A 144179-nucleotide genomic window follows, 5' to 3' on the forward strand; every position below is an offset into this window, starting at 1 on the left:
TAAATAGACTCAGCTCGCCACGCTGTTCATTTGCATATATATTTTATAGGGTCTTCGACGTTTCATTCAGGGTGTTACAAACTTGGTGGCGAACTTAATATACTAATATCATATACAGTGCTTTGTGTAATCTTGAGAAGAAGAAGTCAAATGAAAAAGTCATGAAGAGAAATTTATAAATTTTGCATATATGGTAACTGTTATAAAATTTTTATATAATGCACAAGTTAATTAATTAGTCAGTATGTCTGTAACTAATTTAAAATAAACTGCTGCAAAAGAACGCATGCAACTCGGTGAAATGTTTTCAGTGTGACGAGAAAAATGTTGGCCTGATTTTATTAGAAAATATTGTTACGATATTTTTTTTATGTTTTGCAATTGTAAATCGATGTTGCAAGATTATTATAATTGTAACCTTATGGTAAATAAACGTGGATATCCAATATAGGAACTTTATTCGGGTCTTAACTTACCGTAAATGGATCCTGAAAAAAGAAGAAAAGAAAAGTTTAGATGCTTGTAAAAAAAATTCAGAGAATAAAAATAAATGTAAAATATAAAAATAATGCTTAATTCTAATTATTTCAACAATATAATATAATTTTTCTAGATCAAGACCAAGGCAATCCACTCGAAATGGGATCGTTGGACCAGAAAAAATTTTAAAAAATTTATGTAATCGTCATAATACTAAATATTCATCATCCATTTTTATCAGAAGGCAAGGCTTTAAATAAATTCATCTTACAAATAAAAAGCTTTCGAAGTACAAAATTAATTAAAATTAAATTAATGAAATTAAAATCTTTATGTATTCGCATGTTTAAAGCTTCTTACGAAATTTTCGAACTAAAAAATCCACTGCGGGTCGTCTGATCAGATCTGTACGAGCAATCTTCAAAATTTCTTTAAAACTTTCAATAAGGCATTATCGATTTTCAAAACCTCATCGGATTGTTAGCACATTACAGCTCACACAAGTATGGCGATCGCAGCAGCGTAAGTAGCTAAATTCAATAAATTCGTGCACATTTCCATTCATTGGAGAAATCTTGTATGCCCTAACTAGGAATTTGTATTAATTAAGTTGTTAATACGAAATGCCAACTAATTGTTTACTGCTGCAAAAAACTCAAGAAGTGCCCACGGCCAAGAATACATTGACCAAAATGTACGCAGCGAGAATTCAGCTTGCAAACTCTTTTCTCAGGGGAAATGCTTACGTTTTCCCAAGCTTTTGCAGTAATCAAGCCACACACCAGGCACACGATTTAAGCTGCGGCTCTCACATTAGTCCACCGGTATACAAAATGTCACATGGAAGCGGGCAGTATGAGGGAATTCACAAATTTACATAAATCTACATTTAGATTTTGCAATTAAATTGCGATCTGTGTGTGAGCCAATTGTTGTGATAGTTGTTGCTGCACTGGCGCCAAACCACTGCACCAAAAACTCTCGATGGCTGGTGATATAGCCGATGTATCGGTCATGCGCTGGCAGCCGGAACACGATTTGTTCGTAGACTACGTTCCGCGTACGTCATTTCTGTAGCGCGTAACAGGTGGAGTGAAGGAGCAAGCGCTGGCGAGTGGAGGTGAGATTACGTGCCGCGTGACCAATGTTATTTTCTCAATGAAATGTGAACTCAGCCAACGGACTACGCTCGCGCATGGACGAAGGAATCGTGGTCGTGGTGTTGTTAGTGGTGAAATTTTGCTTCTGTGTGTCCTCCGCTTGTCTAACAAGACATCAAGCGCAATCCGGCAGTTACAAAAAAACACAAAAACAACACGAACTCTAAAACTGCCGCAGCAGATCCTGCTGTTGTTGGCGACCGTGTCACTTGGCGACAACTTGTGCGGCGATTTTGCGGCAGCGCGCAGTTAATTAATTCGACTTACTCATACACGAATGGAAGATTTTATAAATAAAACGCCACCGCGTTGTTGCAAAGCCTTACTTATGTATTTATTGTTGCCGTCCACCTTTTGTGTGGAACCTTTTTGGTGCGGCAATGCCTGTGTCGCCGCTTTGCCGGACTCATTGGCTCCAAAAATGGGTTAAGCTATGAGATGCAATCGAGTCATCATCAACACGGCCAGCAATCAGCAGCTTCGCGTATATGTATGTATGCACCGATGTGCATGTGCCGAATAAGTTCACTACCACGTCACATCAAAATCAAGTCATTACAAGACTAACAATTGCATAAGTGAGTGACGGCTGGAGTGCCAAGTGGGGGTTCACAAAACCATGTGATACTTCACTTTAGTTGACGCTAAGGATCAACCATAAGCAGCCGAAGTGTTCCATTCGCCGATGGATCACGGCGCATCATTCGCTGCAATCGATTGGTAGCGATCACGTAGCTGCGGCCTCGAGAGAATTAAAAAAAGAAAATCTCTCAATTAGTCAAGCAATTAAATCAACAATCGTACTAAAAATGAAACGAATTCGTTTCACGTGGATTTTTTGAGATTTTGTGCATTCCAACCAGTTAATGGTGATTACTTGCAGTTTTTGTATGCTCCTGTAGCAATTGGAGTAGGCTGATTCGTTTTGCTCTTGGCGCTTTTGATCATTGCTCTGATTGATTGGCTTGGTGAGTGAGTGTTGGTTTGTTTGTTTGTTGCTTTTAGCTGTTGGCTTTTGTGTCGTATTGTCGCATTGCTCGATGGTGGCAACAAACAAAACCACCCGCAGATTTTCACTTAAAATTCATTTCACAAATTGCGAACCCCAGGTATTTTCAAAATTCATTGAATGTTTTGCTCCCGAAACGCTGCTGAATGTAGTTGCCAAACCAAAAAAAAAATTAAAAAAGTTGTAGCATCGGTCATTAAGAAAATAAATTTATACTACGAATTTGGCTTAATTCAAACACTTCATCTCAGTATCGATTTCAAATGAGATGCCAATCCATTGAATGAAGGAATGAATGCGGAGTAAAATATATGTACATATATAAAGTTTTTAACACAATTATATCCCACCTGCCAGCATTAGACTTCTGGTAATAAAATTCTAGCTTTGTAGTAGGAGAGAGAATGGATAAAACGCTATCTGGAGCTTTAAGATATGATAACCGAACAATCGTGAAACTCGTAATCCTATATTTTATTCATATTACCACATTCTTCGGCAAAGATCGGAGGAGTAATTGTGATAATGTTGTCTTTCCACTGCTCTCTTTTCTTCAATCCTGAAATATAGGCTTTGCGATGAAGGAATTTGAAGTTTTTTAAAGTGTTGAAACCAAATAAAAGAAGATTTTATTATATACAAATATTTGTTAGTTAAGGATGAAATATTTAAAACAGGGGAAAACCAGTTTACAAGTAAATTTAGCAGCGGTTTTATCATCGAGATGAATCTTGTTACTTAAAGATTTTTATACTCTCGCAACATGTTGCTACAGAGTATAATAGTTTTGTTCACCTAACGGTGGTTTGTATCACCTAAAAGGAAGCGAGTTAGATACAGGGTTATATATATATATAAATGAAGAGGATAAAGAGACGAGTTGAAATCCGGGTGACTGTCTGTCCGTCCGTCTGTGCAAGCTGTAACTTGAGTAAAAATTAAGATATCTTTATGAAACTTGGTACACATGTTTCTTGGTACCGTAAGACGGTTTTGCAGATGGGACGCCATTAATCAAAAACAAATAAATCTAATGTGCATATTTCCTAAACCGCTACAGCTAAAAAATCACTGAGAACAAATGTTTTTAGCACCTCTATATACAGAGTGAAAGTGGGTGAACTCGGATGAAAACCCCGCCTACTCCCCATATAACGGTTCTGTTAAAAATTACTAAAAGCGCGATAAATGGGCGAAATCGGATTACAACCACGCCTATTTCCCATATAATACCATATTAAATTTATTAAAGTATGACACCTTGTAACCAAAAATTGTTTAAATCGAACCAAAACTGCTCAAGCCCCTAGGTACTGAATATGTGGACCCCAGTGGCTATAATTGACTTTTTAACGAAAATATCGGTCAATGTGTAAGATATATAATTGAAATTCATATAATACTTGTACTATGTCTTTGTGTCAAAAATGGGTTGAATCGGATCAATACTTCTTAAATATAAAATTTTGCCCATACCTGGGGTAATTTCCCGGGCTTTGATCCTTGCAAGTTGCGAGAGTATTAAATGTTCGGCTACACCGAATATAGAACTTCTATACTTGTTAACACTGTAACCGGTTAATTTGACCTATCCCAGCCTAGCTAGAAAATGTGTAATATTGAACAGTAGAGTACTTAGCTGTCCAAGAAAAGAAAATCTATTTCAACTGTCTTTACAAGGTACACCGATGCAATATAATTTCTTTCTACGACTCTTCAAACAAGGCAAGAACTCACAACGCGTTCGAAATATTCAGGCGATGAAATAGTAAGATACGCTTTTTTAAAATATTTTGCGAAATAAGATAATATATTTATTTTTATAAACGATAGAGTTGGAGAACCTCTCTATACACAAATGATTAGCATGACGAGCTGAGTCGATTTAGCCATGTCCGTCTGTCTGTATATACCTGAACTAGTCCATCAGTTTTTGAGGTATCGATCTGAAATTTCGCACATGTATATAACCTATTCCCACTGTAGCATATAACTTCCATACAAACTGATCGATCGGAATAAAGCCCTTGTATGGAAAACTTTTTTATTTGTCGAGATTTCGTCATGAGATTTTGGCATGAATTATTGTCCAAGGCAACTACAATCTTCGAAGAAATTGCTTAGATCGAACGACTATAGCGCATAGCTGCCGTACAATCTGAACGATCAAAATCAAGTTTTTGTATAGAATCCTCTGCATTTGTGAAGGGCATTATAAATTCGGTGCAACCGAAGTTAACGATTTTACTTGTTTTTTATAAAAGTTGAAGCACAATTACATAAAGTCCCTACAAGGACTCACCGATTAGATTAATCTTGGGTAAATCTATGGTTTGATATTAATATACATATTCATATACAAAGGAATGGCGTCTACTGCCATCAACTCTTTGGCAATGTATACGTTACGTCAATCTAATACTCATTCAATTATGCTATATTCCACTGCATTCTCGAAACAGATTACTTGTTCCCATTCACGTACTTGTATACACATTGTAAGTGGAAGCTAAATTGCATTGTTATTGCTTGTCCAATGGTGGTTCGCAAATTAAATTCCACATAAAAGCAATTTCGAACTTAATGAAAATGTTTCAACGAACCAACAATGAACAACCAACAGAACAACCGGTCAACCGCCCATTCATCCACCATGTCTGCATTATGGATTTAATACTTGTATTTATTTTTTCAAAAATCTATTAACTTCCGGCAATGTTGAACGTTCGTACGTGACAATTGGAACAGATGCAGTTAGTTGTTCGGCAGCGGTCAGTGCGGCCATTGGCTGCGACAGCAACAGGAGCTGATGCAGGAGCTGCAATAGCAGCAGTAACATCATGTCCAATGTTGTGTTACGACGACATTTGTATTATCCGAGAACATGCTTTGACAGCCGTCAATGTGGCGGTCGCGCGCACTCTTCAGCTTCAAAGTAATGTTGCGTCCAGTGACGGGTTATTGCAGCCATCCAGTCCAGTTTCACAAACTTGTATACTCCTATACAGCTTTAACTAATAACAACTAATACGTTTGTATAACATCCCTGGCATTGGAGGCATTATTGCGCATAGTCGAGAGGAATCAAGTGTAAGCAACGAACCATTACGTCTTCGAAGCAAATTTTCAATCGTTTTTAAATTAGTTTAGTAGCGTTTAACTTAATCGCCACCAACAACTCGAAAGCCTGGTCTCGTTCAACGATAGGAGTAATGCGAGAAGTAACAGTAATTTTGATGCATTGGACCCGAGATTGACTGCTGCTCTTGTTGAGAATTATGCACACGTGATTCGATTTTTAAGCAACTGAGACAAGTGGCGCTCGAACATAGTAGAGAATTCTTGGTGATTGCTTGTAATTTGAGGAAATTGCTTTGTTGATTGTCCAACCAAAGTGTTCAACTATAAGTTGAATGGCAAAGCGCAAGTTATAGACACTTAATACATATATAGAAATATATATATTTTTATATCGAAGCCTCCATTGGTTTCACCACACTTGCGTTGTTGTGTTGTAACACATGTTTCCAGACATTAAAATTAAGTTGTGAATCACAGGTTTAGCAATTAGCTCAATGAGTACCATAAGAAGTTTGCAATATAATGGAAGTCTTTTACTACAATGACAGTAAATTAAATCAATGTTAACCAAATGTGAAACAAAGAATAGTCTAATAAAGCCATACCCATATGTCGTTTGCATTTTAATAACTAACTTGTCAAGAAGTGCTCTATATTTTAGACTTCCATGAATCCTTTCTGGGCTTATAGGAAAATTTGCATACTCAAATTGCACAACTAACATAATTATACAATAATATATAACATATCTTCATTACACTTGACGTAAAGGTTGTGCTTTTGCATCATGAAAAAATTTACAAAGTACAGATTCAGACCCTTGTCTCGCCCACATAACGGTCTTTTATCGCAGTAGACAAAATGCTGAAATTTTAGATTCAATAAAAGGTCGAAAAATCGCGTTTTGTCAGTCAATGCTGTCAAGATTGTGAAAAAAATAGTAACAACTTCTCTCTTCCATTATATTAAGACGCAGAAACTATTTCGTCAAACACTGCAGTGAAGTGATCTCTATGCGATTGTTTTTTGTAGTGAACAAACGATTTCATGCAGTGTATGACTCACATAGTCTTTCGAGATGTCTACTATCTTAGGTATATCTCAAAACTTCATTTAGCGTTATGCCAATACGAGATCGTGAACGTTTGTCACATCCCTCTTCGTGGTAGCTGCTTTCGGAGTATCTGAATGTGGCTCATACAAAATCGACGTGTGACCACATTGATACTCGTTTAACCAATATTTGACGGTCAGCCTCGATGAAGAAGAGTCATCTTACACAGTTACCAAGCACTCTCACTGCGCGATTATCCTTCCAATAGAAAAAAACGAATTATAATTCATTTTCAATCAAAACAAAACCAGGAGTTCGATTCTTCTGAAATTTAGACAGTGGCGGTTTACGAGAATGTACTACACGATAGAATTTCCCATGCGATAGTGACGCCATCAGAGGCTACATTCTTATTGGATCACCCTTATACCTACTTTGAGATTCAACTATTACAGAGTGATTAGCAATTTCTATATATACATGAACATATATATCTACTTCTATTTAGGTCTTTACCATGCATTTACGAGCTAAGCAGCAATTTGCTTATTTAATTATTCTTGAAAATGGAAAGTATGATAAAGTTTTATGAATGCGAACGAAAAGGAGTCGACTTCTGAGAGCTTAAGCGGTTAAGTATATACTGTATACATATGTATTCTGTATCTGAAGATCCGCGATACACATGTACCGTTAAGGAGATTAAGTTAGCGACTATGAAACGATATGCAAAATAAGCCTACGAGGCAGCTATGAACAATTTATAGCTAGTTATATGATCACTGGAGGCAGGCGAAAGCAGACATTGGTAGAGAGCCAGAGTTGGTGGAGAGGCATTGTGATGCATTGCATAGTTGCTTCCTGTGCTGGTGGCGCTTCATACCGACTTAGATATGAACAAAAGACTATTGTTGTTGGCAACCTGTAGCTATAAACGTGAGATACGATCGCTTACCGGTTGTTGTTGGTTCATGTTGGTAACTTTTAACTATAGCGCCAACGCTACAACACGGAGACGGCACTAATACCGCTGAGAGACATTTGCGAGCGACTGGTCACTGTGTTGGCATGCAAAAATAAAATAAATAGCAGCGCGGCGCTGCGGAGCGAATTGGATCGTATAGGTTGGCGGTGAGCACCAGCTGAGCGGTTATGTGACCCCTGCAGCCTGGTAACATCATAAAAGGAATCAGTTAAATAACAAATAAACATTTAAGATGATTAATTTAAGCACTTTTACGATACTTTTCATTGCTGCGTTGATTTATTGGACGGTTAACGTTGATATTGCCTCGAAGGTTGTTCTACTGTCAAATAGGCGACTCACTGCATGTGAATATGCTTGACGCTTTGCCTGATGTCTGGTTGGCGGCAGTAAATGATAGCGATTTGCCAGGACGCAAAATTTGTCGCTGCTGCACTTGATGTCGCAACGCTGTATGGACAACAACTTCGACTGTTGGTCCAAAGCTTTGGAATAGCTTCCCCTTTTTAGGTGGAAGCTTGGCCGTCGGGCGCTTTACGGTCGCTTTTTAAGTGGCGATAAAAAAATTTAAAACGCTTCGTAGCAGCAATGGAGAACTGACGACTGAGTATATGCAACGATGCTGCCGTTTAATGAAATTGTCTCAGGAGCCAAACAAGGCGACATGGGTGGCTGGTGCTGGCTACCATAATATGAAGCAGACCGACCAAGCTAAGGCGCCTTCCTAGTCGCCGCGGCTAGGCGGTCGTTTGAGTGCTTTTAATTTTGGATTTCTAGTTGATGTTGTTGTTTTTGGCAAATATGCTATGGCTGTGCACCAATTCGTTTGGAATTCAGTATCTACAGCATTGTTCTAATTGCAAAGTCCAAGTAATTGGCAATTTGTTGTTGGCAATATGAATGGCTAAGGCAATTCAAGTCGACTCGTCTAGCCACTTTGTTTGGTCTACAACTTCTTTAGTCTCGAATTTTGTATTTCAATGAAATCACGATTTCTTCACCAGCAATTCACCAATTCACTGTTCTAGTTTTTTTTTTTTGTAAAGTCGCTTATAAGTTTTTTAAGGAAATTTTCGGCGCTTGTTGGAAAAAATGGTTTGTATTCCCTCTAAGTTTGCATTTCGCGCTACTCACGATTTGTCAATTGAATTGAATCGAAAATGTATAAAAAATTTGGAATAACGCAGCAGAATGTTTTGTGTATAATTCCTGTGGACTTTGCAACAATTAAACGTGCTTGTGAAAAAAGTGATATTCAAGACACGCCGCAGACGCGATGGGCAATTGTAATGAAACGTGGCTTGGCCCAGGCGGCATAGGCGCGTTGTGTGGACGATGAAATACTCGTTAAAATACGTGAGGAAGCATTTAAACTCCAATAAAGTAACAAATTGGTGGTTCCTATTTACAATTTATTGCTGCGAAGATTCACTTTTTTTTGTGAATGTTTGGCTTTAGAAGGCACATAGTACATATATACCTATAGTACATATCTACACTGTTCAGTATTATTTTATGTTATATATGGAACTTGCATTTAATATAGATTTTCCCAACTTTTTAATTTTGTTTTCCACATCAAGTAATATAAATATTTATTTATCAAATTTTAATTTTGATTACAATTTTCATATATATTTTCGCTGTACATTTTTTTAAAAACCAAGGATATTATATATATTTACATTTTAAGACATTTTTATTACTTTTTAATAATTATACATTTCTTATGTAAAATAATGCGAGTTTAATAGCATACTAAATCTCTCCTCTCTTGTCAAACATTTCGCCAATTTTCAGACAATGAATCAGACAAATATTCCCATTAATTAGATAGTTTGAAAACCAGAGTTTGTAGATTTTTATGTATTACTGATCTAAAATAAATTTATATCAACAATTTATCTACATATAACTTCCAGAACCCTCTGTTAGCATACCGTAGATGCATAAGAAACAATAAATAAAAACTAGTTGCGACAATTCATATCACTTCAATAACAGAGCGATTATACTGACCTTGAGCTCGCTGATGGTGCGCTCAAAGTTATTCAAAAATAGTCTGACTTTAGTAGCCGTAGAACAATAACGAATTAAGTTATCAGACTTGATTTTGTATACTATGGTTATAGCAGAATCGAACATTAGAACGAGCTCTGCTGGACTCTTTACATTCTAGCACTGGATCTGCGAATCTCGTGTGGGCTCAGTCAGCGATTGTCTGAAACCAGCACGAGATCCTCCTGATTCAGAGTGGAACATAAGAGGTTCACTCAATTACTTGCTCTTAATAATAATTTTTAAGGACGAAAATTGTAAAAGTAGCATGAAGAAAAATGAGTTGGAAATATCTAGACACTTTTTTCTCCACTGTCCAGCTTTTCCTAGACTAAAGTTGTAGCATCTCGGTAGTTATGCCCTCTGCTAATCAGGAGGATTGGTTGGAGCTTTGACGATATGCAAATGTCTTTTTGATCCATTCTTTGGAGTGCTGGGTGTCAGAACGGACCGGGCTTTTTAGTTATCCTGAAAACCTAATCTAACCTAACCTCGGACAATTTATGGATATTGAATAGTTTTCACGTATTTGGTATACTTCAAATCGCATCAGACTGCCTTTTGGGATTGTAGGCAAAGTTTAAAAAAAAAAAAATAAGTTGAGTATAATAATCCTTTTGTAAGGTTATTGTGAAAAATAGGCTGACCTACTTGATCTAGAATAATTGCATTCGCTTTTAGTAAAATATTATATACAAGGTGCGTCCAAAGTAAACAGGACTTAAAAAAAAAGACAGAACAAATGGGTTTACCGGCAAAATCAATTAATTTATTCAAAATAGTTTCCTTCTGCTGTAATACAGCTTTTTGCCCGGTCCAAAAGCATGTCGAACGAGTGTTTAAGCTCGTTGCCCGGTATGGCCGCCATAATGCCGGTGCAAGCCTTTTGAATGGCCTCCACGTCTGTAAAACGCTTTCCTTTCATCAGCAAATGCATTTTTCCGAAAAGTTAGAAGTCGAAAAAAAACATCAGCATTGTCTTCACTTTTTACTTCTCCAGGCGCGATTTTTTGGTTTTCGGCTCATCGTCATTTATGTCCTCACGACCATTTTGAAAACGTTGAAACAACTCGTGCACTCTGCTACGGGATAGGTAATCATCGCCATAAACTTTTTTCATCAATTGAAACGTTTCGGTAAAAGTTTTACCAATTTTAAAACAAAATTTAATGTTGGCTCTTTGTTCGAAGCTCATTTTGGCACCGATGACAAAAACATACTGACACTTAAAACGCAATAACTTCACTTCTAATAGATGAAATGTCATGAAATTTTTACTGGAAGTCGATAAAGGATAGCAGATCCTAACGCACTAGTCGACATATAGATGGCGCCACTAGAGTTCACTTTGTTTCTTTTATTTTATTACTGTTTACTTTTGAACGCACCTTGTATATGAGCTTATTAGAATATCTGACATCTTAGATGAAATGGTCTAGATAAACTTAATGGAAGGGACGAAAGGAAATTCTCATATAAAGGAATGTAAGAAATCATAAATTTGAATTATCTTATATCAGTCCTTTCAGAAACATACGAGGTTTGTTAAAAAAGTATCGCGAATTTTGTATTTCGTAAGAAAGTGTTTATTTATTCATGAATATCTATTTTGTCCCCTTCAAAGTAATCATTCTTAGATATAATGCAGGTATGTCAGTGTTTTTTCCAATCCTCAAAGCACTTAAAAAGTCATATTTTGTGATATTGATATTGATCCTTTCTTCTTCGATACAGTTTTTTTTCCTCAATCGTAGCATAGCGCCGTCCTTTCATGGACCTCTTTAGTTTTGGGAAGAAAAAAAATCACAGGGGCCATGTCGGGGAATACGGAGGCTGTGTCTCCATTAATGTGCTGCGATGAGCAGGGGCGTTATCATGTTGCAAATGTCAGTTTTTGTTGTGGCGGATTGCTTCGCGCTAATTGCGCATAACTTGCAGGTAATATTCTCTATTGACCGTACGACCCTTTGGCAAGAACTCATGATGCACGACGCTAATGCAATCGAAGAAAACTGTGAGCAAAACCTTCACATTCGAACGTACTTGGCGCCCTTGACTCATGCGGCAGCTTTCATTGGGAGGATTTAACTTTGTTTTCACGTTATAGCGAGCTATGACCCTCTGGAGCAGATCTGGTTCGTCGCGCACAGAGTCCAACATCTCCTGAGCAATATCAATGTGGCGCTGTTTTTGGTAGAAATTGAGGAACTTTGGCACAAACTTCGCGGCGACCCGACTCATACCCAAATCATTAGTTAAAATCGAATAGCACGAGCCAATCGATATGTTTAGCTCCTCAGCAATTTCTCTAATGGTGATTCGACGATTGGCCAATACCATTTTCTTCACTTTATTAATGTTTTCGTCTGCTGTTGCCGTGATCGTGCATCCGGCATGTTTTTTGTCGTTCACATCTTTTCGACGCTCTGAGAACATTCTGTAACACCGATAAACGTTGCGTTTGTTCAAGTTAGCTTCACCATATGCCACAGTCAAGTAAGTATTTTGAAAAATTAGTGTATTAAAGTGTTATGCGGGCTTTATGCCAAGCAAACTATTTGTAAAAGGTTTGTTCAATTCCGCAATTGTCGCATATGCATCAAAGATTATGATCCCAGTGAACAAGCAAAGAAACTAGTACCGACGAAAATTTCAAAGAACCTTCAAAGGGGTTTTGGAAGACTGTAAAATTAAATTAATCGGAATAGTTGAGGATAGCAGAAATATTTTAATATGAAAAAGCACTATGTAGTATGGGTGACGTGTCTCAAAGTAATGAAAAAAAATGACAAAATTGCTTCCGTAACCAACGTATTCTCCTAATCTAAGCCTCCAGCGACTTTTCTTTTTTCTCTAATTAATTTGCAGCAATTAAAAACAAAGCTTATAAAGATTGCAATACTAGCGGCAGATTGATATTATTTTATTAAGGAGACGACTGCCTGCAACCGCAATCCCTACACAAGTCAGTTAGTGCATACAACACGATGATTATCTCTATAGTAAATCAATTCTAGTGGAATATGTTCATACATCGCAAATATACAATCAATTTACTGCGCATAATCTCGTACTAATCCATGCAAATGTTTGCCCTTTTGAAATGCCTGCGATTAAATGATTCGAATTGGCAAAAAAGCGCCCAGCGTCCAACCGATAAATGTACAAGCACAATATTTACAACTGGTAACATTTTGTGGCAATGTTTGGAAATACCGATATTGTTGCTTAGTTGTTTCTATACATGTTGGCTGTTGTTGTATGTTGCACGCTGCATGTTGCAAGCGCGTTAACATATCCGGCGCCTAGTTGAATCAATGTTAAGTCTTTATAAAGCTTATTTGATTAAACGTTGGTGGGTGCTAGAGAGGCGCGCTTCTCAGTATTAAGATCTAATATCTGCAAATATACAAATATCAAACGCGCACACACACACAAACACACACACACGCGTGCGTATGTGCAATGAAGCTAAGCGCCAGCATATAAATGCTTGTAGTGCAAGTTGTTGTTGTAGTTGTTATTATTGCGGCTGCCTCAGTGATTGCTGCATGTTGTGTTGCAATATTAATAATTTTTTCTCTCCGCTGCATATGCATGTGTATGGGTGGTGCATGTGTTTGTGCGTGTCTGCGCGATCGCACAGTTTTAGTTGCGCGCAAGTAGGATGTTTTATTGATTTAGGGCGCATTTAAAGCGTGAACGGCCACATTAATAATTTCCGTTGCAATTTTATTGTGCATAAATTTCATTAATTTATAATTTTGTTGATTTTCACAACGAATCAGCGAATCGAATGTGGTTGCCTATACGCGCGCGCGCCCACAAACACACACACATGCCTACGAGACTGAAGGATTTGGTGTGCACGCGCTGGTTAACTCCCCAGACGACTCGATCCTGGGTTGCTGTTGGCTTTAGTTGGGGCGGCCGATTTTATGATTTCACATGCTGGTTGGTTGGCTTGCTCACTGGCTGGCTCGCTACCCCGCGCTGTCATGCCTATATGTTGAGCGCTCCTCAATGTCTTCTTCCTTCTATACCTGCTGAAGCATAAATTATTTCCCATAGCTTTAGCGCTGTGCCATGCCGTGTGTCGATGTTGATTTTTCGCGATTGCGACTCTGATTGCGCAGGCGCGTCAAGCACAGCTACAGCAGAAGCCGCAGCGGCAGTCATCTTGAACAGCGGTATTAATTTTGTTTGCATGCCCCATGCACTTTTACTATACCCTCCACTACTACGTCTAGTTGTTGTTGCTGTTGTTTTTGTCTACTTGTTGCCAATACATTTTGTTGTTGGCTGGCGTTAATCTGCGCAGTTATGGTCCATTGAGAAATTTGCTTGACTGGTGTTTAACGAAACCACATGCGGGTCCCTTAACATTGGAGGTGCGCTACGCGATTGGTCGACAGGGTCCACTGGCTGTCTGTCAGCGGTCTGGTCCGCGTGCACTGCAGCGTGCTTCCCTGCACTGCAGATGTTGCTTGCGAGCGGGTGTACGCGCGCATGCAGTTAATTATGAGCATTTGGACATTTTTGCCAGATTTGATTTTCGTTTCGTACTTTTTTGTGATTTGTATGTTTGTGTGTGTGTGTGTTGGTGAGCGTTTTGTTTTATGTTTGCTGCTAAGATGAAGATTACATTATGATTTATGCAAAATAGTCAATTCGAGTGATGGCAACATGAGACGCAGACATACGAAAATCCAAAGCCAATATGAACTGTCTGCAAGCGGCAACCCCTGTTGGGACAATCATCGTGTAACAGTCGGTGCAATCGGTTCTAATAACAACAAAATGGACGATGGAGTCATTCGCCTGTGAGAACCATTTTTGTTATTTTTGAAAATCTAAAGTTCTTAGATTTAGTCAGAAGATAATATGTTACTCAATGTTAGGGATTCAAATGATGTAGAATAGATCAGAGGCTGTGTAACTTTTCATAAGTATCCTTTTAAAACTTTGATCATGGTGTGTTTGCAGTTAGATTTAACTTTTCAAGTAAATTTAATTTTGCTAAAAGTTCTATTGGACATTTTTCTTTCGGAAATATTTTGACAATACTTTGACTGGATTTCCCATAGCTTGAGCGTTGTGACATGCCGTATGTCTTGAACAGCGGTATCAATTTTGTTTGCATGCCACATGCACTTTTACTACACCTTCCACTACTTTAGCTAGTTGTTGCTGTCAATTTTCTTACAGAATTATGTATAGTGAACCAAAAAAAAAAACTTGTACAGGAAGATGGTTTTTGAGTTGCATCCGATATATTAAAAAATCTAAATTAACTCAATTTTAGAAAACCAATCAAAAAATTTACAGTTTTCATAAATTGATATTTTAACACTCTGAATACTTTGTATGTACCTACACCTGTGCCCTCTATCATGGTTTGTAGTCTTTTATTTATAGAATGCACCAAATTTTGTGTAAGTTCAGGGTGTACAGGTTGGTTGATAAGTTTCTGGGCTCAAAATGAAAAAATACTGTTTTTGGTATGAAATATATTTTTTTATTCAATATAGTCTCCCTTAACTTCAACTCCAATAATTTATGCCATTCCTATAATGACTTTACGGAAGCTCTGCAAAATACCCGTCTACGGCTGTAATAGCTACTTCTTTCGACGAAAAACGCTTTCCACGAAGGAATTGTTTAAGGTTTCTGAAGATATAGTAGTCGCTGGGAGGCAAATCTGGTAAATACGGTGGATGCTCAAGCAATTCGCACTTTAATTCATTGAATTTTGTCATTGTTAAAACACCTTTGTGAGCAGTTACATTGCCTTAATGAAAAGTTATTATTTTGTGCAGCAAACCAGGTCTTTTCTCATTCAGCTGATCCAAAAGGCTGCAATAATATTTAGAGTTAATTGTTTTACCTTTCTGCAGGTAATCAATCAAGAAAATGTCTTTTACATCCTAAAAAAAACTGATGCCATAACCTTCTTTGCTGATCGTTGTGACTTCATTTGCTTTGGAGCTAAACAAACAGCTTCAGTCCACTGTAAACGTTCTTGTTTTAATTTAAGATCATGGTGAAAGATCCAAGTCTCATCCATAGTTATACAACGACGCAAGAAATAGGTTTTATTCTGCTTAAAACGCTCCAAATTATGCTGAGACATTTTTTTACGATCCAGTTTTTGTTGAATTGTTGACGTGTGCGGCACTAACTTTTCTTTTTCTCCATGTAAAATATGAAGTACTCGTTCGTCTGAGATGCCTATGGCATTAGCAATTTCACACTTAGTCAAACTTGGATCTTCGCTAACAATATTATGAACTTGCTCAATGATTTCTGGTGTGGTTGTGGTTTTTGGTCGTCCTTCGCCTGGATCGTCTTCAAGCCTAGTACCAACACGTTTAAATTCTTCTTCACACTTCTAACAATTGTACATAAATTTCCTTTGCTTTTAAGCCTTTCAAAACAAAGAATCTAATCACTGCGCGATATTAAATTTTTTCCATTTAAAAAAAATACTCTGACACGTCAACTTCAAATGGCTTGTAAACAAAGAAATTGATAGAATGACTTGCTTTGTGTTCTCACGACAGATGTACCAACTTGATAAAACAAAATTTTGAGCTAGTAGTGCTATTTCTGGGTGAGACTAGAAACTTTTAAACCAACCTGTAAATTTGCCCATATTTCCTTAAGAGCAGCCCTAACCTCATTTTTGCTATTAACTATAAACCACCAGTTGTTCAATGGGATTGAAGTGTGGACTCTGAGGTGGCAGCACTTTTTTCACATTGTACACAACCGTTCCTTAACCAATAAAGCAGAATGCTTCGGTTTACAATCCTGACTTAGTTTAGCTGCTGATTGATGGAGCCAAATTATTTTTTAATATATCCATTCTTTATATAATTCCCTCGATGAAGACAAGGTAACCGACGCCATTTGTTCCTACAACACCTCTTTTGTCTCCATTGCACCACACAATGCAGCCTCCTCGCTGCTGACAGACCTTCCTTATGTATTTAATTCTTTTATCTTTTAGCGCTTAGCTCTCCTTTGGCCATAAAGATAGACGACCATCAGATCCTAATATATTAAATTCGGACTTATAGGTAAAAATTACAGAAACCAAATTCGTTATCACGGTGGATATACTCTTTGAAATATAGTAAACGTTTCGCAATATTTCTCTTCGGTAATAGTGGCTTGTTTTGTGGTGTATACGTTCTAAAATCGTGTGAACTCAAGAAGTTCTAAACAGTTTGGGGGAGAAGTTTTGCAATGCTACCTTTTTCCAACTCCTCAGGGTTAGCGCCACCGGATATTTTGAGGTTTCCTTGATACTCCGAGCAACTTTACTTAAAGCCGGGGAGTATAAATTTTTTTGGACAAACCACTACCATCAAGGCTTCCAATGCCATCAGTCTTTTTGAATTTAACAATAATTTACTGAACAATACCTAGTATGTTTTTTTTTGAAAATGTTGCTTAGTTTGAGAGTACTTTTGTTCTCTTGCCAAATTTGACTATCTGTGTCTGTAAATTTTGAGATTTTTGTTTATTTACCATTTTTTCTTCAAAAATTACAACCGCACAAAATTAATTCGTTTACGAATAATACATTTTGACCATACGCAAACAAAACTAGACAAAAATAACGGTACCTAGTTGTACAACTTTTTTTTTGGCTGTGCAAAAATTAGATATTTTAATTTTTTGCTATCGTTAATATCAAACTTGATTTATTGTTAAAATTTTTGTAGAAATACGAAAAATACATAAGATCATCTTATTGTTACTCTTAGTTGCAGCTTAAAAGCTGAAATAATTTAAGTGGGAAGTCCTTTCAAAGTCAAAACATCTCTCTGTACAAGTTTTTTTTTATTTGGTTTACTGTGCATACATACATACAATTGCATTTTTGAAAACATTTATTACTTCCTTGACAACTATTCGAAATCGGGTTGATATAAATTTGTTTACACAATTAAAATAGAGTAAACAAGCAGCGTCAAAACCAACCAAATAAAAATTCCATGAAAATAAAAACGTACGTTTTTTTCGTACACTTCCAGGAAATCATAAGCTAGCATTTTTCGTTAGAATGTCAAAGCCTAATCTTACAAATGAAAACTAAATCAAAACGCAGGCATAAGTCCGAGGTGTGCCACTTCTCAAAAAAACACATATTAAAACACACTTAAATCTGTACTTGGAGAGGCCGAGTCAAATCTACGCGGCACAGTGCGTCACAATGTTGAAAACTAGTAGCCACAATTGACGGTATCTGTTAAGAAAAATTAGCTCTTCAACGATGACAAATTAGACCATATTAAGCTGATTTCTTTCGAGATTTTGTTTGTTGCTTTCTGTATTGTTTTTGTTTTCACACACATATACATGTTTATGTATATAAATGGGGCCCGTCAAAGCAATGCCTGATAAAGTCGAGCGATAATGGCGCTTATGATATACTCAAATACGCGCGCACGGGTTACAATAGCAACAGCAACAACAATAATAAGTAGTAATACAGTTTTCAACTGAATTGGCCAACCGACTAACTGACTGCCTTAACTGGCCGTCCTTGTCCTCAGGTAGCCGTTAAGTTCCCACCACACAGTGACACATACACTTGTGATCTACAAGTCGCGCCTTCCAAGAAGCGACTCGGCACACTGACTGTTGGCCATGTTCTACACCACGAATGACTGTTTGTCTGTCGGTTGGTCGCTGCGATGCGGTCTTAAAAATTGTTGCTCCACATTATTTATGATAATCTTGACTTTATTTCGTATTTATTGTCGGTTATCAACAGCGCAAGCCGGTAGCCAAATAGCCAACAACACCACGGCTAAGTAGCAAGCTGTTCAAGATGAATGTATTCCAAGGTGTGTGTGTTGAGTGTGGAGTGTTGGGCAGACGCTGTGTGTGGCCTCAGCGACCGCCTAGGCTGTTTCTAAGCAATGCGAGGGACGCACAGACAGAATAGGCGGTTAACTAAAGTTTGGTGCATGCACCGCATTGAAATTGGCGTGCGGATTAATTTTAAATGACATGCTTAAGTAGAACTTCCAGAAGCTCATCAGATAATGAGCAGCGCCAGCGCAACAAACACCATTACAAGCACAAAAGCCACTGACTTAATTTTGTTTTTATTGTTGGTGCAACACGCGCAACTCGTTCGCGGACATTAAGGCCAACGGGCATATCCGCCGACAACGCGGCTACTTTGTGGCAACACGCATATTTTGGTGGAGCTGAGTGTGGTAACGATGGTGGAGGGTTAAAGAAAAGAGACCTACTTCACGGCAACGTGTGAGTTATGCGACGAAAATTCACGACGATCGATACTTAAGGGAATGCGCTTAATTAACTGCATTAAATTGAGCTTGCAGCCGAAAAAAGGTGCATGCAAACTTTTTGAGATAGAAAATCTTTGATGAAAGACAGAGCATTCAATTAGGCGTCTATAAAATAATTAAGGCAAGGAATTTGTGGGTGTTAATTGGAACAGTTTTAGGAAAGAATGTCTTAACCTGCCAGATTTACCTGTTGGTCGATAGCATACATTTAATGAATGAATGAATTTTAAGAAGAAAATATTTAAAAGATGATTTAACTTTATCATTTATTTGAGAAATATATACATTAAGGGATTTACAATTTTCTTACTATACAGATATTTAAAACAAGACTTAGATATATCAAGAAGCTTTGACTTTATATACATCTTTTTAAATTTTTTCTAGATTTGGTAGTGGGTTAGAGAATTTTTTTAAAAGAATTTTTTTTTTACATAATACATAAATTTCATAGAATTTGTCATAGTGAATAAAACCAGGTAGCACTGCCTGGCTGCTTTGAAATACACTTGAAAAAATAATTAGTAAAACTGATCTTTATCTTGATTTTGATCGGTCATTTTGAATGGCAGCTGTATGCTATGTTCGGAAATTGTAGCGATGCCTTTGACAAAAATGTTGCAGAATTTTGTAAAGTTAACTTGTCAAATCAAAAGCTTTTCCATATAAGGACTGCAAAAATTCAGATTGATATCTTAAAAATTAAGGGACTAGTTCCCGTGTATACAGACGGACATGGCTCACAGCTCGTCACGCTGATATTTTGTATATACATACATATACTTTATAGGGTCTCCGATATTTCCTTTTGGGTGTTTCAAATCTCGGAACAAATTTGATATACTTGTATGGTATAAAAATTTAGAATTTTAAAAATGTAAAAAGTTTTGTGCAAAATTTTAAAGATCGACGGAATTAAGCGAAACGATAGAATACGTAGGGAAAAATATGATTCAAATGGCATTGGAAACATTATACGGAAATTCAAAAACAATTTAATGCTAAAAATTTATAAAAATAATTAATATATTAATTTTGATTAATTTAAAGCGTAAGCGACTCGTCTTTGGTAGTCGATTTTTGCTAAAAAATTAAAAATTTGAGTACGAATGTTGGTTTTCCAATTCCCTGCCCGAATCTCTCCTCGGATATATTATTTGCGATAGTCAAATTTAAATGTTTGAGAATTTTTTTTAGGGGACCAATTTATGTAAATTTGTGACCGTGTTCGATATATGTTATAAGGTACAGTTTAGGAAACCCTAAAAAAAGTTTAGAGATAAAATGTGCGACTTTTTATAACTGACATATTATTTGACAAATTCATGTACCATAACATACAACCGATTTTGGGAATAAGCAGTGGTAATGAAAAATATAGTTCATTTAAAGAGTCCGTATGCTCATGAATTAATAGGAAATAGTAAAGAAGTACTCAGTTTTCGACCAAGATGCGCATTAATGACGTGGTATTCATCGAAGAATCTTTTTCAGATCCACAAACCTGAAATAATATATGTATGTATCCGCCAAAAACTCCCTAGCTAACTGATTATCACTCAATGGGGTAAATAAAAGCTTAAATTTTCCTCTATTGCGAGTTTTATATTCATAGCTGAATTCTGAAGCTTCATAAAACGATCTCAAGCAAACAAATCTGGAGAAGTGGAAAATGTGAATGTGACAACAAGTGCAGCTGAAATTTGAGCGTTCGCCGTTGAGTAGCCAATGAGGTAGCTAACGTGCATAAATACACAAATCTCGGGCATAGCAATAAACGAGCGGAAGATAAACGGGCAGCGATTATATCGATTACTTTGACAGTGCAACGAGAGCGTTGAGTTGCCACAGCAACTGTTTTCACCGAACTGCAACGAAAGCCATACATTTTGCTGATGCCAAAAGCAGCCAGCCATTTACAGTTGCTGTTTTGTGCAGCTTATAGTTTTTCTTGCTGTTGTTATTACTCCTGATGCCGATCATGTTGTCGCCGACGCAGGAGATGGGTTTTAAATTCCCAACAATTGGGAGGGCGAACGCAACACAACAATAAAAGTCAGAGGACGACATACGCGATGACAGGCACGATGCCATTGGAGACGAAGACGAAGACGACAACGACGACTGAGATGACTACGATGAAACTAACAAGGCGAGTGACGACAATTGGCGACGTCACATGTAGTCACAGGCATTGGCACAAACACAGCAGCAGTTATCAGCAACAGCAACAACCATGGAGCAGCAAGCGCTTGTGTGTGCTGTTTTTCGTCTTGCAACTGCAACAGCATGCGATATTGCCAGACTATGTATGTACAAACTTACATACATACAGATATGGTGTGGTGTGTGGCAGCATCATAAACAAAATCACTTCAACATGCGCTTTGGTGTGCAGCATGTTCGGTGTTCATTGCTTGCAACAAACGCAAAGCATCCTTAAGCAGCGGGATAAGATACGGCATACCCATAGACACATATGTACATGCGAACGTACTAAGTAGCGACGGAGGTGGAGCCGCCGCTCATTTGTTTGCTCACATTTTTTATGTAGTGCGGAGTTTTGCTTGCTGTTGTTGCTATTTGATAGAGCTCCTTTTTATATGATTTTTGGTAGGAAGCTGCTGCGTTGCACGTTGTTACTAGCTACTGCTATTGGTACTGTTGTTCAACTGCGCATGTACATACATATGTATGTTCGAATAGCGCATGCGCAGCCAACTCACGACGGCGCAGACAACAGCAGCCTGGTGGCGGCACGAAATCCGTTCGCATTTTGCATGCGTGACTTTTGAAATTTTGTTTTCGTTTTTTATTTTACAATTTTTGTCATGCTTTTGCCTGTGTATGCCTACGTGTATATGTATATGTGTGTGTTTGTGCCCAGCAAATCAAGTGGCTGACGGTCTGGCGCATTGCCTACTTGGTAATCGCAGCTTAATTTCAACTAATTAATTATAATGTTTTTTATACGAAGGCGATAAGACCGACTAACTGAATAATTGCTTGCGCACGAAGGCAGCACGCAAGCAACAACAAAACGACAGAGAAGAACGCTCAACTAAGCGAAAAATAAGCAATAAATATTTGGCAAATAAATAATTGCTGTCTCGGGAAGTAGGTTTCCAGCGGTTGGAGTCACATTCTCGGCCAAATGACACATTTTCGATTAATTTCGTTTTTTTTTTTTAAACGCCTCATTTGTCCTCATGCGTTTAGTGGGTCAGCGCAGCGCCGCTCGACCATTTGCCATAATGACATGATCTCACTCACTTTCGAGCATTTTCCAGTCACTCGGGCTTTCATTCATTTATTTGGTAGCCGTCGTGCACAGTGCTGGAATCCGCTTTGCGTTCTGCGTGTGAATGAAATTCAATTAAAACACAGCAGCGTGCCACATTAATGATGCACAGCGGCTAGCTTTTTTTCTGCGCAGCCATCATGTGTCTTCGGGTTTTTTTCTTTCAATCGCAAATGGTGTTGAGTTGCTCGTTGCGATTTAATTTATTTATTTGCTTGGAGTCAATAAAAATAAAGGGCAATGGCAGGCAGGAGCCCAGACATTCGGAAATTGTAGCCAAAATTGAACAAATAATATATTTCCTTGGCGAAAATACAGTGCGGTGATAAAGTTGAGTAACAATAGGTATTGTTATAAACCGATCTAGCGAATTTTTGGCATCTGTAAGCAGAATATTGGAGAGAGACGGCCTGTTTTTTAAGGATTTTTTAGAACTTTATTTTACGAGCAGTAAATAGATAGAGCTTTAATTGTTATTATCATTTATTAACATATATTTCGACAGTATAAATATTAATTTTAAGCTAAAAATATTGTGTAGAACATGACTTACAGTGTTCTGAACATCCCCGCCTCAAAAACTGGGCTTTAATTGCCTTCACGATTCCGACTGTTTTTTAAGGCGTTTTAATCTGTAAGCCTAGGTACACGGAATGAACTATTATTAAATGACTATATAAAACAATGGACTATTGGTAGAAATTTGAAAAGAAAGTCGCGAATACAGTTCATTTGCGTTTACATGTGCCGAGTGTACCCTACAAATTTTAAGTCATTCGGGCAACCCGTTTTTGAGGTACGATGGAGGAAAGTTTGAAAAACACAGTTTTGAGAAAAATGCGTTTAAAGTTTCAAGTACGCTTAGAACTGCTCTGAACAGCTCCTTCTTCTAATTGCTGTATCTTTAAAACGACTTCGAATTTTAAAAAATCACTTTACTGCCGTATTCTACACATATTAGGAAAGCAATTTATGAAATAAAGAATAAATCGATTTTTTGATCTCATCACATAGGATGACCCCTTTAGTTAATGTTATCGTTTTCAACTCTTGTAACCCATTAGATACAATGTCATTAGCTTAAAGATTGTGAGAAGCTTAAATCCGGAAACAAAGCAATTCTTCTATATCAGGAGAAATTAAAAAACCGATTTCGGACATTCCTTTTAAATCTTCACTAAAAAATTCTTCTCAAAATTTCGGATGAATGATCGTGTCTAAGAATGTCGAGGATTCGTTACCTAAATAGAGTCAAATTTATGTTCACAACAGCATTCCGAAAAGTTTTTCGATAAATGTTTTATGGTGTTACAACAATAACATATGGATAGAAAAAACTCTTGTAACGCTATTTCTTGGGCGTACTCATCAAAGACCTACCAATCTCGAATGAGCTCTTCGTGGAGGAAGTTCAGCGTTAACTGAAAAATAGTTTTCCAAACACCGAATAATTTTCTCAGTTTCTTTGAGAATACTGACTCATTGGTCGATTGAAAGTGCCGCTATATTATTTTGGCTTATAGTGCTAATGTTACCGCGAAGTTTTCGCACTAATCTTGCCACTTTCTAACAAATATAAACTTACCCAAAGTAATTGCAAACGAATATTTACTTTGAGACAGCATTACCTGCTTTTTGCTACAAAATAATGTTCAAAGTATACGCGCATTCTTTTCCCATACACTGTAAGTGATTTTAATCCACTGTTTACATTTTGAAAATAGCTTCAATCCAACCAAAGACCTTTTAATGTGCGGAGGACAACGTTTTAAGCCAACGAATTCTGGGAGCAGAGTTTAGGCTCTTGGTCTGTAGCGCCGTCATCGCCGTTTTTTTCACGGTTTGCGGATTTTTCGTTGCTGTTTGCGACGGCTGGTTGTCCCTATGACTTATGATGTGGAATTCGAAACAAATGTTTCCGCCACAAAACGTTAAGTGATCACAGCAGCAAGAGACGACGACCACGACGACGAAAAGAGCCATATAAAAACGTAGTACCTCGAAATGGCAGTTGTGCCTCTGTGTCGTCCATGGTTTAGTTTATGTATTTGCAATTTGTTTGGTTTTTGGCCTAAAAGTATTTAACGCACGCTGTGGTCACCACCAACGCCACCAGTCTGTTGTCGACATCTTTTTCCCTATGGCAGCCGTTTGTGACGTTGGTCAATTTTTGTGCGACGCTGGCAAACCTTTTCATTGACAAGCAAATGCACTCAGCGGCCAATGTATGCGAGCGTTGTGGCAAAAATTACACGAATAATAAAAATGAAATTTCACAGCGGCTAAAAGCAGCTACACAGCACACACACACATATGAACATATGTAAATGCCTATAAAATGCAGAAGAACGTAGTTGTAATAATAAAACAGTAACAACAAATTTTTGGCTTACGCATTTTAGCCACACACTACTTGTACATACTCGTACATATATTTATGTGTGTAGTGTTGTTGTGGTGTGGCACATACCACTGGCATTCTACGCACAGCTTTTTTGCAGCAGCTTTTATTTTAACATTCGGTAATTTATGATGCCCAACAATGTAAGGAGTTAAAAATTTAACTCACCATTGGGGTTAACCGAAGCTCAGCGTTGCGGCGGTGGCAAGTCAAAATGTGGAGGAGTATTTAAATGGAGGTAGTAGGAGTTGCCACGACATGTAGTATGCAACAAATAAAACACTTACATACAATCGCAAGTGCTTCGTACTGCTAGCAAGCTACATACTACAAAACTAAATTCTAAACTTTTATGTAAATTCCCAAATTACTGTTATGTGCATTGTTGTTGTTGTACACTTACTTTTTATTAACAGCCCTGAAGATGCACGAAAAATCGTTAGAAAATAGTAGGTAAAGTGTGCAAAGCACTCGCCTATACCTAAATATAATATGCTGCGCTGCTAGAGCGCCTCCTCCCCTCTGCGGTGCATACAATTTCCCTCATGACGCTTGCCATCCTTTACTGTCATGTTTTTTAACATTTTAGTTGTATTTAGTTTTGCTGCGAAACTTAATCTTTCGCATTTGCCATGTTCAGCCGGGCCGCACACCTGCTTGGATTCCCTCATTAATTATGCAGCAAAACTTGTTGTACCAACGACTTGAAAGTGCTGCGACAGGGGGCGGAGAGGGCGGTACAACTGACAAATTTGCATCTAATCTCTAATGTGCGTTATGTTTTGTTGTTAATGTTCAAGTCATACATATACAATATACAAACAATTCTTCACATAGATACTATGATGTCATTTAAGTTGTTATTTTTGTTGTTGTGCCTTAATGCTTACACATTCGAAAAGTTTAGCCTTCCATTGGGTAGGAGTATGATGAGTAATAGCATTGCAGAAGTGAATGGAAATGGTATGCTCCACCTAAGTGTGAAAGTAACTATGCATATAAATATATATAATATTATATACAGTTGCATATATATATATGGTAGTTATGCCACACCTTTGGGTGCAATTCGAAATTATTTACAATGAAAGCATCTCAATTTTTCTTTTGTTTGGGTTTAAATAGTTTTAAAATTTGTAGTTGTGAAATAAGTGCTAAATTAATCAACATTTTATTGACGAAGGAATTTTATGAAAGCTTTAGTACGAGATTCTGTGGACGCTTCACAAGTGATATGTTATTTTTATATAAGGTTTGTTGGGGCGCTAACCATTTGGGTTAACTTAGGATGAGCTGATATCTGGTCAGGGACTATCTGCTGCATTTCCAAAAAGTATTTGAAAGTCCGAACGGACACGAATTTATATAGGGCCAAGGACTACCAACTCTGATTTAGAAATAGTCGCTAAAACATCAACTGGATTAAAAACAATCTTGTATAATAAGGCTACTAAGAAACTTACTTTAAATAAAAAGAGGATTCGAAGATGGCCTCAGTAGAGAAACCAAACTAGTGCAAATATTGATAATGCGAGTGGGAGATAACTGGGATAATATGTTTTCCATCGTAAATGAACCTATTGCCAATAGTGTTAGGTCCTTTGCATAAGCCATGCTTCGATATTGTCTTTATTATGGACTTCAACTGATTGAGATGATGTTGAGGTCGCTACCTCAGCGAGATATCACAGCACATTCTGTTTATCTGTAAAACACTAGGTGGACATAGTGTGCTTGAAAAATCAACCAATGAAGAATGCTACCTACAACAATTCATTAAATTGAAACGAGCGGTTGCCGAAAAACGTCGGGAATTCGCGACTAGACATGAGGCAATAATATTCCATCATGACAACGCTCGGCCACATGTAGCAAGGCCTGTTAAAAACTATTTGGAAAACAACGTCTGGGAAGTTTTGCCTCACCCGCTTTATAGTACAGACCGTGCCCCTTCTGACTACCATTTATTCCGGTCAATGCAGAATGCCGTCATTGGAATATGGTTCACATCAGAAGAGGATATCAAAAATATTAAAAACATAATATAAGCTTGATGGTATACTATTGTATACGTTTTTTAAAATAAACTTTCAGTTTTTGAAAAAACAATATAGAACTGCACGGGTTTAGTTATAGGTCAAATATAACTCGCACAAATTGGTTCTAAGCTTAAAATCCGATAACTGAAAATATGATTCTAAGTCTTCAAAATGAATGTCCATTGTAACCAATTCAACTCCAATTTCAATAATATTGAACCTTCTTTGTATTATAAATCGCTACGTTGTATTCTGACCCCCACCCCTAAATAAACTGCTGTCAAGCAAAGCAAACAAGCAATCAGAAGAGGAGAGAAGGAGAGTGCGCCAATTCTGCAATAAGTTATTACTTTTCCATTTAGTTGCGCGCGCAATTTGTTAAACAAACATAGGAGGTCTGACAGGCGTTAAAAAAGTCGAATTGTAATTACAAACATAAACTAGCAGCAAGCGAAATCAACGCTTTAACCCCCAGCGCACGCATTCACCCGCCAACCAAGCTGCTTATCCACACACCGAAAATCGATTAAAATCGAATAAATGTAAGCGATTGAATGCTGGTGATTTTAAAACTCATAACAACTTGGCAACACCTTCTGCGCCAGCGTTAAGGCCAGCCCTGTTGCGCCATGTGTGTGGTGCCGAAGACGACGCCACCATCGCAATCGCAGCCCAACTGCCGTAGGCCACAAGGCAATGGAAACGCAGGCCATGTTGCATGCAACCACACGTACGGACGTGCATATGTGGCAAAGTTTATGCGCTTGGGAAGAGTCAATGCAGAAATATTATTTATTTTCGCAATTTATCGTACGCGCACAAACGCACCTTCAACCCGCTAGCAGCTCATCTGCAATTTTCTGTTTCTGCAATGCGAGTGTGTCATATCGCTGGCTACGGTTGGCCTCCGATAGTGGCTAACAAGATTGACAAATTGTAAAAAACGCCTTTTAGGAGTTTCACAGCATTTTTCGTTCGATTTGGTGGGTGCCCGCGGGGTGTAACCCAACGAATGGCAAATACCTCCAAGTATGGAATGGCTACGGAACTGTTGGTGGCACCGGCTGAGCTGTGGAATTGTTTAGCTCGTTGTATGGCTCGCTTGCTTGTTCGATCGGCCGGTCGGTAGCTGTCAGTTGAACACAGAACAGTGGCAACTAAATCGACAGAAACATGCGTCGCCTCGGCAACGGAAATCAAATCACTATGAACATAAATTGAGGCCAGCGGCCATCGGCCACCTGAATGGAATGCGGTGGACAACTTTGTATGATACGCGGATAACATTGCTAAAACGCGTCGCGCAAGTGATTATGCGCTTATTGAAAGCTATTGGTTCAATATATAACACACAGTAGCGATTATTCAAATAGTTATGATTTAAAGCGGTTTTCAGTTGTCGAATTCCAAGTACTGACAATGAAGTATGTGTTGGCCGTGAGGCATATTGAATTCCGTGGCATTCATAAATATTTCAACGCAGTTACGAGTGTAGCAAAGATATAACTTTATAGTGATGAAGAAACTACTGCATTTAGCATTTAATATTCTATGGTAAAATTATTTGGGGAAAAGCAGATTAAATCAGTTCAGATGATAAAAAAATTAATCAAAAGTTGAACGATCTTGTTGATTAAATCTAACGATTTGTTATTTCCCAAAAACACACAAGCAGTTTGAGAGTTCTGGGGTTTAAAAATTAGCGTAGCGGTCAAAAAGGTTCAGCTGCCCTTTGAATTAGATGGAAATAAATCGACCTTGGATTCAACACATATTTTCGGCCAAAATTCGCGATTTGTAATACGTTGCTTTCAGATTTGTAAAACTATATATTGCATAGCTATTTAGCGGTAAAGAGGGAGTCGGGTCAAATTTCCATAGCATTGGGAAACTTGTAGCTGCAAAACTTCACAAAACTTTTGAATTGAAACAGCATTCAAATATTCAGAAAAAATTAGGCTAACTTAAATCGAAGTCGAAAGATTTATGTTATCATTAGCAATTTTTGAAGAAGTTTGAGTTTGGCTAATGAACAATAAAAGTGGGAATTCCGGTGAATTACTGGTGGAGCATTCATGTGTTCGAATGACGAATATATTGGGTTAAAAGTTCGTCTGTAGGATGAAATCTAAGTCGGACCTGCTTAATCCTTCTCTCCAAGAAAAACTGATCCACATCTATCCAATATTCGCCAAGTTAAAAAAACGAAAATACAAGTGAATTACAAACGATGAACGAATCTAAAACTTTAAAGGTAACTCATCGTGACGACGTCAATATTTTTGAAGGATCTTCTTCATCTATTATGAGAAAAAAATCAAAGGGCTTCGAAATTGTCAGACATTGACATCGAAGAATAAGGTACTGTGGTGATCTTTATAACCTCTATAATAACATCAATATGTTTTTATGTTATAAGTTCTGCAAGTATTCAAGAGCTGAAGGATTTTAAAGGTATTTCTTTCTGCAGATCATCACTTTCTCAATAAAAACAATAAATAATAATTTTTGAGGATTTAAATCAGTGGACAGCTGATCACTCATTGTTTTATTACAATTAGAGGGTATTGAACGAGGCCTGATCAGTTTAGCAGTTCTTGACTATATTTGATTGTATATTGTATCCACTTACTAACTGTATCTTTGTTCCGATTTCCAAAAAATTTGGGCATTGCAAACGAAAAGCTTCAGCCAGCGTTTGCAAAAAAATTAAATCCACCTTCGAAATAAAAACGACATGGCAACAATGTATTCCTTCTCGATAAGGAAGGTCAGTGATTCCCATTTTTCTTAGAAAGCTTAAGAAAAATAGATTTATGGATATGGATAATCAAAGGACAATGACTGTATGGGATTAAAAAATGCCGAAGACAGAAAATCTGTCGCTTTTTCGCCGCTGACAAACTAGAGACGATTATCTAAAGCCGCAAATTTTAATAGGATGCCATTCAACCTTGAAGCTTGATCGCATATAAATTGTCAGCAAATATCGTAAGTACTTACACATCTGTATATTGGTGTGTGTATAGGCATGTTAAGCCGATGAGGTTGTACGCTGTCATTAGATTCGCCGATATGTGGCTGCTGTTTGGCGTTGCGCAAATGCATAAACTAGCCAAGCGCACAGCATGAGACGGCACAACAGCCAGGTGGAGCGATCAAGCGACTGTGGCAGAGTAACCGGAGATTCCTTTTGATTAAATGCCGATTACAGCATTATGGAGAAAAGCGGGAGCTGCTGTACATTGATTAAACAACAAGGAGTCAATTTACAGGCTTACATGCAATATAATCTGCAGCAGGCATATTTATGTACACAACAACATATAATCATATGTATGCATATGTATGAGTACTCGCTAGTTACATGCCTGCTGCTGTAAGCATATGTGTACACTGTAAAAACGTACAAATTTATTGGCTTGTCGACAGGTGATTTGATTTATGAATTTCTAGCACGATCAGCGATCGCACTTGCGCACAAAATAGCAATGAAAAAGTTAACCAAACACCGTTGTGCGTACCCAGAATCGTCCATACTGTGGCAGTAACGTTAAATCTTAGAAACAATTAGCCATAGCACAGTAGTGAACAGCGCATGTATAGTGGCAAGATCATGATCGCATCAAGGTAGCGAATGAAATAGCTTTTCTCCACGAACTTGTAAGTGCTTGTTTCCCCTACCTTCTTCACTTATTGAAATGCTGTATGCGCCAACCTATCGATGCGTTGCTTAGCACTATACGAGCTAGTGATCTTAGTGCCCAAGTTCACATACTTTAGTGCTGCTCCTCCCCATCGCCTGTATGCCGACTGGTTTCTCCTCTTCATTGGCATTTAATTATGAAAAATCACAAAATTGACAGCATACACGAATTAAGCTGAATGTTATTAAAAACCGCCCGACACGGTATGAAGCTGCGCCAATCAGCCATGCAAGCCATCAACTCACTGGTAGGAGGTTCTTGTCTGTTTTCTGGGTTTTTATTGGCATAGCTGGTGGAGTTAATGGCTTCCGCAGCGCAAGCTGATCGAGGGAAAAGTCGATGGACGAGTGGGTTGGCAGCGGTTGAAAGGTTGTGGGAAACGAGCATTTTATGAAGAGCAACATGGCCAGGTTTCTGTTTTGTTTGTCTATTTTCGAAATCTTCACGCAAACAAGTAAAGCAAATAAAAAAAAGGAAGAAGAAAATGCAATTCAAAGCTGTCTGTTGGCTGTTTGTTTTCTGCTGCAACGAGTCTGTTCATCTGCCACATTCGCATGGCATTCGACAATTGTTCTGTTTCACTATCGCGTTGTTTGCTGCACTCGAAATGAAATGCGCCAAAACGTTATGTTTTTTGCCATTTTAATTCGCTTGTGCTTATCCCATGGCTCGCGTGCAGCGTCTCGGTGCAGGTTGTTGTCATTGGAAACATTTATTGGGTGGCGTTATTGGCGCCAACAGTTTGCACGTTCCAATGACCAGTGCAACGTGCCACGTTGGCCGACCAGCAAAGAAGTTGACAACAGACCGAATTTCGAGTGACCATAATTATTGTCATTGCTGCAGCACGTCTCGCCAGAAGTCACCCATTCGTGGTATGCAATCTGTTGAACGCTCTTTATTATCATTCCCGAGCAATTGCTTGCTTGTTTTGCACGCCGTTTTTGTGTGTTAAAAGGAGAAAAAAATAATCCCAAACTTACGAAAAAGAGGCATTTTTCCCTTCCGTGACGTGTTTTTGTCGCACTATCAGCAGCAAGGCTCGGAGTCTGTTTAGTAATTGGTGGAATTTTTCAGGCGGATGATCTTTAACATAGGCTTTGCCAATTAACACGAAAAAATGGTAGAGTTGAAGAATGCGAAGCACGGGTGGCTTTTGAGAATTTTCGGAAACGAATATTTCGTAATTCATTAGTTTAAATAAATTGTTTATATATACTATATGGTCCGATAAGTAATTTAAGCAAAAAATAGTTCAGCGTGTAATATTTACACACTACAAAACAAATGTATACCGGTTGAGAATTACAAAATATTTTGCTAAATGAGTAAAAAGTAATGAGTTCTCTTTCACGCATGTTTCGAATCATTCGGAATACTGACTCTGTCTGTAAATTGTGCTCAAATTGAACTAAGTTAGGTAATAACTACAAAAATAACCTGCTTATGAAATTATATACAAATACATATGTATAGTATGTGATTTAACTTGAGTCCTTTAAGTTACCTCGCAAAAGATATTTAACGACATGACATTAGCTTTACGGCTTTGAGAAAAAGAAAGTAGGTGTGCGCAAACGATTTTCATTTTCTACAGTCTATCTCTTATGAATAATGATTTGATTTCCGGAATAACTTTGTTGGGATTATCCTGAGTCACTTTGATTTTATAAATATAGTTGTATAACAGTTGTATTATACATTACTATAAGGAAAACTTTATTCGAAATTTGATTAATATTATGAAAGAAAAATCATGAGAAATCCTCTTTGTGCCATTTAAGTACAAGTAGAACGTACATATATGTATAATATATGTAATCTTCTAGTAATAATTTTGGGCAATATATGTGCGACTTCTCAGATTGTCCTTATCAATATTCACGTAACAAATCTAAGCGAATCTTGACATTTTCTATTTGTATCTAGATCAGGCTGTGGGTTGAGTTTGGCTGAATTTCACCAACCAAAATTTCAACTGTAAGGTAAAAGTGATTTCGAATCATCGAAATGTAAAATTTAATGCATTTTTCAATCATCATCAATAGCAGAATAACAGTATGTTCTACACCATATGTGGGAACAATAACAGCTTTAACAACAATTCAACTGTGCAGAGTATATGCGAATGTTCAAAGCCAACAAAATTCAAAAACAAATCCACCTAAAACTGGCGCCCAGTCTAAACCCACTAATTTGACAAAAAACAAAAAAAAAAAAAAGAGCTTGGCGCCAGTGTTTTACACAATAAATAAAAGTCCAAATCTCTCGAGCGGCATCTAATAAGAATACCATGCGGATTTCATCTTAATGCCCAACTGCGGTGCACAGCTTCGCTCAGCTTGAGTCCGCTTGGCAAATGAAGATTAACTTGACTCTAAATCGGGTCATTTTCGACACATTGAAATGCCAACGCCAAGCAATCGTCAGTCAGTCAGTTCAATTGTAGTTCGCCACAATGAAATCATTCAGCGGACAATCCACCAAATCTCCATTCGTACGTTTTCGAGTTCTCCCATTCCGGTGATTTATTCACATGTCTGATTTGAATTGATTTGCTCGCGCGCCGGATCTTCATACCATAGTGCGGGAATATGCCTACGAAAAAGGCATCGGAAACAGGCTGCTACGACTGAACGGCAGGTAAATAGGTTGACAAATCCAATGAATAGTTGCAGCAGTCGTTGAGGTAGGATCGTTCACTCACAAAGGCGCCTTTGCCTGATCACATTATACGCCATCGTGTGGGCATTAAATCAGCGTCCACACAATGGGAATCAAGCCAGGCTCGATGTCCACTCCAGTCTGCACAAGTGGATTGATGCGCCGTTGATTGATGTGCCATGCCGCACAATTGACGTGCATTCGTACGATTTTCGGCGACATAAAAAACGAAAATAAATGTCAAATAAAAAAAGACGTACCAAAGCAAAGTCATTGTAAGGCATTCATTGCACTGCCGATCTACAGGCCATGTGGCGCGCTGGACACCACCGTTGTGCGGCGTGGTGGCTCAACACTGATGTGATGTGATGACAATTCCCAAACGAGACAAACGATGCGAGGCGCCATGTACGATCACCAGCACTGCGAACAATTGGCGTTGTTGCATGCAATTCGGTACGGAGGCATGGCAGCCGCTTGGTTCGCCAACTGAATGACTGACTGATTGGCTGCTCTTTATTTATGCGCGAACGCGTGTGCATATATTTTGCATTTCGTTTCACAATCGCCGTGAATGCCGAAGATGACGATCGCGTTGAAAGTGGATGATGGTGGTGATCCCGTTCTTTTTGCAATTTTTAGTGTGATTTTTTTTTTTTTTTGCTTTTTATGTAGTTGCGGCGGCGGCGGGCGTTGTTGACTATATTTGGCATTGCGGTATTGTTGGTGGCACTTGTGCGATTGCATGATTAGCTACGTTTGATCGATTAGTGGATGTGGAATATGCGCATACTTTACTGCATTTGTTTGAAGTTCGCTTTTTATTGTGGCTTTAGTTAAAAGAATTAAAAGATAAGAGGCAAGCGCAAGGTCCCTAATATATTCTACTTCCCAAATAATTAACTAAAAGAGATCTTCAACTGATGGAGTGGTGGAAACACGTTTTTTTTCACAGCAACAAAAGTCTAAATCTCGAATAAGTTTTCAAATTAAAGTAGAAATACACTTGATATCAACAATTATTTTAACTCGACAGTTTCTTAAAATTATAAATTTTTATTGGTTAGAAAAATTAAGAGGAAATAAGGGAAATTCGTACCTGAATTTTATCAGATTTTTTATGCACGTTTTTAAGTTATTTTCAGAATGTTGAAATTATATGAAAGTAAAATGAGTTTGTTCTGTTACACAAAATTTCTTTCTTAAAATATGACAATAACGAAAATAATTATTGGTTATTTTGCCAACATAGCACAATATCATTAGAAAAAGCGGCCCTATGAATTTAATTAAATTAACTAATAGATTGGCTGGTATCATCCGTAAGAAGTCAGCCGTACGCAATGGGGACCTCATGTTCGGTATTTGGGGGTCTTGTAAGATTATGGTCCGATTTCGATATTTTTTGCCACACCTTAAAGCCATTTATGGAAACTTTTATTTTGGTACCTTTATTTATAAACCGTGAAACAGATATTTAAACTTCCGTCCGTTTTCGAACTTTTTGACTTTTCAATTTTTTTAAAAGTTCAATTTCACTAAATTGTTCGTGCTCAAATTTGTGAATATATAATCGTGGATGTTCTAATCTAATAATGTTGAAATCTAATTTAATTCTAATTTGTATTGAATTACCCTTTTCGTTCCTATTATATTTATTTTAAAATTTCACAATTTAATACCATCAGAATTCAACTCCATTCAGTGCCGTAGCCAGATATGCATTAATCTTTTCCAAAAATATAATTTATAGTTGAGTTGTATCATAAAAGTACATAAAAATGCCGGTTTTATTTGAAGTAAAATTCATATTTCATGATAAGTAAAAATAAAGGAATTTCACTCTATTTTCATTAACCTAGAAAAATATAAATATAATTTGACATTGCCACCCGGTAGCAAGTTTATGACTTTATTGCCACATAAATGACTTGATTCGAATTTTATGAGCAACGCTTAGTAAGGTTGAAATGCACCTTCATTCACAAAAAAAAAAAAAAATAATAATCAAGAAAATAGAGACAAGAATGAGCCACCGAAATGCGCAATTGACACCAAAGCGCCGAAGGGACTGGGCGGCACGCACACAACCCTTGAATTCACAAGAAATCCTGACAAGCAATAATTTTTTTTTACAACAAAAAAATAATGACTGTCTTATTGCCGGTTAGCAGGTTATGCTTGCGGTTTGCCGTTCAAATATTCCGGTACAAGCGTGTTGGCTGGCCGAACGCTCCGCCTTAAACGCCTAAATGGGACATCAAAGGAGTTGTGAATGATTTTAATTATTGTCAGTGGCAAGGTGCTACTGTTTAGCTGTACAAATCTATGCGCATAAGTATTTCAGTATGTCGGTATGTATTTGGTAAATGTATATACATACATATGTACATATTTGTATATGCTCGAAGCGTTGTGCGGTAGTGACTTTTGGTCGCTTTGTCGGTGTTGCCGCGCACCGCTTCCGAGTGCTAATTAAATTTAACGACATGCCGCCACAATAACACCAACTATCATATCAAGAACAACTGCAGCAATAATAGATATCGTGGCAACAGGCACAGTTGGGTAGACGGACGGACGACCGGACGGAAGAGATGGGAAAAGCAATCAGCCAGTAGCGCACGCGGTAGCAAGATGTCTGAATGAAGGTATGGCATTAAAAAAATAACTACAACAACACAAACAATTATTACCACTACCGCCATACTCGTACGAAAGTGATCGTAAAACGCAGTTTGCATTGCATTGCTACAAAAGGATTCATGAAAGACCGTCTTCATTTCGCAGTTGTGCACGTCACACCGCTCGGCGCTAGGCAAGACAGCTGATGTGCGACTCGCTATCATCGCAATGCTCAAACGTTGTTCCCATTGGCTGACATTTGATTGGTCACAGGCGGGGGCTTTGACGTTGTCAGCGCCTGCTGATGACTTTGTTGATTGAATTGTTTGTGCGTGCGTGCTACTGCTTACGTGTGTGTGTATGTGTACATGAACTGAGTGCTCTGCCGGGTGACAATGCTGCGTTTGCGAGCCAGAAATGCGTAGCTGTGTGGCGCGCTGGTAGAGTTAATGAAATGTTAGTGATAGTGTTTTTATTAGCCATTTAATTGCTTGTTGAAAGATTAGGGCGGCCATGAAAATTGTCGCAACCAGCAATACTTTTGATTTCTACCGTTGTAGTGACGGTATAATGCGTTACCGCATCTGGGAGGTTTTCTAAGACAATAGTTCTCACAAACGAGGTCATGGCAGATAATTTAATAATTAAAAATAAAAAGTTAATGAGTAAAATTGAATCGTAAAAAAGGAAAAATAAATACGGTAAACTAACTATTCCTCGTGTAATAAAGTTGTCTGATGCTCATCAATTTGAGGATTTCTGATATTTTTTCATTTAGATTGCCAATTTTATCCTATAGATCCAGATTTGCTTTTTCTATTTTATTAAAATTTCTATCGCACTTAAATAAGACTTAAAAATACTAAAACTATTGATAAATATTTATATTTGTTGATTTAATATATAATATGTACGCTTTCATCATTTCATCTTGGTGTAACAAACTTCGTTGCAAACTTAATATACCCTGTTCAGGGTATAAAAATTACCAACATTGCGCTTTTTAAACTTTTACCACCTCAGCATACATAAAAGAAATATAATAAAATGCAATGGTTCAATAATGAAAACAAGCAATGTATGTACGGTATATATACGCACATAGGTATATTCGTAATTAAACACTTAGATTGCTGTGTATGTCAGTGGGTATACATGAATTAAAAATGTTCCATCTATTTCCGATTGCAAAATAAAAGTGAAGACACTTCGGAACTGTGCAACTACCGCCTAAGCAAAAATTGCAGTCATAAATGCAATATAGTACAATACATATTCGTACATACAAACATTTGTACATTTGAGTGAGTCGAATGAGTTGTTACTATCAATTAGATGGGCTACATGCACTCATTGCTCGTCTGCCCCTCAGCACGGTCCCTTGGGTGTTAAGCACACACACAAAATCAATACGAGTTCATCATTTCAAAGCTTTGTCCAACCGACCAGCCGTCTGTCTGTCCGTTCGCTTGTCGCTGCGGATGAGTTTGATTTGCATATGAAATTACAATTTAGCAAACGTGTATTCAATTTCTTTTCAACATGATTACTCGGACGTATTGTACAATAAAATATCGCAAAATCCCTAAGCGAAACATGACGAACGATCGGCTGGGCAGAAAGCAAAAAGCGGCCAATAGAAAATCTGCTATTCAATGATGGATATACCTACACAGGTATATGAAAGTTTGTAAATAGCGAAGCAAGGTTGTATGTAGATTGGCAAAAAATGTAGAAACCCAAAATGAAATGGGCTGAAATTTAAAGCACATATGTAGCAGACCATACTTCAGCACATACACATGTACATATGAACTCATGAGATGAAATAATTCATCAAATGAAATGACAATGTTCGACTATGATGACTATCTGACGTTGAATGGTTGTACAATCGAGAAAAACTTGTGAAATTTTTACATTTTTACAGTGTACGCCATATTTTCTATCGGTATGTAAATATTGTATTTAACGTTTGATTCTCATTTATCAACCAATTTGATTGATTTTTTGGTTTTTGATAACTCAATTCAATAATATTCTTTACATGAAGCGTCGAAATTAGAATGTCTTACACCGAAAATAGTCATTCAACTCGCACTGTATTTTAACGAAAACCATTTCGACCTTATAAAAAAAAATTGTTATATTATAGAAACAGAAAGCCGATTTGAGATTTAAGGCACGCCATTGGTTGACCAATAATTTAGTTTTGGGTCGCTGCGCATATCAAATCATCTTTAGGTCATATTTTTCAGACAAAACGATACAGTCAACCAAAACTGATATCGCTGGATATTGATTCATTATGTCATTTCACTGTTTAGGTGTTTCAACAAATCGGTGGGGTCTTTTCTAATGCCATAAAATTATTCAGCTTCAGCAACAAAAAAAATTTTTGGAGGTCTGATTTTTTTTTACCACACAGATTTTTAGATTTTACTCTTCATTAACTGTTTTTTTGAGAATTTGAAAAAAAAGGTATATGTCTGGAATCCTCGGGCCTACCTCTACCTATAGTCGAAATAACCTCTACACCACTCGATATGCTTCTAAAAATAACCAAAAATCCATATATCATTTTGCTGTGGCCAATAAAGGCGGAGAGTTAATTGATGTATTTAAGAAATAGTCAAAAGATATATTTATATACATATATGATGGCGATTCGCAGCACTCCTGGCTGTACATTATGATACAAAGGGCCAAATAAAAAATAAAAAAAATGATTTCAAATTTAATTTTTCAAAGCTATTTAATAGATGGCGCATTCTGTATATACGTATTCCACACATACATATGTATGTAACTCTAATTATAGCAACATATAGCACATCATCGTCAACACAGTAATAAACTTCATCAATGACTTTCAATGAACCTCCAACTAAGCAAACCGTAGCTTAAAATAGCATAGCTAAAATTAAACGCTATTTCGTAAATGAATTTTCATAGCGAAAATTTAGAGCGTTCGAATGGCTTGCAATTCAAAAAGCCCCAGGAGCAAAACTTTGTTAGCAAGCCATGCAGATTCTTCATGGTTGTTACTATGCTATGATGTACTGTGCTACGCATCACCATTACTCGATAGCCATCAGTTTTATATGCTGAGCAGAGGGAGTCCAAACATAAATATTTATGATGTATTCCTACTCTGTGTGACTAACGGCCAATTGCCGACACAATCTGCACATACCTATAAACACATTTCTACATAGATATACATCACAAATATGTACAATTTGGAAATCCTCACCTCAATTTGCAGAAGCTATTGGCAGTGAGACAGCCTCTATCTCTCCTAGTTGGTTGGAGCTTATGAAATGTAACAAGTTTCGAATTAATTAAAAACTTCGACATTGTTATGTTTTGTAGTTACTCAAATGCAAATATTCTCGTAGTAAGTCAGTTAGTTTGTGCTTGCAACAGCGCTGCTCACGATACATACCCTCTTCTACTTGTATATAAATATGCATGAATCCACACACCCCAGTTGCCTCCCATTTTTTTTGCCTCTTCAGTTTCGCATTTTTCCATTTCATGTATTTTGGTATGTTTTGCTTATGTATTTGTTTTATCTTCAATTTTGTTGCTATTTCTATTGTTCACAACTGTCTATGACAGTCAAATCGGTAGCCTGCCTTACCGCCCGTGAGGTTTATACCAAGCCAAATATACATTTGTACGTATGTAAGTATGTAGCTATGAATTTCTATACTTTTGCTATGTTTCGTAAAGTGACTGCGAAGACTGATCCGAATACGGAGCGTGTTTGTCTCTTCTGAAATAATGCAGCGTTATTTATTGAAATTTTGCAGCATCTGCAGACACATTCATCCTCTATTCGTTTCATTTTTACAAAGAGAAGTTATAAAATTTTGTGGTAAAGACCCTAGTAATCGTGCTGAATTGTTGGAAAAAGTTCGTAAAATTATTGGTATCGATGCTAATTTTACGACGAGAATATTAATTGAGGAATTAAATACGAGTAAAAACACTATTTGGAGAATTTTAACAGAAGATTACTGTATAAAAATGTCTGTGCGTGTTTTGTCCCACAAGAAGTAAATGAAGTGCAAAAAAGTCAATGAATTGTTGATGCAAAAACGGATTTTCTCATTAACCACCTTCCGTATTCGTCTGATCTAACACTATGTGACTATATGGTATACTATTTCCAAAACTTAAAACCAACATGAAATTAGTAGCCGTAACACACGTAAGCTGACTTCTTGATTATTATTGAAATTTGTGAATATTTTCTACATTATTAATAATACTAATTTGGATCGTTTATGGAGCATCGTCAAAACTAAACAAAGAACAATGTTCAAAGATTACTATAATTATGTAATGACGTAGAGTTTTTGTTGGGCATCGCTATTATAGCAAAACTCTCGAGGGAATGATTTATTTTTTTTTGGCCAAATTCGCACTATTTTCAATTGATTTTATATAGCTTAATAATAGTCAGAATAGTCCAGAAAAGGAGTGAAACACATTTACTTTTCTCCTGCTCCTTGTTTTGAGATTGCATTTAGTGTAAATTTTTTCTTTCGAGCTTAAAGGTTAAAAATTAAGAGAATCTTTTCTTCAAACGTTTAAATAAGGTCCATCAACTTGCTGGGAATTGACAACAATCGGCTTAAAAATACTACAGCAGCGGTGACCAAAAAAGGTAACTACGAAGCCCCAGAAGCGCAAGTATCGCTATATTAGAGAACTAGCAAAAAATATGTAGAATTGAGCAAGAAAAACACATCAAACATGACATAAGGCAACTTCTTTGTCTTTGAAAGTGTTTTTCACAGATTACGGAGAATTCGGTTTCAGATAGTAACTGGGGAACTCATGAATCAATTGATATTTAAGAAAAGCACGGAAAGATGAGTTTTAAAATAAATTTAGGAATAGATGACCTAGAAAACTTCTTGGTACAGCGTGAAAATGTACAGAAACAGTATAGAAATCTTTTATCGGCAGTTCGCAGGAAAAACCTTTTCAGCCCCTCTACTTTGAAATTTACAGCTAACTGTACAGTATTCTATGCCAGTATAAGAAGTAAATGAGGTAAAATATAACTTTTTAAGAATAAATTTGAAATAATGCTGCATCTGATATAAAAATCTCAAAACTTGTGAACTTATTTTGATTATTCCTAGCGCGCACTGTGCGTAAATTTGTGTCTGTTTGCGTCCAACTTTTTCCCAACTTATCACTTTTTTCTATTCATATTTCATTTGTTCACTTTTATCTATTGTTTTTCGTTGTTGCTGCACGTATTTACATGCGTTAGCAGCTCGTTTATCCGTTACACCAACAGTTTAGATGGCTGGCCACGTTCGAACGGCATTTTTGACCTGGCTTAGTGCAGTTTGACATGCGGGCAAATTGAATTTCGTGTTATTCAAACTAACTGTAGCTGTGGCCCTGCAAGAGTGTGCCCGTGTGTGTTTAGTCCATGAAAAGGGTGGGCACTCGCTCAAATTAAAAATATAATATTTGGTTTTATTGCCGTTTGTTGAAGCATAGCTTGTCCCGCTTGTTGGCGGCCAATGACTTGACATTATTTTTACTCATCGGCCATGATTTGGTGATGTTGGTCAGTGGGAAGAAACAAACAAAGAAATATCGTCGATTTAATTGGTTTTAGAAGTAAGTCGTAAATTAATTAAATGAAAAAATGTTTGATAATTTTTTTAACCAAAAAGTATTCTTTTATATATATTTTATTTGTCATGTATAGTTTTTGACGTTGTGGTATCCGTATGATAAACTTTCACCACTATAATTCTGAATTGTTTAAGAAGTATGGCAATTCCTCTCTTACCAATAAGTGCGAATTTGGACTGGGTAGGAAATTAAGAATAAATAAACGTTATTGGTGCATCATTCAATTATTAATCCTTAGAAAATTATACAAAAGTGTTTGGTCTGACCAAGAGATCGATATTGACGAAATTATAGTAGAAACTAGTTCCCTACCCACCATTTCGCCAGACTAGACCCCAAGTTACTATTTACTCTCCCAGTTTCAGAAAATTGGAAAAGATTTCGAATATGCTCCAAACATATGAAGTAGATCCGGCAATAGTTTCGGATATACATATGAGCGTTTTGTAAGAACTTCTTAATTTAGTGTAATTGGATCCCAAAACTTTAAATGCTGTCGGGGAGGAAAATTTCTCAAAACGGCTGATACGAACGATCGATATCAAATTTTTTCACGACCTTCTTTATTATATTTATTAGGTAATGATCGAAGCAATAAGACGTTTGATAACAACTTCGACTTTTCAAGCCACTATGAAGTATGCATTTTTACAAAAAAAAACGTTTTTGTGTTTTGGTAAGCAGCCATTTGTCAAAAAAAAATTGTTTAACTAGTTCTGCGGCCATTAAACTAATCTAATTCATATTCAATAATAATTTCTTTAAGGTTTTTGGATTTATGATTAAGACTTTAAGCAGAAAAATCTTTCTCACAGCCAGATACTTCATTTCGGAAGTCTTTTGGTAGATGGGCTAGGGAATCAAGGAATTCAAACTTTTTCTAAATAAATTGCCTATTATTAAAGTATATTAAATTTGGCAATGTAAATTATTTTTTTTAACTTCCCGCTAAGAAAATGGAAAATTTTCTAAAAATCGGGAAGATATTGGTTTCACCCCATTTTGTAAAAATCGAGTTCTCAACAGATCTCGACGTTTTGAGGGTCGAGGAAGCTTCCCCGAACATTTCTACGATGATGTCCGTATGTCTGTATGTATGTGTGGATGTATGTGTGTGTGTGTGGATGTATGTGACCCTCTTATAACTTTTAATCGGCTCAACCGATTTGAATAAACTAAACGGCATTTCGGTTTCATTGCACTTGAATTTCGTGTGAGTTTGGACCCAATCGGACGGACCAGTAGATTTTGAGAAATCTCAAAAATAAAAATTTTGAAAAATCCAAACGACTTGACCGATCGACACCAAAAACTAATCAGTTCTAAACCTAAGCAAACCGGGTCAAAATCGGTTGATTTACTTGCGAGATATCGAAAACGAAAAAGTTCGAAGAGCTCAAAAGCAGTGAAAAAAGCGAAATTTGAACGTTAGCGTATGAAATTAGCGGGAAGTTGCAGGGATGGCCCTTGAGGCCAACCGTTTTCCACATTTTTTTTTAAATGAAATAAAATGCAATTAAAAAAAAGTCACAAAAAAACGCGTTTTGTCAGACTTGCAAGTGAATATAACTTTAAAATTGTACACATTACATACCATATATACAGACCAACGGCGAATGTCGTACACGATGAGTTTTATTTTTACTTTAAATATGAATTTATGAACGAAATATAATAAATTTTCCTCTCTCATAGAAAGTGTCACAAAACAAAATAATTTATTTGACCACCAACGAAGCTGCTGCTGATGATTTCAAAGTCAAAAAGAATTATTGTTAGTTCTGAAACGCTGAACTGACGCTTCGCTACGTGTGTACATGTGACAACCTAACAAATTAAATACAAAATTCTTGTACTTTCTGTTGTTCGACAACATTTCAAAAGAACAAAATGCGCAAGTTAAAATGGTGAAGAAATAAAAAGTCAAAATATTTCTAGCAAATAATCAAAGAGAAAAATTATCACTTAAGTAATTGTTGTTGCTGTCCGCAATACATAAAATCGTGTTGACAATTAATGGTTTATATTTGAGCTTTTCGTTTGTTCTGATGACGCCTTCGCACGTCACACCGTCACCACAGCAGTGGGCGGTTACTAAAACGGTACGAAGAGGTTAAAAAATTCCATTCAAAAAGCTTAATGAAATTTTACAGGCAAAAAAGTGTTGGCGCAAATATTGCTTTTCGCATGCAAAATTTCGGAACAGTCCGCATGGCGACAAAATGAAAACAAGAAGTGGAAATAAAAACAATAACCACGCATACCCTAAGGACGGCGGGCAATTCAGGAAAACATGACATTTGAACGCTTTTCGTGATAAGCTGCGCTTCAAAGGGACTCAATATGTGTGTGTGTCGTTGGCGGCTAACGAATGATAGTCTGTGACGCGACTAAAATGTTGCCATATGCATGTAAATTATAGAAAGAATTGGCGATTGGTCGTAAATTTTGGTGCCTTGCTGTTTTGAGTAAAATTGTTAAAAAGAATTAAATAAGTGAAAAAAGGTATATATAAAAAATAAATTTCATAAATATGTAAAAACATATTATATATTTATATGTTGCTGGTTGTAATTGTGTACACATATGTATGCATGTGTGTAGTACATATGTACATATTTGCTAGTACATGTGTTCATATTTGTTGTACGCGCATTTACCGACAACGCCCGCAACACGTGTCTTCAGTTTGTTACATTTTGGTTAATTTATTTTTGTTGTTTATGCTTTGTTTTTAAGCAAAAAAACGTAGGAATAAATGTATTTTAAAAAAGACAAGTAAGGCAAAAGAATGATATGAAGAAAGGGAAGCACTCAATTTTAACGAAATGAAAAACACATGTCCGACAAGGCGACTTTACAAGGTGGCGGGATCGTTGAGGCTCCGGTTTCCATTTTTTTCCAACTTTGCATTACACTCTTGCGGCAGATCCGTTTAGAATTTTTTTTTCGGTTGTGGGTGTGTACTTGTGTTCGAAAAGGAAATATACAGTACAGTCACGCCCACGAAATTGTCCGTCGGTTTGTATATTATATTGTTGGTAAAAGTAATGAGTGTGCTGCGAATGAGGGAAATTGTTCTCATTCAATCACTTTTTTTCAGTTTCTCATTAAAATTTAAATTAATTTGTAGGAAAAAGTTTATTTTGTGAAAATACTAATCATGCAAAAACATTGCTGGACTCAAGCTCAAATATGGAAATTATTTATTGTTGTACATACATACGTAAGTATATACTTGTTTGTACACATAAATATGTACATAGTTCGATACAATTGTTCTTAATAATGCAGTGTGAGTTACGTTATGATTAACGGCGGAATTTGATTATTTTCTAAAACATTTACAGCAAAAAAAAAAAAAAACAATGGTATTAATTTGGCTTTTTTCACTTGTAATTTGACAGTTCGTTCTTTGTTTCCCCTGCGGGTTTGGGGAAAGAATATGCCCGCGGCAAGGCATGCCTGTCGTAAAAGGCGACTAAAAGCCAATATGCACTATGACTGTTATTATATTCTTTGCCCAGTAATATCAGCATAGTATATGGAGTGATAGTGCTATAATACTCAGCTTGAACTGATATTAGAAACACTTTAAATGAAAAAGCGAATAAAAAGACATTTGAAGTTCAAGCGACAAATGTCACCAGTCATTTGAGTAATGGGGAGCTCAACTGGCAGTAGTTTAGGCTACGCAGTCTGACCGGAGACTTTCCGGTACCACGGGGAGCAGAAAGCCCTTGGACTTCTGTTCAATCTGCTCATTGGGTTCGGCCCTTTGGGGAGTATCGTGGTGGCTGTGGTTTAAACCTAAATGCTGGAAGAACTGAATTTTCAGTTCGAAAAAAGAAGTTACACAAGTAACTGGGTGCCGTACCCGAAAACGGAAGAGGTTTTAGGTCGGCCTCGAATCATACCAAGATGGTAGTGTGGACCCAGACACACTGCCACTGGTATCCAAATAAATACTTGCATAAGCTCGTTTTGTTTGGGGCGCTGATCAACGCATTGTATTGATCCGTTGTGTTTTGAACACCGTGAGGTAAGGCCGTCGCCGGCAGGTACTCACGTAAATCTACAACGAAAGTTCGTTCTTTGTTCCCCCTGCGGGTAGGGGTAAGAATTTACCCGCGGTAAGGCATGCCTGTCGTAAAAGGCGACTAAAAGCCAAATGCACTATGACTGTTATTATGTACCTTGCTCAGTAATATCAGCATAGTATGTCAGGAATAGTGCTATAATGCTCAGCTTGAACTGATATTATAGACTTTAAATGAAAAAGCAAATAAAAAGACATTTGAAGTTCAAGCGACAAATGTCACCAGTCATTGAGTAATGGGTTGCTCAACTGGCAGTAGTTTCGGCTACGCAGTCATACCTTTACTTTCTGGTACCACGGGGAGCAGAAAGCCCTTGGATTTCGGTTAAATCAGCTCATTGGGTTATGGCCCCTTTGGGGAGATTCGTGGTGGCTGTGGTTGAAACCTAAATGCAGGAAGAACTGAAAATTCAGCCTAACTGTTTTTTTAGTTCTAAAATAAAGTTGCAAAAAGCAACTGGGTTCCGTACCCGAAAACGGAAGAGGTTTTAGGTCGGCCTCGAATCATACCAAGATGGTAGTGTGGACCCAGACACACTGCCACTGGTATCCAAATAAATACTTGCAAATAGCTCGTATTGTTTGGGGCGTTTATCAACGCATTGCATTGATACGATGTGTTTTGGAACACCGTGAGGTAAGGCCGTCGCGGCAGGTACTCACGTAAATCAACAACGAAAGTTCGTTCTTTGTTGTTGAATTATTATAGTAGAAGTAACAGTAGTGTCTTCTCGAACGATTGTTGAGTAAAAATTAATAAATATTTTTGGCTAAAATGTAGTCCATTACGGAGGGGACAGACAGTCATTGTCGGAATTCAACTTGACTCGTCATCCTGATCCCTTATAAATCTATCTCGATTAGTTTTAGGTGTTAAAAACAATTGTTAGGTGAACAAAGCTATTGCACTCTGTGGCAACATGTTGCGAGAGCATAAAAAACATGTGATCTAAAACCATTGACAGACGTAGAACTGACTAATAAGTCATTGACTTTTCTTAGATCAAGATAATTCAGGACGTATAATTTTCGATTTCACATTTTTAAATAAGTTTTTCGCTGCTGTTTTGTTTAGCCAACAGTAATCCCATTTTAGAAAAAAAGGGCAAAGTAAAATCGAAAATTATCAATAATTTCAATGAATAACATTTAACATTTAAATCAAGTCTTTTGATTTTAATACCAAGTCCTTAACTTTCTGTTAGCCCATGATTTTCAGTAGCGGTCGAAATCTTTTGATTCATGTGAGGTCTCAAGTTTAAACTTGGCTTTGAGTTTGAAAAACTGCGGACTATGTTATTTTTGTACGAAATTTTTTTAATATATTGAATACTTTATGATTTTCTGTAAAGAATTTTCGATTGCTACAATATATTAGAAGTCTTTGATGCAAGTTGCTACGAGCTAGTCAGTGGACACCACGTTGTGCAGTCTGTTAATCAGCTTTAAAGATTACTCGTATATATATTATATAAAACATATTTACATTATATATGTTTATTTCCAACAAAGGTGAATTTATGTGTTTAAAATTCAGAAAGTTTTATAAATCACGACTATTGCTCCGTTAGTAGCAGTAGCGCACGGTTATACGAATACTTTAGGAAACTCGTATTCACAAGATGGTATAATTAAGGAGCCAGTTTAGGATTAAAAAAACGAACTTTTTTGACTTTAAGTAGTGTTAGGAGTCTTAAACACACTCTTCACAAATTTTACAAAACTTTATCTTAACTTGACTTTATTTGCAACTTAGGTTAAGTGCATTAAGTAAACACACTCAAAAAATTAAATTAATAATAAGAACCCAAAGCATATTAAATACTTTGCCGAATAAATCCAGTTCGCCGAGATTATTTTAGTTTATTTAAAATAACAAAGTCTAAAGAACTTTAAAAACCAAAATTTATATCTTTTTGCTTATAAATTTATAAATAATGACATAATAAAATGTCTAAGCTGACAGCAATAGCCAATTAAAAACTTAACAAAGTCATAAAATGTAGAACCTAAAAAATAGAGGGATGTTTTATTATTTATTGTTTAGACACTCACATAAAGATACATATGTATATAAATACATACATATGTATATAAAAATATAAATTTTCTAAATGATAGACAAAGCCACTAATTCTATCAGTTCATATGAGACCAAATATTCATAAAATAGTTGACACACAAAATTTAGGATTTGCCCTCGCTGCCAGCGCAACAACTACACTCAACAGAAATTTACATCATTGAAATTCAGTCGCTCAATTACAACGCCGCCCTTAATTTTTTAATTTTCGTTTTTACGCTTTATTTAGAACTTTTGCTGCATTTCACGCCGATAAAGAGGCGCATAATTCATTTTTTATGCTGCAGCGACACTAGCGCTACCAGCACCGACACCGTTACACTACCACTCGCATCACAGCGCAACCGCCGTGGGACTTGCTGCTTACGCAGAAGATTTATGGCGCTTTGGGGGAAATATTGCCTGCTTGCGGTTGCATTTCCCCCTCAATGGAACTCGCTTATGACAGCTCGTCTTGGATTAAGTAGCAGCAACACACACACATACTTATGTTTGTAGCTGCAGCTTGTGCTGGATCACAAGTTCATGTGGAGATTTTTGTGTGGAATTAACTAATTGGGCTACAAATCTCTTGTTCCCGGAAATAATATGCGTTGCCAACAAGGAGACACAATTGAATTGTATGCCCCGCTTATGAATGCGCTTATACACGTCTTGCTTGCTTGCAATCTTGGCGGTTGCAATTTATAAATGCAGAGAAATTGCAATTAATAAGGAGTTGCCGCAGCAGTGAAATGCGCGAATTATGCGGCGCTTGCAATTCTTCGAATCATTTGGGCTGGCAATGAAGCGGAAATGGGCATAAATCATTTTTATGCATTTCCAAGTAGGCTCCCGGAGAAATAAATTAGTGTCAACAGCAAGTCGCATTCACACACACACACACATATTCAAATATATTTATGCAGATCCTTTGATTCGCAATGGATTCATTACGGGTATATTATTGGTTGCTGCCAAAAGTTGAGAGTTTTACAAATTAATTTGCTTGATTACCACAACGAACTAAAGGCAAGCAAGTCGACATGTGACTTGTAATGAACGACAAACCGTTAATGCTGTAACGGAGAGAACTTACAATGCGTTGAATGTATGAGATTGCTCAGTAGATGTGGGACACCTATTTCGACTACAAATATTTATATGGCAGTACTTAATTGCCAATTTTTGATTGCAAAGAAAGCTAAAAAGACCATCTAAAAATACATATGAAGTAATGGAATTTGGATCAAAACATCTTCACTTGAGATCCACTTTATTGACATTATTATTATAAGTATAATAAGAGGTATTTTGAAGTCAATTTTTCAGGGTCCTTCCTTAAGCGCTAGGCATAAGGTGCTTTTTAACATTCATTAGCTATGCTACCCTCTTCTCAAACTTTCAATTCGTTTCTGATCAATTTTGTACTTTTCAAAAAAAAAACATGTTCAAGCGAACGTTTGTTCAAGCCTGTTTATATATCAACATACTTACTTGTAGACGTATTACAACATGTATATTTTGGGAACAAAGTTTATGTTAAAGGCAAAATAGTGAAGAGTGGATAGTGGATTGGGCTGAGTCGAATAATAGCTGTCTTCGATTCGCCAAGCGTTACTCTCCAGCGAATCGAACAAACTATACCAGATGCTCAAACAAATGGGCAGCGTTTGTGGTGCAACCCTGCTCTAACATGTTCTCTGACGCATGCACAATAGTGTTATGATTCTTTCTTAGTGGAGAAAACCTTTTTTTCGCGTTAAAAAACGTTACTGTAACCCTAAAATTTGATTTTCTATAAATTATCATAATTAATTTTAGGTCTTATGTTTTAAAAATACAAGAAAAAAAAGTAAATTTGTATTTTTATTTGTCATTTGAACTATTCACAATAGTAAAAGTCAGCTAAACTATGCAAAACACAACTTGGTAGCATTGAAGATAGGAGTTATACCAATTTAATGAGTTAATTCATTTGGGATACAAATTTTCAATTTTTTCATATCTATTGATGGCAAAATATAATTAAGTTACCATGAATTAATTTCTATATTTTCAAGTCTGGCATATGGCTAGATTAAAAACTTCAAGGACTAGTCATAAATTGCAAATTTTACTTTTGTGGATATGTGTCCGCAGGACTTTGCTTAGTGACTTACATTCACGATATGTTTTTTAATATCTTACTATGAATGTATGGTATGGTAGCTGTCAGAAACCCCAACTCCGAAAAAAGTATTGCCTCATTGAAAACTACATGATTAAAAAAACACCCGTTAAATTAGAATAATTCAAATTTATTTTTTTAGGCGTGCCGTCGTGTCTGTCAAAGTAACCACACATCGTAGGCTACAAGAAGCATATAAATATGAATGAGTACTTTACTTTGCATAGTGGCGCCATACATATCAATTTCTACAATTATACCTACACTGCTCAAGCTACTTATATTCACTTGCACCGCACATTGACAGCTGTATAATTGTCAAGTGACCGTGGCTAATGTGATCATTTGTCAGTTGTCAGATATCAAGGCAATGGATATGTGGAACAATTTTAGAAACTTAGAAATTAAAATAAATCAATAAAATTAATTAAATTTATGACTTACGTGTAGTTTGACCAATTCGGGATAATCAGTTGCCAGTTTGGATAGATCCTGATAGTTAGCCCTGGCCATAGCTACAATCCATTCCTTTGCCTTTTTGTGGGCCATGGTAACTTCGGGTATTTCCTCCTTCTTCTGTAAGTAGAAAATACGGAATGTGAGTATAAAACTATTTATTTAAATAAAACGTTAAATCAGTCATTTCAAAAATAATCCGTCTATACTGCCTCTTACTGATTTCAGTAAGAGTATATATAATAAATAAAAAATTATGGTCGTTTCAGTATGTTGTCTTTCGTTATATTCCAATTATTTAAGTCTTTCCTGCATTTTATTGCTCTTATTGCACATATTTTTTCGTTTTTTGTGCAAATAATTGAAGTTTGTGGACTCTCAAAAAAAATGTTTCTAATACTCAAATAACTTTATATATAATTTATCATATTTTTAAGAAGATATTATTGAAATTATGAGAGTTAAAATATTCATTTCCTTCAGAATATATTTTTATTTCAATAAAATTTTAATCCTTTTCCATATAACTATATGGTGCTTTTAAGAAATACAAACTTCTCACAAAGATAGAGAGCGTGTCAAAAAACACCGGCCTTTGTTTTGGCAAATCTTCGTGCAAAGACGTTAGAAAATCGTTGCTTTCCGAAACTTGACTTATCTTAATTTTTTTACTGTCAAACTTCACAGAAGAGGTACATTTCTGCGTTAACGCGACGTTAAGAGCAAACATGCCGTATTTTGAATGCGAACGATCCCGAAATGCCCTCTAAACTCCCTTTAATGTCTTGTGTGTTCTGCATATCGCAGGCATTAATAATCCATACTTTCTCTAAACTGAAGATGGAGCAAATGTTACGTCAGCCTGAGCGCTAAAGGCAAATGATGCGCTACTTTTCGTTCCCCACAGCAATACAAATCGTCAAATTGGTAAAGGGTTTGACCGTATTGTGCAATAAGTCAAATAATATCAAGTCACGAGCCAGCCAATTGGCTACCTAAGCCATGTGATTCTAACCGATTATACTACCTTTTGCAGTGCTATGTCAACTCAATGAACTACTCTGATAAAATACATAGCTACTAGGTCACAGTGATTAAAAAAGTGACGCAAAATTGGACCGCCAGTATGTTCTTCGTAATACAAAGTGGTGTAGTTATTTGCAGTTATGTTTCAGTTCAAAGGCAAAATTATATGTTTCATTTGATATATGTAAGTACAAGTCCCATATCTCCAAGAAAACAACCTTTATATTTTAAAATTTATAATAGATATATCATTGTAGGTTTCGAATTGGTTGATGGTTTCTTTTTTTTTTATTTAAATCTCGCCGTTTATGGGAACTTAACCGACCGAGAGCGCTCGACAATTTTTGTTTGAAGGTTAATATATTAATCTAGGCATTTCTTCCTTAACTGTGATTATAGTGTCTCTTAAAATATAATAAATAGAAACTTAAAATCGTACATTTGTGGCAAGCATATTCATTTCTCTGATTTAATTACTATGCTTTAATGTATTTATTATAAATATGGGTAATGAACAAGCGCAAACATTAAAATACCGTTAAATGTCATTAGGGGCTGCCATTAGCGCCGCGCGACACGATTATAGACTTCGGCGTGCGCATGTTGTACAGTACACGTGTAGAAATTTATGGTCTAATATAACTAAATACGCATGTACGAACGAAATACATATGTATGTACATATGTAGTCATATGTATGTACATATGTAGTAGTAATAAACTTAATATATGATTTTTTATATACATCATGACACATAAGTATGTACATACATTCCTATAAACACACAGCGTGAGCAGAAAGGATTTTGAGCACATTTGCGCCTTATGAAAGTCATAATTTTTATTTATGTGGCAACTGTGAGTTGGTGTCGCGTCTCGTTGGCACGGCAATACAATAATATTCCGACAACCCTGGAATGCTTTCTTCATTTAAATTTTCCATTGTTGTTATTGTCACATTAAATACATATGTACATATATATGTAAGTAAAAAAACTAAACCAAAAATTAGAGAAAGTAACTGCTAATGAGCCGCCTTCTTGCTAAGCGTAAGGAAATGCTTTCGAAACTCCGCCCAACCCCTTGTGCCCCAACACATTCCGCTAACGACGCTTTTTCGCGCGACATTAACATGTGTGGCATCTTATTTATGTACACATGTATATATGTAAGCAGTACATTTTCGGCAACTAATTATCCGCATAATGTTCGATGTTACACCATTGTTGTTTTTGTTGTTGTATGTTAATTTTTTCTTTCCGCCGTGTAACAAGCTTGTGCTTAGTACAGATTATGTGCGTATTCACACGCGCGTTGCAGCACACCTCGGGGCATAAATACATATATATATATATATATATATATATATATACATATGTATATGTGTGTGTGGTGAACATGTGCGTAGTAAAAGTTAGGTAACCAGCCTTTTAACTCATGCGCTTGTTCTATGCGGCACCACTCTGCCACAAATCGCCAATCTACGCACCAACCACCATCCTTGCTTACTTTCTCATATATGGTATGTATGTTGTTGTTGCCGCGGGTGAGATCGCAATTATGAAACTAATAAATAAAATTAACTAACTCTATGTGTATTTAGTAGCTTTCCTTTAATTTGTCGCAGTCTTTTATAATGTAGCAACTGTTGCCGCGTGCGTGGTTGTTGCACGTTGCCAAAATGCACGCGTCGCCTTTTTACACGTTCTCTTCATTTTCCACATGCCCACTTGACTTTTGTAGTGGTTCACGTTGCCCTAATTATACGAAATGCTCAAAACTGGCGTTAAATTCATAGGCGCACTAGGAAACGTAGATGAATAAAGCAGACGCACTAAAGGCTCCGCAAAGCATGTTCCCACTACTTCATGCCTCAAACACGTGTTTGTTGGCTCGATGTTAATATTATGCTTCACTTAATCTATTTATCTAGTATTATTAATAAACAAATGTTATATAGACAAAGAGTTTGTGGGAAAACTTTATCGAGAAATGATCCTTTCTACCAAAAATTTTCAATATTGTGAGGTTGAAGCCGATTCAATTAAATTAGCTTATAGCGTTTTCTTTTCTCACAAAAATGTTCCATTTATTCTGCCCTATGCTCGGCTTACAGTTGCGTGTTCCCTTCTCACCATTTTTATACCTTAAACAGGATCACAATGTTTGCATGTTAACACCCAAAAGGAAACATAGGAGACCCTATAAAGTATACATACATATATACAAATGAACAGCGTGACGAACTGAGTCGATTTAGCCATATACGTTTGCATACACGGGAACAAGTCCCTCAGTTTTTGAGACATCGACCTGAAATTTTACAAACGTCCTTTTCTCTCAAAGAAGCTGCTTGATTTGTTGTCCACCGATATCGGGCCGCTATAGCATATTGCTGCCATACAAACTAAACGATCGGAATCAAGTGCTTGTACGGAAAACTTTTTCATTTGACAAGTATATGCAAAAAATTTAGCAGAAACTATTATCCAAGACATCGCTACAATCTTTGAAGCAATTGTTGAGATCGGACTACTATAGCATATATGTAAGTTATGTAGTTGGCTTACGACTGACCGATCAAACTCAAGGCCTTGAGTGAAAACATAAATAAATATTTTTTATAACCTTTTATGCTGTAAAAAAATGCACCGTGAAGGGTATTATAGCTTCGGTGCAACTGAACTTAACGTTTTTTCTTGTTTCAGGTGCGTTTGTTTTTTTCTTAGAATGTTGTATTCTTATCAGAAATACTTGTAAGTGTAACATTTTCGGTCCTTCTCAAAACGTAAGAGTGGAAGTTGCCTCGCGGATGTTTATTTATTGTTTTTGAGCTTGTTTATAAATTAAATAAAGTTTTTCTATTAAATATAACGAATCGGTAAACTTTGTTAAGCTGAAATAATGAAAATTGCAAATTAGTTGGTTGGCAGTTTTTGCCCCGGTTTATCGTGCAAAAGATGCACCATTTTTACAAGGTGCTTTTATACAATATAATGTTACGATGTAATAAGGCAATATTTTCATTGAGAAAGAAAAAACTATTAGATTATATGCCGTCTTACAACATTTTAACTATAGTCAAAAGAAAATTAGGGGGATAGTGATAAAAGGGGTACGACTAAGACTACCGACTAGGTACAAAATTAAGGTCTGTTATTATATATATTGAAGCTAGTCTCGCACTATGGCACCTTCTTTATAATTCAAATGGAGTCTTCAAGGGTTATGGACTTGAAGAAACGGCACAACCGAGTAGAAGAAGCTGAGATAAATTTACCCCAGCGTTGTCAACATAGCAATAACTATTCGGCAAACACTTTTTTTTTTGGAGGTATTGGACCAAATACATTTCTTTTTGAGAGATTGAGTCTTAAGTAGAATATTAATTTGTCCGTTTTGCGAAGTTCACCTCCGAAATCGAAGTGTTATTTGCGTGTCGAAAGCTATATTGTTTTTTATTTATTTTTTAGTCGTAGATGGTGCCGTAATGGTAAGTGATGCGGGTCTAATTGGTTCATATAAGTTTTTTAGCCTCATAGCCGGATAACATTATTAGGTGATCGAATTATATAAAGAAATGGGTCTGCAGATTTGCCATCTAGGTCATGCTATTTGCATATTTTAGAGAACTTTCTGCAGGGAAGCATTAAGTCAATAGTCTATTCAGATAAATCGCTGTAAACAACATTCGTCTTAGTATTAGAGAGATAAACTAGGCTATGCTAGAAAAAGTGGTGACAATTTGGGTGAAAGTATGATTTCCGAAATTCTGCCCAAATACTAAATGTCATGAAATTTGCAAAATACAACGCTGACCTATTGATAACTTCACTTATTTTTTGATTTATTCGAAATAAACACAGTTTGGAGGGAATTTTAAACAGATGGCGCAGTTGGTCGGTCTTTTTGTGTTTTGTGGCTCTGTAGATTACAATCTCAAAATTTTCAAATAACAGATTTTTTTGGGTTTTCATGCAGTATTTATAAACTTACGATTCGATCGTATCTATAGAAATGAATATATTTACCCATAGTCAATACATATGGATGTGATACCGTAGCGACGGTATAGCGGACACTTAGAATTATCAACGTAAAAGATTTTTTATCCACAGATGCAGTATAACATATAGTTTTATTAACCTAAATGGTTTTCATAAAAAGTTGTAAATATCTAACTCTGAAATTATTTGCCTTCGCTGCTATAAGTTTATAATACTAAAACGACAACGGCAATAACAAAGTTATACACGAAATAGCAAAATAAACATTATCACTATCACCATAAATATATACTTGTAGTTCTTTAATCCCTTAATTCATAAACTTACTAATTTGAATGTTTATTAACATTGCTATAGAGCTTCAGAAAATATGTGGCCGATTTTTTTCTCACGCCTTCAAAGCGCCCTTTTTGTTGATTTGCAAACCTAAAAGGACTTGTTTACAAGAACCAATAAGCAATGTCATAAAATGAATTTGACGCAACTTAGGTATACCACAGAACCCACTCACTCCTTCTCAGCCAAATTTTATGCCTGTGCAAAAGGTTGTAGCCGTCGATAACCGCAAAGGACGTAATTATAAATCTAAGAAAAACAAACCGAAAGTTGTTGTTATACATCTCTCAAGTGTGTCCCACAGTGGGGTTAGAATCCAGAATGGAACCCTGAGTGTGGGCGAGGGATCAAGTTCAAATGCGAAGACAAGCAACAATAACAACTACTAATGGCGTGGATGAAAGGGCAACATAAGTAGACCATTTTGTGTGGATTTTTGTGAACGCCCAAATGAAAAGGGTACAACACTGGCAATACAACGAAAAGGATAAAAGGTAAATTTTTCAACAAACCGTAACATAAATACAAAATGCAAAATTTCATGTTTTTATTTCGAACGGGTTAAGTAATGTACGAGTACCGTACGGACATGTATCTAGTCGCATTGTAAAAAGTATCTCAACTACTGTTCATTGTCCTTTTCAAAGGACATACACACTTCGAAATGAAGGCGCATACATACAAGCGTACGAAATTATATGGACAAAAGGAAATTTTCCACAATGGCAACCATTTCAACGACCAACAACAATGCTGCTGTAGTCGGGGGGGGCCAAAAACTGTTTGACCAACTGTGCACTAAGTTGGAGAGGGTAAACGTGGTCGGTGGCGTTGGGGATATGTAGGTTGCTTTTGTCTGACGCTGAACATGGCCATTTCGCCGTGAGGGTTGCTGTTGCAGCTCGTGCCTGATCGAATAATATTTTCCATGGTATTGCCATATTGTTGCCATTCATTATGACTGCCACTGTGACCACCAACTCGGGCTGGTGCATTGTCGTTATTCTTGTTGTTGTGGTTGGTTGTTGCGGCAGGTAGCGCAGGTAGACTTGCGCGCATTACAATTTACAATTTACCGTTCCTGCCATTTTGCTCTGTTAATTCATTGTTGCCACACAGTGCAGCAGACACATTGGATTTTTGTTGTCGACATTTCCTTTTGGTTGTTTTTGTCATTTCGTTTGCGGCAAACGCTTAATTAACTTTCAAATTAAAATTTGTATTCATGTCTATTTGCTGGTTAAATCCATTGTTGCTGCTCGCTAGCAAAATGGCTAAAATGTTAAAATGCAAGTATGTGTGCATGTGTGTGTAACAGCCTTCAATTGCTATCGGAGCACTATTGAATTATTCGTGTGTCAAATGGGGTTTGTAACTGCCAATTTGATTATCATCAAAGCGGTGAAACAAAGCAGCAATAATAAAATTAAATTGCAAATTTATTGATTGTCTTGATGGACAGCGATAGTTACATTTAATAGGCCAACTATTTAATAGGCTTTTTGATCGAATTTTTAAAAATTAAATTCCGTAAATTAGACCCGTGTAGATAAGTAAAAAAAAAAAACAAAAAAAAATCATAGTAGATTGAAACCCATGGGAAGCGAAAGATAAGAAAACTAATTTAAGGGCGATCTGAGTTTGGGAAAACGAAGGGGATGGGCGTGGTTGAATTTTTAAGGGTTAAGTATGATTTATCTCGATTTACGGCAGAACTACGGATCCTACAGAAAAAAGTTATATGGCAATGTTGTAGGTATTGAAAAGACGTATAACTTTCGTATTGTGATTTTTCTCACATAATCAAAAATTTGTATGAAAAATTCAAAAAACTAACTTTTTGAGTTTTTTATTTTTATCTTGTACCAACATTTTTTTCTTTCCTGAAATTTAATGGACACTTGCCCTCTTATGTCCTAAACTCATTTTTTTTTGTTAAAAATATTTATTTTTCCACCTTACATTGACATAAGATCGAAAAAACACCTAATTTTCAATAGAAAAATCTCAAGTCAAGTCCTTCTTTACCATCCTGGTTGTGAATTTTACTGCTTGTGGCTCTTTTATTCAGTGAGTTATAGCCCTTTTAACCGTTTTCAACATAACAATTATATAGGGAGTGGGCATGGTTATTAACTGATTTTACCCATTTTAACAGTTTAAAAAAGAAATGCTTAAAATATTTTCCCGATTACGATCATTTACAATACCGACCGCTCGTGGAAGCCAAGGAAAATATGTATGTAGAAAGTTTCATTAAGATATCTAAATTTTTACCCAAGTTATCGCTTGCACAGACAGACGGATGGACAAACGGAGAGACAGACAGTTACTCGAAATTCAACTCGTCTCGTCACCAGAATCATTTATAAATAATATTATATAAATAACTCCATAACTGTCTCCATTCGTTTTAGGTGATACAAACAACCGTTAGATGAACAAAACTATCATACTCTCTGTTGCAACGAATTGCGGGAGTATAAATATATAATTTCCACTCAGTTGAAATTCACTCAGCAATAAATTAGAATGAGTCATTACCAAGTCAACCAGGCCAAAGGCAATTACTGCCAAACCGTTAATAGCAACAAAAATTTTTATATTATATCAATGACAAAAAGTTGGACAAACACACACCATTACATAATACATCTATGTATGAACGAATGTCTCTAAAAATGAATATGAATTCCAAAGCGCAAGTGATTGCGTTTGCTCAACACGCCTGTTCAAGAAAGTAATCAATCAATTAAAAACAGAAAATAGTGGTATAGAAAAAAAGTATTAGAAAAATGTCAAAATGTTGCTACACGCATGATTATTTTGATTCTGTTTTGTTTTTTCGCCTTCTCAAAAACTTTGTGTGCGTCTAATGGCAATAATTTTTCAAAAGCTAAGATTAGACGCTTGCTGACCGACGGTTTTAGTCACATGTGCATATAACTGTACATACAGACATGCTATAAAAGTGTGTGTCAAACAAAAGGCTTTATCAAGGTGTTAAGGCTAAGCGATAAGCCAATCCGAGTGCTGGGTGGGAAGGAAAACATGTTCAGCGAATAAGTGAGACTTTGAATTTAAGAAATTTTGAAAGTAATGTACAACAAATTAGCTTTGCGTGGTTTGCTGATTGCCACGGACCACCAAGCATGCTGGAAAAACCCATGTGATACCAGCTGTAGAATTATTGACTTCGGAAAAGTTTATATGAGCAGCTTTATTTATGCATATATTTTTAGGTATATTAATAAATACTCACTATGTTATCTTATTGATTGTGTGTTCAACAGTTTCAGCAGTGTCAGGACTGGTTATGTTCATCAGAGTTACAAACATACATACTAATTGCTTGAAATTTTCTTAAAAAACATACATATTGTATATAGGTGAGTATTTTTCATTATTTGAAATGACATTCTAATAACATAAAGAGAATAGAAGTAGACGAGGGTTGCACTTATCTGGGGGTTGGCTGAATGTTGAACAACTAAGAAAACTAACAAACTAACTTCCTTGCAACTAAGAACAACAACGAAGCTCTGCCAGTTTTGACTCTATAAAAATATTTCGGTTGCTTTAAACAGCACAAAAAACGAACCTCTAGCAATAAAGAACTGTTCTGGCTACGTAAAACACTCAAGACCAAAGTTGACTCGGACGGGTCCATATAAACAGCGCTTTAACGCATTTGCTAGAAATTTTGTGTTTTGAGGAGTCTACTTTATCACAAGCATATGTAATTATTTAGGTGGCACAATGCATTCGGTGAAGATCGTGAAGTCATCGAAAACTTGTTTCATGCGAGTCGTCCATTCACCTCAGTTACTGACGATAAAAAAAAATTAAAGAATCAGTGTTTGAAAATTATCGTGTAGGCATCAGAGAGATAGCAGAAGAACTCAGCAGCTCTTATGGATGGACTCCGCACATTTTAATTAAGGGTTTGGGTAAGAAGCGTGTCAATGCTTGACTCGTACCAAAAGAGCTGAATGTGCCGTCAAATTCTAGCATGATTGTGACTGACTTTGTATTCGCCAGATTTGGCTTCCTGTGACACTTTTTTGTTTTCGAAACTGAAAAATCGCTGTTCAGACTGTCAGACTATCCGAAGAGCTAAACATGAAACTTCTCTACTTTTTGTCTGAATTTGTTTTGGATATGATCGGAATAGGTTACCCTTCGGATTTTTCGGTAAACAGTAGTAATAGAGAAGCTTGCAGTAGACTTATAACTGAAACAACATACATATGTAGATCAGTGCATATTTCAGACAGCAAATGCCACGAAACGAAGCTCCATTTATCAATATTTAGAGAACAATTATTTCTATATCGAAACTCCGGTCAAAAAGCCGATTAGTTCTTGCATATTTTGATTTTTCTCCAGCATGACTGATGATTCTCAATAATAAACACTATTAGATAGTATTTATTATAAGTACATACATATGTACATAAAAATAATACATTCGTGAATGCTTCTAGAATAAAAATGTGGAGCTCAGTCGAACATAAGAAGACTCAAACTTGATTAAAAGAAGATATGTATATTCTTATCGATCCTGTGACTGAGAGTAAGGCCGGCTATTATAGTTTATTTAAGACTAGTATGGTAGCTTCTAAGCCTTGAGCCACCATACTATAGACAAGTGGCAGCTATGGAATATGCTACCTATTTAGAATAAGTACCCACAAGGCACTAGTAGCTCTTTCACTTCATTATGGGCTGGCCACAGCGCGGTCGAACTTTTTTAGACACGGATTTTGGCTTCGTGGTTTACATTTATTGAATATAAATACATTTTAGAGTTTAAAGTTATTCCATAGCAAAGCCTAACCTATAAGTGAGTCAGCTATCGGATTATGCTAATAGTTAGATTTTATTTAATCACATTTTATTTTGAGTTATTCAACAAACAATTCAAACATTTTCTTTGTTTTTTTTTTTTCAAAATTTCTTTTCGCTCACGCATTGTGCAGAATCAGCGCATGTTAATCAATCAATGTTTTCATTAAGTCAATTCGTTTCTATTTTTCATTAGTGAAATTTGCAAATTCATCGTATTAATTACAAACGATCGTAACGAATTTAATTGATCAGCGGCGCTGACGGTTGGCGCCAGTTTTGTTGATATGAAACGCCGTGTTTTCACTTTTCTAATAATGAATTACCAATCAAATGAAAATTACAATAATAAATCTAAATAGTAAAATCACTGTAATTAGAATGCGTGGCCGAAATTGTTGCACCCCGCGAGTTACACAAACAAACACAAATGTACTGGCTGAAGACACGCTTACAATTTGAATTTCTCAATGAGCCAGCATATTTCAGCTAAAACAATTCAAATAACAACAACATTGTCCTTTTGTTATGTACACTTTTTCACTGTAACTATGTTTGTTGTTAGTTGTAGGCGCTACACCGTTGGAATTGACCCCGTTATATGTCGATATGTACCTGTAACATGAGCGATGATGCTGCCAACGTGGTAATCAGTTTGTTATCGAGCTTGCGTCGGCGCCAATCGGGATTTATACGCGCTCGCGTTTGTTTGTATGTCGTTAGCGTAGTCATACTTGTAAATTTCACGGTGAATTACTACTGTTTTTTAAACGGAGTATGATTGTACAGAAATTCTTTGAAAATAATTGGAGAAAATGCTACAAATTCTGTGTTAAAAAATAATTGAGAAAATCCAACGTCACTCACGGGAGTTTCCACTTTATCTGCAGCTTCTTGTTGTGGCCTTCGAGGCATTACTTTTCTATTTTCAAAACGATTGTTGAATGTAATTTGAACTGCTGTTTATTAGCCAATTTGTGCAGCGGTCGATTTGTCTGTTTTTACTTTAGATTTATTTATTTTTCAACAGAAAAATTGTTTGTTTTCACGTTTCGCTGGTGTTTTGTTAAGCGTTGCTCCGCTTTCTGTCTTATTACTAAACTGACCATATTTCAGATGTTGGCTAATTACCGCGCAAAAAAGCATTGGAACAATTGTAATAAGCAATGACGCTATTGTCCGCATTTGAAGTAGTGCGAAAAATTTAATTTGGGAATAAAAGTATTTCATTTTTGTTATGAGTACTGTGAACTTGCAAAAATGGATGAGATATCTTCACGAAATTTCGCATGAATTATTATATAAAACAACGCTATAATCTTCGCAGAAGATAGATGTAAATTGGGCCACTATAGCATATAGCTGTCATACAAATTGACCAATAAAAATCTAGTTGTTGTATGGAAAACTTTTTTATTTATGAAGGGTAACCAAAGATAACGTGTTTTCATGCCTCAATTAGAAACAAAAAGCTTCAATTCTATTATGCAAACATTAAAATCACTACAAGAAATTGTAAATCAAAACGCTCCGCTAAACTAGTGTAGCTCACAGCGTTACAAAATCAAAGCACAGTTTTGCTTACCAAGCGAAACAGAAATCAAAGTTCTCGCTCTCTTAAGCGCAAGCAATTTTCGTAGATATGCGCAAGCAAAATATTGCTTCTACAAGCATAAATTATCCAATACAAGCTTCATTCAATATATTCTTTTTCTTCTGCAATTCGAAATGTTGAATATGAAAATTAAAAATTTTAAACGAAATTTAATTTAATTAGTAGAAATCTTGATTGTTTTGGATGAGTCTTGCTTAAGTCTCTTTAAGCCACAAAAATTGGTTGGAATATCGTCTGGTATGTTGCCAAGGCAACGCCTCTATATTGTATATTCATATTTATTTACGTACATACATATGAGGTAACGCATAAAATGTGGCTTTTCTAAAATTCTCACTATGGATTTTCTTACTTCCGAAACCGTTTTTGAAGTCGAGGATTTATTTTAACCTCGAGTTATTGGAGTTTTGAGTTTTTGGTTGCAAGTTTTGTAGAAATAATAACAGAATATTTGGGCCTGCAAGTTTTGGAGAAAGTGGGCGCAAGTTCGCAATCGTGTAAATGAAGCGTGTCTCAAAAAATTAACACGATGAAAAAATCGTTTAAAATCATTTTGAATTGCTTTTATATTTTGCAATTCCGTCCACCATTGACTCAGTTCTCTAGAATATGTACTCTGGAAAAAATTTTTCTATCTAGAAGAAATATCACCGATACCGGGGTTTTTTTTAAATTTTTTTTCTTCAAGCAAAGTTAAGTATCGAAAAGTGTGGAGATCGATGTACCGTCCAAAATCGAACCAAATATAAATAATGATAAATTCGATTTTTTTTTCTTTCAAACAATGTGAACTTTTTTGTCTACAGTGAAATGATAGCATAAAAAATGAACGAGGGTGTTTTATCAAAAAAAAATCAAAAAGCAAAATAAAAATAAGGCAGCAACATTAAAATGTAGAGCCGTGCACATCTTTAACATTAAAACTGCATATTATAATTAAGCTATGCTTTTTAAAATGATGCTCCTTTAAAATAACTCTCCCCGTTTCAATAGTATAATATTATGTTATTTACAAAACAGTTCGGTTTTGTCGCCAGCCAGATTTACAAGGTTTTTTAGATTATTAGGACCAATTTCTATCCCAATAAGTCAATACATTTCCAAAAAATATTTAGTTTGAAACTGGCTTATTCTCAGTTTGAATTGATATTTGATTCCATGTAGCTTTTCCCTTAATAACTCATATATTTGCTAGCTACTTCATGGGATAATTATTATTGTAGGTGAACAGAACTATTATGCTCCCTAGCAATAAGTTACGTGAGTATAAAAATTGTATCTGCCTCTCTCATTATATTTCATAACATAGTAAGATACAGCTATAATAGTTAACGCTATACCAAGTGTGATGTACCCTGATATTTCTAAAGCTGTATCCTTCTAAAACACCTTCGGGCGGAGTGATAGCAGTTAAAGTTGAGAAAGAGATCGTAAGTCAAGAAATTTAGCGACAAAATTGCGCCACGCTATGTCACAAGCGAAACAAACTGTCAAATTGTTAGCTAAGCTTTCTGCTCTTTCGTTCATGACGTCAGGAATTAATGTCAAACGCGCATTAGAAAAATTAACGGCCCATTCATTTTTGATAATGGCTAACCTTCAGTTAAATATTTTAAGGGGTAGTCAGAATTTTCAAAAAATCAATTTGTTTTTTTTTGCATTCGCGTTAAGTGTAATATCTTGAAAATATTTTCTAAAAATTTTGAGTTGAACCGATAAATACCTTTTTTATTTTCTTCGACAAATAACAAAGAGCGCTTGGGCACTTCAAAGCGCGCGGGAGCAGGTAGCTAACGGCAGCTGCAATAAACTTTAAATGAGTTAACTGTAACTCGAAAACCGCGTAGTAGATTTTAATGAAATTTATACAGATTTTAGAATACAGAATAAACTCGGGCTTTTTCAAAAATTTCGATTTTTTAAGACCAATTAACTGTTGATTTTTTCCCAAAAATCTAGAAAACAATTTCCTGAGGCCGCCACTTTGTTAATTTTTGAAAAAAAGCTTCGATCAGGCCCAGGATTATATATTTATAAAAAACAAAATTTTTCTATTTGATAGATTTTAGATGAATCTCCAGGGACTGTCATCGGAAGGACCTCTTTTGGAACTAGGTCAACACAGACAGCTAAAACTTTGGAAAATAATTTTTTTTTTTTTGAAATTTTCGTGACTTTAAGTCAAAACATATATTATACAATGCCATATTACTACTTTTGTAAAATAACATGATTTTCTCCCTCTGACCACCCCTAACCCTCTGTGCACATAAACATTTATGTGTTTAAAAAGAAAAAACGTTAAAAATTCTCAAATTTGTTTACAAGCAATTTTCGTTTGTATCAACATACATATGTTTGTATGTATTTTTGTATGTAAGTAAAAAATAGTGCTCAAACAATTTTGTCATACATGATCCAACTATTGAACATTGCAAAGTGTTAATTGTTGTTGTACGTACGAGCAGTAGTTCGCGACATGTCAATAGCAACATGTTGACAAAGGCGGCTGGCATATACTACATGGTGTTAGTACATTGATGTTGCAGCAGCTTAAACATATGTTTGTGATAATTGTCAAACGCGAAAATCGTTGTGACACATTATGAGCGGCAACAACAACACAAACAGCGGTAAGTAGATTTTATTTTGTGCACAATGTAATGGATGTGTGTATATGTATGTATGTACATTATATGTATAGGCATGTAGGACTAGTATTAACGACAATAGAACAACAATGGCTGCAAGAGCGATTACCAGTAGCCAGCAACATTGACATTAACAACAAATTTAACAACAATACGTACTGAAGCAAATAATATATGTGTGTATTACGTTGTTGCAAGCTGCGAATTTTTGTGCCACAAATCGTGACATATACCATAGGGGGTGACGGGCGGCGCAAATGTGAGCGCACTGCATGGGTAAATTATATGTGTGAAAGAGCGGCGGCGTGGCATGTCAAGTGGACGGACATCCTTAACTGGTATGTAGTTAAATGTAAATTTTTCCTACTACCAAAAATAACAACAAATAAATTGTAAACACGTTTTAAACGGATTTCCATATAAACTTTTTGGCATTTTAAACCCCGTGTTCATTACAATTGCGAGTAAACGAGTATTTAGTTGCTTTTTTTTTTTTGAGGTCGTGGCGTGATGAGGTCACAAGCGGATCGAAAGCGTTTGGCACGCGTCGTCAAAATACTCGTGGTAATAGCAGCAGCAACAGCAGCAACAACAAATGTGGCAACACTAAACACAGGAAATGCGTTTGTCAACTACATTTTAATGCATACTTTTATAAATGTATGTGTGTGTGCGGGAGCGTGTATGTAAATTGTTGTCATTACCTCGACGACATTGCAACAAATTTCGTTTGTTCTTGCCTCTTGTTTGCTGTGATGACCGTAAATGTTGTAATTGCACTAACAAATAAAAGCACCGGAAAGAACATGAAAAACGTGAGAATTTCCAAATTACCAACGCATCAGTCAAATAGCTAAGCTAAGCACACACACATATGTATATGCGTATGTATGTATGTACGCAGATAGGAAGCAATGCGGGCATGCGGGCAGAAGGATGTACGCATAGGCAGTCAAGCAGAGAACATAATCCATCTTCGGAGCTAAAGAAATTCATGGCTTTGTAATTTACAAACAAGCACACAGTGTTGATAAAAATATAAGCACTAAGGTGACATATTCACATTATATTCGCTTTTTTGTTCTACATTCTCTTCTTCTTTTACATCTTAGCAGTTTATACAGTAATCGTTATATGCTATCCCCAATCTGCTGTCATGTCTGCTTGTTGTTAGCACTCCTACTCGAGTTCTTATGTCATTCCTTTTGTTTCCTTCTTTCCTTCCTTCCTTTCAATAGTCGACATGTGCTGCCAAAATTCCCATTCATATCACGTTTGTCTGCTTCTTAAGCAAGTCAGGCGTTGACTCCACCGGCATTAACATGTTTCTCGATTAACTAATTGTAGGGTGTTATCTTCTCTTTCCAGTTCATCTGTTTTACAGTTACCAGAAATATTACTGTGTCGTAGATCTATAAGATCCGCTAGTAGAGGAAGACATGCTTTCCCTATCTTCAATTTAACCCTAAGAGACTTTCGTGATTTCAAGGCAGTTTTGGTATCTATGAATATTTGTAAATATACCAAATTTCTTATTGTCAGCACCCTCTTTGTCAGTAGGCGTATTGGTACCACCTGAAAATCGATTATACTTATTTCTGGACCAAGACCACCTCACCCCTATCCCACTCCTATTTGGAGAGAAAGTCAATATTAAATTTAAGTTTTCTATAGGATTACGAAGATCCGTAGTATTGGGTAGAAACGGGAACTTGCTAAGTATATTATTATGCTCCTTATTACAGGTGGCTAGTAGGGAGGATTTTCTCAGTATAAGAGCCGCCTTCGCTTTTCCAAGATTTATCGATATCGATTTCCATTACATGTTTTATTTTGTTTGAAAAAATAGGGCAGCATCAACATCGAACATCCAAACTCTCACTATTTAGCCATTTTCCCAAATTCGACAATTTTGCTAATTAACACAGGCAAGGTCCTTGTCGCTCGTCACACAAATAAAATATCAAATAGAAACTTTTGTGTTTTTGGTATGGAAATATTATTTTATATATTTTTACTATTCCGTAACCAGACATTGTTTCTTTATATTTCAACCAAAATGGTTTTCAGCATGCTTAAGGGTTAAGAGAGTGTCTCTTGTGAGTCAGTATGACTCATACTCAAACATTTCAGCAATTTTCTCAACAAGGTATATCATAGGTGCTAGTACTCTTACAGCGAACTTCAGCAAATCACGAATTGACAAGGATGAATATATATATACATATATTTTGTTTGTAATCCGATCCCAAAAAAAAAAGTCTAATATTTTTCAGTTCTAGTATTATATTGTCGTAATGCTATTTTTTTTATCCGTACTGTACCTGCATACATATACAAAAAAACATAACTGCACATTCAACTGGGAAAATGCATAAATGTTCCGAACTGCCAAAGTGATACGCAAATAGAAGCATCAATGACAATAGTCCAAGTCCATGCAACAAAAAAAGCAATAAAAGGAGCAAGAATTAGACTACAAAAATCTGCAGCGGATTTTGAGTTATTAAAGTGCATGTTTATGTATGTTTGGCGGCACACTTAAGTAGCTGCAGCGTCTTTTGACGGCAGGCGTTCCGTGTTTGTAGGTTTTTCTTGTTGTTGTAGGTAGGCAGATCATTCGCCATTTGACATGTAGTTGACAACTTGACGACACTGTGATGCATAAATCGCTTTATGTTGTTGCTATTGCATATAATGTCACATATTTACCAGCCAAGCTGCAACATAAATCATAAAAGTTACGTGTTTGCAGCGGTTGTGGGGAGAATGGCGGCTGTTGCTGCTGCCAATCCAATTCCAAATCACAATCAGTTGTTGACTTCCTTCAAAAAGCGAGAAGCGGCTAACTCCAAATTACTTGTCGCGTAGGTAACATGAATAAATCGTCAGCGTAGCGCCTAGCTCGAGTGCCAACAGTTGGCGTGCGGACACACAGCCATACATACCTACATACATACAATATACGTGAATATATTTAATTTTTCCTAATTTTGTTGCTCTGATTGACAGCTCTGAGTGCTTTGACAATGGTTTGACAATTCACACAGCACTTTGCAGCCATGCAACTCCATTCAAAGCGATATGCATATGCATATGTACTCGTGTCAGTAGCTATGTGTATGTATTTATATACATATGTACATGCATAGGTATGTTTGTGTGTAGACATATGTAAAGTGATCTGTGAGCGCGCGTTAATCACAATGAAACGATTTTCTCGTAACGCTTGACAAATTTTTTCGACATGTTGCACGCATTCATCATACAACAGATATGCTACAAGAGCAATATATGTAAATGTGTCTATTAGGCAGAGTTAAAAAGTTGTCATCTAACATGCAAATGCGTTTACAAGCTACAAACAATGACACTGATGGCCAAAAGTAGCTATTAGTATTACAACAATAACAACTTGTGCAGATTAGAAGTGGCAAGAACGCGCGTTTCACATGTCATTGTACAAATTTAGTAGCACATTTTCAATTATGCTACTCGTTTTGTGTACAAAAAAAAAAAGTATTTTGTTAACTCAAAACAATCAGAAACACCAAAATTTACATACATATACAGTTGCTACCGCATTACATATAATTTAAACAAAATCTCATTGTTGTCCATCATAACTGATCACTGATGAAATATAAGGAAAAACTCATCAATTTCAACAGTGATTTCTCGGAGACAAATGATCACATTATAAAATTTTTTTCTGTTTGTTCTGTAAATAGTTCTTCATACAAAAATTCTTTCTGTCGCCAATCGAAGCTCCAGATCTTTGAAGATTCTTTTAAATGGATTCGTAGAATTTTAATCCTTCTCAGATTTTACGACTAATTGATCATTTGTAACACTATGTTAGGTGTAACTGTTATCAAAATTAAGGGGGGAAACCAGTTTAGATGATTCAAAAAATCGATTTTTTTATTACATAAATTGTTTGTACAGTTGTACAAGAATATGTTGCTTAAGTTTAAAAACTAAATTCCAGTTCCGATGATATGAGCACTAAGGTAAACACCGGTGGATTCAGTGCCGAAACACCCTTTTTTCAAATGCGTTTTTCTCGAAACGACTTTTATTCAACTTGCGAATTGTGTGAACATCCCTTATTCAAGTCCGAAAAATATGAACCAAACTCTGGAATGATATTATTAAGTAAAATATATTTTTTCCAAAACATGTAATTTTCAACCCTTTTGGCCAGAGTTTGGTTCATATTCTTAAAAAATATGTGAGAAAAAAAAATTAATGATTTCAGATCAAAACTGTGACCTCCAGGTGTCCCGCCCGCAGTCAACTCCGATGGCGATCGTCAGTGGACACCACCCTCTAACTCCATCACTTCCTGCGGAAATGGCATCGAAAAATTTAAAAGTGTAGTTCAAAATAGGAACAAACTACGCTGCAAGTTTAAACGAATGCTACGTATTCTTTCTCAGTTAAAAAAAAATCACAAAAAGCACTCGAACTTCGGCCTCCTAAACTAGTTTCCCTCCTTGAGGGAAAATCAATGTGTCGGTGTAGTTCTCTATGATAAATTGTACGGGTGGAGGATTTGAAAGGTCAATAAAAGCTGTCTTCGATTCGTTAAGCGTTACTCTCCAGCGAATTGAACAAACTATACCAGATGCTCAAACAAACGGGCAGCGCTTGTGGTGCAACCCTGCGCTAACATGTCTCCTGACGCATGCGCAATAAGTAGTTTTATGATTCTATCTCAGTGGAAAAATTCTTGTAACGCGGTAAAAAAGTTGCTGTAACCCTATAAATTACTACTATTTATTTTCAGTCTTATATTTGAAAAATACACAAGGAAAAGAAATTTGTATTTTCATTTGTTATTTGTACCATTCACAATAGCAAAACTGATCTAAAATATGCAATACAAAACTTGGTAGCATTGAAGATAGCGGCTATACAACTTTAATTTGTATCCGTAACTTTGTTTTTGCTTTTACATGTAATTTTTTTGACAAGAGGGCAAAAGCGAGCAGAGAAATGGCGAATCGAAGACAGCCAAAGCATCGGTTAATGAAGATTGTCGACAGACATAACCTCAAACCTGTAGATGGTTACATCTAACAGACAACTTTGAATTTGAATTCCAACATAGAATCAATGTGACGAAAATTGAAAGCTGCCCTGCCGTTAAAAAATTCCTAATAGGTGATGTCGGCTCAACTGATTCTTGACAATGTTGAAGTAGAACTCTAAAAACTGTTAGATTAAATTAAGCTTAAGGATTGATTTGGTGATGGAGAGCACAACCCATCTCTTCTCTTCTGCGATACCAAAAAAAAACATCTTGAACGTGTCACAAATTTGTTGAGGCGGCGCTCAGTTCAACGAAAGTATGACAGCCGGAATGTTTTAACCTTAGTCTCTCCAAAGCTGGATATTTGAGATGTATTCTAGATGTTTTCATCTCGTCAACCTTCAAACAATTTTTAAAATTGACGTCTAGTAAAGTGTTTACCATTTGCCGATTTTATGCTTTGGGTATACAGTTACGGCAAGAAGAATCTTGCTAAGAGTAAGTAATTTAATGGATATCTTGCAATCCACACAAAATCAGAGTCAGCTCTCACAGATGTGCAAGTGTTCTTACTCACCTAAGCACTAAGAATGCAAAAGGCCAAGGGAGCTCTGATTTGTTCTCAGTCTTATTCATATCTTATTTCTTGTAAGCTCATCGGCTTCACAGTTTTCCAAATAAATCTATGATAGCTTGATGCAATTGATAATGAGCACAAACTCATTTGACTACTCTTGAGCGCACAGACATCGAGATCAAGATCAATATTGCCGCTTTGCCATTGGCGTGAATGCTCAATTACTTCTGCTACCAAACAATATAGGTTTATGATTCCGATTTGAACGTCCTAAGCCTGATAAAATTCGAGGTCTGTTTGGGTAACGTAGACCGTGAGAACAGTGAGTATCTAATGTTTGGTTGCGGCCGAAGAATTACACATTCCATTAAAAAAATAAAATAAAGAAAACACAATGCCACAGCGAAAGTTTCATTTTCTAAATAAAAATTTGTGATTTCTAGTTGTGAGGGACCGCATGATCGGTGAATAAATACCATATTAGCGAAACCGGCAACTAACGGTACATTTGAAGTTCTTGTAGCAGCGCAAACACACTTCAACAATCACTTTTGCACAACATGAAGAGCAATAAAACATCGTTGGCAACACGTCCCAACCGACTAAGTAAGCGTAAGTAGCAACAATAACATGCAACAGCAATATACAACATACAACACGTACAACATGTTAAACAACCGAAAAACACAAATTAACGATTGTGGAAGAGCATTAGCATGTGAGCGGTGTAATGGTGGGCTGAGGTGAAGCGTTGGCCAAAACTGTGGGGTAAGGAAACTGTTGACAAACATATGTAAGTGAGTGTTTGCTAGTGACAATGTTCTTTATTGTTGTTATAATGCAAAAATAAAACATTTTGTGTTTGTTATGTTTGTTGTAATTGTTGTTTATTAGTCTTTTCATTTGTACTTTTGTAAAAAAAAACACAGCAGCGAACAAGTGATTATAGTGAAATGTAAAGACGCCACAGACGAAATAAAATAAAGCTAACTGAAATTATTCGAAATTGATAATTTTAGCATATATTAACATTTAAAAGTAGAATAAAATTTTTCGAGAAGAGCACAGCTTTCAGCAATACAATTCAATTTTCTAATCTTGCCGATTTTTTAATCTATCCCATATTAAAGGTTGAGGCACTTTACGTTTTCGGATTATGTAAATCTTATAAAAATGCGTCTTAACAGCTCCACAGCTCTGTTTTTGCTGTGGGTGGCGATGTAACTTCGAATATGACAGTTATCAGAATATGTATTTGCACGGCATTCAAACTATTTTAATGTTGTTAAATAACACTTCAGCTACATAAGAGTATACATATACAGATAACTTTTCAAATTTCGTGATAAATCTTATCAAATAAAAAAGTTTTCAATATAAGGACTTCATTTTGCTCGGTCAGTTTAAATGACAGCTATAAGCTATAGTAAATCGAAATCGGCCATTCCGACAAATAAGCAGCTCACACGCTGCGTGTGCAAAATTTCAACAACTGCGGAACTAGTTCGCGTATATACAAACAGACGAAAACTTGTATATCTATATCTTTTTGACGTTTGAGTGATCTTTTGTGAACTTAAATTTATTATTTATTAGATTAGCGTCATGTGGGAGGTAGTCGTGGTTGTGATCCGATTATGTCGCTTTTAAAAGGTTTTAAGGTTGTTATGAGATACGGAACAAATTTGGTTCAACTTGTAAAATGGGTTGTAAAAGTGACACCTGCCACTTTCACACAATCACAGATCAGTTTATTTGTTGATTCATATACAAGCCCATCATAACATGCTAGCATTTATGATGAAGAAAGACAGTGACCATGTCGATGTTTTTAGTGTATTATGAATTTTTGAAGAATGGTGTTTTGTGAGCATGGCAATAGTCTGATTATACCTATTTGCCATACCAACCTTTTCACACTGTCAAACAGCAGAAATACCAAATCTCATAAAAATTATTAAATTTTACTCAAGCTATCGAAAAGTGTTTGTCGTTATTTTGAAAATTATAACTCAACATACCATCTGATCAAAATTGACTTGGACTGCTACATTTAAACTATTTGAACTGCGCGCGCAAACTGAATCGCTAAAAAATTTCTTATATTGGTACAACTTTTCTTATGTTGGTGTTAAGTATGAACGCCATATATCAACTAATGTGTGTTTACCATGAAAGTTTGCCATCGATATCTTGTCTCATGAATGGAAGCATCCACCTCTGTTGAAAACTTAGCTGAGGACCTTACATTCATCAAACTTATTATTACTAGTGACGCGACATGGGATTATGAGTATGACGTCGAAACTATCTTACATTCTAAGGAATGTCACTTCGAAAATAAGCCAAAAATAAGCCGAGACCTAAAAAAAAACAAAACTCGCTGAAGACACTGAAGACCATCCCAGTCTAGGCTTATAACAATTATGTGTGGAAAATTAGATTAAACGTTGGCATGCTTGTATCAGCTCAATAGAAGCCTATTTTGAAGGCGGTAATGAAGATTTGTATCAAAATGCGTGAACATGTTTTTGTAAGTTTCTTGTCAACCGTCAATTACAATAATTAAAATTATTATACTGTAGTGTTTAAGTGTTTAAAAATTAGTCAAATTATTGAAAATTCAAATTAGATGGAATACGTTCAATATATGGAAAGTTTGAAATTGATTATGATTTGTATCTGGCAGATTGTGTCTAAACATGCATTATTGATACTGTGGGCGTAATGAAGAAAAGCGCATATTCATACATACATATACAGCCTAGAAGACACTTATTCGCATTAGTGGATATAAGCAAGCGCATGGTCTGCACCTGTAAGGGAAAGCTACATATGCACTTAGACGCGACGAAAATGTTATACTTGTTGTAAATTAATGAACAGTACATTTTTAATGTCGGCTAATAAAATTAATGGATTTATTCAATTCAAATTCACTGCTATGTTGCTGACAAGGCGCTGAATACCAACAGCCAGCCGATTGCCCCTAACATGCTGCCACAATGCCGGTGTTGGCAAGGCATTGCCGGCCTGGTGGTTCTATGCGGGCAACTTGACTTTAAACTGACAGCTTACACGCTCCAGAGAACAAGTAGATGGAGCAGCACAGCAAACGCTTAAGCTGTGGCAGATGTACCAGAGGAGCTAAAATAAATAGCAACCAAATAAAGGAATACGCTTATATATATATATATATATTACTGCATGAGTGTTTGTAAATATGCTCGTTGGCAGACTAAAATATGTTAAACAACTGTTATGTAAAATTGGCGAAAACGCATCTACTCGTGTAAAAGCGCGTGTTGCAGCAAGTGAAAAATCGAAGCGGCGTTGTAATTAGTCTAGCCGCTTGGGTGGGCCTGCTGCGGCATGCTAATCTGTCTTGCTTTACATGATTAAACGATAATTGCGCTGATATGCTAAAGAGTAGCTATGCAGGTTTCTTAAATGAATGCTAATTTAACGGTAAATCTTCACACTGCGCTATGTTATAAATAACATGTTAGTTGCAATGCTTTAAATCTTGACAAACGGTAAAAATTGTTGCGCTATAAATATTTTATGAGACAATCTTTTTCATAATACAGCAACTACATTATATATATTATTCAGTTCATTCTCTGAATTCAAATTCCCAACTTTTCCAATTTATGACATTTCACTTGTTCTTTACCTTAACATACTGCCCCATAATATTTGCAAGCAAATGCAATCTGAAATCTTCCGGGCTATTATTGACAACATTTCACAAATAAATTTCAAACATTGCACTAATTAATCAGCATGTTATGACAATGGCATGGCAAAACTTCAATGCCAACGCCAAGCGCTTAACGTGTTTGATAAATGTATACCACTGTGTAATATTTGCATGCAACACTGAGAAAAAAAAATATAAAAAAAAAAGATTAAAAAACACATTAACTTTGGCTGCACTGAAGCTATAATACCCTTCACAGGTGCATTTATTATAGCATAAAGATTATATCTTGATTGCATGGCAGCTATATGCTATAGAGGTTCGATTTGAACAATTTCAGTTTGTATGGAAGCTACATACATATATATATATATGCTACAATGATCCGATATCGGCGACTTAGCACATCAGTCGCAAATTTTTTTTTCCCTTGGGTTCCCCCTGCGGGTAGGGGTAAGAATTTACCCGCTGTATGGCATGCCTGTCGTAAGAGGCGACTAAAAGCCAAATGCACTATGACTGTTATTTTACCTTGCCTAGAAATATCAGCATAGTAATGATATCAGAAATAGTGCTATAATACTCAGCTTGAACTGATATTATAGACTTTAAATGAGATTCCAAATAAAAAGACATTTGAAGTTCAAGCGACAAATGTGCCCAGTCATTGAGTAATGGGTAGCTCAACTGGCAGTAGCTTCGACTACACAGTCTTACCGGAGGCTCAACTCTGGTACCACGGGGAGAAGAAAGCCCTTGGACTTCGGTCCAATCTGTTCATTGGGCTTGGCCCTTTGAGAAGATTCGTGGTGGCTGTGGTTTAAACCTAAATGCTGGAAGGACTGAACTTTCAGATAAAAAAAAAGAAGTTGCACAAGCAACTGGGTTTCGGACCCGAAAACGGAAGAGGTTTTAGGTCGGCCTCGAATGCTACCAAGATGGTCAGTATGCCCCTACACACTGGCCACTGGTAACAAAATTAATACTTGCGAATAGCTCGTATTATTTGGGACGCTGATCAACGCATTGTTTTGATACTTTGTGCTTTTGAGCACCGTGAGGTAAGGTCGTCGCCGGCAGGTACTCACACAAAAAAAAACACCGGACGTTTCCTTCTGGGTGTTACAAACTATGTGTCACAGTTAATATACCCTGTTTAGGGTATATAAATAATATAACATAAAAATTTAGGTTAACTTTTTACAGAGTCTCGCAAGTTGCCGCTTTCTGGGCTATATAATCGCATTGCCATTTCCACCGTTCGATGGTGGTACCACAGCCGCTACATGATGCTCACGTTGGTTGCTTTGAATCGTTTTTTTTTGTTTTTGTTTTGTTTTCGCTGCACTTATTTACTTGTTTTTGTTTTGATTGCAACACTTCCCACAGGCATTTTGTAGTCGGCTGGTTTACATTCCCCATGACCAGCAGAAAAACTTTAGTTTACTAAGAGAAATAAAAATTCTTGTAGTTAGTGTACCGAACAAAATGCAGAAATTAATTGTTTTTTGTTTTGTGAAAAGCCAGTATATGAAGGTATTTAGGCATCAAGCAGTTATAGTGTGCTGTAGAATGGTCGGGTTGAGTGATCTCCCACACATTTTATATTGGCCATGCAGTTAACGGTGTGCATTCTATTTATTAGCACACACTGATACAGTGGGACATTTTAATAATCCCAACGGAATGAATTGTCATTAAAGATTCATACAACTTCATGTTGTGGTTGTTATTGTTGTGGCGAATATTTATATTATACTATCTTTCGGGAAAACGGGTTGTTATTGACGGGTTCGGACCACAGGGAAAGGGGTGTGAGGGGAATTGATTTGGTGGGCTATGCCAAGAGGTGACTGTGTATGGCGCTCAGGGCTTGTCTGAAGTTAGTCGCGCCGTTTGCAATTACGAGGCTATAGTGCTGCATCTAGTCATTATTTCAAAGATTTAACCCTGTTTGGTTCGTAAGGTAAAAAATTCAACTATATCTTTATGTGCGCCTATTTAGTTTTGGTATTTTAGTAAGTGATATAATGTTATAAATTAAAATTTGTTAAAATATTTCTTTTTGTACTTTTTCATATCACCTAGCGATTAAGACTGTTTATATTAACAACTTCGAGTCACCCTGTGTTGTATATCAAATATTTGTGCTGTATAGACAACTGCCGAAGCGTAAATTCAATGCAACTTTTTAAATTTTAAGTAGTTTACTATGAAATAACAATTTGAAATTCAATACTCGTGTTGTTCATTCACAAAATAGTTCATTTTTTTAATAAAAAAAAAAATTAATGTACAAATGTCAACTGGTTTTACTTTACATTTATCCTAAAAATTTATTATTGTAGATAGATGCTCAGTAGTATACCCTGAAGTTATTAATTCATATTGAGATCTTGAAATTATTTAACTACTTAACCAAATAATGTGAAAACATGATTTTCGTATGCATATTGAAATTTCTGACCACTGTGCAACATGCATACGCTGTCTGCGCTAGCTTACACTGCATGCATGAGCAACAACCAACTAACCATCGCTACGGTGGTTTTAGCCGGAAGGTGCCATTGGACATTTGTCCACACAATTAAACAAACCACAGCTTTTAAAGAGAAAATACTGCATTTTAGCTTTTTACAATTATTGCACGTCTGTTAAACTAGCGTTTTTCTTCTATTAGGAACAGCATGCTGGTAGCATTAACTCGTAAAATATTTACAAACCCAAATGTGGGTTTCGCCTTCTGGGACTGGTAAGACAAATTATACAACAGGCTGTGGTAATAAGTGAATTTGTATAAAAATTAAAACTATTTATTTTGGCAACCGGCTCAACTCTATATTAGAAATAATTTTAGACAAATTAATTATGAATGCCATGATTTTGCACATTAGCAATAAACACAAACTGCACACAAATTTATATAAAATATATGAATGTAACTAATAAATTCAAATTTGCTGTACTGTGGGGAAAGCGCTTTGATTTTTGCCTCATTTGCCGAAAAATATTGTTCAATTACATTTATAATCGCTGGGATCGATGTCTTCATCAGAGCTATCGTAAGGTTCGTTTTCTTTAAAGTTCTTTCTTATTGAATCTGCTGGTTGAACTTGATCTTGGAAATGTACAATATGATGATCACTTCTTCTTCTATATTTTTTGCTTCTTAATATTTGGAATATGTCACACTTTTAAGACACGTTTTCATATTAATGATCAGTCGGAAATTATAAATAATAACATTTTAATAATGTCGTATAAATTAAAAAATATAAAACGTAAAAATATTTAAGATATTAGCCGGCAAGCAGAACTTACCTCGTCTTTTTCTTCAGCTTTCTTTTTTCCTGATGGCGAAACCACAGCTGCTTTTGCTTCTTCTTCCGACACTAAGCGATTAAATTTACGAGTAGCCTCTTTGACGCTCACATTACTGCCGGGTGGATCCACATCGGAATCGATGGTGTCCTTACTTGATTTGCTGCTAAGTGAAGTTGCCGAGCCTTCAGATGAAAAGGAAAATCGTGGTATATTTTCCTTATTTTCTTTGTGGCTTTCTTTGGAAATTGCTTTTAAACGCTTTTCAACTTCCAATTCATGATTTTCTTCAGGAGTTTTCTTTGCGAGCGGTTCTTTTTCAGACTCTACCAAGGCTGCTTGCGCCGTTTTACTAGTTTCAATGGTGACCATTTCAACGATCTGATCTAAACAACCGCAATTATTCTCGGTTGCCGCAACTTCAGGTGGTGGCACGTATGGTGGGGGCTGCCGCATAGGCGATGTAATAGCATTTTCCGATATAACTGACATACCACCTGGGCTACTGGGTACTGCTTCTGCTCCTGCTGCGGCGACTGCACGCTGAACAACATCATTACTTGGAAGTTCGTTAATGTATTTTTTACGTAATATTAAATACTTTTGATTATTTTCATTTCTTATTGTAGACAAAATATTTACGTAAACTTTAAACAATTTGCGCGCTTCATCTGCAACGGAAGAAGGGAAGAGACAAAATATATGAAATTAGCGTCTGATTCACAATCAGTCAGAATGCGAGCAACAAGTGATGTTGATGCTGGTATGGGCTAAAAGTGGTTTTTGGTGTTGTGTGGAAACACCAGAGGAAGCTGGATAATGTGCACATTTATTAATGACTCACTTTGGGTTTCGGGTTTGGTGAGAAAGTGCTTAAAATGCTTAACCAACGCATGATTTGTCACCTTGGAATCATTACTGAGCATGTAGTTTCTGATTTCATCAATCGATAACTCAGTTGGTGCTGTAGCCATTATTTATAACTTTTAATTTTTACACACACTTAACCAGCACAAATTTGAACACGATTTTTAATAGTAAATATACGCAAAATACAATAATTTCTAAATATTTTTCACGCAATCAAAAAATCACGCAAAACAAAGCAAAGAAAAACAAAACTGAACAAATGACAGCGCAAACGTCAAACATACTCAAAACAGAGAGTGCAAATCAGCGTAGAATGAAGTAATAAGTGAAAAACAAACAAGCTACAAAGCGCAAAGTTTCAATTTTTGCCTTCAACGAACCAAAGTGACATTTGGCTGCTCACAAGCAAGCGAGATATGCGCGCACTCTGCGGTGGATTGGCTTTGGATTTATTTTATTATCTCGTTTTAATTTTAATAAAAAAAACACATTATTGCTTTACGACACATTCAAAATATTTTTGTTTTTTGCTTATGTTCAGTAAAGATAATTAATTGTATTCCATATATAACATTGCAAAAATATCATATGTGTAATATGTATACAAAATATAGTTATGGCTTATCGATAAACTGCTACTGATTTATTCCAATTTTCCCTTAACATGGTTAGACCAAATATAATATATAGAACTGTAGTCGGTTATGTAATTTTTCTTTTTGCCAGTCCTAGGAGTGAACTAGAGTAGGATTGAAAAGATATTAGGTAACTTTGTATATTGGTTTGGAGCTGTTGATTAGTTTTTTGTATATATGTAGGTCACTCGGAAAGGTTTCAAAAAAGATTCGATGCTTAAAGTATTAGATAAAACTAATATGGAATAGTAAAAAACGTTGCTAAATGAATTTTTTTTATTATTAATAATTTTAAATTTATTATTAATTCAATAATATTTGACAATTTATATTAATAAATTTTATAATATTATGGTTAAATATATAACTTATGTAATAATAATTTATTATTTATTTTATTAATTATTATTTAAGAATGTAAGTCGTTTTTGTTGAAGTTTTAGTTAGAAAATTTTTTGATGATTGGGAACACTGCGCTCAACCACCGTTTTCGCCATATTTGACTTCTTGTGACTTTTTTCTGTTTACGAAACTGAAAAATCCGTTTCGGGGAACACGCAATGAGTTCATTGATGTATGTATAAAGGTAAGGTTTAAAATTAGATTTAAAAATATCCAAAACACTTTTTTTTCGTTGCCGGCCTTCGGCCGCATTTTCAAAACTATCCCTGGTCGATCCAACACCGGGGTGTCCTCAGTTCTTTCACTTAGAATTCCTTTTTGCATACTTAAAACTTGGGGATATAAATTTGTGGGTTTTAAGTTTGAGGATTTTAGTTTTGTGAATTTTTTTATATAAATACATATGTATATGTAAGAATTTTTGGGGGTCTCGAGCGTTTCTCAAACAAAAATTTTCCAAAGCAGTTTGGATGCGTCCGGGTCAATTTTAATTAGGTGGTATATATCAGACAGACATACGAACTGAAATTTCTCCCAAGTGACTGGAATGTTCTTTATTGGATGTGTCCCAATGTTTGTAGCTTATATGTAAGGAGTATTTATCTTACAAATAATCATAATTTTTTTCCAAATTGTTGGACATGTGTTCACGGTCTAAGGTAATAATTACTATTGTGCTACTAGTTCTTTTATTTTTAAAGATGGCTATATATAGAGGGATTTTAATATTTATATTTACGAATTGAGTAACAATATTTTTTATAATATTTATATACGTAATATCCCAAGAAAAAAGTGCATGAGACCGTTAAATTTGCTCTAAAATAAAATCCCATGAAGTAGTATGTATGATAAAATTGAAATAGCAATGTCGATTTGACAATCAGTACTGGGGCACGTACGCACTAAAAAGCTGCATATTTAGATGTCTCCCCTTGGGTAGTACCCAAGAAATCGCGAAATAAATAAGACAAAAAAACGAAAGCGCATTTCTGAAATATTTTGAAAAATATGAAACATGTGCGAACAAGTGAAGGGACGAACTACGATCGTACAAGTATGGCGCACCAAGAAATTGGGTGGTAAATGGATTTAGGCATGCGCCAGCGGTACATTCATAAAATAGGATCCCCCTGGTGTTACACTGCACGGTAATTAATAATTTCCTGCAATACGAATACCGCTAAATCAATGTATGCCCCGCACCCGATGTCTCAGGAGTATATGGAAATTTCATTAACACGAGAAATGAGACAGCAGTCAGGTGTAGGCAGTTGAAGTTAAACAGCGCTATAGTCGCAATTACAATTACAACGCATTGCCATGCCACACACAACGCCTGAGGCAGCCTCAAATTAATGCATTAAAATTAGATTTATACGCGACGAGGCGAATGAAGAAAGTGAACCCGTGAATGCAAATTAATTTGACGGTGTAAGAAGACGTTGCAATCTCCTGTGCCGTAGAATCGCTGGATAAGTAGTTGAGCAGAGGAGAGCTGCTGGTACTCACCTAAGGAATTCATCAACTTGGTGATATGTTGCAGTTTTGTTGTTTTCTTTTGCCGTTGATCTGTTGGTTGGGAAGGCGGATGCGCTTCATTTGACATTTTGTCAGGCGACAAGTGCGAATGCGGAACATATTCCCTCGCATTATTACAGCATTTAGTGCAGTAAAGACATTTATGTATAGAATATAAACATACAAGGTTGTAGTTCTGGTAATAAAGAAAACTTAAATGAAAAAAGAACAATATCGGTCGGCGATTAAATTTTTGTTTCTGGAAGATGTCCTGTGACTTTTCCCTTTATTGACGACATCCACAAATTGTTATAGCGAGTTTCAACGTGGTCACAAGTCAAATTTCGATGAACGACACCCAGATGCCCAAAAGTTAAAGTTTACGATCTCGTGGGGCAGAGCGCCGATTGAAGGTTCACGAGTTAGTTGAGACTATCTCAAAAGGCTGGGGTATTAGAAAGATTTTGGCGCGATGGATGCCTCGTTTGCTCTCTCCGGATAACAAATGAAATCATGAGGCCTCTTCACAACAGTGTGTGACGTTGTTTAAGTGCAACCCGAAGTAGTTTCTGCGTGATGTTGTCATCTTTGACGAATCTTGGAGAATCTGGTATACACTAGAGGCCAAAGAATAGTGGTGGACTTCTTTGCCAGATAATGGGGCTGTCTACCGTTTTCTGGGATTCACAAGGTGTGATCTTTATTGCCTATCAAATTGTAGAAGAAAACACTTCATTTGGCGAAGAGAACAGTGGTCTTCTATCGGGAGAACCTATCCGCTCGCATCTATACCGTCGTCGCGGTCAAATTGGCCGAATTAAGCTGCGACCTGCTATCCCATTCACCGTATTCTCCCGATTAAGCTCCTTACGATTTTTTTGTTTCCAAACAAAAGTCACTCGCTGGATAGAAATTCGAAGAGGGTGTCGGCTTCACGAAGATCTGCTCGAAGACCTCCAGAAAATCTATTTTTCGAATGCGTTAAAGAATTTAGATATCTTTTTGTCAACTGTATCGGGCTGGAAGGAATACAATGTTGAAAAATAAATCGCGATTTTCGTTTTTCTTTTGTAGGCTACATAATATTTGGATTCCCAAGGTATATCCATTCGCAGGTTTCTCTCCTTCCCCGAATTTCGCGAAAAGTGGAACTTTGCACCGATAACTGTAAATATGTACCATCTCATCGAATTTCACCCCGACTGATCCATGTAAACTGCGCGCGCAAACCGAATGAAAAATTTTTTTTTCTAGATTGGTACCTTATTTTATGTTCGGATGAATTTTGAACTCCATATGTCAATTAGTGTGTGTTTTACAGCTGTTTGTTTACGACGCGAAAGGTTTGTTTGGCGATTTTTACCATGAAAATCGTCGTGTTGGCAACAGAAAGATAGCAGAGGAACTCAACATCTCTTATGGATCCACTCAACACATTTTGGTTCATGCTTTGGATATGAAGTGTGTCAATGCTAGACTCGTACCAAAAGACCACCTACATCTTTTGCGAAAACGATGTTGAGTAGAGGTCGCAAAAGAGATGCTTGACAACGTAGTTCTTAAAACATCTCATTACTGGAGACGAGACATGGGTTTATGAATTTGACGTCGAAACTGTCCAACTATTCAAAGATCGTATATTTAGTATGAGAAGAATCAATTTCATATGATTTAGTTTTAATTTAATTCTTCAAAATATTCTTCAAGCATCCTACAGTGAGAACAACTTACTTACGTGATTTCCAAATGCAATAATTTATTTGCATATCACAATTGTTTGGCTGCCAAATACAACCAACACCAGCTCAAGACACTCAAGCCACCAACATCAGAAGCAGGAGCAGCAGTTGCAGACAGTCGACAACGCTGGAACGACACTTGCAATGCGAGAAATGCAACTGATAGACGTAAACACACAATTTAGATAAGTACACATGTACACATACATTCGCACATAAATATATTGAACGTGCGACAATTTATATTAGTAGATGTATAAGTTGAAATGTGCATCTTCGCAATGTGGCAGATTCGAAGCTTTTCCTGCGTCAGCCTATCAATGCTGAGGAAGAATGGTTGCAGTGACAACTTTTCATATATACAGTAAACTGATGTATGTGTGTGCGTGTGTTTGTTGCCACTACCACGTTTGTTGCAACTCTGTTGGATGATAAACGATGACAATTCGACAATCACCAAGACACAATTGCATGTGGCAAATTGAAAATGAAATTAACACTTTATAGATACTTTATTGCAAGCACACCAACACACTTGACACTGACACATACACGTTTATATTGCACACACACACATTACACGTTATTAACATATACATGCTTATATATGGTATATGGCTGTCTTATGCATTTCCTACGGATGTCGTATGTCCTTTGCAGACAGACGCCAAAGTCAGGCATTCCGAATTTAATTCTATTTGCATGTGTATGTGTGCATTTCATTCTGTGAAATTTGTAAATATTTGTCAAATAGAAATTGTCAGTTGGAGCTTTTCTCAGCAAATACCCTCGTACGGAGACTTAACCAAGTCAGTGCTTCTAATTGAAATGCTTCAATGCACATTATTGCATACATCCACATTCGGTAATATTTAATATAATTGACTAAATACACATTTTATCTGGAATAATTTCTAAGTGTCTATTTTATAGGTATTCATATAAATATATAAATGCTTATTATTGCGCTTCTATATGTGCATAAGTATGTACAAAATTTTCTTTAAATCGAATTATAAACCCATCATTTTAAGATCATTAGATGTGTAAGAGTACACTAAGTAGCACTCCGCAAAGTCTGGGTTTGACCTCAATTTCCGATTAAAATTACAAATTTTTTTCTTAATCGCTATCCTCGATCAGCCATACTTATAGTATAGTCGGCTCTGTTATGAAGCATCTAACAAATTATTGAGAGTCAAGTTAACACCTACAATTTATATAGTTAAACCATGTAATCAAATTTAAGCCAGAGGGACAAAAAAAAAAACTACATTTCCACAAATATCAATAAATACTTTTATTATCGCCTTCAAGCCGCGGCTAGAACGGCCTTAAGTGTCTTCAGCGAATTTTAGTTTTTACGGCTGCGGTTCGTTGTGGGAGCGCCATTTGCATATATTGAACAGTTTCGACGTCACGATTATAAATTCACATCTTGTCACTCAAGTATCTCTTTTTCGGCCTCTACTCAATGTCGTTTTAAGATTCAGGTCTTTTAATACGAGTCTAACCAGGGATAATGGGATGCCCAACTTTTTCCAGTGTGAGAGCGTCTCAAAATTAGCGTTTTTTATAACATTTTCCATTGTAGCCAGATGGGACACAATAATAATTTTTGGGAATTTAAATTAAAATGCCCAACATTTATTAAGATTAAATATTATTATACATGTATCCATCCATACCTTTCAATTTCGCGTTTTCTTTCACTTTCATTGTTTTTCAATTTTTGTTAGTGATCTTCAACAGCAGCAACAAATCTCTCTGTTCACATATTTTTCTGTAGGTTTTCAATCAGGCCGTCCCTATTTTTCCAATTGCTAAACGTCAGACCTCCTGAACTTTGACAGTTGCCTGAGTTCAGAAGGTTTTGACGTTTAGCTATTGCGCTCTCATTCCCAATGAGAGACGAGTTGAGCATCTCTTTATCTCTGAGTCTAACAATGGCACGCTTCATACCTAAAACATTAATCACAATATGTTGATTCGGTCCATAAAATATGTTGAGATCCTTTGCTATCTCTCTGATACCAATACCTACGAAACACACACTAATTGACATGTAGTGTTTAAACTTTATACGAACATAAAAATGTTGTACCAATCCAGAAAAGAAATATATCGATTCAGTTCAATCTTGCATAATTAAAACAACTATGCTAACGTTATTGCAACATAAACCCCAACAATTTTAGGTATACCAATAGTTCCAGTTCTTACAATGTTGTAGTTTTCTAAGCTGTGGATTTTCTAAATGTTCTTTTTGTGAATGGACATGGTTATGACGCAAAATTATATTCATAAATCTACACATGAATGATCTGCTGAGTCTACAATTTCGACTCTTTTAACAAATCGATCATTCAATAGCGATGTTAATAATACGATGATAGAAAATAAATATCAGAAAAAACTGAATTCAGCTATTTCTGAAACACTTGACCACGTATGTTCCAAAGCATCAACAATCAGGGGAATCGTTGAGGAAATTTTTATTTTGTAGTTAAAAATACGGGGTTTATAGCAAAATATCACTGTAAAGTCCTCCATATGGATTATATAACTTGGTAATTAAACAGTTTTTTGCCTCTTTCTATTTAAACTAGAAAGTTATAAGTTGGTGTTAGGCGGAAAATTTGCTTGCTTAGCAAGATCAAACTAGGGTTGTAGTTAATTATAACAGTTGATTTGCATTCAAAAAGTATTGAAATATTCAATCTACCTTAAACCAAGAATATGAAGCGATTTATTGCAATTAGTTTCGACCTAATCTTAGGTATTTAATGCCCCTATTCTATATATACCCCTAATAATTAAATATTAATTGAAGCCAAACAGAGGCTTATCACTGTTAATGATAGAACTGAGATTATTCTCCAATTAAGGAAGTAAGAAAATCAAACAGATTCAATTCTGAATAAGGCGGACACCTAGTGGAATCGCTTAAAAAAAGTGATATTTGGGAAAAACGATAACTACTGCATGAAATCTTTTAAGATTGGATATGTTTATAGATTAACAAAAAAATATAATATAATTTTTGGCGAGTTATTTGCTATTTCCCAAGTTACTAAACAAAGGTTCTAAATTGCTGCAGTGATTGCGGCCTTTACTGTGGTTTCAAGCAAAAATTGCACATTAAAAAACAAAACAAGTTAAATTTTGCTCAAAAATTATATAATTTTTGGTCTATCGATATCTCAAAAACTGATGGATTAGTTCGCGTATATACAGGCAGACGAACACAAGCACATTGATAAAACGATTCAACTCGTTATGCTGATCATTTACATTTATATACATTTCCTTCTGGGTGTTATAAACTTCGTGACAAACTTAATAACCTTGTTCAGGGTATAACGAGCCAAAACTTTAACGGTTACACCGTAGCTATAATATCCTTTACAAATATAAAAGTTTTCATACAAGAACTTGATATTGATCTGACAGTTTGTATACAACTTTATTGATTCGATTACAATTATTTGTTTGGAGATTGTTTTGTTGCCTTGGACAATAATCGATGTAAAATTCGTTGTCGTCTAATTTTGATCGTTCGGTTTGTATGGCAGCTATATGCTATAGTGGTCCGATATCGACGATTTCGACAAATAAGCAGCTAATTAGAGAGAAAAGGACGTGTGCAAAATTTCAGATCGATATCTCAAAACCTGAGAGTAGCCCCTATATACAGACAGATATGGACATGATTAGCCACACTGATCATTTATATCTGCATTTGGTGCGTTTTTTTTTTCCAGGTGTTACAAATTTCGTGGCATCAAAGCGATCGAATGCTCTGTTTTCGAGTTAGAACAGCCAATTTAAAAAATGCTATTTGGAGAAAAACGCGTTTAAAGATAAATTGATTGAAGCTTTAACTCACAAAATATTTAAAATATTAATTTAAAATTTTTATATGTTATTTTTAGGGGATAGACTATCGATATATGCAAAAACAAATAAATTTTTTTTTTCGAATTTTCACATATAGTTTTTAAGCTTCTCACATAATATATTATACACAAAATATATCTCAACTAAAATAAAACTAATGAAGTCTTTTACCTTGGTGCAAATTATTAAAAACTAAGCTCAGATAGCTGTGGCTAATGTTTATAAACCCTGCTTCACTTAATATAGTCTGTTTTTTAAAAGGTTTATTTAAAGAAGAGAAATAATATTCTGTGAATTTTTTCTAAAAAATAAAAGTTTTAACTCCCTGGTGAGTTTTGAAGACTAAAGTAGAATATTGCATTCATAGTTTATTCAGAGAAGAAATTGGAGTTACACTTCTTAGTCTGTTTAAAATATTTAAACTTCATATATATGCATAATAATATATAAATAATTATAGTCTCTCAGTTGAGCTGGTAAACGTAAATTCCTCAAATGATAATTTCGAAATCGCTGAATTGATGAATTTCAATTCCACTGCTGTTATCTTTATTTTAAGATTCGACTGCACTCCAGTGCCAATAAGTAAAAAATGCTCAAATTTCTTTTCAGCCAAAAATTGCCAGAATGCAATCAAATTGGGCATTACAATTGCTGCCAGCACATTCCACAAGTGCTGCTTGCCACATACATACGATGATGCAACAGCAACAAAACGCACAGTTACCGAAATCACACTTAATACGATTGCAACTGGCACATTGAATGGCAAGGCAAACTTTTATTGTTTTTTACTTATATAAATGTTGGTTGTTGTTGGTTTTTGGCGCGACAAACACGACAATTGTGGCGCCTGATAGTGAAAAACAAATCAAATTAAGCGCAAAAATTGCTCGAAAATAATTTAAGACACTCCAATAAAGGTGACCAACAACAAAAAATGCCACAGTAATAGCACATAAAATAAAACGTCAACAACAACACGAACTTGAAAGTGTAAAGAAATAATATCGCTGACATTCGTGTGAGACCAACTGCTAGCTGCTGGTAGGCTGCTTGCTTGCATCATTGGCTAGTTGCTTAGCTGGTTGGCTGGACGCTGCAAGCGCCTTATTGCCACAAAAAGGTGCAACACCAATGCGACCACTGTGCAACACAGCGCCCGAGATGAACGCGATTCATGGCGCGAAATCGCAATAGTCCAAGTCGCGCCTGCAGTTACAGCCACACACACACACACATACAAATATGCCGACTAGTGTTGGTCATAGCCAATTGCTGCCACCAGTCAGCAGTCGCATTCGACAATCCTAACTGCAGCATTTTAAGAGTCATGAATTGCATTCTACTCGGGCAAAGCGAAAATAAGACGCCAACGAAAGGTACATAACAGCAAACTTGAAGGCAAAAAATCAGCAATGACAAAAAATCCAACGTACAACATCTTTGGCTGCGAATGCAGTCGGCGAGTCGAGCTGGCTTTCGCTGTTTTTGTCTGCAACACCACTGGCCTTTTTTATTTGCTATATTGCTTTACTACGTGCCAATGCTTTGGTGTTGTTGTTGTTGTTGTTATCTTGCAGCGCGCATAATTGGCAATTGGACTTTTGGCAATATGTTTGTGGCTTTATGACACTGACAGTGTTCGATGTGCGTGTGTGTGTGTGTGTGTGTTGTTCCTTTCCATTTCGCTGCTAGTTTTGACTTCGTTCTTACACTTTTTCCCTTCGTGCATTGTTAGTTCGACGGTTGTCGTGTTTTTCCTCTCATTTTTAAGTACTTAGTTCTTCTCGATATCACAACTGACTGATCTGACTGTAGTTCACTTTTGTCTGCCGATGCTTTTTTCCTCATTGCTGTCGATTTTTTCATTTGTCTGTTTTGTGGCAAGTTGCAAAAGCTACAAGGTGTTGTGGCGCCTGCGTTTAACTGCCACAAAATAAAAGTAAATGTTTCTGCAAAAACTTATTTGAGCTGTAAATACAATGCACCCAGGAGTGTAGGCTAGGAGTAAGGGATTTTGTTTGTGGAGTATGAAAGAAATCAGTCAATTGCGTCTACTTTGGTGAAAGGCTGTCATGCTAGCTTCTTAAAAGATTCCACAAAGTGTTTGTTGGATTTTTAGATTTTTGGTCAGCTTGGAAGCTTTTCAGCAGGCAAGTATTGTAAACTCAAGGGCTCATTTATTTAGTTAAGAACAGTAAAACCTCTCCTATTTACGTATTCATGCCAAAATTTTTACTAAAATATAATTTTTTAATGAAGTTGACTGAAGCTAGTTAACTTTTAGTTTATTTCGAAAAATCAATTTGAATATTTCAAAAACTATTTGGAATACCGATTTAAGTTTGTTATTTTTAAAAGTATGTCCTATCGAAATATGAAAAGAAATTTTATTTTTGAAAACTTTAACACTAGGTGTGCTCTTTTAAAAAAGCTGTTAATGTTTGAAAGTAATCTTATTTAAACAGGACTTTATAATATTGACTGTTAATGTAAAGTTTTATTTCAAAAGTGTTGAATAAAATCATGGAACGGGTGAAATGAAACATATGGAAAAGCACGTATTGATTAAAGCAAACAAAGGAATGGCGATCGGTGCTTATACCTTTTTGTTATAAGCGTTAAAGTTGGTTTGAGTATATTTCTTACTACATATAAGAATTTTGAAGCAATTGAATGCGGCTTTTAAGCAAAACCCCTGGTGCAAGAAGACACTCGAAGGCCAATGAGCTGATATCAGTTTAATGGGTGAACCAGTAATCGCGTAAAATACCAAACATTTTAGTGTTTCAGCATTTGAAGGAATTTTTGTATCCTGAAGGTGTAATTTTTCAGAATGATTCTGCTCCTTTTCATCGATAATTAATATTTTTTTTGTTGCTCTGGATATGTAAGCAAATTTTGATGTTGATGTGGTTTCATGCCCATGTCCTGTATTTTTTATTTTTGCATATCTTATATTTTTATCAATTATCGGCTTGTTAGCAATAAAATTTATTTGTCCAGTCATGATTAGGGTTCTGCGTACAATTTTCATGTATACAAACATCACAGCAAGCTCCTTACCACAAATATGCGAATAATTATGCGAACGATTTAAGGTTTAAATATAAATTAAAATCGGATATATGTCTAGACTGACAGTCCACAAAATGTCCTGTTATACTCATTTTAAATCTAGCTATCGTTTTAAGAGTAATTCACATGCTTTCAAAAACAATGATTTCACCAAGTTTTCCGAAATTGTACCGATATCGATATATCAGTAGAAGTGAATGGAAGGGTGAAACATCTACTTCAAAGTTGGATAAGTTCTCCGATAAATTAAGAAATTATACTGAGGATCAAAAAGAACGGTGCCAACCGAATCTAAAAGTGATGGAAGAAAGGTATCGAGATTTATGAGATTTTCACATGATAACAGATTACTGCTGGTCCTTTGAAAGATATTGTTAACTGTAATATAAAAGAAAAGCTCATAAAAGTCGTTTTATTGAAATATACAACATGTTTTCGACATTTGCGTTTCTGTTTACTTCGATGTATCCCTATTTTTCAAAACAAAATTGATAATATAAATAATTAGATTTAATGAATAGTGAGCATAGACATAACAAAAATCGATCTTATATCGAAGGCAACAAAACCATTGTAGACTCGTGTATGTTACCCACATTCTATTTTTCCAGCCCTGGTTCTCAGAAATGATTATTGTCACTGAAATAATTAAATTCACTGATAATGGTAAGTCAGCATATCAAACACTAACTACAAAAGTGTCACAACTCGAAAAATTTTTAATGTTCAGGACAAGCAAAAAACAGTTCATGGAAAAATTATTAAAATTCTACAGTCAAATCGTTGTCCATAATGTAGAGTATCTTCTTTGAAGAGCGTTTTATTCAAATTTCGTTGATTTTCCAGTTTCACAGGGAAATTAAGAGAAATTTTTGAGGGGAAGACATCGAATAACTTTGATATAATCACAATTATTTTATCGAAAGTGACACATTTTAAATAATACTAATCAACCGCACTTTTTGTACTTTTTTCAGTTAAGGAGACACAACTTCGCAAAATACAGCAGAAAGTTGACGCTTTATTTCAGAAATAGCGAAACAACTACAAATAGTACTCTTTAGTTGGTACTGCACAAGCGAGCCAAATGACGCAATTAACACAAAAGTAGACCTGACGTTGAGTTTCCAATTAAGCAAGATAGTGATGACAATTAAACTTCTTGCGTAGGTACAATAGATAAATGTGCTACAAATTGTTATATATAAAAAAATTGATTTTGAAAATTTTTGAGTTTTGACTCTGTTGTAGTTAGTGTGCGATATATAATATTAAATACCAAATTTTGTTCATTCGACTACTCTGAAACCATCTGTTTACCATAAAAGTATGTAGTCTGTTACTGGTCTTCTAGTATCCAAGAACGTGTGAAAAGCATTTTTTAGTTCAATTCTAGTTGTAGCTATTCACAAATTTTTAATCTTTGATTAAATTGCTTTCACTAAATTTGGAGATATAATCCGAAATTACTTTGATATCGATAAATCATTTACAATTGTTTGTTGGCTGAAGTTCGGTTTTGAGATTAAAAAAAGTAAAATTAGTTATTTGCAAAAACATAACCACATATGTATATAATAAGAAGTCCAAAGTGCCAACATAATTGAAAAATCGTGTTGTATTATAACGCTCTCTTATTTTAACTTTTATCAACTATTTTCGGGCTTCATCTCATTTTTTCCTAATTCTCCCCATTTTCCAATCAGTATTAAATATCTTTTTAAAATACTGCTTAATCTTAGATGGCCTGCAATACTTTGGTTTAATGTATTGTCTTTTTTTAGATGAGAATATTTTGAAGTTGTGAAGTTTCTATACTTATTGTTTTATTTATAGGTTTTTTTTTTTTATGTATTTAAGATATGGCCATCGAAGCGACGTACAACTCAATGCTGGTTTGGCATGAAAGTAAAAACAAACTGTTTAAGTTTTGTTTGAATTTTAACATTTGTTATAAAATATTTTAATCTTCTGAAAAGAGCAACACATTTCCATATGTACCTATTGGCCATTCAAGTAAATCCCCGATAATGTCACGCATTTAATGCGCAAAGTTGGTGAAGACTGCTTAACAAGTAATTGTTAAAATCCCTTAAATCCAAACAAAAAAGCAGCACAACAACAAAGTGTGACAAATACATGCATAGATACATTTGAAATTATATATATACATACAAGTATGTTTGTAAGTGTGTGTTTAAGGATAACTACTGAGGGAAGACCACTTTTGCTAGCCATTGAATTACCACTGAAATATATATATTTATATGAACTAAGCGACGGCGCCTTGGAAACTGAAAGGAAAAATTGAAACGTATTGGCCACATAACGGTTCAGTGGAGAATATGTCAATCAAAAATGCAAATGTCAAACGGAAGTGACATAATCCCACTTGGGAGCTGACAAGTAGCACACAAACAAATTAACGCTTACATACACAAGTACATTTGTGAATATGTGTGTGTGTTAGTGGTTGTGCGATGCAAGCCAATGTGATTACCGGGCAGCTGTAAATCCCGCTGTGCATTAAAGTGTTCAAGTCAAAAGGGCGCACTGAAGCAGCTGATGGAGATTTGAAACCACGGACTCGGTTGCCACCCATACCAATAAGTACATACACATAAATATATATACAGCTACATATGGTGGACATATTAAGATGTATGCATGTGTGTGTGTTTGCTCATAGCTTGGCATACCATAAGGCGCGCGCACTTGGGCCTCGGTGTGTTACCCTTCGAGTGTCGCAAGATTTGCTTGTGCTATTGACAGAGGGTGTAGGTATTAGGGTGAGCTTGCATTAGCGCTTACATACGAGTATATATACACACACATAACAATAAATACAATGTTAGGGTGTTGCGTACGCGTCGGGGTCGCGATGTAAATGGTAAATTGCATTAAACAGCTTTGTTTTCCTCAATATTTATATCTTATTGAGATACTCTTATCAGAGCAGTATTATATATATATGTATGTTTGTATGTGTGTTTGTTTGTGTGCACACTGCTCATTTCGGTAATGCGTTGTTAATGATGTTGTGTGGATTTATTTGTTTATTTATTGTTGTTGTTGTTTTTGTTGTTGTACTAGCGATAACACCGATACTTGACAAACATGTGCAATAACAAATGTGAGTGTGTAAGTGGGTGTGTGTGCTGGGGATTATTGGTCAAGGCTCAAATTGAGTGTGGAAAATGAAACACCTGATGATGTACCGCAAACCAAAGCACGCGGATTTACTTACGTAAGCATTTATTCATGACGAGTTCAGGGGGATTATGCGTAAATAATTTATTTACATTGCAATTGTCGCTTGTCGCAGGTCTTAAAGCATTAAGTTGTAGGTTCGTTGTAGACATAGTCATTGTACTAATATTTGATATTTGAAGTAAAAGCACTACGCATCAATAAAATTTACAACAACTGTGGAAATGTAAACGCACTTAGTACCTTTCCGGGTTCTTACGCTCATTTCGGTTTAAGGAGTATTGGTTAAAGTATTTAAAGTATATGCTAATTTTCCTATAATTCAACCATTTTGTAAACGCAGTGCCTGGGGTTGAGCAGCACCAAAAACATTTTTTCTTATAACATTGAGAATCGAGCACCTCCAAGTACATACATATATTTCTGCTATAAAAGACAAATAATTTTAATATAATTCAATTTGAAGAAGTCTATTACCGGGTCCTGCATAAAGATGTGACAATTAAATTGTGGTGCTTAGGAACTAAAGATTACAAGAACGAGTTTTGGTGTGCTGAAATGTTTACTATGGATTGAAGAAAATTTCCAGTGAAGAATAGAAGAAAATTTCAGATGGACAACATCTCAAAAGTAATTATGATTTAATTCGATAGTTACTGATTCCATGTAAATGCACGATTAATCTGGTTGATAAACAGACTATTTTATATACTTGTATGGTAGTAGTTACGATTTAACTAAGGTATAGCAATCAGGTATAACAATGACTGTGTAGAAGCATCTGTATCTACGAATTTTAGAAAATATTAAAAAACTGCTTTAATAAATTTCAATATGGTCGTATGTTAGTATTTGATGAGCCACGTCCAAATGTCCCGAAAAACTACAGCTCACGATCTCGTATTGGACCCGTCGATTGAAGGTGCGTAAAGTAATAAGCCTGTCAAAAGACTGCATGGGTCATATTCTGCATGAAATATTAACAATTGGAAACAAGCTCAACCGTGAAATGGTATTACAGTATTTTTTAGATTGCGCGAAGAAGTTTCTGCATCGTTTCGGGACTGTCGACAAAACACGGATCCAGCGGTACCAAAAACAAAGGAAAATTTGCAATAGTTGACACCATCCAGAATAATTGCTTCGAAGAATGTAATGACTGTCCTATCAGATACGGAGAGCTGATCTCCACCGTTTTCTGGGGTTCACAAGGTGCAATCTAACATACATCAACTACTTGTAGAAAAGTAAATCGCTCACAGAGCTTCTTCTATGCCGCATTATCGGGCCGATTCTACGCATTTGGCGAAGAAAACAGTGCTCTTCCTCAATGATAACGCGCCGGCTTACACCTTCGCTATTACTTTTGCTAACTTGGTCAAACTAGGCCACAAACTGCTACCATATTCTTCAGATTTGTCCTGTAACAGTACCTATTGTTTCTTCCAAACTTGAGGTGGTAATCGTTGGGCTGAAGTTTTAGTCGAATAAGGAGGTTAAACTCGCCTGAACATGGTTAAAGAAGTTATCGCTGGGTCAAATGTATCGGGCTAAAAAGAGCATAAAGGGCTAAATCAATTTCCGAAATTTTAATTTTATATAGGTAGTAGGTATAGTATTTAACGCACCGTCTCAACATCAACGGCACTTGGATTTGTTATTTGCGCTGTCAGGTACTACACAGTTACTATTGGATCTATTAGCATTCGTTTCAGTTGAAATCATGAAGCTTAACGATTGATCTTGTTTTCTCAATAAAAGTTTAGAAATCTCACTTATTTATCCTTTCTATTTTAATACTTTTTAATATCAGTTATCAATAGATTTTTTTTTCTTTCTTATCTTGTATTATAATTAACTCCAGCTACCTATTAATTATACTATGTGCAGGGTATATGAAGTTTGACACCCAAAAGAAAACGTCGAACACCCCATAAAGAGTCTACTAAACAGAACTTCGTGATGATAAAATGAATTAAAACACTTAAAAGTGGTCAAAATGGGTTCTGTTTTCTTTGTTATACAGATAATTTTATGCCATTTATGATTTCAACAAAATGTTGGCCAAATCGCCACCACGGCTACGTTTGCATATCTCCGCCCGTTTACCCCAATTTTCGATGATCTGGTGCAACATTTCGGCTATAGTGCTTTGAATGTTGTCTTCGTGGTTTTCGAGCATTGCTGGTTGATTGGCGTAAACCTTTGCTCGCTATTGAAGATAACGGCATTTACTGCCTCATGTCGAAAGAAATAAAACCTGATTATGCCGCATTGCCACAATCCGCACCAAACGTTCAATTTTTAATGATTTCCTGAACCACTAGAGGGTTTGGCTCATCCCAATTGCGACAATTTTGTTTGTTAACCAAGCCATTTAGTCAATAAGGAGCATCATCTGAGGAAATGATTTCTTTATGATAATAATCTTGGTCAATTTCTAAGTGCTTCTTACTGACTACACTGACAAAGTTTGACACAAATCCGTAAACAAAATTGGTCACCACGAGTTGTCAAAATCACGTCATTCTTATTGGCAGATGCTGTACGTAAATGATACGCGTAGCGAGCTGAGTTGATTTAGCTATGTTTGTCCTTTTCAAAGCCAAAGCTACTCCTTGTCAAAATCACCGACCGCTATAAGTATATCGTGAAACATAAACTGATCGATCAAAATGAAGTCCTTGTATGGAAAACTTTTTGATTTGACATCTTCTCAAAATATGATTTGGTTCATTCCCCAAGAAAACACTACAATCTTCGTAGATATTGAACAAATCGGACTGCTATAGCATATAGCTGTCATACCAACTGACGAATGAAAATCTAGTTTTTATATGAAAAAATTTTTTTTTTTGATAAGATCTAAGCCAAGACAAATTTCTCCAACATGATTAGACTTGAAGTTTTTCATATCAAACAACTTAGCTAGAAAGATAGCTTTAGATTTAGTTATAAATTTAGTTGGTAAAAGAATGCTCCTGAGAAGGATATTACAGCTTCAGTGCAGTCGTTGTTTTCTTGTCGTGTTTTGATCTTATGCTACAAAAGTAGGTACAAAAAATAAAAAATGGAAATTTTTTTTTTTTTATAAAAACGACTGGGTTTGTTGAATCCCCGATCAATATGACGATAATCACATGCTCAATGCGCTTAGCAAACTATATAGCAGCACGCATCAAAGTGATCACGCTAAACTTCACTAAATTATGGCATCAAACAGGACCCTGTTGGCTGTAATATAGATTTTAGTAAGTCTCTCAATACTTTAATAAATTTGTAAGTTTACTTAAGCCAAACTCAGTACATTCGTATATCATTCGTTTATATTATATTTTATACGTTATAAACATGGTGACCGTAAAATTAACGACGCCATTCACTACTCCCGAATCATGCTATTGCTACGTGCACTTCAATGTAGCTTTATTCGTCTAGTTATTTTTGCAAACTTAAAATATCTACCGTTATTTAGTTACACTCACGCTTCGAAAGGTGTGTAATAAATTTTTTCATATGCTATATACATATATTTGTGGGTGTATTTGTTTTAGACTCAGCACAATATGGGATGGTGGTTGTGTGATTACATGCTCGCTGCAACAAGGACAGACTTTTATACTATACATAGTATTTCTAAGATCACTATGAGTTTATATGTATATTTTACGGCGACATAATAAAAACGAATTAACCTATAAAACGGTGCCAACGTGTGAGTGATGCGAGAAAAATGGTAAATAACCGAAATACACTAGCTTGTGGCACAATGCTAACACTCTGTTGGTGTGTTGTTGTAGTTCAGCAGCCGCTGAGTAAAAAAAAAAAAAAAAATTGTGGCGCAAAAGTGAAGTGCTATAGCGGAGCTAAAGTGCACAGATTAACGACATAAGTGCCGCCCTTTTCGCATTTACTTAAATTACGAAAAAAATAGCGAAAGAATAAAGTAAAAAACTACGCTAAGCCGAGTGGGGCTAATTCTATGCGTAAAAATTGCAACAACAAAATTGCACTCAAGCAAAAAAGCGTGTTAATATACATCACTTGGTTAACGTTATGTGGCAATGAAAGCAAATATAAGTGAAATAGCATTTTTTGCGCTGCAACCGTTGTGTATCCTGCAGCGCGCCTAAGTGTTGACTTCGATTTGTTGCATTAACCAACATGTTTTTTGAGCGCGTTGCCTTGGCCAATCAATCGCTATGCTGTGGCTGTGTGCCAATATCCAATATATAGTTCAACTAAATTACGCGCAAATACATACACACACACACACACACAAAGAAATATGTCACTGTCGGCAGCGCAAAATCGCCGCTTGATCACAGTCGGTTCAACGCCCGCACAAACAATCAATCAAACAGGCCACATATCGATAAAACGCAACGAACCACATGTGGTTGATGGCGCGGTGTAAATATTTGTGGTGTGACCACCCACTGTGCCACACATGGCGTTGCACGCAGCGGCTACTCCCTTTTTTGGTATGCTGGTACACCGTTGTGTCAGAAAAACACACTTGTCATTTCGAAAACCGTTCCGCTTGTGTTTAAATTCTTCGTACGCTGAAAGCTCTTTAAACGCCTCTAACTGCTAGCGCTGCGACATATCACTTACTTTACCGTAAATGCAACGTTGACACGCATTTTCATTTGCCTTGCGATACGTTGAAAAGCTATTTTGACAATTGAACTGTCAACTGTCAGAGAGTGACACTGTCATGCGCCCATCCTTTACGCTGTCACACACACACACGCACACACACAAATGCACACATAAGTAAGAACGTCGCCATAAATATTGCTGCTTTTCTCGCTGCATGCCTTTTCGCCCTTATTACGCTACTCATTTTCCTACGTCCCTAACCCCACATCGGCTGTGTGTAAATTTTTTGCCATTTACAGCCATAACTGTTAAATTGCGCAAAGGCTATGAATGCATTTAATTCAATATCATTGTTGTTGCTTTTTATGCTTTTCCCATTTCTATTTAATCCCCCGTTTGTCGCCTTTAAATGTGTCAGAATTGATTTCTACCCGCGTTCACCGCATTCTTCACTTTGTGCGCCGCCCGTCCTTCGTCCTGCGGTTCGTCAGCCAAATGGTGCGGTCCTCTGTGCCATTTTATGCCGTTTTAATTGCAACATCTGTCGCTGTGGTTAGCGCACAATGCGTGCCGCATATTTCATTGTGTTTATAGTTTTCCATATCCATTTCGAAATTGTTTGGAAAATGATGTGACATTAATTTTTTGCAATGCATAATAAATATTGCATGATTGCTCGCTTTATAAGTGGCCACAATGTCAAAATATGTATTTCTTTGGTTGAAGGGTGCTGAAGTGATGTGAGGTAGGTAGCGATTTTCGGGTAATTATTTCGTAGATATTTTTGTAGCACAGTACATAAGGAGAAGTAGTGTTAATTTAATCTTAATAAGGTAATAATAATAATAAATCAAGTTGTTTAGCAAAAATATTCCCTGTCTTTACAGAAACCACTTTGTGCTCATAATGTAGCCAGTAATGATTTGAAAATTACGATTAACAAATTTATATAAGAGAAATTGAGAGTTTCTCTCACCAACAGCATATTCTTACAAAGAGGCCACAGGTGACTTACCAAAATATTTCTATCTATTTAATATCTGTTCTCTCTGCCGAATATTCATGAAATTTGCAAACAAAAACAGAGAACGACATTCGAAAATATACTAAAAAATGTCACGGAACTTTGGTTAAATATTTGTTATGTGAGCACTTGAAGGAAACTATTAACAAGACCAAGCCATTTATTATTGATCATTAAAGTTAATAGTAGAATAAAGGTATGATAAGGTCAGAATTTGTTCGTTGTATAGATTAGAAAAAGTACTCTTAATAAAGCATTCACTCTCCAAGTCCTAATATTACATAAAATGATAATAAATTTTCGGCAAAGCTGACTGGAATAAATATTTCCAATTAATTTTTCGAACTCGTTTGAGATTTCAGACAAAATAATTAATTTATTCTTAAGCGCCGAGTTACAATTAAACAAATATTTCCCGCAATAACCAAAATTTATCTTATTGCTTAAGAATTCTTTTGTTTTCAACTACTGAGTAAGTCGATGATTTGAGGAGAAACGAACTCACTGCGTCTCGAATAAATATTGCATATTAATATACCTGTACTTTTTTTTTTAAATATTGTGTTATCACAATTGAAAATATTTGCCAACTTTTTAAGAACTATTTGTTAAATGTATTTTCTTTTTTATACGCATAATATTAATATGTAATGGTAATAAACCCGGAAATATGTGGTTTCTTACAAAGGTTCGGTTTGGTGCGCAAAATCACTCAACCCTTCAAATGAATTTCGATAGTTTCGTTTGATTGAGGTTAAAATGTTAATTCAACAAATTTTCCCATTAAAAAATACGGAGAAAAATTCCAAACACGTAAAAAAATGCACTTAACGGATTTAAAGAAGCCCATTTTTGAGTTTTTAAATAATTAAAAATTATTAAATTAAATTAATAGCAAAATATATGCTACTCCGAAAAATAAAGATTACTTTAAAAATAAAGATTACTTTTCCGAAAAGAGTTTAATTTCGGTGAACACATCGTCTCCTAAAATGCAAAATAACATAACATCGCATTTCACTAGTTTGCAGGAAAAGGAAAAACTATATAAAACTGAAACAAAATTTGCATTTCGGATATATATTGGTTATATGTATCTGATAGCAGAAGCTTAAGATTGTCATATATCTAATATTATGTAGTGAATCGTGATCAATAAAAAAGTAAATTTCGAGTTTTTGAATGCTATGTTGTTTTGCATTTTAAGTGACAAAATATATAACAGATCTAAGTTGAAAATTCATAATTATTTAATTTTCCTTCTCAATATTTAAGAGGCTTCTGTAAGAGAAACATATTTTATTATTAAAAAATCTTGACAAGAAAAAGCCTTTAAAACTTCACTAATATTATATATTGTTGAACATTTCAAATATTTTCTGTTGTAACATTTGGTTGATCTTCAGTATTAAAGTGCAAGTTTCTTCCTTATCTACATAACATATTTTTATCTCTAAGTTTTAAGTGATATAATCTCCAGTTCAGCTGCAAATAGACTGAATTCTTTCCAAAAAAAAAAAGTACATACAGATAACAGATCGATAACAGATCGCTGGAGTTTTCTGCATTATTTTTTTAAAGCCTTTACAAAGCTGCAATCTTCTCAGGGGCTCAATTGGTGAATTTGCTCTCAAAAATTTTGGAAGCATACACTCGGAGAAGTAAAAATTAAAATTGCTTTTTTACCTCAGAAAAATCCACATACTAAGATTGATTCTATATCTGTAGGGAATTGGCTCTATACTTTAGAATAATATTATTACTACAAAATAATACAATATATAAAAAATTCAAAATTTTCTTTGCATATATTGCAGAAGTCTCTCAATTAATTGTGAAAAGCCTGACACCATGAACATAACGTGCTTTGGTGTCAAAAATTGTTTAAACTGATACCAATATCATTTATTCGTGCATCCAGTTGACTTTTTATCATTTAGAGTGTTGGCCAAACTTAAAGCAACTCGCTAATGCGCCTTTTAAAATTGCAATTTTTCTGGAAACTAAGAAATAGTCGTTAAACAATTTTTTTATACATTATTAGAGCATATATATTGTATTTACTTACTTATTAAAAAAGAATTGTTATTACATTATTCAGATTTTAAAAAATGTACTAAATAAGGTTCGAGTTAAAAATGGTAGCCAAAAATTCAATAGAGAAAACTAAGGTACCAAATATGCCGAATAGCCGATAATTTTTTTTACATCTTCGTTCTAATTTCCTGTAGATTAGAGTGCAAGATAACGCAATGAAATTAAGTAACATTACTTCAATTGACATTAAGTGATTTTACTCTAGAATTGTGTGACATAGAATCATATCTTCCCTAGAGTAGTAATATAATTTTTATGAAAGCAATATTTGTTCTACAAACTTTGTTTTTGTTATATGAATTTGAATGGCATTGTTACCTTGGATGATATATGTATATATCTCGAACACAGTTTCGTTCTTCCACTAGTTAAATAATAATAATCTGAAAATATATAGAAATAAATATTATTAATTTAAGAGCTTAATACAAAGCAGGCGACATAATGTCCTACTCTTCAGAAAGCTTTATTAGATTAAATAATGCTAAGGTCGTAATTTTATTTCATCAAATAATTGAAGTTTCTATATTTTCATTAAATTTTAGTTCAATTCAACGCCTAAAATATTATTTAAATGAGGTTTGTTCCTTAAGTCTTTTGTTACGCATTCATAATACGACTTGTCTAAATGCTAATTTGTAGCCACAAAAGAATTAAATGCAGCATTAAAAGTAGAAAAACAAACACAGACACATGCACAAAAGCAGAATGAACTCTTTAACCTCACTCGGACATTTTAGCTGTGGAATATGCATTTTTCACCAAAGCTATTTGGCCTGCGAAAATGTCCAGTACCTGAAAAGGAGTGAAAGGCCATTTTATTTCATCGAAAAATGGTAAATAAGCTCCACTGAAGCCGGCACACCACTCACAGCAATAAAACTGAAAAAAAAATAGCGAAACTCCATATCAAAGGGGAAAAAGTGTGAACAATGCGCTGGCGTCGTTTTGTTGCAACGCAGAGTTGTTGTGCAGGAAATATTTGCGCTTCACGGTTGGTCGAAATGAATTTACAAAACAAAAAGCACACAAAAGCGGCGTCATGCTGAAAAAAGCAAGAAAAGAAAACTAACGCAACACGCCAACAACAATTGGAGCATAAACAAAAGCAACAACACAAGCGCTGAATAGACACGGCTGGCAGTTGCACCAAGGCGCAGCAATATAAAGCGAAGAGGTGTGGCTATGACCTAGCAATACGGCGCTAGTCGTGCAAACAACAACAACAACAACATGATAAAAACCAGCAAAGTGCTGTTGTGTTTTGTTGTTGTCAAGTGAGAAATGGAAAAAATAATGGTTGTAGCGCGCACGTCGCACTCTTGTTGCTGTTGTTGCTTTACATTTTTCTATTTCCTTTTTCGTTGCAACCCTATCTACCCATTTTCGTCAAGACAACTCGCACCTGAGCGTTGTAGCGGTAACAACGACGCTGAAATAGCAAAGCTATGTGATTGGTTAGCTTTTTTCAAATTGAAACAACAACAATTATGTATTTATTTTATTTCCCCAGCGGCATTACGTAGCCTAGCAAGTATGCAACAACAAAGCTTAGAATGGAAACTTGTTGCCGTGGAGAAATAAGCGGACGCGTGTGAACGAGAGTCAACTATAAGCGCGCACATGTGTTAGAGCGAGAAGAATAGCAGCCTAAAATTCAGTGGATGAGGCGGCAGCAGCTGACACATTTCCAGTGTGCGGTGTGCAATGCTCGACTAGCTGCTACCGAGTGCTGCCGAAGCGAACGAGTAGCGAACGCGATGCACTTACTCGTTACAAAGTGCTGAGGTAAAAGTGTTGGTGCTAGTGTTCAAAAAAAATGGGCGGTCGCACGCTGCGCTCAAAGTGCTCGCTAAAAGCGCTGAGCGTACACCTGAGTTCGTTGATATGCACAGCGAGAGAGGCGAGAGCGTGTTATATGATAGCGTATTATTTGTCTCGCTTCAACTCAAACAATGCTTGGCTCCAACGAAATGGGGAGCACATGCTGGCACTTTCCCAACTAACGGCGCTCCACACATTGCGTGCAGCGAGGCAAATATACTATATGCGATAGCAACAACATCAACTACAACAAGTGTAAACAGCAATCGAGCGTTTCTTGTTGGACTCATTTGGCAGGTTGCGTGGCGGCAACAGCTTTGGCGCTCGACCAGCGCAACATATCCAACCAGTTCGTGTTCGAGCGTGAGTGGTGTTGCACAGTGTAAACGGATGTTGTGGTGAGCTCACGTGAGCCAAGCGAGAATTGAGGAAGCTTTTCGAAAAAGTGTTTTTTGTTTTTGCGTATGCGCCGATTTTGACGGCTATTCATATTTGTGTCCTCTTTTGTGCGCTTCGTGTGCGCCAATGCACAGCCGTACGAACTGCTGTCGTAGTCGCCGCCGCGTTGTTCTTGCTATAGTGCATAGTGTTCTATCGGCGGCTTTGACGTCCTACATGTCCGTTTGACGTTAGAGTCGTATCAGTTTTATTGACGCTTTGCTGTGCAGGAATTTTCGAATTCAGTTGCGCGTGTCTGTATGCGCAGCTTTGTACTTGTGTCAGCCACATTTTGGCAGTGCTTGCTGGCGACGGTGACAGTGCGCTTACCTACATGTGGCAGGAAGCAAGCGGGTGTATTTTGATCGCTGTTGGCGAATTTTTAAAAACAACGCGTAATCAGTGTTAACAAGACAGACAATTACGAAAATATTTGTAAAACAAATATACAATAAAAAAAAACAGTAAAACTGCAAATTAAAAGAAAATGTTGAAAAATTAAATTTGTAAATAGTGAGCGTAATTTAATTATTACAAAAAAACTAAAAAAAATCAAATATTTCATATTGAACAAACTAACTCGTTTACGATTAAAAAGTCTTAATCATAAAATTACTGAGCGTTATTGAAGAATAGCAATAAATAAAACTTTGCGTGCAATAAGAAAATTGTGCAATAACCAACTTATAATACCAAAAAGTTTTGAAAAGTTCAAACAAAAAAATGGCAGCTTATGCACAATTCGGATATGGTGGCTACCCTTCTGCGTCACAGGTTAGTAATAGGAAAAACTTTATTTAATTTTACGTTTTTATTCGAATATGCTCTGCAGGTTATCAGACATGCAGTTATTTGAATGAAAAGTTAAAAAATTTGCATTTTATTATCTGCAAATATCGAAATAAATTGTATTTTTTTGTATCAGTGTATGCATTTTAAATTTTTTACACTAATATTTTTTTTTATACATACTTTTATTTAAAATATAAATAATAATAATACTAAAAGAAATCATTAAAACTATTGCCGAGAAATTTGTACCAAGACTTACTTATGAAACATATTGTATATATTTTATTATGCCATTGATTTAAAGAAATGCATATAATTTGAGTTATTTTACAAAAGTATTGATTTCTTCATGTAATCTCACCTTAAAGCCATTGGCCACATGAAAGGCTCTTAACTTATTTTACTTTAATATATAAAAAAAATGCATATTCTAAGTTGATACGGCAATTTTTCTTGGAGCCAGCTGAAAAGTTAGCGCCAGTTACAATACCCTAAAAATAACATAAATTGCACTGTTAGCAGTAAGATTATAAAAGGTATGTTATAGCAGGTTTTATACCTTTTATTACTACAATGTACGGGAACAATAGTGGAACCACTTCGCAAGGAGGTCGCCTACATTCACGCTAGAAATATCGGGCCTATTTTTAACGATGGATTCCAAAAAAAAAAGCACATGATATTTGAAATTTTTTAAATTTATTTATTTGAATAATTTTTTTTTTTTTAACTCTACTCTTGACGCGTCCTTGAATGCACTACTGCTGTTGCGGCTTAGTCGAATGCTTGGCAATAAATTTCAGCTTAATGTTTATAAATAGTTATTACAAAATACATGCTTTTTTGAATATATAACGATTTGACTGAAAATGGTAGCCATTTAAAAAAGTGCAAAATAATCAAAAGTCGAAAAAAACAATTTTTTCAAAAAAGTTCGTGTATAAACATAGCGAGATGTTTTGTGATTCAGTAACAAACTACAGATTTCGCATATCTTTTATAGATGTGTCGGAATCGTGCCAAAACTAAAAAACACTACTTTTGAAAAACGCGCTTAAATCTGACTCGCCGGCGCCGGGTTTGGGACTCGCAAGCCAACATGCTTTCGATCAAATGCTTTTTGGAGCATGTTGCTAGTTATGTCTACATTATAAATATGCTAACAAAATCGTTTGTTTTTTACAAACCGCGAAGTTAGACGACTCCCTTAAATATTGAAAAATTGATTGAATTCTAAAGCGTCTGATTCGCAGTTTAATTCCTTACACATTAGTTCCACTTTACTTTCAAAAACCTTAAACAAGCTTTGCCAAAGTATGTATATTATGTAACATTGTTTGAATATTAAAGCGTTTTATTAAGAAAAGCCGTGTACACCTGTTGTTTTCTCATTTAATAAAAATTAAAAATCAACTATATTGTAAGTTTGTTTCAATTCACACTATGTTCACATCTTAAGAGAATAATTTTTACATATAAATAAAGATATTTTTACAGTGGAGTGTGTAATATTAGTAATATATTACACAATTATTGATTTTTAAAATTAAAATTTTTTTAAAATTTATTTTTATTTTACCTTAGAAACGACACGCACATCTCATATAGTATTCCAAGGTTCAGACTCAGACTAAAAGTTATCTAAAAATATGCGAGTTTTATTTAGTATCTTTCCGTCGGAATTTCTTTTACTTTCAATGTGATATACGCACATACATACATAAAGTACATACATATGTATGCATGTACGAAAAACAAATAAAATTTTAAACCGTATTTGTTCATATGATATACGTTCTGTTATAGAAGTTCTTCAGAAAATTTCTATTCATTTAATTTTAAATTTTGTTGAATAGAATTAATAGTTGAATATTGCCATATTAATTATTTGCACTGCAGGCTAAGGTGCCATGTGCGCAAATTGGGAGTTTCTTTAACCAACCAGTGTCGATTCTGCGACCATGCGGACCCTGATCACATACTACATGATTGCCCTGCAACGGCAAAAAGATGGAGATAGTAAATCACATCTGTTAGCCCAGAAGCGCTGTTAAGCATCCTTGATAGAATGGGGTTAAATAAAGTGCTGCTATGAGCGGTGTGGGCACAAGAGACCGAAGTTTGCAGTGCAGTCCTTTACCTTAGTCTCAGCTAGCCAAAATAATGCAACATAATAAACAAAATAATGTAAAGGCAAATACAAGCTAAAAGAGAAACTCGATATTATTATGGAAAATAAACACATAAAAATTTATATGCGAATAAGGTCGCATTAAAAGTAAATTTAAAATTTAGATAATGCAATTTTGTTTAGAAAATGCATTCGTCCTTGAAACGCGGTCAAAACTTGTAGAATCTTCCATTTATTGATTAATATCAACCTGAGAAAACACATAAAGTTATCACCTATTCTTTAGCTAAGCATAGTTGTAAAATAAAATACGGAATTATATTATATAAAAAATACATAAATAAAATTCAGCGATATGACGCAAATTTATTATACATCTAAATTAATATAATCAACTTAAATGAAATTAGCTTCTATATAATTTTTGTAGTAAGAATATATAAAAAAATTGTATCTTTGTTGTTTTGAAGTCGATTACAATGTTTCTTACATCAAAAATATTACTATCGGCATATTAATACAGTTATTACAGACAAGCTATATTTAATATTATAATTATTTAATTTATTCAGTATAATAACATAGTATTATTAATAAATAAACACACCAGCAGAAATTATTATACACATATAAGAGGTGTATCATTGCAAGTGTGCTGTTACCTAATTAGATATTTGCAATTGTATCAGGAAGTAGTTGCTTAGTTAGTTTTGTGTTTAAGCAATGTACGTCAAAATATTTGCTCACTTGTGGACTGACCTATTTTCATTGTAATTTTGCTTTTATGACTCATTCCCGACATATGCCTTGAAAATTACCTAATCCTGAAAATAATCCAATTTCAAAGCATTGCTAGCATACTAATGTACAAGTTCAAAGGAATATTTGCATTATATTTTTACTTGTTAACATGGTGAGAAGATTTGTTAAGTGGCAGCAGATTTGAGCGCGTGATTAGTGAAATAATGATAAAAGAATTTCTTTTGAGGGATTTGCTGTGAAACAAGTCAGATGATTTCGGATGTCGATGAGTAAAGAAAGCTGGATTTACGTCATAAAACAAGCAGGTGGTCGGTGGTTTCTTCAGAATAGTTTACAGTAGATTTAATACTATTTATAAACTTGAATAATTGTACGTTGTTTTAGAGGCAAGATGTAGTTATTTAGAAAAAGCGGTAACTTGAGTAAAAATTGAGATATAGTAATGATACTTGGTATAAGGTACTTAGCAAAAAATGGAGGGCGAGTTCGTAGAAGGGCGTAATGAGACCACTGCCACGCCCACAAAACGTCATTAATCGAAAACCTCTAAAATGCCATCCCTAAGCACCAAGTTAAGATACAAAACTGTATTTTGGCACAGTGGATTGCTGTAGCAAGAGATACCTGTGGTTTGAAAATCTTGAAAAAGTGGGCGTGGGTTGGCCTCTAAAAGGTTTAGTGTGCATATCTCGTAAATCATTTAAGATACAATAACCAAATTCGCTCAGGGCAAATCTCTTAGGCGTGCTTAACCGACACTGCAAAAGTAAATGAATTATCCTTATAACGGCACTGTTAAAAACTACTAAAAGCACGATAAATAAATACATACAGATGGTTTTATAAAATTGGTCAAAATTAAACCATGAGCGTGTCACCGCCCACACTTAGGTGGAACCTCATATCTCAGGACCTACTCGACCGATATCGACCAAATTTGGTATGTGATATTACCTTGACATTCTTATAAAGATTTTCGAAGTTACAGCTGACTTTATACCACATAAAGCGGCCACTGTGGGAGCTATTTTAATAAAATTGAGATTTTTTTAATAACAGTGTATAGAAAATTGGGTGAAATAAAAGTATAATGGAGTTATAAAAACTCTTGAAACTTTTTGGAGGTCACCACCCAATTTTTATTTGAAACCATGAAACTGGAAAAGATTTTTCATTTTAGTAGAGAGAGCAATGTGTTAGCTGCAAGTGTTGGTCAAAAAGGTGCTTAACATTTTTTTTCACAAGTAATAATGCTATTATAATAGCGCCTATTTCACTCTTTGATATTAATCTGAGTTTCTCTTGCAATTTTGCAACCAAATGGAGGGTTCTTACGGTTTCTAGTTGTTGCTGAGTGATTGAAAAATTTTTCTGAGGATTTTTTTATGACACGAAGACGCATAGTGAATTACCAACTGTAGAGGGCTTCTAAAAGTAAATTCTATTTTATCAAGAATTTTTTAAACATTGTTTCTATATCAGATTTGAAAATTTTATGACTGTCAATTGTTTTTGCAAATTTATTATCAATTGAATTATTTATTATGAAGAGTTTAAAAAAAAACAAATTTGTCATTAACTTTCCTTGCCAAATTAGCTAATATAGCTTGAATATAATATTACCAATTGCAAGCGTTTTTGAAAATAAAATGTTTCCGTCGCCTTATTATACAAATTATTTATAAATTAAATTAGTTTTTAACAAAAACGTTAGAAATTTGAACAATACACTCTTTTCATGCGAAAAACTTCATATTCTCATTCAAAAATAAATGAATAAACATAAAATAATTCGAGTTATGTAGTATTGAGATATTGCTTATCATGTTTATTCATGTATAAATTAATATTAATAATACTTTTGTTTTTTTTTACATATATTTACTGATACACACACACACTGCTACACATGCGCTTATGAACATTCCAGCCAGGTGTTAAAAATAGTGAATACAAATTAAAACATACCACTTCATTTCAATAATTTACATTAAATATGCCACAAGGCAATAAAAATGTCAAAATTGAATTTGCCCCTTCCACGCCCCATGTACATGCCAAGCCAGAAACAAGGTAAAAAATTAATCAAACATTTTTTTTTAATATACAGCGTACGAAAATGACGCCAACTAACTAATTAAAATACAAAAAAAAAAAGCAGGCGCTTATTAAAAATTAAAACAGTTTTATTTTTCAAGTCATTAAGCGGATTTTATTGTTTTTCGTTAGCTCTCTATTTTGCCATGCGAGCAACAAATAAGAAAAAGTACGCCCATAAATGACTCACGCATTTGGATTTTCGGTGAAAATAAGAAAACAAATTTTATATAAGTAACCAAGTAGTGTTGAGCATCACATCAAGTGCGAGGGTCAAGACACGAGTGTGTCAGTGTGTGTGACACACAATCATTTATCAACTTTTAATTAATGAACTGACGTGCTTTTGACAGCGCGCTTTGCCACATATGCACAGTATACGTATGTATGTATGTATGTATGCATGTATATATTTAAGGGCACGCTAGCAGATTTCAGCTTAGCATCTTTTCTCAACGCACAACTTATCTACTAACTATGTTTATAAATAATTAAGCCCAGCGAAGCAATAAGAATGTAAACAAAATGATAGAAAAAAAATATTACGTGGAAAAAATTTAATTGCCTTGTCACAATTGTGTGGGAATTCGTCAGCTCTGAGCCGAACAATTTGTTGCTATTAAAGTACCTGCAACTCCAGACCGATACGAAACCATAGCCAGCGCTTTAAGTCTCTTTAAGGATATGTTGCGCCGGCGCGCATACCCGCAAACAAATACACGCGTACAACGCTGTGCAACCATTTTGTCTAGTGACCATTTTTTATCCTTTTCTGGAACGCTCTCACACATAACATGCGGTGGTAAAATAAAAAAAGCTCAAGCTAGACGCTGCCACAATGCGACATTTATGAGCGTTATGACAAGTCATCAAGATAGGCGCAGAGTTGCAATCCTTTTATGGCAACGCCTTGCACTGCAGTCTCAAGTCCCCGAGCATAATAAGATCCTTAGCAAGCCTGCAGCAACGCATATCCTCACTGCTTATTGTGCGCATACAAAAATATTAATAATTCATGATGTGACTTGTTTTATGCGTTCGTAGGGCGCAAGCAACTGTAAAACCGTTGTCTACTCCCACAGCTACCGCTACGGCGCTGCTGAGTGACCAGTGACCATTTGCTGGGCTATCGCAAATCGCAGATCGCAAATTAGATGCGTTGCAATGCAGCCGCTTCAGCGTTGTCGTTACAGTTGTGTGTGAGCCAGGTAGCAAGTGCCTCCGATTGGCGTGCATTTCATCTACAAGTATGTTATGTGACCATATGCGCATGCGGCTCGACCGCAACGGTGCGATAAGATCAGTTGTGATATTCTCAACTTCCATCTTGCCGGCAAAGATCGGCTTCCGTACGCCCGGTCCATAGTTGGCAATAAGCGTGTACACATTGCAATGCGATCGTTCGCCAACAGACGATAACAAAAACAAAAAACAAGAAACGAAGTACTAGTTTATAAATTTGTGTAACGTCGGTAAACGTAGCGCCCATCTGCGGCGCTACACGATCGTCGCGCTACGTCATGCGTACCGGAGAACGTAGGAAAAAATCCATTCACATTTCTTGCTGCTATTACTGCTACTATTTTTTCTCGCGCATTGCATAAGCTTCCTTTCTACTTCTGCACTTGTAAGGCTGACTGGTTGGTGTAGACCATGTAGTGCCGGTAAGCGCCACGATCACTCAGCTGCTTAGCTCTTCAGCTTCAAGCAAATTTAGTGAATTCAGTTAGCGCATATTCGCTGCACTTAAATTTCGCTTTTTGATCTGGCTAACTGCTACATCTAGTAAATCATGAATCGCTGAGAAATTCAGCAGTTCGCTTTTACTATAGCACCCTATATACATACTTTTTTAGTTGATTTGAACGTATTTCGCTGTACATCTTTCAATGATCAACAATTCTACGTCGTGCGTTTGCGCTTACAGCAGCGCAGGACTCGTTACTTTTTAGCCGTTTGCTTCTACATTTTGTTTTTCAATTGGGCAAAACATTCGTCGAGGTGTTTATTGCGTTTGTGGCGCAATCTGCTTTGCACTCTTGCTACTTCCTTGGCGTTCTGTCAGTTTACGCTTATTCACTGTATGATTTATGATCGTGAGTTTCAAGTTTTATTGGTTTTTAGTCATTGCTCCGGAGTTCGTATGGGAAACGATCGACTGCCGTAGATTTGTATTCGTGGTTTTTGTCGACTATGGTTTGATGATTCGGCTGCTCTTATTGTATATTTGTATTCCTTCTTATTACTTATTTATTTGGTATTTTTTGTGTGGTTTGATTTAATTGATTTCTGATTAGTGCTCGTCAAGTTTGTTTTTTTTGGTAACCGGATAAAATGATAAAATGGGTATTTTTTAATTCGTTTATATTGTTTGCGGATTTTAATAATATAATTTATATATGTAAATAAAAAAAGTTAACTTCAGTTGCACCGAAGCTACATATAATACCCTTCACAAATACAAAAGATTCCAGACAAGAAATTGATATTGATCGGGCACTTTGTATGGCAGCTATATGTTATAGTTGTCCGAAATCGGCGGTTCCGACCAATGAGTAGTTTCTTGGGAAGAAAAGGACAAGTACAATATATCAGATCGGTATCTCTAAAACGAGGGATTACTTCGCAAATAAACAGACAGACAGACCGACGGATATTGCTGATCATTTATATATAATATATTTTTTAGGGCCTCCAACGTTTGATACTGGTTGGTACAAACTTCTTTGCAAATGGAGGGGCGTGGTTGAAGTTTAAAGGGTTGAAAATGGTTTAACTCAATTTTCGGCAAAACTGAAAATTTTATAGAAAAAAGTTATATGGCAAAGTTATAAGTAAAAAATAGAACTACGACCTTTGTATTAACACCTTTTTCACATAACATCAAAATTTGTGTGAAGAATTCAAATATCCCAGTTTTTGAGTTTTTTATCTCGTTCAAAAAAGAGCTTCTTTCACGAAATTTGCAAAGGGTTCCATCCTACATTGATGTTTTTTGATTTCAAAAATTAGTTACCACGGGTTATATAGTCTGCTAGGCAAAATGTTTTTGATATTTGTTCTATCGAAATAATGGAACCCCATACTAAAAATATTGGTATGCATACGAAACGATCTTGCTTTTAAGAAGTTATCTCATTCTTTATGTTTCTCCGAAAATCTCCGTTCAATAAAGGGAGCATATGGTTTATAGGTTTTTTAAATTAATTATTTTGAATACTTACTATCTTTCGTTATTGTTTTCAAAATTTGAAGTCGCATTAAATATATCTATGATATGATAAGTTTTTGTGTGCAATAGTAACACAGACTTGTATGGACTTGTATATATTCTATACTTCTGATTACAAAATTGTTTTGATTTGATATTTGCGGTCGATGACCAAATCCATATACTTTGAACTCACCTGCATTGAGAGCTTATTATGTAGCTGTTTTGGGTTCAGAAATCAATATACCAGTGATCAGCCGATTAAATAAAAAACTGGTACACTCACACTATTTAAATTGTTCTTCCAAAGTTTTTTTTCCTATCCGATCTTACGAAAGAAAAAACCTCATCCCTGATTAACTTACATTTAGATATGCTACAATACAATTTGACTGAAAGGGAAGTAGACTAAACTTAACCGATGGTGTCAAGATCTTTGCCCTAACGTTTTTATACTCATGCAACATGTTGCTACAGAGTATAATAGTTTTGTTCTCCTAACTGTTGTTTATATCGCCTTAAAATAATAGAGTTAGATATAGGTTTATATGTATATATAAAAAATCAAGATGATGGGGGCCGATGTTGGACAATGGGCGTGGCCCTTTTAAGCGAAATAATATATCTCCGGACCTACTCGACCGATCTCAACCAAGTTCGGTACATAATTCTGTTAGTCCTATGTCACATTGCGAAAATGGGCCAAATCGAATCCTTGCATCAAAAATGGGTAGGATTGAGTCAGTACTTCCCTTAGTGCCAATGTGCCTAATATAAGAATTTTTGAACTTCCAGCTGACTTTATACAACATATATTGGCCAATGTGGGAGTTATTTAAATCTTTGTGCCTAAAATGGGTAAAATCGGACGGACATTTTTTTTAGTCCCATATGATTGGTCATCAGTATTTTGAAACCTCCGACTGATTTTACTCCATATATATATGTATTTATTAATTTTTATTTTTTTTTTGATTTCCTTAAAAATAAGTTCTCAGGCATACCTGAGGCATACCATATTCTCTGCTCACAATACAAGTATATCCTATATAATGATTTCCGACATTCCACCTGACTTTAAACCGTTTAGGTTGGTAAAATTGTGTGATTTGTTATATTAATTTTTAGGAAATTGTATTTTAATTAAAGTAAGTGAACACGTGTTGTTAAAAGTTGTAAAATTATATTATCCTTAATATAATCAATTCTAATCCTTCTCTCTCTCTCTAGCCTCTTTGATTGAGTATATATCACATATAACTCATTTGATGATGATTTTAATAAAATTTTCCCTGGCGGAAGTAAAATATGGTGTAGTAATGAAACTAATTGAGTCTATGACCTTCAAAATAAGTTAATATGATACCAAATTTGATTGTAATCCATTCAACATTTCGTCGAACAATGAAATGGAACCCTTTCGCTACATTTTTTACAATTGCCAACAGCTGAAGGTATTTAGCCGTCTTTGATTCTTGCAAGTTGCAAGAGTATAAAATGTTCGGTTAAGCCTGAACTGAGCCTTTCCTTACTTGTTTATTGCTATATTCATCAGATCAAAGGAGATACCGTATCCATTCATAGTCTTTTAATACCATTGTATTATCTTTTCGGATATTATTCCCTACCATTTTGTATATAAATAATAACCTAAAGTTATCCAAGCTTGCTGCTCATCATTATAATGTCAGTAAAGTTGTTTTTGTGACAGACAAAAAAAAAAATAAAATAAAAATAGTAACAGAAACCAAATTTGATTGTAAAACATATTTTTTTTTTTAAATTAAAAAAAAAAATTTTTTCCAATATTTAAAAAAAATTATATACATAAGAAGTAGTCACTATACTCTCGCAACATATTGCAAGACAGACTTTAATACTTGTAGTATTTTTATTTAACGCCTATTTTTTCTAAACTAAATGCATATAATTAAATAAATAAATAAAACAATTTTTATCGATATCATCAAGAATCAACAGTTACTCTTTGATAATATTAACAATAACATCTTCACACATATGTATGTATATAACACTTAAACAATACTTCATTATAAGCGCAACAATAAAACTTCTAATAACTAAATAAGCTGTTCATAAAATGATTCACATATTTCTCTTTGTACATAAACATAAAATCAATAAGTTTGAAAATGAATAGAAAATATATAAAATTCACCATTTTCTACCGCAAACAACCGGTTATGGCCGCCACTACAAACGCTAACAGTCGAGAGCTAAACCAACAATATTTAAATATCACGGTTTCTTATTTGACAAAATGCCATTTTCTAAACACAAAAGCATTTCGAGAATTTATTATTTCATCTGCCATAGTAAATTGCGAATTAAAATGTTAATTAATTTTATTTTATGACCGCATAAACCGGCACAACATCTGCATTACAAACCGACAACCGAAACGACCACCAGCCAACAAATCAGGCAACCGAAATTTTGTGCTAACACATACACTTATTCATATATATGGTATGTATAACAATACTTGTGCGCTTGTGTGTGAATATGTACTACATAGCTGACTTGGCAAACCTAGAGCAGCAGCCATTAGTGCGGCTAATGAAATTCTCGCCATAAAACTGATTAGACTGATGGCTAGAGGAAAAATTCTACCAATAAAACTAAAAACAAGTAAGGTAAGGAAATGTTCGAATTGTAACCGAACATTCTATACTCTCGCAATTTGCAAAAAGCAGGCACGATAAAAGGGTTATAGTCAACCGGAAAGTCGAAAATCGCTATATTGTTTATACTATTGATGCTAGGGGTAGGTCTGAACTGATTGTATTTACTTTTGTCGTCAAGAAAATATGATTCAGTTGTATGGCTGCGAAGTGTGCTCTAAAGCTCAGGGAAGCTGTGTGTATGTTATGTATAGGGATCCGAACAAAGACACGTCGAAATTTTCTCCTACTCTAACTGCATCCCTGGAAACTTGGTTCACTGCGTCGCTGAGTCTACTCGTGGCGGCTCTTTCTCCGCTCACATACCGATATGGATACGAAGAAATCGCTAGAGATGAGGCATAGTGGATGAGTCGAAGCGAGGGCGGAGTCTCAGTTTTAGGCTGCCGGACCACTGTAGTGTTTTTTAGGCAGAAGTGGCTGCTTGCTGAGCTCGCTAACGGTGCGCTCAATGTTAGTCAAGGAGTGTCTGCTCTCACTAGAAATATCATCAAGCTGCTTCATCATCAGACTCGTTTGACTGCCTGGTCACAGAAAAATCGCTGGCAACTGCAAAGCCGATGAGCTAGCCAGAGGGGCACCCTTGTCCCGCTTTTGCGTTCTAGCACTGAACCAATGGATCTTGCGTGCGATTAGAAGGCGATGGTCAAAGAGCAACTCCTGTGCGATCTAGGCACTTTCTCCTCCATCGCCCAGCCTTTGCCCGACTGAGGCTGAAACAACTCGGCAAACCAGAAGACGTAGCCGAAACTGACAATAGCCGTCTCAACAAATTTGTGATAGGCTCGAAGCGCTTTGTCGATTTGTAAGGGTCTTATGATCCAGTATATACGAATTTTTTAGGTTCCACAACGGACCGGCATTCTAAGTTGTCCATGTGAGACCCCTATTAGGACCTAACCTAACCTAAAGTATACTCGAGAAAATGTTTCAACTCGATTTTATCCATTTTCGGCACTAAGCCATATTAGAGAAATGGAAAGAATAGAAAGAAAAATATGCTCTCTGAGATTCTTTAAGATACCTCACAGATTGACTAATATATTATATTTGGTATAAAGCCAATCGACATTTTGAAAATTCTTTTATTAGATATATGAAGGCTAGGGTGCTTACCCTTCTTCATCTAATTTTAATAATTTTTGGCACCAGAATACATTGTTAAGTGGAAATAATATTATTTGAATTTCATTAATATGTCTTACAGCTTGACTGATTACACTGATATTAGTGTTTGGGGGTTTGAATAGTTATATTTAGACGTCTACCATTTTTAACAGACACTGCTTCTGAAAAATTGTATTCTATAATCGTTCATATATGTTATATATTGTATATGTATTATATATATAATGGATGTGTGATTTCCTTATGCCTAATATGTAGCCTGTAAGTACAAAAACAAAAACTTGCTTAAATATTCAATACAACATATCACAAAGAAACTGACCTTCAGCGTTGTTTATTAAAATCACGGTGAAAAGGAAACGCAGTTTGCAATCTGGACATTGTGTTAACACAGTCAGCATCTGCTACGGTAGCTATTTGCAACGGCAGATACAAGCCAACTGATGCAACCGCAAACGTTTGCTACAGTACGAAGCAAGTGCTGAGCTGACAGCGCACAGAAGCTTCTCAGCGCGATCAAAAATGCCCAAGAGCGTCGCAGAGGCTGATCGAGCGTTGATACGGCAATCGGCGGCGGAGCAAAATTTCAACTGTTGCAAGGGTTGCCGCAGTATGGTGGCAGCTCGTAAGGCAGAAGCAAGCGCTGCAGTCCTCATATACACACTTACACATACATACTTACATACATATCCACATACTCGTACATATATGTTAATATGCATACATATCAGCGCAGCAGCATCAGCGCATAATTTTTATATGGCGGGAAGTATTTTGTTAAAATTATACGATCGTAAAATGTTGCACTAAGTGCAAAATGAACGAAATTTATGTCAAAATAAAAGAAGAAATAAAACGTAAACAGCAAGGTGAGGGACAAAAAGATTACACAGGTTACCGCCTACCATGCAAGTATGAACAGCATAAAAGCAGCTTCCGAAAAAATGGCCGCAGGAGCAATTATGCAAAATATTTAAATAATAAAAATAAACAAAAAGAGCGCAACAACAAAAATACAAAGCAAGCGAACTTAATAACATGTAAACTTCGACTGCACTCTTTAGCAGACTGTCGAAGCATATAATTAAGTGAAATTTTTTAGAGCGACCGAAATTTTTATAGCGTCACTAAAAAATGGAATTCGTAAAATATTTGATCGAAAGCTGTCGATTTTGATGCGCACTAGATTTGGTGCGCAGACAATGAAATATGTTACGCATTAGGGCGTAGCCAATTCTTGCCGAAAGGCTCTTGAGGTCAGCACAACGCAACGCCTTCGATATTTCGGCACAAGTCAAATTCAATGAGAGGCAAATTAAATATGCGGCTTGCAACTGTTGACTGCTAAGAAATATTCCATTGAAATGCATAATTAGCGGCTTGAGGCTGGCCACTGGCTAGACTGTTGGAAAATATCGCTATAATGGCTGTAATTATTATTATCTTGCTACTTTGCTCTTCTTTTGTTAGTATATATTTTAATTTTATAACTTTAAGTATTAATATACATAAGGTAACAAAAATCTTTCAAAGAGAAAGTACACAAAAAATATTTCTAAATTAATATTATATTCAAACTCAGTAATTTATATTTTAACAATTCCTTAAATTGCCTTTTATTTATGATTCCTCTATTACTTAATTATATAAAATAAAAACAACATTCAATATAATATTTTAATAGCTTTAGTTGGTTGAAAAGGGCGTTCGCAAGAACAGCTGATCGCGAGCGATCTCACTCAAGCTAGCCACATTGGAATATGATCCAACTAAACACTATTCAAAAACTGTCTTTAATGGTAATATGTGGAAGACATCCACTGGTTGAAAGAAGGACATTCGCAAAAGCCTTCCTGACCTTCAAGACGACCTAAACAATCCGCAGCACATGCGCTGCTTTCTGCCGATTCCAATTTCCCCAATTGCCCACTATCCACACTATCTCAAAGTACTTTTGTGGAAAGCCATGTGTTGGTGGTGTTTCAAGACCTGAGGTGTTTGTCTAACATATATTACTGCAAGCAACCATTACCTAAAGAAAACGGGTATTTAGCGTCTACCAGAGCGTGCCAATTTGTTCCATTTTTCATTTCTTATTTGCCTATGTGACTGGGTATCCGGATGATGTTTACAGAGTTTGTCACTAAAATAGTATTAATTGCCTTCTTACATAACGATGCTTTAGATGAAAACTTATAGACTTGCTAGCTGACGCAGAATTGCAGTTGGCGCCTTCTTTTAGTTTCAAAGTCTCAACCTAAAAAAATAAATTGCAGTAGTTTAATTTGAAGCTGTATAGGGATTGCCACATAAAAAACTTACTCCTGGGCCTGCTTCACATTTTGAACACACATATTTCCCCGTTGGTAACGCCAATAAAATTTTGGTTCATTTTGCTTATTGTTCTTAAGGTTAAGCTTTACTAGTCTAGACCATTAGTTGCTAATCGATTATTTTATTTGTGGGTTAGAGTGCCAGTTTTGTGAGAAGCATTTTTACTTGAAAATTTTAAGATCCCGTTGTCAGCAGCGATATTTTCTCCCTGTTTTCATGGATTGATAGTAATATAATATTATGTATGCAAATATATATAATATATGTATAGTCCCAAGCATTTTTGATATATTTTTTTTAAGTTTTTATGTTTGCCTTAGTGGTGGAATTCGGCAGTAGACTCGAAGGTTTTTGGCCAAAGAAGTATATGTTGTCTAAATACTGCAATTTCTTCTGTTAACCATAACTAAATTTGAAGTTGTACTCCCGAAAAAATTGGTTTTTACTATAGTTTGTTGAGTAGTGCAGCATTCGAAATATTTTCCGCTAAAGATTTGACACAGAGCCTTACATCTTCCAATTGCGTATGTGCTAAATTATTATCATTAAGTTTTGTAAAACAGTCGCAAATATTTTAATTAATGTTGGGAATATCTAAATATTTATGCTATTATTTATTTTACAACTATTTATCATGATGAGCTATTGAAAAATATATCGTATACCAAATACTTACGCCAAATACAGAAACATAACTTCAATACTTATAAATGCATAATGAAAATTTTCAAAAAGTATTTTATCGTCACTTTAATTTGAAGATTGTCGATAAAAGCACAACGCTAATTGATTTTTATATGTGTTCATATACCTATCATTCCTGGCCTAGTATAGCCTAGTATGAGTAATGTTGATTAAATATGAATTGGCGGTCGGCATTCTTTTTAAGTGAAGTATTTGCTGATAAAAACATGGTACTTAAGAAGACTCATTAATTGAAAAAATAATATATATAATATAGTATGTATGTATTTACAAGCATACTGAAACTCATAATTTCAATGCCAATTAATATACCGTAGAAAACCTGATGAATATGTAGCTTATATTACAATACTTACTTAAAAAATAGACGAGTTTTATCGAAAATAGTAGATTTAAAATATAAAATATAATAATATAATTTTTTATCAAATTGATTTGTTTGCCAAAGAACTCAAACGTTGGTGAGGAATCTAACAAAAAAATAGAGGTTTTGTGAAATGATTGAATGAGCAATAAAAAAAAAGTATAATCTTGTAATGATATATTAGATTTTCTATAGAATCTTAGAAATATAAAATCTTTCCTAAGCTGTACATCCTTCTCTCTCTAAAAATATATTAAAGTTTAGCGAAATTATTTTGAGGAAGTCATAATATACTATTTCCTTAATAAATTGTAGTTCTCACTAAACTCGTTTTCTAAATCAAATTCTTATTTTTCTTTTTTTTTAACCTATCAAGCCTTCTTCTCAACTCTCCACACAACCATTTTGTTGCTTGATTATTTAATATCTTTGATGCTGATTGAATCAATAAAAAAATCTTCACTCAAACACTACACAACAAAAATTCGGCTACATAACCTGCCACAGCAGGGGTGTACCAAGAAGTGTCTGAAATTATATTTATGATGACGCTTTTAATTAAGACGCATTAATAATGTAAACGTGTTGTTCAACGAGTCGGCTGCACACAACCAATACCCGATCACTAGATTAAATCAACGATTCGTAAAGTGATAATCGTAACTCAGAGGCTTATCAGCGAGGAAGCCATTTTATAGTGCCTATATTAATTTTTCTCCTTTACAGGTTTTCAAGTCGATATAAATTTTACATATTTACACAAAATTATATGGGTTTCTCCATATAAAAAAGCGTTAATTATTATTTTTGTTTTAATTATTCCTCTTACAAATTTCCTATTTGTTTAACTAAAAAAACATCACATTAATTTGTATTTAAAAATAACTGTTTGTTAACGATTTATAATGAGATGCTTTATGCTCTTCTTCCAGCTGTTGTCCGCCAATCTTGCGCAGTCACCGCAAACAGGCGACTCACCAAACACACCCAACACCTCTGCAATGACCGGTTCTGGCATCGCCAATGCGCCTGCGCTCAGTCCTTCGAATGTTGGCGAGTGTCGGGTGAATAGCGGAGCAGGCGGCTCAGCGGATGCGCCCAGTGGTGCAATGAGTCCGGATGGGCTTTCACAAAATTCCAACAATACAACTGGTGGTGCGGGTGGCTTAAATAATCCCGCTGGCGGCGGTGCACTCGATGGCAGTGTTGGCGGTGTTACTGCTGCCGGTTTGGGTGTCGCTGGTCCCGGTGCTGGTGGTGGTTCTTGCTGCGAGAATGGACGTCCCATTATGACAGACCCGGTGTCGGGTCAAACAGTATGTTCGTGTCAATATGATTCGGCGCGTTTGGCGCTCTCCAGCTATTCGCGTTTGCCAGCAGCCGGCGTTGGCGTTTACGGCACACCCTATCCGTCGACGGATCAAAATCCCTATCAAAGTATTGGTGTGGACAGTTCAGCGTTCTATTCACCTTTGGTAAGTAGACATTAAGTTAATATTTTCAAAATACTGGCATTTAACTGGGAATTCCGAAAAGCGCAAGCGTTTGCCATTTCGCCGTCGCTTGTCGTAGCCACACTTTAAAATTGTAACGCGCTGTTTTGTCGTTTATACTTGTAAATGCTGTTATATTGCTCATACCTTTATTGTTATAGTCCTTTCCTTTGTTGTTGTTGTTAATGTTGTTACAACAATGGCCGACGACATGCAAACTTGTTTATGCATGTGTAGAACAACAAAATGCGACAGTAAAGCAGTAACAATAACAACAACGTGTAGAACAACAACTACAATAATAGCAACAATATCGCTGTAAACAATTGCCACCGACGTTGCCGTTGTAGACTGTGCCTTCGTCGTCGTTGACTCCTTCGTTGATGTAGCCATTTGACTTTGGCAGCATTTGTGCCACTTTTGTTGTTGTTGTTTTAATTGTTGTTAATGTGGCGCTTTACTTCTGAAGGCTCAAAAGCTAAAATGTGCATGCAAGCGCTTAACGTTTGAATTAATGTTGTTGCTTGTATTATTACACTCAAAAAAAAAACTTTGTAAAATTTTTATTTTTATTTTTGACTTTTTGTTAAAAATGTTTTCCATACATGGACTCGATTTGGATCGGTCAGTTTGTTTGGCAGCTATATGCAATAGTGGTCCGATATTGGCGGTTCCGGCAAATGGTAAGAGACTTGGTAAGAAAACGATGTGGGCAATCTTTCAGGCTGATAACTCAAAAACTGAGGGACTGGTTCGCGTATATACAGACAGACCGACGGTCAGACGCACAGCCTCACGAATATGGTTAAACCGACTCTACGCGTCACGCTCATAATTTATGTATATATTTTATAGCGTCTCCGACATTTCTTTCTGGGTGTTACAAAGTTCGTGGCAAACTTAATATACCCTGATCAGGGTATAAAAATTGAAGATAAGCCAATTCGGCGAATTCCTCATGTACTAACACTTACCGATAAAAATTTCTCTCAATGCACATTTGTGGCAACAACTGATTTGCACATCGCCATGTTGCAGGCAATGTCATTAGAGGAAGCGGCAAGTTGTTGCCACTCGTAAATAACAGCCATTGTGGAGGGCGCCACAGTCAAAGCGACAAGCAAGCCAACCAAATAACTGCCCAGGCAGGCCATACTTCTTTTCTGTGGCTTCCTTGTGGCAGCCATGTGAGTTCTTCTACACTTGTGTATAGAAAGAACTAGCTGCACTCACTCCAGCCCAATGTACATTTTATGGCTAACCAATTTCACCTCAGCTGGTTGCATGCAGCACTTTATTTGTTGTTACAACGATATGTCTCGTTGTGTCGCTGCTGCTTCCACTGTTCGTCTGCTTGTCAATATCATGTCGACTAAATCGAATTATCATTATGGCTGGCTGAAGTTCAGTTCACTCGGCGCATTTAAACGGTCGACCGCTCGCTCGGCCGGTAGCTTGGTCGCTCATCGGCTCGGAGGTCTTTTGGGGCGTCGAGCGTTGTACGAACGTTTATTAACAGCACCGCTTGCTGTACTTTTATTGTTGTTATTATTATGTTTTGCATTTGCTGCTCGTCTTTGCCACACTGGCTTTGTGTCACACACACACTCACTCTTTGCTCAGCGCCAATCCAAGTTTTCAACGCTGAAATTCGATACTTTATCGCAACGATTGAGCAAAGCAAAATGATATCATTGCAAAGGGTTGAGAAGCCGGCAGGCGAGCCGTGTATATGGGTAAATGTTGAGTCAAAAGTCAGTGGCAAGTACTGTTGAATTTACGTCGTTTGCGTCCCGTTGCCGTTAGGCTTACACTACGGAGGCAGACGAAGCAGCGAAATGCGAAGAAGAAGAAGAAGAGTGAAATGATGGCCTTTGGCCCGTAATTGTGTGCAAAGAGCGTATACTAGTGACTGCACTGACAACTGCAATAACAACAATAACACAACAACTATAGCATAATGCAAAGCAAAGACAATCACCATAACAAAATTAAAAGCAACAAAGCGCAATGACAACAGTCAACAAATATAATGTCAGTGCAACACCATAACAAATATTGGCAACGACAATACCAATAACAACAAGCTAGCAACAAATCACATTGGTCTGGGGTCAGCGACAGTTGGTGGGTTGATGAGCAAACAAATACCGGTATATCCGTAGAAACTTAACGACATTTTGCCAATCATGTTCCACATTCACATAAAATCCAAATTAATAATGAAGTGCCCCGTTTGAGAATGGGTGGCAGCATGCCGATATTTGGCACTATGAAGTTCAGCCAGCCAGCATTATTATCGCTTTAGTTTTGTTTGTGTGTATGTATTGTATGTATGTCAGCTTGTGTGTTTTCATTGTTTTGCATTTCATTGCGATTTTTACTTTGCCATTTCATATTGCTTGCGTTCGGTCGTTTAGTTAGTGTGACGTGAAAATTCAATTTTACTTAAACATGAGCAGCAACATATGTAAGTGCAACTGCGACATTTGTGCAACCATACAGATAATATATGCTGTACTGAAACATTGTATGTGATTGAGCAAAGAAGCGGCTTATTATTCAACCGATAACTTGTTCAAGGCAGCAAACAAATTGGCAACAACACGAAGAAATGCATATTGTATAGTATGTTAAGTATATAAGTGTAACCACGTCTATACAAGCAACAACAAGATTATATTGCGCGCCTATTGTATGGTTAATAAATGTGAATTTGTAAATAAATTTAAATGAATTCCAATTCGTAATACCAAATACATATAGACGTGACATTTTCGTTTCTATTGGCCTTTATTTTATTTTTGATAGATTGATGGCTGACGAATATGAAGTAATAAACTGAGCTAATATAATTGAATAAGCTGTTTTTCACATAGAACTAGGGCTGCAAATAATGCATTAAAAAATACTTAAATTAATTTTTTGATTTATTTTGTAATGCTGAAAATTTCATTTAAAAATTTAAATCAAAATGTAAATAATTTTGCGACTCTGATCTTAGTGACTGTTTCTTGCTAATCTTTGGTTGCTTAAACCAAAAATGATAGTAAAAATTTCATAGCACATATAGTTTTTTGTGTTGTAATCAAGGGGTGTAGGGGTCAAACCACCGGCTCAAATAGCTCCACATCAGTCGTAAATTTTTCCTTCAAATTTGTTACGTAGTGTAATATTTTTATTTTTAAGCCCAAAAAAAATTCACTTGCAGCCTATAATTAAGAATTAAAAAGGAATTATTTTCGAATTTGTATTTTTTTGCGTTTGTATACTTCGTGTTATGCCAGTTTGTATCTTTTGAAAGCGAAAGCTCTTTTTAATAAAATATCAACATTTAGCTTTTTTTGTCTAAATAATCTCTAAATTGGCAATAAACATTCTCGAATATGTCGAAAATAATTTCGAAGAGTAGCTGATATTTTTTTAAATTTTACTTCACTCTAAAACATATGTTTGCTTTAAATAAATTAAAATATATAGTTGAATAGATTTATTTCAAAAAATATCCAAACATAAACCCATCGAGCATATATAATTCATAATTTATGAAAATGTGCGGTCAAATCAGTGCTTACCGACTTACGTAATAAGATGGAGTACCAGAAACCTATTATTGATTTTTTTTTTATTTCTTAATATACGAAAATCGTGAAATTTTCGCGATCCTTAAGTATCTCTTAGAACTTTTCGGATTTTTAGTGATGTTTTTATAGAACTGATAAATATATTAAAATAATTTTTGTCATCTGAAAATTTTATTAATACATGTAGTCAATACTCTTTTTAAGAATGATTTGACATTTTTGGTATATCTTATGAGTTCATACAATTTTAATTCTCACTCCTGTATTGGAACATTATTACAGATGTAATGGATATTCAATAACTTTCAAAAGTTTACAATATATATGTGATTTTGAAAAAATGTATAAATTTTTCACGAAATATAGAATATTAGCAGCATTATGCATTTCGATTCGATAATCCCTTTTGGAAACAAAACCCATTGGTTTCTACACCAGAACTGTTTTTTATTACTGTGAATTTCGAAAAGCAAAATATGATGTTCTTATAAGCTTTAGACTTGGGTTATGTGTTTCAAAAGCATAAAATGATTTTCGGTATCCAAATCAAGAACAGGCACAATACATTTCCTCAATCATTTTAAGGAAAGCTGTCGTGTTGACAGTCCTTGGGTTCGACTACCGTGACAATCGTTCATCTTTTAGTCTGTCCTTTTGGTATTATTAGGTATAATAAAATAAAATCAAATAATAATAATAAATATAAACAAAATAAAGAGTGTTTTTTTTGGGCGAAATCGATTTATAACTTCCCCTTGTGTATACAATGAAATAATGCTAAACACGTCTGTTTCCATATAACTATAGCTTAAAATATATTAGTTAAAGTTCATTAATATTAATTGTATCCAAATTTCATAGCTATCAAATATATTAGAAGAAACATGCAGAATCATGTTTACAAACTCGTAAATATTAAAAATTACTACTACCGCATAAAACTAATTGAAATCCATGTGCAGCCAGTATATAAAACTTATTTCAGCGCATACACTAATGAGAATAAACATACACACACATACCTACATGCCACAGCAATGCAATGTGAAACTTTTTCAATAACACTTTTCAACTTGTCGAAACTGCAATTTTTTAGGCTAATCTACGAAGAAACTTTCCATACACAATATGCAGCCAAATGTGGCAAGCAACAAAACAAATGAGCGGTTCAACTTTGATGCAGTTCTAACGCAGCAGTAATGATATTTGTTGTAGCAACACATAGATGCATGCATATATACCTATGTATGTACTTGATTATATATATGTACATCAAGGTTTTTGAAGTTTCTTATAAAGAGAGTCATTATTAGATTAACGCACCAACTTTGACGATTTTGGGGCAACATTAAAATGCAACCAGACAAAAAGCAGGTAGAATGAAAGCTGCTAAAAGATTTATGAGCGCATGAAATTTAATGTTAATGAGACGAAATGAAAATAAACAGAAGTTTATAAATGAGCGGTTAGAAACTTTGAGTGGCAATGAAGAAATAAGAGTAGACCTATATGTATTTGATTGTGTGGTGGGAAATGTAAATTGAAAGAGAGAAAAAGGCGATGCCAAGTGGTTGTAATATTTTATGAAAATTTTATAGTTTCGAATCAGAAACAAATAAGTTCAAACGTCATTTAAGATTTGTGTAGGCTTCATATAATTTATTTTGCCTGTGTAGTTTTGCGGCTGAGTTTTTAAAATTAAAGATTTTTGTTATCTTTTTGAACTAAATACTTGCTTTTTGTAATCATAAAAATCGCGATGTTTCGTATTTTACTTGATATCTTCGAAATAAGCTTTTTCAATAGAGCCTCTACGGACGTCGCTGAACGATGATGTTACTGTTGTGTATTATAGTTCAATAAAGAAGTATTTGTTTTTTAATTTAGGGATAACCGTCTTCTTCTCTTCCTCTTCTGTCAATGCCTTAATCCGATGCTCTTGTATCAGAATTTTAAAATTAATTGTTATACAAAAAAAATATATATATATGTATATATAAGATTGTGAGAGAAGGTAGCATTTTGATATAAAGATTGGTGAAATATTGTTGCTACAAAAGCCTAACATATATTATGATTCTCTCGTCCACTCTTGAATTGATTGAAATTTTTTCGAATCACATTGAACAACTAAATGTGGCAGGTGATAAAAAAAATAGTTAAATTATGCAAAAATTATGCTCTGTTTGTTTGAATGGTACTCTCTTACGCATTTTGAGTAGTTAGAATGTCTTTGAATTGCCGATTTAGCAATGGTTGAAACCCATAAAAACGAAATATGGTATATGTTTAAAATTTCTCACACTGCCGTTAAGATGTGATCTAGCTATTCTTATAATCTCTTTTCCTACACTCTTTTCGTCCTACACTCTTTCGCCAACGTTCGATAAATCACGTTTTCGTGTCGAACATGCTTTTAATAAATGTCAATTGATAAATACATTTAACGCCGCGTCAACAGAGGTATGAAACTGATTTTTCGAAATTAATAAAATAGCTGCTTAACATCATGTTAAAGCAATTAAAAATGTTAATTATATTTTATAAATCAAATGAGCAACGAACCGTAGTCAAAGTTGAGACCAAAACAAATGGAATGAAGCAATTGAAATTCTATTAAAACTACGAGTGTTTTATATGAAAAAAAAAAATTAAAATAAAATAAAATAAACACCGATCGAGAGGGCACATATACAAAGCTGATGGTTGCCTACCCACAACAGCTCTAGCGACACATCATTGGCCTTAACGGCAGCGTGTGTGCGGTGTGGCCAATAGTTTTACATATGGCTATAAATTTGTGGCGCGTTTCGAACGAAATAAATCCAACACTCACGCATTTTGAAATATTGTATAAATAGTTGGTGCGTGTGTATGTACTCAAGCATTTGTGACAAAAATGGACGCATCGCTTGCGTTGCGAGCGTGAGAGGCGGCAGCAGCCGTTTTGTTTGAACAAAAATGGCTAAAAATTCGAAATTTATGCAAAACGCTGGACATGTCAACATTTTCATAAATTTTCAATACAAAACTGTTGTATACACAAATTCGAACTTTTTCCGCAATCAATTTGTTTTATTTGGATTTTTTGGTATAATAAAGTAAAAATAATTAGCAGCGCGTCAATGAAATGGCCACAAAAAGTGGCGAAACGAGTTTTGGGTTTGTTGTTGTTTAGATTAAGGTCTCCATTGTATTGGTGCGCCTCTGCAGCAATTTGTTGTATTAAAAATTTTAATTTCTAATTTATTTATAAAAACATACATATTTACATGCATATTTATAAATATTTAGTTTAAGTTGTCGCTCCTGTCAACAACAAAATGGTTTTCCTAATTTATTGTATTTTAATATACATTGTTTTTTTGAACGAAATTTTATTCAACATGCGTTTTTGTCATTTCGTAAAAACTGTGGGAAAATAATTTCGCAAACATTTAACGATTACGTAATTATTTTTATTGGCGGCGGCTGAGGCGGCGAGCGGATTTCGTCCAGTTTTATACACACATATGTATTGATGTGCAACATTTTTGCTGCATATACATGAATATTTGTGTATTTGCGCACTTGTCGTCTCAAATGCACACACACATACATACATACACGCAGCGCGCTTTTAATGGCATATTGGCTATAAATGGCGTTAACGGCGTTGTCATTCCGTTTTTATATGCCTCTGGTATGTGTTTTGTATTTGCTTGTATTTATTTGTTTGCTATCTCCATTACAAGTCACATCTCTATTACTCGTTTAAGCGCGCGACTTCTACATTTTACATCGTTGTAATTGATTAATTCGCCAACACCAAACGTACTTATTAAGCTAACAATCGATGTTTTAATACGTTTGTTGCCATTTTCGTTATGAAATGCAATCACAAGTGTACGTGTACATTTTTTCCATACTTTTATGTACATACATATGTATGTACATACAATGTCAGTGTAGTATTGGCGAATTTGGCTTGTGAGAAAAAAGCTAGCAAGCAATCGTTCGTAAAGTTAGAATCGTTGCTAAAGGAATGTCGGAGATGAAGTTCTTTTGTACATTACAACAATAAAATCAATCGATACTATTTTCTAAGTAGTTTAATGTGATTATTTGAAAACGCAGCGAGGTTGCAAGTAGTCCTTATTTGCATAAACACACACCTCATCTAATAAAGATGAACTAAAATTGTGGCTGCTAAAAAGTTCAATTGTTTGAGAAATATTCATAAGAAGTTGGTTTGCAGGTGAATTAGTCTAATCATACATGGTTATCATTAGGCGGATGATCATCGTAGCAAGTATATACAGTGCTATTTAAATTCGATTAGAATAATAGTTCTAACAATAGTAATAAAATTAGAAGAAGACATTATTAGCACAGTGAGATCACGGATAAACTCTTATTAGGCAACATTAAATATTTTCAAGAAATTGAATCATTGAAGAAAAATTTACTGTAAAAGACATAATACGCAATTCTTTACAAATATATCCATCATCTATTGTTTTGTATTGGGTTCATAACTATATTCGTGCAATTTTTTTTTAAATTTAAACTTTTATTTAAGAGAAACATGTGCAATAGTATTATTCAAAGTGCGGCCCATCTGAGGCTATATCGTTTTCACATCTTTTAGGCAACTTGTGGATTTCATCGCAAAATAACTGCGCTGGTTGAGCGGTCCAGAATGAATCAAGCCAATTTTTGATACCCTCTTTTGCTGTGAACCGTATTTCAGTGAGCGCGTTATTCATCGACCGAAACAAATGATAGTCAGAAGGGCCAAGGTCTGGGCTTAAAGGCGGGTGAAGCAAAACTTCTCAGCCGCTGCTTACCAAATCATTTTTAACCGGTCTTGGTATATGCGGCCGAGCGTTGTCATTATGGAAAATTATTGCCGACTTTAGAACCTCATAATAAAGCTCGCCTTTCTGATCCAACCAAATACAGAGCACTACTTTGGCGTCAGACATGATTTTTGGCTTAGGGTTGTCGAAATTGAGTAATTTTTCATCACCAGTAATAATCTGAAGTAAGAACGACTTCTTTTTGTAGCGTTCTGCAGCATTTCTGACATGCAAAACCATTTCAAATCATTTAGTGCCCAATTTCTGTGTTTGTATATATTCGGCTGCTTTTTAATAATTTAAAATGACTGCGCGAGTGATTTTGATTTTGTTTTCTTTTTTGATTTAGTTTTTCTTCGTCGAGTAACGCTTCCAGTTTTGAAATGATTACCCGAGTGACTTTCAAAGATTCTGCGAGCTATTCATGTGTTTGGGAACAATCGAATAATACATCCAGTTCCATATCTTTAAACTTTTTTGGCCACCCAGGACGTTCAACGTCTACCCAGCCAAGATCATCACTTTTAAATTTTGCACATCATTTTTGGCGCGTTCGCTGAGCTATAACATATTCACCATACACTTCCACCAAAACGCTATGACATTCGGTTGAGCTTTTTACATAGTGGAGTAATGAAGAAGAAAAAACAATATTTCAGGTACAAGTTCGACATTTTTGAGTGAAAAAAATTATTTGCGTTTAGCTTTCAAATTAATGACACATACTGAAAGGGGCGCAACTAGCTTTCCAATGGATGTTTGGAATATTGAAACAATGGAATAATAACCAAGTTACACCATCTCTTGGCAAACTACATGAGTATGGTTATAGAATTTAGAAGATACAATAAATGTCTCACCTGCTTCTATTGCTGTTAAGAAAGAAATAATTTCTGGATTGGTCAGTCCAGAGCCCTTGAAAAAGGATTAATTTTAAGACTGGATATGGTGTAATAAAAAAGTAATAACGTTTTTCTCTTTCAACCTTTATTGAATATATATACAAGTATATAAGAAAATCCTTATATAGACATTTTGATATAAAGTGGCGGCTAAACTTCGAGATAACTTTCTCCAATAGTCTCCTAGTGCTATCTTCCCCCGATTTGAAAAATGTAGCGCCGAGAAAAACGCGTTTTAAATTTTACTTGCAGAAGATGACTGGGCTGAAGGTTTCAACATTACGGTGGTTTAAACGGGGAAATATTTATATTTACTAGTCTACTATTGGATAATGTTTTAAGGACCCTAAAATATACTTTAAGCCAAAAGTTAAATCTTTGAAAATCCTAGACTTGCCTATACCTTTATATATGTATGTAATTCCGCATTGCTGGGTGAACACTACATTTTACTATTGTTATTGTTCTTGTAACTGCAGAAAATATTTTCCAAATAATTTTCAGAACAGTCTCTAGACAATCTTACGACAGTCGGGTTTTCGTAGGAACGCACAGTTATTTTTTGACGAATGCGCTTTTATTCTAATTTAATGTACTTGTAGTTATTTCTTTTACATTTTTATATTTTCAAATTTTTATTGAATCGAGTTTCTTCCAGTCTTAAAATCTGCTGTCAGGCAGGTGAAATAGTCTTCCATATACTCATGATCAAAGCGAATTCTCTCGTATCGATTAATTTATATAATACATGTATATGGTATATATTTTCTACAATGATGTAGGTTTTTTCCTGATTCTTATTTATTTGATCTCTTCTTGGCGACTGAAAGGATATCACAACCCATGTGTTAATTAGATTTGGTCCCTCTCATACACCTACAAGATATGTATATCAATGAATATGATCAATACTTAATTTTAGCCTAGAAAAAAATTAATTTGATTTTATAGTCTTGTATTTATTTTTAAAACTATGAGCAACGCCTAACATGTATTTGCTCTGGTATAATTCTATATATACATACATATGTATGTGCATACATTATTCAAAACATTCTGAAATTTTTCTTAAATAGCTTTGATATGTATTATTTATATTTTGAAATTTTGAAACATTTATTTTCAGAGCAATCCATATGCATTGAAAGATTCAGCAACTGGCACAGAAATGACTGCTTGGACATCAGCTGGGCTGCAACCAACTACCGGATATTACTCATACGACCCGATGTCCGCTTATGGGTGAGTACAGAAAATGTTCAAATAAATTCTTTTTTAATGTAGCAACAAACTACAATATATTAAGTTTTTAGTTAGTGTTAGGATTAAAATATATAAAATTATTTGAATATAAAATATTTTCGAACTATTTTTTTAGTATATTTGTGCAATTGTTAAGTGATTATTTAAAATAAATAATAATTATTACTACAAATTAATACCCTCAAAACAATTTACTTCAGTGTCGATCATACATCAGCATATTATATAACTCAAATTAAGTAGCAATAAAACTTTAAACACATCATTTACTGACTAACACGAATAAATCACCAGCAAACGCGCGCAATGAATGCGAAAATTATAATAAATTGAGCACAATTAACTGCAAATTACTAACAAAAATAAATGAATTGAAAAGTCTGACACTTCGACGGTCATTAGTGAGCCGCCGCAGCAAGCAGGCGCACACTCATTAAATATAAAAAGCAAAAACAATAAAAAAAAAGAATAAAACAATTGAAATGCGACAAAATTTTGGAGTTGTGACACACAAACAAGCGGCCCTAACTGCCCATAATTAATTGCAAAAGATTTGCGTAGCACTTAAAATTGATTTGAATTTAATTGTTGAATAAAGCGCAGCGCCGCAACTCACCATTGCTGGGTCACCGTAGATGGATGACATAAAAAGCGCGCACACACTTACAAGTATACAGATTTGTATTTGTATGTGGATACGGAGAATTTCCAATTGTTTTGCTGAATGCGGCGCAAAATTATTTATTTATGATTGCGGTGGAAATAATCGCATTTAATTGCATACAAAAGTCTGTGTGCTACAGCAACAACAACTAAATAAACATTAACATGTGTATAAACAAATAAACAAAATGCAGTCGACTTGGCCAAGCCCAGTTGGCATGGTGGGCGATATGTAAGTGGATGGCGAAGTGTGGGCGCGGCGTGTGCTAGCAAGTGGAGCAAGCGAAGCGGTGCACTTTGGCTGCGTGTATGACAGAGGAAAAGGTTCCGATTCGTTGGGCTTGCGTGCAAAAGCGGAAATTCAACTGACATACATAAGCATTTACTTACGTATACATATACATACGTACATGCACATTTGTAGGTGCTCGTGTATTTGTGCGTGCTTGTGCGCCATATTTTCCTCCATATTTTGTGACAAACCGCACTGCAATAAAATTACAACAATAGACCATTAAATCAGCAATTAAACGCTTTGAAAAAGTGCTGATAAAATATAAAGCTCTAATTTGCTACACTATTTTGGAATATTATGGGCAGACATTTTTTATCGGAACGAAAGTAGTAAAAAATATACAAAAAGAGAAAGTTGAAGCAATTTGAATTTTGTTTTTGATCATAAATTTTATAAAATACTTTGATTACTATTACAGTTATCATATTCTTTTCTACATATAGTATGTAAATATATTTGAGAATATTCTCCGAAAATTCGAGTTGGCAAACGGTTTCGGAGATATGAGCGTATTTGTAAGACTTTTTTAACTTTCGACTTTCTTAAATATATATATATTTATTAGTTAATCGTCGAAGGAATATCATTTTTGATAATAATTTCAGTTTTTTGGTCCTTCTAAGGTCAGCGAATGGATCAAGATAATTAGAAATATATTAAATTTGGTAAATTTACAGCTTTTTTAATTAAAGTGCCTCTTCAAAGAGCAGTGAACGACTCTTTTTCTGCCTTGCAATTGGATATAACTCATAACTAACATGCTAAGAAGAATTCAGCGTCTAGTGGCCGATATATCTATTTAGTATATTTTTTTTAAATTACTACATTGGGAAAACTTCAAGCATAACTCTGTTTCCTAGGGATTGAATGGCTATGATTTTAAATATTTCTTACTCGATCTTTCTTTCGTTCTCGCATCAAAATATTAAACAGGATTATTATAAAGATCAATTGTTGAATCTGAGGAAAGTTAGTTTTTGCTCTTCTATATATTTTGGTTATTGTTATCTTACGTTGCTGAGGGTATTTATAATAATTTCTTCCAAAAACTATGTAACTGATATGTTAAGGATCTCTGAAATGAGTCGGACCTTGGAAACTGTATTTTCTTTGCTAGGCTCACTTTCAGCCTATTTGTTATACTTTTGATCGGTAAGTTTGAATGGCAGCTATATGCTATAATGGTCCAATCTGAACAATTTCTACTAAGATTGTAGTTACGCCTCGGATAATTATCTATGCTAAATTTCTTGAATATGCCTTGTGAACTAAAGAATTTTTCCCTTTAAGAACTTGAGTTGGATTGGTCAATTTGGATGCCAGCTATATGTTATAGTTGTCTGATCTGAACAATTTCAGCGGAGTTTGTATCATTGTCTCCTATAATAATCTATGCCGAATTTCAAGAAGATACCTGGTCAAATAAAAAAGTTTTCCATGCAAGAACTTGAGTTCAATCGGTCAGTTTGTATGATGGGCGTGTCCGACATAAGAGCAGCATTTTGGGGGGAAAACGATGTGTGCAAAATGTCAAGTCGATATCTCAAAAACTAAGAAACTAAATCGCGCATATACAGACAGATGGTCAGGGTAAATACACTTTTAAGGGTCTCCGAAGTGTTCTTTTGGGTGTTTGAAGCAAACTTTATATATCTTGCTCAGGGTATAAAAATTTAATATCTAGATCTAAGTTTTGTTTCACAATAACTTTTATAATTTAGTGCAATTTTATTTATGCTCTTAATATTTAAGGTAATATATTGTATTTACCTCTTAGCAATAAAGACCTTTGTAACTCTCCTCGTTCGAAATAAAATACTGTACATTCACAATACGATAGCGCGGTACACGCGACGTCGGTGCTGTTTGTTTTGGCCCCAACCAACCGCTTTAACAACTAAAACTCGTTGACAAAATGGCAAAAGTGGGTTGTAGCCAGGCGGGCACTCAGTCAGCCATTATCAGCGGTACGGCGAGTCAATCTTGGCCGTTTTGCGAGTTTCGCGAGTTTCGCGTGTGGAGCTTTATTTGCACAAAAATATTTTCGTATGTGTTGCAAATTATTGTGCGCAGATAATAATTGTTTGTAGTCTAGAAAGCAAAGTGCATTAGCAATAAAAAATGCTAATAATTATTGCGCCTCCCAACCGGCACCGACAGCGCTGCTCAGACAACGGAGGCAATTTGGTTGAAAGCGCAACATTTTTAAACGCGTCAAAAAAGCGTAAAATTATAGCTTCGATTGATAATTAGAGCGCATGCCTGGGCGCGCTGTGGCTGCGTGACGCGGTGGACACTTTTAGGTGGCGTGCGCGCGCTGAAGGCAGCCAGATTGGCTGCTTTAGCAATGCTTGCCGCCTTGTAGTTGGTTTAATTGCAGCGCTTGTTGTCATTATTAGTTAGAGATGTTTTTTTTTGTTTTTGTTATTGTTGCTGATGTTGTTATCGTGGCTTTACTACATTTTTAACGGCACTTTTTTATGCGGTTGCGCTTTTTTGTGGGCACACAGTTCTTGTTTTCTGCACAATTATTGTTTTTGTTGGCACTGTTGTGTGAACAAGAATTTGATTTGTTTACAAGATTACAAGTTTTGTTCGATATTTGTATTTTTACTGTTACCCGTTGGTGGCAACATACTTGCAAGTTTTTATATATACATACATACATTGGTTGTTGCTGTTTTTAGACTCGTCTAGCTCGCTGATTCTCTATTTGCTATAATTAAAAGCCAAACAAATATGCCCAGCAAATACAAAAACAAATCGTCAGCAGCTTGTACTCGTACGACTATGTGTGTGTGTGTGTGGGGGAGCGCACGCATTCAACCTTACTCGGCCAATATAATGGAACCACACATTTTCGACCAATTTTACATGCTTAAAGCGCATGTTTTGTGCGGCCATAGCGGTGAATGTAGAATTCATGTTTCAAAATTACCACAGTTTGAGGTTCGTTCGTTATGTAGACGCGTCTTATCTGTGTATTTGTCAGTTTGTCGATTGTGGGCGGTGAATTCGTGGTAATGTGGACAAATGTTAGTAAAAGCCTAAGGCGTTGAGGCGCGTCAACGCTACATTTGTTGATCAATTTTGTGAATTAACTGTACTTTCGGAGCATTGTCAAAATTACAACATCGAAATATTTAGTTTTTTTTTAATTTAGAAAAAAAAAATATATTATTGGCAGTATCATTTGACAAAAATTAACTTTAAGTGAACGTTGTGATGTATTGTTTGGAGTTAGATTCCAATATAAGCACGTCATGAGCCATTAAAAAGTTTCATTTAAAACTCAACACCTTTTCGATGTTGGCTATGGGGGCAATGGGGGAAGAATCTTAGTCGAGCTTTTAGGTTAGGTTAAGTCGTAGGGTTGATACAAAAATCGATGGATCTCACTTTGACAGATATTCAGGTTTTGTGTTACCTTAAACTCCTAAAAGTGGATCACCAGATTCTCATAAATTGACGAAGCATTTTTAGCTTACCACAAATTTAGTAAGGCGATTAATATCAATCCCAACCACTTCGCTAGGTTCGTTCAAGGTGCGTCTACCGACATATTTTAAACTCAGTCTGGTATAAACCGGACAATAGAGGTGGAAGTCACAAGATGATTCCACCTCGCCCTGCTCCATACAGCTTTGCCAAAGAGCGTCCGACAGAATATTTAGCATCACCATGTGTAAACCTATTGGACAGTGGCTCCAGGCAAAACACCAACAATTGCGACGAGATTGGCTTTGATAAGAGCCAGTAGTTCGGACGACCTACAATATAACAATACATACAGACATACAATCTAATATGGAAGAAGCTTGAAGCCATTTCTAATGAGGTCATGCACACCTTGACTTGTTTGGGCGCACAATCAGCGAGCTAAAAGCCAGTATAGTCGCTCAGCTATCGGAGTGAATGCACACCTCTCTGAAGGAAGCTCCACTTCGGAGCAATACATTTACTGCTGCCTTGATGGCAGCCATCTCCGATTGAAAGACATAACAGTGGTCAGGTAGTCTGAAATTAGAGTTGATTTAATAATGCTGGTGGGATTTTCTATATAATCTTAATATTTAATTTAGAAAAATCACTGAAAAACTCTTTGATATGAATTTAAACAAAAAATTCGCAATAAAAACCAGTTAAAAGCCATATAAAAATTGCATCGTTAAACGGAAAGGAGAAGATACATACTAAGCTGATAAGCAAACGAAACTTTGGAGAAATTGCACAGTAACATTAAATAGTACAAAATAATAAAGTAACGGCAAAAATAGAATCCCATAAATGTAATAAAAGCATTACAACAAAACGAAATCAAAGTGGGTACCTAAGTCCATGGTTAATACTTATGCAAGTAAAATCAGGAGCGGGAAATGTTGCTTTAACAAAAACGGCAAATAAACTATGTAAAACTTTCACAGCTCTATGCATTTGACCAATATCCTGCCGTAAAAATATTCAAAACGAAGAAAAAAGTGTGAAAATGTGAAAACCATTATAGTAAAATAGTAAAAAAGAAAATTCAAATGTAAAAAATACATAGAAAGCGAGGCTTCATAAGCCGAGTGCAACAACAACTCTAGAAGCAACTTAAAGTGGCATTGAGTGGCACTCACCGAATGAGCCCTCAACAGGATTTACCAAGGCAGCCAGTGCAAGCAAACGCCAACAGCAAATATAAAAATCAAAGCTTTTTTACAACAATAAAAGCAAAAAGAAAAAACAACAAAAAAACGCTCCGTCTCATAAAAAAGAAAGTATAAAAGCAGTGGCGAAAAAATGGTGCATCCGCCGACGTAAATACATGGCTCGCAGCAACCTTGGCTGCCGGCCAGTGGCTATGAAGCGGCTAACCGTTGGACGCAAAACAGTTGCACGAGCTGCGTCTGAAGTGGTACTTTCGAGTAGTTGGTTGTAAAATTCACCGCACAAGCTGTTGATTCTTGCGGCACCATAAAAATCCCGCAAAAAAATAAAATGAAGAAATAAAAATATATGCTGGCTAAGGCAGTGAAAGCTGCACACTGGAAGATAGAAAAAATCACGTTAGCCAACGTGCTTTTGTGGCGTGGTGGCACGTTGCATGCCGCGCATGCCACAGTGCTGCGCAGTACAAGGTGCCGCATGCATACAAATGCAATATGCAACAATACGCGCTACCCTACCAACGTCTAGCTACACTGGGTACGCGCCGATAATCCATTGCGGAAAGCGCTGAATATGTGGCATGCTGCAACAGTGCGGCGCTGTGTAAAGCACTGTATGTAGTTTTGGTGTAACTTCAACATGTTGAACTACGCGCTACTTTTCTTGCTTTTTTTTTTATTAAGTTCTGTTGTGGTGGCGTTGAATGCTTGGCTTTGCTGCTGTCGTTGGTGTTGCCACCGCTTGACGCAGCGTCTAGTGCGTGCACTGCGTGCTAAAGGACGCCTCAACAGGGTTGTAAGTGTGTGTTTTCTTGTTACTCTCTCCCCGCTCCTGTTGCGATTACTGTGCGTGGATTAAAGGATATGTTGGCGCGCTACTTCGCCATTGCAACATCTACACGTCCTCTCGTTTTCCACGGTTTAAATCGTTTTCCCTTTACGTCGATAGTTGAATTCTTTCCTTTTTTGCCCGCCGGATATTTTTTCGCACTTTGCAGACATAAGTTCGTAATTTCGCTGTGTAAGCGAATATAATGCTTTTTTTCGCTCGCGATCTTACTGCAGCGTGGAAAATTAATTAGTCAAGCGTTGGGGTGAGACTTTAATTAGACAATTTGAGGGAAGGAAAAAGTTTATCAGCAACATTAAATTAAATTTTTGTGACGAAAACTAATATTTAATACAAATAAATGTTGTAATCAAAAATTTTTATATAATTTTCATAACTTGGTTTTGACGCCTTGATGTTTATTAACAAATTAACTTTCTAAGATATTGGAAGATTTCACTGACCTGTGCTTGGCATTTATCTAATATGAAAAAAAAGGACTCTACTTTGGATGAGTACTCTCTGTTTGATTACTATCCGCTCCAATTGTATACATATGTTATGGTTCTCAGTGACCTTTGTTATTAGTTACTAAAAAATATTTTCTCTCGTTTAATTGATTAGATCGTCTTTAGGTTTCAAATCTACTCAAGTATTTTTGTTTTAACACTTAGTCCACATATATATTGTATACTTGACATATTAAGCAGATACATGGTTAAAATAATATGTTTCTAAATACAAGTGATGTGATCTAGGTTAGAATTAAGGGTTTGCAAGGACTCCGAGAAGTAAATGAGTTTCTTCTTAAATAGTACGAGGTATATGATAAGATATGCTTCATGGAAAGTACAAAGAAGATGATTTTGGTTTCTCTTGTAATTATCCGTACCGTTGCCACCGCAACAGATCGGTCAGACTAAATTTTTCAAGTCCTGTTTAATATTGCTGGTTCGAAAATCAATTCCATATAAGGAAGATTTTTAAAACTTTGGAAGATCATCAAAACTTATGATTCTCACTGGCAGTAGCACGGAGCTCTGGAATATCAGAGATATCTTTAACTATGTATGTTTAATGAGTATCGGGCGATTCTATCGTCGGTGCATAATTTGTATTATATATTTGGCTTTTCCTCAAACCCTTCAAGAGCTTAGATATCGAGGATATTGTTGCAGCTTTTAACTCTGTTTGTAGTCTCAATAGATTGTAGAGCGAAGGGAAAGCAACAATGATAATTTTCGGAAATTATATAATGTTGATTTTTTAGATTAATTACACTCTGTACTTCTAACTCAAGATCCTTTCAGAGAAGTAGTGGAATATAAAAGTAATAAATCATTTCTCTGTAGAACAATATGCAGCACCATTTGATCTGAAAACTTTATATTTTAATTTCAAAGTATGAACAGCGACAGATGAAAAAAAAAACTGTAGTATATATTACTTTTTATATAGCTCCAAAATTTTCACAACTTCAATGGTGCTTTAAGCTTTATTACTGCAGCAAACGTAGTAGGCTTTTTTCGTTCAATAAATATGAAAGATATTCCTGATAGCTATGCTTCCAACCGCCCAAATTTAGTTTAAATCTTTAGATTCTGTCAAACCGATAGTTTCAAATAACTTGAGCTAATATATTTCACACTATTATTTTATAAAACCACCTATACTTTTCCATTTTTTTTTTTTTAATTCTCTTTATTTCTTATTTTAGTTACGGCCCCAGCTACGATTTGGCTGCGCGTCGAAAAAATGCAACACGTGAGTCCACAGCCACACTAAAAGCTTGGCTTAATGAACACAAAAAGAATCCCTACCCAACCAAAGGTGAGAAAATTATGTTGGCCATCATTACCAAGATGACGCTGACACAGGTCTCCACATGGTTTGCGAATGCGCGCCGACGGCTCAAGAAGGAGAATAAAATGACTTGGGAGCCAAAGAATCGCACAGACGACGATGATGAAGCGATGGTTTCTGATGAAGAGAAGGAAAAGGATGAATTGGAAAGTGAAAAGATATCACAAGGCATGCATAGTGGAAGTGTTGGTGGCGGGCAGCGAAAAGGTAGGGTAATATAAAGATTAATAAAGTAGACATTGTATATATTATGTTGAAGTGGTGCTAAGCTTTCTGCAAGGCTTTTATTTTGCAAGTAGTTTCCGTTATTAAGTTTGAAGTTATTAAATGTTTGAACCATAAGCTTTCAGAAAGCTAATTTGTATTTTACCTTATTTCTAACCCGCTCAGAGCTTGAAAAAGACGACGATGATCTGCAGGATGATGAGTCAAAATCGTTAGGTTCACACACGAACGAACTTCGTAATCAAAGCATCGGTTTTTCGGGTTCCAGCGTTGGCAGTGCTCCGAGCGGTGGCTACCATGGTTCCGATGGCACATCAAATCATCCACATAGCTACCATCCCTACCATCATCAGCATCCCGCCTACTATCAGCATCAGCAGGCACTATTGGCAGCTAGCGGTTATCCGACCGGTGGTATGCTTAGCAGCAATAATAACAATAATGTAAACAAACATGATGGTAGCGATCCAAAAAACCAGCTGAGCCGGGACTGTGGCGTGCCGATTCCAGCAAGCAAGCCCAAAATCTGGAGTTTGGCCGACACAGTCGCCTGCAAGACACCACCGCCAGCACAAGCAGCAGCATATATGGGCCAGGCGCAGCAGCAGCATCAGCAGCATCAACAGTCGCAACAACAACAACATCCCATGCAGCAGGCGCACATGAACAGCAGCGGTATGGGCAACCATATGGGTTTGTCACAGCAGCCGCCGCCGCCGCCGCAGCAGCAACAGATGCAACAGCCATCAGCGCTGGGAGCACCACCACCGGCAACACATATGATGATGAGCAATTACGGCGCCGGCACAGCCTTCTCGCGGGCGCCGCCTACCACAGCTTACGGGGGTTTTCTAGGGGCTACAATGCAGCAGCTACATACTACGAACAATACCCCATACAACAGCAGCAGCAGCAGCAACAACAACAACTCCAGTCTCCAACACAACAGCAGCAACATTATCAACGGCAGCAACAACAACAACGGTGCGGCCCATACCAATATCATCCCTATCAGCACGCGTATCGCGGCAAATACTACGGCTCAGTCGGTGGCACCATCGGCAGCGCCGCATCCACCGCCCACACACATGCGCTCGAACAACAACAACAACAACACCAGCGCACCACATCATCCGTACGGAGCGGCTCAGCGGGGGATGGGGTTTCCAGAAGCCCAACCCGATACTCCACCCCAAACTCCGCCGAATATGAAGCTGCAGAGCGTAGCAGCGAATCTTTTGCTTACCGCTTCGCAAATCCCTACGATCGCTACTTGTCGCAGTAATGGCAATGCTGGGGGTGGTGCAGGAGCGCTAGGTATGAGCGGCGGTTCAGCGTATGGATCAGCTAACGGCATGCGTGGTTATGCAATGAATTATTCGACACGTTTTGACGAGTACTCGCCACGCGATGAGAGCTCGAGCGGTTCGAGCAGTTGCAGCTCAACGGATTCAACACGTTTGCAGCAGCATGATTCGCCATACAAGGCAGCATATAAAAGGTAGGTGTTGAAGCTCAAAGTGAACTAGAATTTTTCCTATCATGACTAACGCTGTACATATATGTATTATCTTGCCTCTCTCTTTCTCTCTCTCGGCAGCCAACAACTCGCTGGCTTTGTATCGCCCGTTTAAGAGCTGTCAAATTCAGGAGACAAATAATAGCATGACTCTTGAGATCTTCTAGTGGCAAGGTATGTAGAGTTGCATCTAAATGTTAACAGTTTATTATAAAACTTTATAAAATATTCTAAAAAAAATAAAATTACTTTTAATAATTAAAATTTTATAATTTTTGATTTTCCACTCTTTTTCTCTATATTTGCAGACTTTTCCTTTACTTCTAACATCTGGGACATTGTGCAAATATAAATCAACTGAAAAAAAAAAATTCAGTAAAAATAATTTAAATTAACTAAGATTTATTATTAAACTGTTATAATTTCGAGCATATAAAATTAATAAAAAATAATTTGCTAATCGGCACTACATTTAGTTAGTTATAAGTGTAAAGCTAGTTAAGCTCCTAAATCATGCAAACATTTAACAGCAAATTAAAAAGAGAAAAATATAAACATTATCCTTGCATTAATAAATTTCGAAATATAATAAATACATATGTAAGTGTTAAGTAAAATTTTCGACTGTGATAAACTACTGACAACTTGTTAGTTTACTTTTTGAGTGTAATCTGTACTACATACACCCACACACATTGTGCAAATATACATTACAAATACATACATACACACGTAACAATATTTAATACCAATTTAACTTAATTTAATATTTAATACATTATAATAAAATACATTGAAAATAAAATTATGAAAATATAATAAATGTTTTCGTTCATTTAGAATGTTTAGCAATAAAGCGGTGAGTATTGAATTACAATTAACTAGAATGCTGTCACTTTCAAAGGATCGAGCTTACACTTTTATGTTGGTCCTACAAACGAACCCGAGGTTAAGCAATACTAGTGACATGAGACAATAAAGCTGCTAGTTTACCATTTACAGCCTGGCCTTTTTCGAAAGTGCTTTCTGATAAAAATGATGTCTCAAACAAGTAATGAAGGGCTAAGTTCGGCTGTAACCGAACATTTTGGATTTACCACATGTAATGAGTTTCACTAAGGTAGCACACTGTTATTAAAAAAACACGCACAGTAAATTCGTCTAACCTAAAGTCTAACGGTGTGATATCACATGATCTTGGTGGCCAATCGAGTGGCCCAAACCTGAAATTATCTGCACACCGAAGTGTTATCTTAATAAATTCATTTTAAGGCATCAAAGAGTCGGTTAGCATGGCGCGATAACGGTCGCCATTGACGGTTACGTTCTTACTGGCATCATTTTTGAAGAAATATGGACCGATGATTCCACCGGCTCACAAACCACATCAAACCGTTGTTTTTTTATAAAATCACAGCTGTTCAATCTCTTCAGGTTGCTCTCCGTTCCATATGCGGCAATTTTGCTTGTTTACATACGTATTGAGCCAGGAATGGGCCTTATCGCTGAACAAAATTGGATTCGAAAACGTCGAGTCTTCTTGGAACAAGAGCCTATAGAGTGAAGCGACGTCGCTTGGGAAGGCCGAGGGCTTTTAATTTAGTGTTTGCTGGACGTAGTCTATTTGGTCGAATATTATTCAATAATGAGTTATGGGTGATGGTGTTGCGAACAGTACGCTCCGTAGGACGATTATGTTAACCATAAGTTGAGCGAAGCGGGCGAAACATATTCTTTACAGGACGTGAATTTTCGTAAGAAAGTTGAACAATTTGTATACGGTGTTCAGACTTACTTTCCACGATAAAAAGCCAAAAAATAGTGAATAAAAATATCATTACAGCTTGGCATGACTCACGCTTAATTTGTCAAAAAAATACTCTTACGTACCTCTACTTGAATTACCCGCTACATTGATTCTTTTTCTATTCCCTTCAAAATTTACTGAGACATCTCTTTCATTAATTGATTTAAGCAAAGGGGGGCTTGACTGATTTCATCCTCACTGTAGTTAAGAAAAACTATCCACTTAATTCCATTAGAATACACCTTAGGCAGGTTATACTTGTATTAAGTTAACTCCTAGAAAAAAACATCGGATGTCCTATAAAGTGTACGAACATATTTAAGCCGCTTGCATCTGTTGAGTTTAATTTTCTGCAAGCGTGTTGTCAGAGGAGCACCAGTACACCAACGGAAGGCTTTCATGTGGAGATCATCTTGAATAAGTCTGGACATTGTTCGATATACTATCTATTTCCCTTGACATCATTTTTTGTTTTCTAAGGTGACATCTGTGAATGTGTTCGGGAAAGGTTTTTATGGCTCAATTGGTTCGAACTACAAGAGAACGACCACTTCTTTTACTGTCATCAACTGTAGACGTTTGGGAAAAACGATGCATAGTGCGGCTAACAAACATTCTAGAAATATTAAGTTTTTCAAGAAGCTCATAAATTTCACTTTAACTTTTTGCACACTTATATAAAGCAAACGCCACAATACGGTTTTCTTTACTTCCCACCCCATTGTTAATATTGTTAATAAGCGAAAGCAAACACTGGCATGGTTTATTGTACAAGCCAAAGATATAACCTCCGAACATATAGTTCAGATGAGAACACTATCAGAATCAAGTTCTTGCGTGGAAAATTTTTTTATTTGACTAAATATCTTCACCCCAGTTGGAATGGAGTATTATTCAAGGGAACGCTACAATTTCGAGCATAAAGCTGCCATACAAATTGAAAGTTAAAAAACCTGATAGAGATCTACATTAATTATATTTTTTTCTTATTAAGTAATTTTAATCCGACTTGAAGGTTCTTTATATTAAAAAACGTGGTTAAAAAGAGCTAGCAAAACATTTTCCGTTGAAGGCAAACCGCTGAACGGGTAGGTTTTCAGACTTAGTTATACTCGTACATTCAGTTTATTAGTAAGTAAGTAATTTTGAAAAGTATTTACGGTAAATATGTGTGATTACCAATAGCTTTT

At 35.7% G+C, this 144179-nt stretch overlaps 2 protein-coding genes and 1 long non-coding RNA gene across 4 annotated transcripts; 2 read left to right on the top strand and 1 right to left on the bottom strand.

The window, feature by feature from the left end:
- Nucleotides 1-399: 399 nt before the first annotated feature.
- LOC106622717 (uncharacterized) lies at nt 400-78624 on the bottom strand. 2 transcript variants are annotated; one of them, XM_036359151.2, is made up of 4 exons: nt 78326-78622; nt 77482-78152; nt 50348-50479; nt 400-488 (listed from the first exon to the last, which is right to left on the bottom strand). In XM_036359151.2, the coding sequence occupies exons 1-4, from the start codon at nt 78453-78455 to the stop codon at nt 468-470; spliced, it is 954 nt and encodes a 317-aa protein (XP_036215044.2). In that variant the 5' UTR covers nt 78456-78622; the 3' UTR covers nt 400-467. The 2 variants fall into 2 exon arrangements, with proteins under 2 accessions (XP_036215044.2, XP_014097459.3); XM_014241984.3 differs by lacking the exons at nt 400-488; nt 50348-50479 and adding an exon at nt 76972-77351 and having other exon boundaries at nt 78326-78624.
- Nucleotides 43240-44118, top strand: LOC138857772 (uncharacterized). The gene is made up of 2 exons (XR_011396948.1): nt 43240-43674; nt 43726-44118. It is a non-coding gene; the product is annotated as an uncharacterized lncRNA (long non-coding RNA).
- Nucleotides 78625-102689: 24065 nt separating the features above from the next.
- On the top strand, nt 102690-141964 carry ara (araucan). Its single transcript, XM_070111355.1, has 7 exons — nt 102690-103601; nt 119989-120531; nt 131003-131118; nt 139293-139645; nt 139829-141164; nt 141264-141356; nt 141491-141964. The coding sequence occupies exons 1-6, from the start codon at nt 103551-103553 to the stop codon at nt 141295-141297; spliced, it is 2433 nt and encodes an 810-aa protein (XP_069967456.1). The 5' UTR covers nt 102690-103550; the 3' UTR covers nt 141298-141356; nt 141491-141964.
- Nucleotides 141965-144179: the final 2215 nt, after the last annotated feature.

The sequence above is a fragment of the Bactrocera oleae genome, chromosome 6 (genome assembly GCF_042242935.1).
Source record: "Bactrocera oleae isolate idBacOlea1 chromosome 6, idBacOlea1, whole genome shotgun sequence".
NCBI classification, from domain to species: domain Eukaryota; kingdom Metazoa; phylum Arthropoda; class Insecta; order Diptera; family Tephritidae; genus Bactrocera; species Bactrocera oleae.

Coding starts and splice junctions, on each gene's coding strand:
- LOC106622717 (XM_014241984.3), bottom strand. CDS start 78,455: ATGGCTACAGCACCAACTGAGTTATCGATTGATGAAATCAGAAACTAC. Junction 78,153..78,325: donor CACCAAACCCGAAACCCAAA/GTGAGTCATTAA, acceptor CTTCCGTTGCAG/ATGAAGCGCGCAAATTGTTT. Junction 77,352..77,481: donor AAGCTGAAGAAAAAGACGAG/GTAAGTTCTGCT, acceptor GTGTCTTAAAAG/TGTGACATATTCCAAATATT.
- ara (XM_070111355.1), top strand. CDS start 103,551: ATGGCAGCTTATGCACAATTCGGATATGGTGGCTACCCTTCTGCGTCA. Junction 103,602..119,988: donor GCTACCCTTCTGCGTCACAG/GTTAGTAATAGG, acceptor CTCTTCTTCCAG/CTGTTGTCCGCCAATCTTGC. Junction 120,532..131,002: donor CAGCGTTCTATTCACCTTTG/GTAAGTAGACAT, acceptor ATTTATTTTCAG/AGCAATCCATATGCATTGAA.